General features: G+C 43.0%; 1 protein-coding gene across 2 annotated transcripts; it reads left to right on the plus strand.

Annotated features, from left to right (window-relative positions):
• Positions 1–38842: 38842 nt before the first annotated feature.
• Positions 38843–111438, plus strand: LOC134338155 (PR domain zinc finger protein 1-like). Of its 2 annotated transcripts, XM_063033747.1 has the most exons (6): positions 38843–39019; positions 67247–67366; positions 88424–88673; positions 99215–100263; positions 103119–103247; positions 104692–111438. In XM_063033747.1, exons 1-6 carry the CDS (start codon positions 38843–38845, stop codon positions 105247–105249), a joined length of 2283 nt encoding a protein of 760 aa, XP_062889817.1. In that variant the 3' UTR covers positions 105250–111438. The 2 variants fall into 2 exon arrangements, with proteins under 2 accessions (XP_062889817.1, XP_062889818.1); XM_063033748.1 differs by lacking the exons at positions 38843–39019; positions 67247–67366 and adding an exon at positions 88200–88296.
• Positions 111439–144179: the final 32741 nt, after the last annotated feature.

Consider the following 144179-nt stretch of genomic DNA (forward strand, 5'->3'; position numbering starts at 1 on the left):
GTGGTGGTCGCAGAGTCATTGGTTACTTTTTGTGGGAGATTTGGGTAGATAGTGGATTAGCAATTTGACAAATGGGTACTGAGAGCAATTAGAAATACAGAATCGAGATTATAGTGGATCAACAGTGAGCTCATTGAATGGGAGAGCAGATTTGAGGGGCTGAATGGTGTATTCATTACTTGCATTACAGATGAAGTAAAGAATAAAATCAAAAGTTGGACAGGACACAAAGGAGAACACAGTTAAACTACATTTAATGTAACAAAGGATCTCTTGTGTGCATTGCAGATGCAGTCAGTGTTTTAGCTTTCTCTTTCTGTCTGTCTCACCCTCTCTCTGTCTTTCTCTGTCTCTATCTCTCTCTCTCTGCTTCTCCCTCTGCCTCTGTCTCTCCCTCTGCCTGTCTGCCTCTGTCTGTTTCCCTTTCTGTTTCTGTCTCTCTCTGCCTCTCCCTCTGCCTCTACCTGTCTGTCTGTCTGTCTGTCTCTGCCTCTGTCTCTCTCTTATCCCTCCATATCTCATTGCTGTGTTTAAGATGCTACCTCTGAGGCCAGCCTTGTATGGATCATTATCAAATATTGTTTAGCAATTCTCCTCTGAAGTTCCTTGGAACATAATAGTGCATTGAAGGAACCACAAAAATCTATTTTCGTTGTAAAAACAGAATGCTGAAAACTTAAACACGAGGAATTCTGCAGATGCTGGAAAGTCAAGCAACACACGGTGTCCTGGCGAAGGGTCTCGGCCCGAAACGGCGACTGTACCTCTTCCTAGAGATGCTGCCTGGTCGGTTGCGTTCACCAGCAACTTTGATGCTGAAAACTTAGCAGCTTGCACAGCATCAACAGGGATGACATTTTGGGCCAAGACCCTGAGATTTCATTTTTCATAATCACCTCTTCTGAAAGGATGGCATCTCGAGCAGGGCATGGTAGTGTAGATGGACCTTTGTACTTGAGGGCCTTGGGGGTTTCTGACTCAGAAGCAAAGATGCTAGTCACTAACACCTTTACTGCATCGCTTCTGAAGCTTAACAGACTGCTAACTCCCTCTCCTGCTGTTCATGTCGGTAAGCTTCCAAATTGTAATTGTTCTGCCTGTCCCCATTATGTTCCACTTATCCAGCACCTCCCTCTTATGATTGGCTTCAGGAGCAGTCTGGTTGGAGAATTGTTAATTGGGATTAACAAAGTGTAGCTGTAATGATTAAGTGAATTCACTGGCCCTGCAGAATGAAATCTCGGTTTATGCGAGCATGGGCTGATTAGCTTTTGCAAGTGGGCTTTGTCTGCATTGGTCAGCCAGTGCTCTGTCTGCGGGCAAGGAAGCCTCTGCTTACAGTTCAGAGATTTCCAGATGGAGATAGAAGGAATTAAATTAAGCTTTAATAATCAAGAAGCGGCTTAAATCTAAGAAGTAGGCCATGGAGTTCTAAAGGATTAAGGTCGTTGGATGCTATTAACCTGTAGGTGAGAGGGAGCTAGGTAGGGAGAAGTAAGATTGCATTAAAATGACTCAAAATGGGGTGAAATGTGACAAAATAGGTGCAGCTAAACTGTAATATCTACAAAAGTTTATAAATTCAAGAAACTATTCGGGAATTTCCTACAAATGGTAGTGGATTCAGCCCAGTACATCACCGGTAAAGCCCTCCCAACCATTGAGCACATCTACGTGAAGCACTGTTGTAGGAAAGTAGCATCCATCATCAGAGATCCTCACCACCCAGGCCATGCTCTTTTCTCGCTGCAGCCATCTGGTAGAAGGTACAAGAGTCTCAGGACTCGCACCACCAGGTTCAAGAACAGTTACTACCTCTCAACCACCAGGCTCTTGAACAATAGAGGATAATTACACCCTTCTATTGAGATGGTCCCACAACCAATGATCTCACTTTAAGGGCTCTTTATCTTGTTATTTCATGCTCCTGTTATTTATTGCTATTTATTTATATTTGGCATTTGCACAGTTTATTGACTTCTATGCTCTTGATCTTTCATTAATCCTGTTTACAGTTACTATTCATTAGATTTACTGGGTATACCTGATGGAAAAAGAATCTCAGGGTTATATATCGTCATATATACTGTATGTACTCTGATAAGAAATTTTACTTTGAACTTTGAACTTCGATATGAGACGTGATTTAAAAATTGGACCCAGGTTGTTCAGGACTGAAGTTAGGAAATACTTTGCCAGCAAGACAAAGGAGCTGATTATTGATTTCAGGTTCTTTGGTGCTGAAAGTAAGGCGATACTTGTTAGCTGCCCCAACACATCCCTGGACTCTGTTGGTCGTTGAGACAAATGACACGTTTCACTCTACTGTAAGTTTTGATGCACATGTAACAAGTAAAGCTAATCTTTAAGAAGGTATGAGGCAAGACGAGAAAGACTGAATTTGTTTCTCTTGGAGCAGAGAAGACTAAGGAGAGGCCTGATTCGGTGTTCCAAATAACAGTGAGAATCTTTTCCCCTTAGCAGAAGGTGTAGCTTTAAGGTAAGGGGTAGGAGAAAGAATTTTTTTTTCTTCGAAGGGTGGCTGGTAGCAGGAGTATATTGCCTGACAGGGTGGTGGGTGCTGATAGCTTTAAACAGCATTTAAGAACAGTTGAGATGAGAATTTGGAATGGATTGGCATAGAAAGCTACAGACTGTTGGCTAGAATTTGAGGTTAGTATGGAAGGATAAGTATTGTCTAGTATGGAAAGGGTGGGTAATTTATAATTCTATAACTATTATTATCTCACAAACAGTTGCAGCCACAGATCCAGGAATTGACAATGTGTGGCCTCAAAGTTCGGTGCATTTATTATCAAAGTATGCATACATTATACAACCTTGAGGTCTACCTCCTTACAGGCAGCCACAGAATAAGAAACCCAAAAGAACCCACACAAAAAAAAATCCAGCAACCACCTGATGTGCAGAGAGAGAGACAGAAAAAAAACAAATGGTGCAAACAATAAAAGCATGCAGAGCGAAAGTGAGTCCGTAGACAAGAATCCTGGAGTAGCCAGAGCAGGCCCACAGCCTCGGCCTCGGTTCATCATATAGCGGAGTAAATGTCATGGAGCCCGCTGACAGACAGCCCGGAGGAGCCACAGCAGGCCTGGCAGAAAGGTAGAAATTCAGGGGGCTAGGTTCTGGCGTTGTCACAGTTAACGTGGACAGCAAGGTCAGGAGAACACCGTCATCAGAACATGGTGTAGGCGATGAGCATAAAGCAGCTCTTGCCAGGCAGGGTTGGGCAGTAATAACAAACAGCAGGTTGGTGTGGAAGTGATACAGCATTGCACATTGCACAATGGGAGCTTGCAGGGTTCCAGCAGGTCTACAGGCCTCCCCCTCTGCATGACTTCACAGAACAATGATTTCCTCTTGATGATGGCATTTATGGGAAATCAGGAAACAAGACAAGGATCATGTAAACTAAGTGATTTTCTGACTAAGAGAAAAAAACTATTAGCTGACGGGAGTTAAAGCACCATTAGGCAGCTCTCCCGTGCCTCCATAGAAAAGTACAGTACACCAACAAGCCCTTCAGCCCATCTAGTGTGTACTGAACATTTAAACCGCCTACACCCATCGACCTGCACCGGGACCATAGCCCTCCATATCCCTATTATCCATGCATCTATTCAAACTTTTCTTCAACTCCAAAATCAAGCCCACCTGCACCACTTTTGTTGGCAGCTCATTCCACACTCGCACGATCCTCTGAGTGAAGAAGTTTTCCCTCATGTTCCCCTTAAACTTTTCGCTTTTCACCTTGACCCATGGCCTCTGGTTGTCATCCCACCCGACCGCAGTGGAAAAAGCCTGCTTGCATTTACCCTATCTATACCCCTCATGATTCTGTCAAATCCCTCCTCAATCTTCTACATTCCAAGGGATAAAGTCCTAAACTATTCAATCTTGCTTTATAACTCAGATTTCAGACCTGGCAGCATCCCTGTAAATTTTCTCCTGTAGTCTTTCAACCTTATTTAAATCTTGCCTGTAGGTAGGTGATGAAAACTGCACACAACACCCAGATTAGGCCTCGTCAGCCTTTTATACGATTTCAACATAACATTCCATCTCCTGGACTCAATACTTTGATTTATGAAAGCCAATGTGCAAAAAGCTCTCTCTATCACCCCATCTACCTGTGACGCTACTTTCAACAAATTATGGACTTGTATTCCTTTGTTCCTTTGTTCTACCACATTCCTCAGTGCCCCCAATGTTAACTATATTCCTTTTCTCCACGGGTGTTGCCTGATCTGGTGAATGTTTTTTGCATTTTCTGTTTTATTTCAGCATGACTAAGAATGTTGACAGTAAGCCAACAAATAGATTACTCCCAAAGACCTGAGTATTGTATGTAACTGCCCAACAGTCACAGAGAGGCTGAGGGTTAAAGCCATCATTACAATACATTATGGACTTCATCTCCATGGTTCAAGACGTCCAGATTTCCTGATGGCGATCTGCCCATCTAGCACTGGTAAGGCTGTACTTTCCGTGTGCATATCTCCAGCGGGATTCATTCTGCAATGTAATCCTTCTCCTCGATCAGGAAGATGCCTTCAACCCTGTACTCAGATGGTGTGAACAATTCAAATTCAAAATTCAAAGTAAATTTATTATCAAAGTACATATATGTACATACACCCGGAGGGGAAGGCCCTGAGTCCTCCGCTTTGCTTGTTGCTCGGCAGCCGGGGCGGGGTCGAAGCGCTCGACAGAGATGGTGCTCGGTGCTCGGTGTCGGAGGCTCGAAGTTTTCGGACGGACTTAGAGTCCGCTGTGGTCGGGTGCTTCCAATGGTGCCGCATCGGCAAGTTGGCTGCGCTTGGAGGTTCATGGCAGGGAAAGTTTCTCCCTTCTACTGTCTGCGTGAGATGATGAACCTATCGGGACTTTGAGACTTTTTTTTTACCGTGCCCATGGTTTGTTCTTTATCAAATTACTGTATTGCTTTGCACTGTTGTAACTATATGTTATAATTATGTGGTTTTGTCAGTTTTAGTCTTGGTTTGTCCTGTGTTTCTTGTGATATCATTCTGGAGGAACATTGTATTATTTTTTAATGCATGCATTTCTAAATGACAATAAACGAGGACTGAGTGTCCTCATAATCTAATCTAATGTCACCATATACAACCCCGAGATTCATTTTCTTGTGGGCAATCACAGTAAGTACAAGAAACACAATAGAATCAACGAAAGACCACACCCAACAGGACAAACAAACAAAAGACAACAAACTGTGCAAATATGAAAAGAAAGACAAAAAGAAATAGTGATCATGATATAAATGTTAATTTTGGACTGGATAAGTGCAGAACCTTAAACATAAAGGAAAGTGCAATAGATCTAGTGGATTATAAAAAAGATTAGCTGGATACAATATAACTGACGAATGCATATGAAACATATAAGTATCTGGGATATCAACAAGCAAAGAAAATAGATCACAGTGCAATAAAGGAAAAACTTTTGACAGAATTTACTTCAAGGCTTAAGAAAATCTGCCAAACAGAGATCAACAGTACAACTATAACAAAACAATAAACGCTTTCACTGTACCCATAGGAATGCATTATTTTGGCATAATACCTTGGTCCAAAACTGATCTTGAAAATTTACAATGAAAAATAAGAACTGAAATGACAAATTTTTAGAAAGCACTATGTACACTCCAGTGCACTTAGATTAACACTATCTAGGACAGAAGGGGGAGGAGGAATAACCAAGGTAAAAAATTTACACAACAGTCAGATAAAACTTCTGATTGTATTTTTGTTAATGAAAACAGGATTCTGCACTCGACACAAGCATTTGCAATTCTGATAAGATGTACACACCACTAAACTTAAATGAAAGCACGACCCTGAAAAATGAAGAAATTATCACTATAGAAGGAAAGTGTTAACCAATGGAACAGCATGACCCCCCCATGGAAAACATCCCCGTGATCTGAGCAGACTATATGTCGACAAGGAAGCGTTGAACACCTCACTCCGAGGGGAAGACTTCATTCCAGAAACATGGAGCTTCTTTGTGGTAATACAGGATCAGGTGGTTAACACAAAAATGTCAAAAATGCATAATACAAGAGCAACAAATTCAAGATGATAAATGCAGACAATGCCAAGAGAAACCAGAAACTATCCAGCACATTACAGAAGCCTGCAGCCGTTTAACTCAATCTGATTTCTTACACAGGCACAAACAAGTGGCAAACATCATTCACCAAAATCTTGCTTTAAAATACAAACCCATAAGAGATACCATACCTTACTCTAAATACAAGCCTGATCCAGGTTTAGAGCCAGAGTCCGACAAATTCTATTATGACCAATCCTTTATTACAGATATGACACTCCATAATAACTGTCCGAATATAATATTACAGGATACATAAGCAAAAACAACTGACTGAATAGATATAGCCATTCAAAACACACACAATGTACTGAAATTAATAAGTGAAAAACACCGGAAATATGCTGAATTAAAAGAGGAAATTGAAAGACTATGGAACATGAACTGGGTATACATTGTTCTGATAGTAATACCTATGATTGGTAGCATCCCAAAGTCACTACGCAATAGCATGACACAATTGGGCCTAAACAACAAAATTTATGTAAATCTACAGAAAGCCATAATACTAAACACCGCTGGAATAATCTGGAAGTTCCTAGCAATTGTGAAATGAGTTTGCTTGGCTATGCATTTATCTCGGGTTTTACCAGCTTGAGCTGAGAAAAATAAAAAGAAAACACAATAATAATAATAATAATAAACTAAGCAATAAATATTGAGAACATGAGATGAAGAGTTCTCGAAAGTGAATCCATAGGTTGTGGGAATTGTTCAGTGATGGGGCGAGTGAAGTTATCCCCTCTGGTTCAAGAGCCTGATGGTTGAGGGGTAATAACTGTTCCTGAAGCTGGTGGTGAGAGACTGTTGTACCTCCTTCCCGATGGCAGCAGCGAGAAAAGAACATGACCGGGATGGTGGGGCCTCTGATGGTGGACACTGTTTTCCTGCAGCAGCGTTTCATGTAAATGCGCTAAAATGTGCCCCAGGTACATTTAAACAGACACCTGCCCCAAATTCCCAGGCTCATGGGGTTCCCGAAAATCTTTGAATCTTTCTGAATCATGCAAAAACAATGAAAAGTTTTGTAAGCTATTCAAATCTTGTTAGAAATTCATATTGAAACCAAAAGCAGACAGGTAGAACTGTAACAATACAAAGGCTGCTTTAAAGGAAGAGGTAGTTCACTTACGGCAAGCCATTGTACTGTTACAGCTGTGTAGAGCAAAGGGAGAACGAACAAGTTTAGAACTCCTTGCTCAAAGGGTACTATCGAGCAAAATAAGATTGGATTGTGATAAGGGTGTTGGATAATAAATATCCGAGTCAGACTTATTATCACTAACTTTATGAAGTTAATTTATTATCAGAGAATGTACGAATTATATAACTTGAGAGTCACCTCCTAACACACAGTTACAAAACAAAGAAACCCCAAAAGAACCCATTAAAAAGAGACCACCAAACATCAAATGTGCAGAGAGAAGAAGAAACAAATAGCATTCAGAACGAAAGTCAGTCCACAGACATGAAGCTGGGCATCACTGTATCCAGAGCAGATCACAGCCTCAGTTCAGTGCAGAGCTGAGTAAATGTTGTGAAGTAGCTAGCAAAATCAATCCGACCCTTGACTCTGGTCCTGATACCCTGCCTTTTCAATCTGGCCTGGCATTAAAATTGCCCGAACAACAGGTCATTCCTCGTTGTAGGATCTGGGCCCTGTTAATTCGATACGCTCTGGGCCTGGGCCTTACCACCACATTTTGGCCCATACCTGACTTTTCCAAATCGGCCTGGCATTTAGATCGATCAATCTGTGGGTTTTTCCTTGCTCTGGGATTGGTGGATGGGCCTCACCTTCACTCACCTCGACTTTGCCTTGCCCTCGCTCATCTCAATTCGGCCCTGCTTTCTCTTCCTCGGCTCTGCTCACCGCTCCACAAGCAGGATAGACTTCCAAGGGTTTCAGAACCAAACATAATTCCACTATCATCATTATTAAATCACTTTGTTTCATTATAGCATAGACAATATTTATTCATTTAGAGATCCAGCACAGAATAGACCCTTCTGGCCCTTCGAGCCCTGCTGCCCAGTAACCCTCGACAATCCCGATTTAACCCTAACCTAATGATGGGACAATTTACAATGACCAACTAACCCACTAACCAGTACGTCTTTAGACTGTGGGAGGAAACTTGAGCACCAAGAGGAAACCTACACATTCCACAGGGCGGATGTACAGACTCCTTACAAATGATGTCGGAATTGAACTCTGACCTCCGAAGCCCCAAGCTGTATTACCATGGCATTCTCCGCTGTGCTACCTGTGGTATCTATTTTAATCTACTTTACAAAGCGGTCTTTGCCAGTTCACTCAATCTACCTGCATATTTCGTTAAAAGTATTAGATCTGGGTGATATGTTTGTTTATTTAGTTAGAGGCACAACAAGGAAAAGACACTTCCGACCCTTCGAGATGCACCACCCAGCAACGCCCAATTTAACCCTAACCTAATCACAGGATAATTTATAATGACCAATTAACCTACTAACCAGAACATCTTAGATGTACAAAGCAATACACATTCCGATTACAACACTGTTGGACATATTCCAGAGTTCTATAAACTCATAAACTGTTTAAACTTTTCCCTTAATTATAACAAGATATATGATCGATGAAAACAATACTCATTGTTGTAGATGCAGTGTAGGATTATGTTGTGTGGAAATTGGCTATATCACCCTCTCACCTTGCTAAAAATGACTGTACTTGGAATGTAATCTCTTGGCAGCAAGGTAACGCAGGTGAAATACTGGAGGAGCTCAGCAGGTCAGTCAGCATCTATGGAGAGGAGGAAAAAGTCGATGTTTCAGACTGAGACCCTTCATCAGGATAATTGATGCAACAAGGACCTTTAGGACCTGAAAGCTGACGTTGACATCCATTCTCATATCCCACATATCAAGATTCATCATTGCACTTCTGGAAGGAAGGAGATAGAAAATGAACTGTGCTGATAGGAATCGTAAGTCAGTTTACATAATGATAAGTTAACATATTCCTCAATACGGTACGGTAGTGTAATGGTTAGCACAACGCTTTACAGTGCCAGCCACCAGGATTCAGCTCCTGCCACTGTCTGTAAGGAGTCTGTGCGTCCTCTCTGTGACTGCTTGGGTTTCCTCAGGGTGCTCTGGTTTCCCCCCACACTCCAAAGGCTTACCAGTTGGCATGCTAATTGGTCATTGTAAATTGTCCCATGATTAGGCTAGGATTAAACTGGGGATTGCAGGGCAGAGCGGCTCGGATGGCTGAAGGGCCTATTCCATGCTGTATCTCAATAAATAAATAGTTGGTGCAATTAATTACAGGTCCTTGCCGGGCTATGAACGGACAGTAGGTGAATACAGTTAATCATTTGGGAGGCCAGCCGAGTGGATTTGCCAGCTGCTGCAGGGCTGCAGGTATCTCCTGCCAGGTGTGAAGAGGGCACTTCCAACGTCTCATCTCTCTCCCTCTCTCTCTCTCTCGCTCTCTCTCTAACACCCAGTTTTGAGCCGCATCAGAGCTGGGAGTGTTGAGCGGACTCCCACTTGCTGAGTCTGTGAGACCGGCTGGCAGCCACACCTCCTGCTGCAGCTGTTTCGGTGGACTTTGAACTTTGATTCTCCCTGCGCCTTGTTTCTGCCCATTTCTGAGTTATAAACCGTGTGGGTTACCTGGTGAACCTCTGCAGAGTAACCTGCAAACAAAGTCAAAATAAGTAAGGGAGGTGTCCCATAGCCTCTAGAGCAGTGGGTCCAAAACTGCCGTCCACAGACCCCTCGGTTAATGGGAAGCTCCATGGCATAAAAAAAGTTGGGAACCCCTGCTCTTGAGCTTACTGGTACAGCTTTGGTTTAGAATAGAATAGTATAGCACAGTACAGGCCCTTCAGCCCACAATGTTGTGCCGACCCTCAAACCCTGCCTCCCATATAAGCCCCCACTTTAAATTCCTCCATATACCTGTCTAGTAGTCTCTTAAATTTCACCAGTGAATCTGCCTCCCCTACTGACTCAGACAGTGCATTCCACACACCGACCACTCTCTGAGTAAAAAAACCTTCCTCTAATATCCCCTTTGAACTTTCCACCCCTTACCTTAAAGCCATGTCCTCTTGTATTGAGCAGTGGTGCCCTGGGGAAGAGCCGCTGGCTATCCACTCTATTTATTCCTCTTATTATCTTGTACACCTCTATCACGTCTCCTCTCATCCTCCTTCTCTCCAAAGAGTAAAGCCCTAGCTCCCTTAATCTCTGATCATAATGCATACTCTCTAAACCAGGCAGCATCCTGGTAAATCTCCTCTGTACCCTTTCCAATACTTCCACATCCAAATTCTTTTTTTTCATGGGAGTCTATTTGTAGGGGAGTGGGTGGTCCATTGAATAAAGCTGAAGGCCAGGAAACAATTCTCTTTGTAGAATGTCCCTGTATCAAAGACCCATACTGTACATACTAAATTACACATATGTCTGGAAGGAATAGGACCGTACTTGGACTCATTCTGTCTGGATGTATAACAGCTTGGTGTGGCAACTGCTCTGCATGCCACTGCCATTCAACTGCAGACAGCTCAGCTCCGGCCTCCCCTCCAAGGACTCCGTCTGCGCTTCTCGCTGCCTCAGTAAAGCAGAGAGCAAAATCAGAGACCCCACCCACCCCGGGCATTCTCTCTTTCCCCCTGTCCAATCAGGCAGAAGATTCAATAGCCTGGAAGCATGCAAGGACAGCTTCTGCCCCACTGCAACACACACAAAGTGCTGGAGGAACTCAGCAGGTCAGGCAGCATCTATGGCGACGAATGAACAGTCGATGCTTCGGGCAGTGAATTCTCTTCAGGACCGGAAAGGAGAGGGAAAGCCGCCAGAATGAAAAAGGGAGGGGCGAGGGGAAAAGTCTCGCTGGAAGGTGAGAGGTGAAGCCAGGTGGGTAGGAAAGGTTAAGGGCTGCAGAAGAAGGAATCTGATAGGAGAGGAGAGTGGATAGGAGAAAGTGAAGGAAGAGGGGACATGCTGTCCTGTTTGTCTTGTAATTGTACATTCAACTTCAAATTATGTCAGTAACTGTGCATGACCCTGTGAAATCAGAATCAGAATCAGGTTTAATATCACTAACATATGTCATGAAATTTGTTTTGTGCCAGCAGTACAATGCAATACATGATAATGTAGAAAAAATACTTAATGACATTAAGTATACATATGTACGTGTATTAAATAGTTAAATTAAAGTAGGTCATAGTCATACTTTATTGATCCCGGGGGAAATTGGTTTTCAGTACAGTTGCACCATAAATAATAAATAGTAATAGAACCATAAATAGTTAAATAGTAATATGTAAACTATGCCAGTAAATTATGAAATAAGTCCAGGACCAGCCTATTGGCTCAGGGTGTCTGACCCTCCAAAGGAGGAGTTGTAAAGTTTGATGGCCACAGGCAGGAATGACTTCCTATGACGCTTAGTGTTGCATCTCGGTGGAATGAGTCTCTGGCTGAATGTACTCCTGTGCCCACCCAGTACATTATGTAGTGGATGGGAGACATTGTCCAAGATGGCATGCAACTTGGACAGCATCCTCTTTTCAGACACCACCGTCAGAGAGTCCAGTTCCATCCCCACAACATCACTGGCCTTACAAATGAGTTTGTTGATTCTGTTGGTGTCTGCTACCCTCAGCCTGCTGCCCCAGCACACAACAGCAAACATGATAGCACTGGCCACCACAGACTTGTCGAACATCCTCAGCATCGTCCGGCAGATGTTAAAGGACCTCAGTCTCCTCAGGAAATAGAGACGGCTCTGACAGCCTCAGTGTTCTTTGACCAGTTCAGTTTATTGTCAATTCGTATCCCCAGGTATTTGTAATCCTCCACCATGTCCACACTGACCCCCTGGATGGAAACAGGGGTCACCGGTACCTTAGCTTTCCTCAGGTCTACCACCAGCTCCTTAGTCTTTTTCACATTAAGCTGCAGATAATTCTGCTCACACCATGTGACAAAGTTTCCTACCGTAGCCCTGTACTCAGCCTCATCTCCCTTGCTGATGCATCCAACTATGGCAGAGTCATCCGAAAACTTCTGAAGATGGCAAGACTCTGTGCAGTAGTTGAAGTCCGAGGTGTAAATGGTGAAGAGAAAGGGAGACAAGACAGTCTCCTGTGGAGCCCCAGTGCTGCTGATCACTCTGTCGGACACACAGTGCCGACAGAGTATATTAAATATACATACGTACGTATATTAAATAGTTAAATTAAGTAAGTAGTGCAAAAGCAGAAATAAATTAAAAAAAAAATAGTGAGGTAATGTTCATGGGTTCAATGTCCATTCAGAAATCGGATGGCAGAGGGGAAGAAGCTGTTCCTGAATCACTGAGTGTGTGCCTTCAGGCTTCTGTACCTCCTTCCTAAGGGTAGCACTGAGAGAGGGCATGTCCGGGGTGGTGGGGCTCTTAATGATGGACACTGTCTTTTCGAGGCACTGTTCCTTGAAGATGTCCTGGATACAACGGAGTCTAGTACTCATGATGGAGCTGACTAATTTTACAACTCTCTGCAGCTTTTTCAATCCTGTGCAGTAGCTGCCCCACCCATAAAGAACAAAATGACTTTGCAACCTTTTTACCTCTGTGGCTTAAATTGACACCTTGGAATTAAATTTACTGCTTGGGGTTAGAACGGGACGATAATACTGCTCAGTGTCAGAACATTATGTATAGGAGAGCATGAGAGAGCTTTATTAGTCGGCGATGGAAAAGACTGAAATAGCTCTTGTTCTATATGTGAATGTGAAGTTTGATTGATGGAGCCAATGAGTTTCTGAGCTCCTTAACCACTTTTTCTTTTCTCTGGAGAAAGATTAAGGTGAGGCCTGAATTAGTTGGCTTAAAATAGAATGTGTTCTTTGTGTCCTTCCTATTTTCACTGAGGACAAGGCCTGAAAATCTTCGTTATGCTATTTGGCCTTGAGAAAACATTCTAGACATAGATCTGTGCCATCAGTAAGACTATCGATTTCCATATCTGAATTACTACCTGACTTTCCTCCTGCCTTAGACCAAACTGCTAAACCTCTCAGTCACCCTTTGTTATCTCCAATACATGCCCTACGACTCCTGGCTACTCCCCAAAAACTTGGAGAAAACCAAAGAAGCAGACAAAGATTTTTTAATTTTTATTTTATTTAGAGCACAGAATAGGTCTGTCCAGTCCTTTGAGTCATGCTGTCCAGCAGCCCCTGACAACCCCAGTTTAGCCCTAACCTAATCATGGGACAATATACAATGATCAATTAACCTGCCTGGTATGTCTTTGGACTGTGGCAGAAAACTGGAATACACAAAGAAAGCCCCCTCACTTTCCATAGGAAGGACATACTTAGTGCCCATTATGCCACTGGTGTTTAGGGCAGCAATGAAGATCTTCCATTGTTGTTTTCGTAACAATTTTCATTGACCAGTCAGGGTTGTTAGTCCTGAGTTGAACCCCCCAACCTGGAAGACTGGTGGACCATTCTTAGTCTGGCCTCTACCCTTTGATCTATTGGCATGGCTGACCCTACCAAGATTCAAAGCACAATGGTCCTGACTCCTGCCAGCATAGCTCTCTGAGTCACTGAGGCACCCATGCCTCCAATCCCTATGACCAGGTTGTGGTCCTTTTGGAGATTTACAGAGGACGCTGGGATTGAACAAACTCTGACACCCTGAGCTGTAATAGCATCACGCTAACTGCCACGTTACCGTGGCACCCAACAGGAATTACAGAAAGAGACAGACCGCACTGCAAAATGGGTAAGTTGAAACAAAGAACACTTACGTATTGAAATGGGGTCTTGATTTAGGAATGAAAGCATGTTGGGTAGTTCACTGAATGTTGGGCTGAATAGCATTCTTCTGTGCTGCAGAATCTCTGTTATTCAGGAGTGCTGACTGTGGCTGTATGAGCCTATGCTAATGGTGGCATCTCTACCATTTTTGCATTCTACCTTCTAATCTCAGTGAGGGCTATTTTGTGCAAAGTGAGAGAGGAAGAGATATGAGGAGGAGGCAGGAGATTGGGACTGAGAGGGAAATGGTCAACCACGTCGAAATGGCAGAGCATACTCAATGGACGAAGGAGCCTAATCCTGCTCCTATATCTCACGGTCTTATAAAACTTTAACTGTATACTCGTTCCTTCCAATTTGGACTTCAGTTACTCTAAAGCACTTTGGTACCCAAGGTTCCGAACCGTACCATATTAAGGCAAATTCTTTTTTTATTGTATTTTATTTATCGACACAACATGGGTAACAGGCCGTAGCCTAGCGGTTAGCATGATGTCATAGTCGTAATCATACTTTATTCATCCCGGGGTAAATTGGTTTTCGTTACAGTTGTACCATAAATAATAAATAGTAATAGAACCATAAATAGTTAAATAGTAATATGTAAATTATGAAATAAATCCAGGACCAGCCTATTGGCTCATTACAGCTTGGCATTGGAGTTCAGAGTTTCATTCCGAGGTCATCTGTGGAATGTGTGGGTTTTCTCCTGGTGCTCCGGTTTCCTCCCACAGTCCAAAGATGTATCAGTTAGTAGGTTAATTGATCGTTGCAAGTAATCTGTGATTTGGCTAGGGTTAAGTCAGAGGTTGCTGGGCGGCCTGGATTAAGTGCCGGAAATACCCGCACAATATCTCAATCAATAAATACAATGTAACGTGAAGGCTTTGTTTACTTGTCAGTTGAAAGCTACTTCTGCTGTGCCAGTCACTGATTGGCCCGTTTGAAGGGTGCAGCGTCTCTTTCCCATTGGTTGCCGTGTGTGCCACAGCACCGGAGTCTGGTTTCTGGTGTGTCAGGGCCTTCCCTTTGTCTCAGGGCACTCATCTTCACACTAAGGTCACGACCACTGCTGAAGAGTCATTGGGAAAGTGAGCTGCCGATAAAGGAGGCCCACACGCACCCTTAGCTCAGTACCTGTCTGTTGAAATTTTGTAGCTGAGTAACTTGGGGAGACTACCTGCTGAGTTTGAAGTGTCACTGAATGTTCAGTATCGTAGTTTTTGTAACTTAGGGTGACTTAGATGTTCCGTCGAATGTTTTACTGTTTGTAAATTAATGGCTAATGTGCTTACTCATAATCAGTGTCCTCCGTCTCACTTACCAAACCTGTGAACCTGCTTCCTTGTAACAATAGTTAAATAAAATGCGCCCACGCCCCACATGCGAACAATTATCCTCTGGAATGTGGGAGGAAACCAGAGCACCAGGAGGGAACGGGGAGAACGTGGTTACTGGGAGAATGTACAAACTCCGATAGGACGGTGGTGGGAATTGAACCTGCTTTGCTGGCATGGTAAAGCGATGCGTTGACCACTATGCTACCATGCCACCATCTTCGCCATGTCCCACTGTTTGTTGTCTCTCAGGAAGAAATGTCCCGCAGCATGAACCTGAGCTGAGAGCTTCAGATCAGGTAACGCTGAAGCCAGCTTCCACAATGAGATAAGGTGACATTAAGTACAGAATGGATTTACAAGCCAGGTCATGTAGCAGGTCAGAAATCCCTGAAAGTACCATTGACTGCCTGAACTGTACTATAGCCTTCACACTGTGTTTAATAGTAAACCCCTGAACCTGTCACTGTGCACAGAATCTATGGCAACCATGGAATTTCTGTTCCTGCTTGCCTCAGTAAGAGGGCAGCCTTGGGAACTCCCTAGAATTCACAAACAATGCTGCAAATGAACCAAAGCACTTATCAAAGATCTTTCATCATTTAGAAAAACCTTAGACACCAAATTTCATCTCTACAGTGCTCCAGCGAGCTTGAGGACTGTGGATCAGCCTGACTTCAGATTCATCCATACTACAGTCTGCTAAGGAAGGTTGACATTGGTCTAAATACAGTATGTAGTGGTCTCATATCTTCTCTCAAACTCAGCACAGATAGCCTATTATTTAAACGAAGAGAGTGCTTTATTAAGCAAAGGAATCTCGGGACAGCATGCAGGATATCTCCGTTATCTGTTGCAATTAGGTAAGCAATTTCTACCCAGAGACAGATGAAAATCCTGCCAGGATAATCAAGGACACGATCCACCCAGCCAACACACTTTTCGTCCCTCTTCCCTCCGGGAGAAGGCTCAGGAGCTTGAAGACTCACGGCCAGATTTGGAAACAGCTTCTTTTTATCTGTGATAAGACTGCTGAATGGATCCTGACCCAGATCTGGGTTGTACCCTCCAAATATCCGGACCTGCCTCTCGGTTTTTTTGCACTACCTTACTTTCCATTTTTCTATTTTCTAATTATGATTTATAATTTAATTTTTTAATATTTACTATCGATTTGTAATCCAGGGAGCAGGAAGCGCAGCATCAAATATCGCTATGATGATTGTACATTCTAGTATCAATCGTTTGGTGACAATAAAGTATAAAGTATAAATTCTATTTAGAGAGTTATTGTGAATATTTTAATTTATTTAGAGATACAGTGCAGAATAGGCCCTCCTGACCCTTTAAGCCACGCCAGCCAGCAATCCCCGACAACCCCTGATTTAACCCTAACCCAACTATGGGGCAATTTACAATGGCTAATTAACCTCCCCGGTCCGTCTTTGCACTGTGGGAGGAAACTGGAGGGTGAGAATCAGAATCAGGTTTAATATCACCAGCATATGTTGTGGAATTAGCTGAATTTGCGGCAGAAGTACAACGCAATACATGAGAGAAAAAAACTGAGTTACAGTAAGTATATATATATTAAATAGTTAACTTAAGTAAGTAGTGCAAAAAAAAAGTAGTGAGGTAGTGTTCATGGGTTCAATGTCCATTCAGAAATCTGATGGTAGAGGGGAAGAAGCTGTCCCTGAATCGTTGAGTGTGCGCCTTTAGGCTCCTGTACCTCCTCCCTGATGGCACGGTGAGAAGAGGGCATGTCCTGGGTAACATGGGTCCTTAATGATGGATCCAATTTTCTGAGGCACTGCTCCTTGCAGATCCGGAGAAAACCCAAGCATTCCACAGGGTTTCCTTACAGAGTACACTGGGATTGAACTCTGAATTCTGACACCCTGAACTGCGACAGTGTCATGCTAATCACTAGATTACCGTGGCAACATTGGATTGTCTACCCTAAACCTGGCTGCAGTGCCAACACAGGGCACTGAGCCACAAGATACAATGTCTGGAGGGGTACAAAGCAATATTACACCCCTCCACTGGTCTTTGAAAAATGGGATAAAATAGCCATCTAGAATGGCAATCCACTTTAGCAGAGTCCTCAAGATATTGGGTTCATATTCAGATTTACTTATTGCATGTATATCCAAACATATGGGGAACATGAGGAGAACCTTTTTCAGTCAGAGGGTCATGAGAGTGTGTACGAGCTGCCAGTGCAAGTGGTGCATACGTGCTCGATTTCAACGTTTAAGGGAATTTTAGATAGATACATGGATGGTAGAGGCATGGAGGGCTATGTCTGGATGCAGGTCAACGGGTATAGGCAGCTTAAATGGTTCAGCACAGTCTAGTGGGCCGAGGGGCCTGTTTACCGTACTTTTCTGTGACTATGATTTTAAATAAGTGGTGAATTTAGAGGAAAAAGTGAGGTAGTGTGCATGCATTGAAGGATGTGCTGGGGCAGGCTGCAAGTGTTGTCACACATTCTGGAGTCAAATGTGTTGTGCACTTTGGTCTGGAGGAACATAGTCTCCTTTGGCAGTATGTATGTGTACAGCTGAATGACAATAAACTTGAACTTCAACTTGAACTTAACAGTGTCAGATTGTTGACACCGAAGTATCTATTTTTGTTTGGTCACCTCCATTTACACTCTGGCACTTTCTTGCTCCCAAGCCAAGTTAACATACCACTGGTTTCTCTTGTATTAACACCTTCACATTAGACTCACTTAACACCGGTCTCTGCCAGAGAATTGACTCACTTGGTCCCGGGTACTCTTAAAGTGACACTGTCTCCTTCCTTGCAATGCTGATTTCATCCACTCTCAACATTGGACATCTGATGGTCATTTCGTTACAGAAATTATGTTTCAATCCATACGGCTCACATCTTTCCACACATGCATTTCTTTCCCAGCCAGTCTCAACACTAGTCTTTGCAACTTGTACTTCCTGCCATTGACATCTAATGCTTCCAACTGACTTCGTGGCTTTACAACATGTCTGTATGCACTTTACTGGTGTTAACTCTGCTTCACACAGGAACTGTTTTCTTAGGTTGGACATTCATATCACTCAAATCATCTCTGAGAGGTAGCACATTCAAAATGGTCGTTATCTGCAAACAGTCTGACATCAGTGTGGAAGTACTAAAGGACTCTTGTTGCTTCTGGTGGTACACAATGGCCAACTAGCTCTTTCATAGGTTGTTTATCACTTTCATAACTGCATGCTTATAATGCATTTAATGCTTTCTCCAAGATATGAATTGAAGGTTTTATGGTACAATTCTGGGTGTTGGGGTGGAGATATGTCTCTACCAAAGGAGGTGTAAGGTGCTCCTTCCCTCTGCTAGCCTGCAAGTCACCCTTGGGCAAGGTGTAGCACCTGCTTAGCCCCTGATCAGGGTCACGTGAAGCCATGGGAGCAGGTGGTGGATGGTCGTATGAGCAGCTGGTGCAGATCACAAGTCCTGGTTATGCGACCGCTGACGCCAAGCAATCTCTGTATGGAATTGATAATGGCTGGGGTCACTCGTCTTTTAAAGACACTGCCCAAAAGAAGGCAATGGCAAACCACTTCTGTAGAAATATTTGCCAAGAGCAATCACGGTCATGGAAAGACCATGATCGCCTATGTCAAACGACATGGCACATAATGGAGAAACAATGGTACAATTCTCTCACTATGACAAGTGAAATGCAATAACACTATGCTCAGGTTGCCAACTCAAACCATCTGCTTTTGCCAACTCAGTAAAGTCTTCCAACCATTGTGTCTATCAACGCAGCTACAAAGAAGACACGACAGCAACTATATTTCACTAGGAGTTTGAGGAGATGTGGTCTGTCACAGAAAACACTTGCAAACTTCTACAGATGTACCAAGGAGAGCATTCTGACTGGCTGCATCACCGTCTGGTATGCGGTGGCTACTGCACTGGATTGAAATAAGCCGCAGGAAGTTGTAAACTTAGTTAGCTCCATCATGGGCAGTAGCCTCTGTAGAATCCAGGGCACCTTCAAGGAGCGATGTCTCAAAAAGGCGGCATCATCATTAAGGCCACCATCATCCAGTACGTGCATTGTTCTCATTGCTACCATCAGGAAGGAAGTACTGAAGTCTGAAGGCACAGACTCAATGATTCAGGAACAGCTTCTTCCCCTCAGCAGACTTTGAACCCATGAACACTACCTCACTACTTTTTTATTTCTAATTTTTGCACAACTTATTTAATATAACTATTACATATATATATATATATATGTGTGTGTGTGTGCGTGTGCGTGTGTGTGTGTGTGTGTGTGTGTGTGTGTGTGTGTGTATATAAATATATATATATTCATACTATAGTTCACAGGATTTTCTATGATTATGTATTACACTGTACTGTTACTGCAGAGACCACAAATTTCACAACTGATTCTGATTCTGTCTTTTTATTCCTTTGAAATCCAATTACTCAGATGCTTGCAGTGTTGTGCTTTAAGTAACTGAGGAGAAGCACACGATAAATATAATTCGGCTGACCAGAAATGACGCCAGGCTCCTGGAAAGTGCCAGCCTCCTGGACAGTAAAGAGCAAGTCAAAAAGCCCAAAAAGTCAAAACGTTGGCCATTTATTTCTCTCCATACATGCTGCCTGAACTGCTGAGTTCCTCCAGCATATTCTGTGGGTAACAGCCTCGAGATGCTGGAATGTTTTATTCATCAGGAAACTGCAGGTTAGTTTCTGTAATGTCTATCATTTTAAGAATGCTGGAAGCCATTATTAAAGAGGTAATGGCAAGACTTTTAGAAAATCATTATAAAATAAAGCAGAAACTGAGGGGGGATCTTATTGAAACATATAAAATCCTAAAGGGATTGGACAGGCTAGATGCAGGAAGATTGTTCCCGATGTTGGGGAAGTCCAGAACGAGGGGTCACAGTTTGAGGATAGAGGGGAAGCCTTTTAGGACCGAGATTAGGAAAAACTTCTTCACACAGAGAGTGGTGAATCTGTGGAATTCTCTGCCACAGGAAACAGTTGAGGCCAGTTCATTGGCTATATTTAAGAGGGAGTTAGATATGGCCCTTGTGGCTAAAGGGATCGGGGGTATGGAGAGAAGGCAGGTACAGGGTTCTGAGTTGCATGATCAGCCATGATCATACTGAATGGCGGTGCAGGCTCGAAGGGCCGAATGGCCTACTCCTGCACCTATTTTCTATGTTTCTAAACAAAAAGGAGATGTTGTGTTGGATAACTTTGCCCGGGTTCTTTGACAATTTAACTTCATTATCCTTATGTGCTGTGTCATATGACGTGGGCGATCATGGTCTTCCATCTGTCCTTAATCTGACTTCTAGTAAGCTCTTCAAAACTTTTGTCTGTCCATTCCTTGATGTAAATCATGAATATCATGTGCTGTCGACTGCAACTTTATCCTCCATCAGTTTTTCCCATCATTGCAAAATGTTCGAGCTTCTCTTTCTTCAGTACATGTCCCTGAAATTCCAGCTGCCATGTCCTGATTGATGATATCAGCTCTCTTCTTATTCTGAGTTTTTGCAACATTTCCTCATTTGCTGCTCTGTTCTTCCATAACACTTTCATCATTCTGGTCAAAAACCACATTCCTGCAGCTTCGAGCCTTCCCTCATTTTACTTTGTTATTGTCTAAGATTTGCTTGCATGAAAGAGAACGTTGGACAATTTAACGAACAGGGTGAATTAGGGGGAAGCACTAGATGTAGCATATTTAGATGTACAGAAGACACTTAGTAATGTATCACATAAAAGACTCCTGTACAGCATAACGGCATCCAAGGCTACAGAGTCAATGAGGAATACTACATGGAAAGAGGACCTTTGACTCAGCTTATTCGATGATTGAGGATCAGAGGTGGAGAGGGTCAGCAACTTTGAGTTATTCAGTATTATTATTTTAGAAGACCTGTCTTGGGACTAGCACGTAATTGCAATTATGAAGATGGCACGGCAGTGCCTCTACTTTCTTAAAAGTTTGCAGAGATTTTTCATGAGATCTAAAATTTTGATGAACTTCGATAGATGTGTGGTGGAGAGTATATTGACCGGCTGCATCACGACCTGGTATGGAAACACCAATGCCCCTGAACAGAAAATTCAACAAAAAGTATTGGATATAGCCCAGTCCGTCACAGGTAAAGCCCTCCTCTCCGTTGAACACATCTACATGAAGAGCAGTTGCAGGAAAGCAGCATCCATCATCAGGGACCCCCACCACCCAGAACATGCTCTCTTCTTGCTGCTGCCATCAGGTAGAAGGTACAGGAGCCTCAGGACTCACATCACCAGCTTCAAGAACAGTTACTACCCCTCAACCATCTGGCTCTTGAACCTGAGGCGACAATTTCACTCAACTTCGCTCGCCCCAGCATTGAAATTTTCTCACAACCTATGGACTCACTTTCAAGGACTCTTCATCTCATGTTCTCGATATTTATTGCTTGTTGATTTATTATTATTATTTCCTTCCTTTTGTATTCGCACAGTTTGTTGTCTTTTGCACTCTGGTGAACGCCCACATTGTTGGGCTTTTCATTGATTCTGTTATGGTTGTTACTCTGTGGAGTTATTGGGTATGCCCAGAAGAAAATGAGTCTCAGGATTGTATATGGTGAGATATATATGCACTTTGATATTAAATTTACTTTGAACTTTGAATATATTGGCACATATAGATAAGAGAAAATGGATTGCTTGGTCATTTTTGGACTGGCAGTTAGTATTACTGGAATCTGTGCTTTCATCTCAACTAATAACAGTGCATATTTGTGACTTTGATTAACGGATCGAGAATATTGTAGTTGAATTTGCCGATAATGCTTAAGACAAGTCATTGAGCAAACTTTGAAGAGCACAAAAGAGCCCACAGGGTCATCTAGAGAAGTTAGTTGAATGGTAAGAATTTGGTGTGTGGTGAATAATTACGGGGTTACAGGGTGAAGGCCAGGAACTGGGATTGAGGAGGAGAAAAAAAAAGGATCAGCCATGATTGAATGACGAAGCAGACTTGGTGGGCCAGATAACATAATTCTGCTCCTATGTCTTATGGTCTATAATTAAGTGGTAGGACATTAAGTGGCTGGCTACTTTGGAAGGAAAACTGGAAAAATAAATTATTATTTAAATAAGATGAGACAAAACAATTAGCAGTAGAAGGGGATCAGCGTTGAGATGCAAAAGGTTTTACCCCCACATTCCAAAGATGTATGGGTTAGCAGATGAATTCTTCTTCTGGGTGTAATTGGGTGGTGTGGGCTCGTTGGTCCATTGATCCATGCTTTATTTCCAAATAAAATAAAAATAAATCTTGATCTTTCATCATCATCATGTGCCGTGTCGCAATCATGGTCTTTCCATGATCATGATTGATCTTGGCAAATTTTTCTACAGCAATGGTTTACCATTGCTTTCTTCTGGGCAGTGTCTTTGCAAGACGGGTGACCCCAGCCATTATCGATACTCTTCAGAGATTGTCTGCCTGGTGTCAGTGGCCGCACAACCAGGACAAGTGTTATGCACCAGCTGCTCACATGACCATCCACCACCTGCAGTCATGGCTTCACGTGACTCTGATCGGGGGGTGTGTGGGGGAGGCTAAACAGGTAGTACACCTTGCCCAAAGGTGAACTACAGGCTTGAGGATGGGAGAAGCACCCTACACCTCCTTTGGTAGAGAAATATCTCCACCCTGCCACCCAATTTCAATAGGTAACAAGTATAAAATTATGAATGCTCTGTGTTTGCAACTTCAGGTGAGACATCACCTGAAGCATTGCATTGAGATTTGGTCTCCACACGTATGAAACCATATACTTCCGTGGGAGGTGTCGTAAAAATGATTTTCATGGTTGATTGTTGGTTTGAAGAAGGTGATATTTGAAGGACGTATTAGCAGGATGAGCCGATACATTGGCGCTTAGAAGAATAAGGGATGATCTCATTGAAAGACAAGATTTTGAAGAGGATTTATAGCAGAGATGCAGAGGATATTTCTCTTATTGGGGGTGTATAGAACAATGAGGCATTGGTTCAAAGTGAGAGATTGCCCAATTAAGGAGATGGGAGGGAGGGAATTTCCTATCTCAGAGGGTTCTGAACCTTTGAAATTCTTCACACTGGAGTGGTGAACTGTTGAGTATAGAAAACACGAGAAAATCTTCAGATGCAAGAAATTCAGAGCAACAAACACAAAATGCTGAGGAACTCAGCAGACCAGATGGCATCGATGGAAAAGAGTAAGCAGTCGACATTTTGGGATGAGATCAAGGGTCTCAGCCCAAAACATCAACCGTTTACTCTTTTCCATAGATGCTGCTAGGTCTGCAGAGTTCCTCCAGCATTTTCTGTGCGTTCCATTGAACATAGAGAGTGAACTGGAAGAGAGTCATAAGGCAGGCAAGAGAAAATCTGCATCTGGGTAGCCTCCAACCTGATGGCATGAACATTGATTTCTCAAACTTCCATTAATGACTCCCCTCTCCTTCACCATTTCCTGTTCCCTTTTCCCTCTCTTACCTTATCTCCTTACCTGCCCATCACCTCCCTCTGATGCTCCTCCCACTTTTCTTTCTTCCATGGCTTTCTGTCTTTCTATCAGATTCCCCCTTCTCCAGCCTCGTATCTCTTTCACCAATTAACTTCCCAGCTCTTTACTTCCCCCCTCCTCCCTCCCGGTTTCACCTATCACCTTGTGTTTCTTCCTCCTCTCCCCCCACCTTCTTGCACTGACTCCGCAAGTTTTTTTCTCCAGTCCCGATGAAGGGTTTCAGCCTGAAGTGTCGACTACCCTCTTTTCCAGCGATGCTCCCTGGCCTGCGGAGTTCCTCCAGCATTTTGTGCGTGTTCCTTGAGAGTCATAAGGCATGGTGTTGAGGTCAAATTGTATTGTTGAAGGACAGAGCAGGTTTTTGGGAGACTGTTTCTGATATTCTTCCATCCCATATTATCATCTTCTTCTGCCTCAACCACTGTTCCGATATTAAATCCAAAGACAGAGAATGTTCTTAAATTATCCAAGACTCTGCTCTCTAAAAATCTGTGCACAGCAGGTGTTAAGGGATAACAGAGGTAAAGGATTCTAATCAAAGGGATTGCATGCTTTATGTGTAGAATAATGGAGGCTCCAGCTGAGAATTGGACATAGCAGATAATGATGTGGCTTGGGCTACTTATAAATACCAGTACAGATCCTCAGAAGCAAGATACAGGCTAAAAGTTTTCATAGGTTTTGTGAAGATTGTAACAGAATTATTTATCCCCAGTAACACACATAAAAGTTGCTGGTGAACGCAGCAGGTCAGGCAGCATCTGTAGGAAGAGGTACAGTTGATGTTTTGGGCTGAGACCCTTCGTCAGGACCAACTGAAAGAAGAGCTAGCCCAGCATCCCTTTTGCCAATCACCTGTCCAGCTCTTGGCTCCATCCCTACCCCTCCTGTCTTCTCCTATCATTTTTGATCTCCCCTCCCCCTCCCACTTTCATATCTCTTACTAGCTCCTTTCAGTTAGTCCTGATGAAGGGTCTCGGCCTGAAACGTCGACTGCACCTCTTCCTAGAGATGCTGCCTGGCCTGCTGCGTTCACCAGCAACTTTTATGTGTGTTGCTTGAAGTTCCAGCATCTGCAGATTTCCTCATGTTTGCGTATTTATCCCCAGTATTAAGTTAGAGGTGAAAAGTAATTGAGGGACTTGGGAACAAAAGTCATGGGCTAACTGAACCATTATAACCATTCATATCTAGAATAATGGACGTCGAAGAATGAATTGTGGACTTTAATTTAGTTAAAAGTTTAAGGTTTATCTGCAGAACATTCAATATTTCAGACCAGGATCAAATTGAAGGATTTAGCAGACTTACACCCAGTGGCCACTTTATTAGATACCTCCTGTACTTAATTAAGTGGCCAGAGTGTATGCCTGTGGTCTTCTGCTGCAGTAGCCCACCTACTTCAAGTTTTAATGCGTTATGTGTTCAGAGTTGCTCTTACATAGAACATAGAAGATAGAACATAGAATAGTACAGCACATTACAGGCCCTTCGGCCCACAATGTTGTGCCGACCCTCAAACCCAGCCTCCCATATAAGCCCTCACCATAAATTCCTCCATATACCTGTCTAGTAGTCTCTTAAACTTCACTAGTGTATCTGCCTCCACCACTGACTCAGGCAGTGCATTCCACGCACCAACCACTCTCTGAGTAAAAAACCTTCCTCTAATATCCCCCTTGAACTTCCCACCCCTTACTTTAAAGCCATGTCCTCTTGTATTGAGCAGTGGTGCCCTGGGGAAGAGGCGCTGGCTATCCACTCTATCTATTCCTCTTATTATCTTGTACACCTCTATCATGTCTCCTCTCATCCTCCTTCTCTCCAAAGAGTAAAGCCCTAGCTCCCTTAATCTCTGACCATAGTGCATACTTTCTAAACTAGGTAGCATCCTGGTAAATTTCCTCTGTACCCTTTCCAATGCTTCCACATCCTTCCTATAGTGAGGTGACCAGAACTGGACACAGTACTCCAAGTGTGGCCTAACCAGAGTTTTATAGAGCTGCATCATTACATCGCGACTCTTAAACTCTATCCCTCGACTTATTAAAGCTAACACCCCATAAGCTTTCTTAACTACCCTATCCACCTGTGAGGCAACTTTCAGGGATCTGTGGACATGTACCCCGAGATCCCTCTGCTCCTCCACACTACCAAGTATCCTGCCATTTACTTTGTACTCTGCCTTGGAGTTTGTCCTTCCAAAGTGTACCACCTCACACTTCTCCGGGTTGAACTCCATCTGCCACTTCTCAGCCCACACCTGCATCCTATCAATCCCACTGAGAGATCTGTGACCTGACCCGGTTCATTACCTAGTACTAGATCTAGTATGGCATTCCCCCTGGTCGGCCTGTCCACATACTGTGACAGGAATCCGTCCTGGACACACTTAACAAACTCTGCCCCATCTAAACCCTTGGAACTAATCAGGTGCCAATCAATATTAGGGAAGTTAAAGTCAGCCATGATAACAACCCTGTTATTTTTGCACCTTTCCAAAATCTGCCTCCCAGTCTGCTCCTCTGTATCTCTGCTGCTACCAGGGGGCCTATAGAATACCTCCAATAGAGTAACTGCTCCCTTCCTGTTCCTGACTTCCACCCATATTGATTCAAAAGAGGATCCTGCTACATTACCCACTCTTTCTGTAGCTGTAATAGTATCCTTGACCAGTAATGCCACCCCTCCTCCCCTTTTTCCACCCTCTCTAGCCCTTTTAAAGCACTGAAATCCAGGAATATTGAGAATCCATTCCTGCCCTGGTGCCAGCCAAGTCTCTGTTATGGCCACTACATCATAATTCCATGTATGTATCCAAGCTCTCAGTTCATCACCTTTGTTCCTGATGCTTCTTGCATTGAGGTACACACATTTCAGCCCTTCTACCTTACTATCTTTACACCGTTTATTCTGCTTCTCTTTCCTCAAAGCCTCTCTGTATGTTAGATCTGGCTTTTCTCCATGCACTTTTTTCACTGCTCTATCGCTCTAGGTGCCATCCCCCTCGCAAATTAGTTTAAACCCTCCCGAACCATGCTAGCAAACCTACCTGCAAGGATATTGCTCCCCCTCGAGTTCAAGTGCAACCCATCCAATCTGTACAGGTCCCACCTTCCCCAGAAGAGATCCCAATGATCTAAAAATCTAAAACCCTGCTCCCTGCACCAACTCCTCAGCCACACATTCAACTGCCATCTCCTCCAATTCTTACCATCACTGTCACGTAGCACTGGCAGCAATCCTGAGAACGCCACCCTTGAGGTCCTGTTCTTTAGCCTTCTGCCTAGTTCCCGAAACTCAAACTTCAGGACCTCATCCCTCTTCCTGCCTATGTCGTTGGTCCCAACATGTATCACGACTTCTGGTTGCTTTCCCTCTCGTACCAGGGTGTCGTGCACCCGGTCAGAGACATCCCCGACCCTGGCACCTGGGAGGCAACAAACCATGCGGGTGTCCTTTCTCTTCTGCACACCACTGTTGTAACGTGGGGATACTTGAGTTATTGTTGCCTTCCTCCCAGCTTGAACCATTCTTGCCATTCTCCTCTGACATCTGTCACTAACAAGGCATTTTTGCCCAAAGAAATGCTGCTCACTGGATGCTTGTCTGCTTCTTGTAACATCCTCTGTAAACCCTGTAACATCCTTGGAAATCAGCAGTTTCTGAGATACTAAAATCGTCCTGTCTATTACCAACAATTATTCCACAGTCCAAGTCACATAGATCAAATTTCTTCCCCATTCTGATGTTTGGTCTGAACAACAACTGAACCCCTTGACCATGTCAGCATGCTTTGATGCATTAAGTTGCTGCCACGTGATTAGCCGATTAGATATTTGCATTATTGAGCAGGTGTACAGCTTGTACCTGATGAGGTGGCCACTGAGTGTACCTTGTATGTAGAAACTTAACTACCATAGAATTGGTTAAATGCTGGAATCTCATGAAGGGATTTAAAATGATGATTTATTTTTAATAAGGTGTAAGATGGGGTTTTATTCAGTGGGTTAACATATAGGAGAATAGTTAAAGTATCATGGACTGTTTTAAGCTTAACATTTAAGGGAACTTTTTCATAGGTCAGCTCAGGTAGACAGGTTGATTGTAAAGATGCCAAACGCCCTCTTTTCCTTTGTGGCGAAGTGTAATGGCTGGTGTAAAATTGGAATTTACCGCACAACCATCAGGATCCAGATCCAAAGTGAGTAACTTCTCTCACCTCAGCAGTGAACTGATTCCACTACCCATGGACTCACCTTCTAGTACTCTACAACACATATTCTCAATATTATTGATTTATTAATGATTTTAACATTTTTGCAGTTTGTCCTCTTCTGCAGATTAGGTGTTGTCTGTCTTTGTGTATAGCTTTCCATTGATTCCACTGTATTTCTTTGTCCTTTTGTGTATGTCCACAAGAATATTAATCTCAGGATAGTATATGGTGACATACAGTATACATAATTTGATAATAAATTTACTTTGAACTTGGAAACCAAGGAGGGCATGAAGAAGCCGATCACACCTTGGTATTGGAGGTGCACCTGAGCTAGAGAGGAGGAAGGGTCAGTCAGCAAGTGGGCTTTAGGTTATGGCATGATGAAACCCAGCTGAAACCCGGTTACTTGGCCAATGGTTGGAGATGAGCACGAGGTCTGGCTGAAGTGTGCTGCCTATGACCGTTCAATAGCAAGCTCAGTCTCATTACCTAGTTGCTTGGCAAGGTGCAAGGAGGACCGCCAACATTCTTGGCATGCTGCACCTCAGTGAGAGTTCGGGCTGCAGGAGAGGAGGGGGGATGACTGTGTGGGAGGGGAATCGAGACTCAACCAGTCGCTCACAACAATGGAATAAAGGAGCAGAAAAAAAACAAACACACCAGCCCCTTGTTAGCCCCCCAGATGGCTGCGTGGAGCCGGGCCGGGCAGCACCATGCCGTGCTTTTGTAAACACGTTCTTTATCGAGGGATAATAACCTCAGTCTTAACAGATATGATAATTGATTGTTTTTGTATGTAGGTCAGCCCCTGATTGCCGGCTTGTTCCGAGTGCTTGGTATTTAATGGGTTAAGGTCATTGTCAGAGCGAGTGAGACACAGGTCACTGACAGCATCAATCAGATTTATCACTGACCATGTGCTATCTTTACATCTGTTCTTTGTTCCAGGATTTTTTTTTTCTGTGGGAGGGGAAGGCTAAGGAGGGAATCGGGCAGCTTCCAAAGGCTAAACCATTAATGTCCTCCTCATTGGATAATCTTAAAAATAATCCATTGATGGCTTGGCACCCTGGTAGCCTATGGCTAGACTGAACGCAGACGGAGTCGTCCTGCACTCTGTGCGATTGGGTAGTTCTGGCCCATTGGGTTGCTGAGGAGAGTGACTCTGTGCTGTCTAAAGGTTTGGAGGCCCAGCATTGTGGGGCTGATTTTGGAGTGGAGTTCAAGCACGGAGCAAGGATGTGGGTTTAATCTTAACCAGCAAGGAGAGGGGTATGGAAGGGAGGCTGATGCCGGCATTGTAGAGGCAAATCTTGATCTGTAAGTACTTTCATTCTGCAAGAAGGCCACAGTGACAATGTTCTCTAAAGCTGCTGTATGAATTTTTTGATCAGTGTAGAATAAGATAACCGTAATTGGAGTTGGAGAGGCATTATGTAGATCAGATCTGTTTTGCTTTGGATTCTTGGTAAAGGATTGAGAGCCAGAGAATGAGATTCCAGAGAACAGAAGAATTTTCTAGGGTAGATCTAAAAATTCAAAAAGTTATGCATTGGACAAACCAAAGAAATAGAGCATGGATTCCCAACATGTTTTTATGCATGGACACCTACCATTAACTGAAGGGTCTGTGCACCCCAGATTTTCAAGCCCTGAAATAGAGAATGGTGGGAGAGAGAGGAAACTCGGGTCAGTCTATACTGTGTTTTCCCAGCCACTGAGCACGTCTACATGAAATTTTGCTGTAGAAAAGCAGCATCCATCATCAAAGATCCTCACCACCCAGACCATGTTCTTTTTTCGCTGCTGCCAACAGGTAGGAGGTACAAGAGCCTCAGGACTTGCGTCACTGAGCTCAAGAACAGTAACGATCCCTCAACCATCAGGCTCTTGAACAAAAGGGGATAGCTACACTCATTCTACTTTTAGTGTTCCCAGAACTGATGATTTCACCTTAAGGACTTTTTATCTTGTTATTTCATGCTTATTTACTGCTGTTCACTTATATTTGTATTTGCACAGTTTGTTGTCTATGATCCTGTTTACAGTTACTGTTCTACAGATTTACTAAATATTCCCACAGGAAAAGAATCCCAGGGATGTATATGGTGACATATATGTACTCTGATTATAATTATTATTTTGAACTTTTTTGAATTTTGTATTCCCTTTCTAAGACTATTTAAGCCAAACACACAAGGTTGCTTGATGAACTGAAATTAATTCTCAGGGAACTGTCATTCTTGGTGCTGTACTAAGCCAATAAATTAATGCAAACTTTTTGGAAAGGGAACTTTTTAAAAAACTGGTTGGTCCTGGTTTTTATCCACCCCTATTTTTTAATTAATCACAAAAGGCAATGGTGTAAATTGGAATGAAACTTGCATCATGAGAGTAAAGTGATGATGCTTTGTGCCTATTTTTCCTTGTGGGGATGTTACACGAAGCAAGTGCAGTTTAGGAATTTTGAAATCAATGCTGCAGTTTTCGGTCATGTACAACCCGAAGAATTAACATCTGAAAAGTTACAAGCAAAATCTTAGATTTTTCCTAAACAGTACTGAATAGATTTCCCTGGCTGGTGTCTCACAGTATGGGTGCTCTTGACCCCAGTCCCAGGGTACTGTGCCATGTTCTCCTGCAGCCATATAGACACCTCGTTAACTGGCCAAGCCCTGGTTCTAAGATCATAATACATTCTGACAGAATGGTGGGGAATTTGGTCTCCTTGTATTTTTTTCATTTTGCTCTTTTCATTTTAAAAGGAAGATCTGATTTTCTTTGGGCGTCATTTGTGATTATGGAATATTTTTGTGGTTTACAGCCGATGAAATATTCTGTGCAGTGAAGTTATTGTTGTCATGCAGGAAAATTGGTAGATAGTTTGCACACAAAGATCCATAAATAGCAGTAAGACAATTATTAGATGATCTGATTTCTGTTCAAATGATATTAATTGTTCAAGATCCCTCTCCCGGCCTGCAGTCTGCTTCGCCAAACCAGGCAGTGTGCTCTATCTCACTTACTGTTGTGCCTTTTCAACCTAGAGACAAACTGTATCTTTGCCATTGCTAAATACTTGTGAAACTACATTTTACATATTTTTAACTAGTGTTTGAAGTGAATTATGATAGTGGGTTTCTGAATAATAAAGCCCAGTTCAGCAGTGAGTGTAGGGGATTAAGGGACTTTTTAAAGAGAATTTTTGTTACATTAGGTACTGCCTGACCTGCTGAGTTCCTCCGGCATTTTGTGTGTGTTGCTCTGGATTTCCAGGATCTGCAGAATCTCTTGTGTTTAGATTATCATTAAAAGATGTCAGCATATGGGAACTCTCATTCAATGGACTCCAGATATTAAAGGTCCTTCTACTGCAGGTCCATATATCAGGAACCTCTTTTTTAAAGGCTGCTGTCAGTTTTCCCATGATTAATGTCCAGATATCAATTTCCTTCTTTAAAAGGATTCCAGTTGTTCAGACTGAGTGCTTATACCTATCCAAATTTCAAAGATTTATTTTTCAAATATGTTAAAGTAGGATGATCAATGACAAATCAACAGTCTGCTTTAAGCTGCTCCTGTATTTCTTCATCATTGTCTTAAGTGGAATTACCCTGTGTCCCCCTTACCTGTTCACGTATTTAACCATTTCCAAATAAAACACCTGCATTTGATAGGGCATTAATCAACATCCAGCTTGCGGTCCTGAGACAGAAAGGGAAGCTACAACGAGTGAATCAGCAACTGAAAGAGAATTTCATCAGAACTAAAATTCTCCAGACCGGAAACGTGTCCTTGTTGCCCAGTCTGACATAGAGAGTATTTACAGTCCTGCACATCTGCACAGAATGGGCGTAGTAATGCATATCCAACAGTTCTGCTCTGATAGTCAGGGAACAATGAACTGAGAAGAAATTTATTATAATTATTTTCCCAAAAGAATTCCTTTCATTAGGACTTTTTTTTAGTTGTGTTATTGGAAATGGACAAATAAAGAATCACCCCACAGGATAATGTGTCAGTTTGCCTTCTGAGTGGCAAGATAGAGGATCTTAACAGAGGACATATTGGACAACCTATGGTGGAATGTAGTGCCACAGAGCTGAAGATTGCAGTTCCTGACTTGAAGCCTTCAGGAATATCACTAGTCAGAGCTGAGAAAGTGCACAGGCTAGCCTGGTATCTGAAGCACAGGAGAGTTAATATTCTCCAAAAGCTATTTATTATCAAATTCCCTGATGGATATGAATGCTCAACCCTGAGCAGAACTATAATATGAACTATAATATGCTAGTCTGCTATGAGTGACTAATGTTTAGGATCATCTGGAAATATAAAGATCTTGTTGAGTATTATGTCTTAAAAACAAAGTTCTACAGTATCTATATTAGATACTAGGAGGTACAGGAGCTTCAAGACCCACACCACCAGGTTCAGGAACAGTTCCTACTCTTCAACCATCAGGCTCTTGAACCAGAGGGGATAACTTCACTCACCTTCACTTGCCTCATCCTTGAAATGTTTCCGCAACCAGTGGACTTAACTTTCAATGCCTCTTCATCTCATGTTCTCGATACTTATTCCTTATTTATTTATGATTATTATTTTCCTTTTTTTATTTGCACAGTTTGTTGACTTCTGCGCTCTGGTTGAACGTCCACATTGGGCTGTCTTCCATTGATTCTGTTACAGTTACTATTCTATAGAGTTGTTGAGTATACCCACAAGAAAATGAATCTCAGGATTGTAACATATATATATACTTTGATACTAAAATTTACGTTGAACTTTGAACCTTAGTTAGCTCAACAGGCAAATACGAAGAGGCTGTTGATGCTGAGCGATGGGCATCAGCAAGATGCCCAGGTTCAGATTCTATTCAGAACTAAGCAAGCAGATCTCACATGGTGGAGGCTGGTGATTCTTAAAAGTGTTGTTAAAAGGTGAATTAGCAGCCAGGATTCATGTTCCTAAAGTCACGCCTGTCTTGGGTAGGATGCCTTTCGTGGTCAAATAACTCACCACTGAATCTTCATCGAGCTGCAGCTCCTTAGATAGCAGGTTAAAGAAGTAGAGCTGTGTCTGGATATCTTTTGGCTTGTATGGGAGAATGGAAAAGTGATAGATACAAATCATTTGATCAAGGGTTCTATTAGAAGAATTTATAATTTATTATTACAATGGGATAAGCATCCTTTATCTAAGATTAAACAGGATTGGGAAAAGGAACTCAATTTGACTTTTATGACGGAGGATTGGATGTGGATTTTGAAGTCAGTTAACTCTTCTTCAATTTGTGCTAGCCATTCATTGATTCAATTTTAAATTGTACATCGTTATCATTTGATGAAGGAGAGACTTTCTGAAATCTTTTCTAATGTTGATCGTCATTGTGATAGATGTAAAACTGAGATAGCTACACTGACACATATGTTTTGGTCTTGTTCTATATTGGAACAGTTCTGGAAGTCAGTTTTTTCAACAATTTCTAAAGCACTTAAAATTAATCTATAACCTAATAAATTAACTGCTTTTTGGAATAATTCCTCAAAATATTCATGGTATTTCTGTGCCTGACCAACATGTTATTGCATTTGTTACATTAATAGCTAGGAGGGCCATTTTGTTGAAGTGGAAGGATATATCAGCTCCCACTTTGTCACAATGGTTCTCTCAAGTGATGCTATGTCTTAGTTTGGAGAAAATTAGAAGTCAAACCTTTGAACCTTTATTTGATTTTGAGAAAAGATGGGGCTCATTTGCTCGTTATTATCATTTGAGCTAATTGATAGATTTTTTTCCACGATCTAATTGTAAATTTTTTGGTATATTTTCTTTTCTTGCTGGCGGTTTGATGTTTATGTTTAGAAGCTTTTTGTATGACGCATGGCTCCGGGGTTGCACACCTAATGGGTTCTTTTTTTTTCTCACTTTTTCTGTTTAGTAGGTTTGTTTTTTGTTATCACAAATTTTTTTTTGATCTTTAAGATAATGTCTTTTTTGAGGCGTTTTAAGTGTTGTTACTTCAATGTACTCGTGTTATTTCTTTTGTATAATATAACAATAAAAAGATTTGAAAAGAAAAGGAAAAGTGATAGATAGAAACTACAGAGAGGTAGTCACCCCTAAGTTGCAGGACACACATTCCTGGGTGACTGTCAAAAGGGGGAAAGGGAATCGGCAGCCAGTGCAGAGTAATGCTGTGACTGTTCCCATAAGAATAAGTCTACCACTTTGGATACTGTTGCAGGGGATGATCTGCCAGGAGGAAGCCACAGTGACAAGTCTCTGTCTCTTTGACTCAGAAGGGAGGGGGAGAGAGGAAGAGTGCAGTCATGATAGGGGATATCATATTTAGAGGAGCAGGAAGCAGATTCTGTGGATGTGAAGGAGATACCCAGATGGTATGTTGCCTCCCAGATGCCAGGGTCAGATCAGGTCCACAGCATTCTGAAAAGGGAGAGTGAACAGTCAGAAGTTGTGGTGCATATTGGCACCAACAACCTAGGTAGGAAAAAGGAGGTCCTGAAGAGAGAATTTAGGAAATTAGGCAGAAAGCGGGACCTCCAAGATAGTAACCTCTGGATTGCTACCTGTGCCACATGCCAGTGAGGGTAAGAATAGAATGATTTGGTAGATTTGTGTGGCTGAAAAATTGGTGCAGGGGACAGAGCTTCATATTTCTGGATCATTGGGATCTCTTCTGGGGAAGGTACATGACCTGTACCAAAGGGATGGGTAACACCTGAACCCTAGGAGAATCAGTATCTTTGCAGGGAGGTTTGCTAGAGCTGTGGAGGAGGGTTTAAACTAATTCGGCAGGGCAATGGGAACTGAAGTGACAAGGCAGAGAACGGGGCAGTTGGTGTATGAGCAGATGCAGTGTGTAGTGAGACTATCAGGAAAGACAGGCAGATGATAGGGTAAAATTAGTCAGTGGTAGGTGTTAAAGTGTAAAAGGGGGTCAAAATAAAAAATGGTGATGTATACATTGCACTTGAATGTGTTATATTTGAATGTATGCAGTATATGGAGAAAGATAGATGATCTTGTAGCACAGTTAGAGATTGGCAGGTATGATGTTGTGGGCATTTCTGAGATGTAGCTAATAGAAGATCTCATTGAAACCTATCAAATACTGAAAGTCCTAGAAGAATGGATGTGGAGAAGGTGTTTCCTATAGTGGGGGAGGTTTAAGACTGGAAGGCACAGCCTCAGAATTGAGGGACATCCATTTAGAATAGAGATGATGAAAAATTTCTTTAGCCAGTCTGTGGAATTCATTTTGCCACAGACAGCTGTGCAGGCCAGTTCACCGGGTATATTTAAGGAGGAGGTTAACAGGTTCTTGATTAATCAGCACGTCGAAGGTTAAGTGGAGAAGGCAGGAGAATGGGATTGAGAAAGATAATAAATCAGCCATTATAGAATAGCAGAGCAGACTTGATGGGCTGAATGGCCTGATTCTGTTTTAGAATCAAATGTATTCTGGTAACTGCTGCTGTCAAGTACTTTACAAATGCTATTTAAATGCAAGTTCTCATTATTGGAATAGGTTCTTAAATGGTATTTGACCTAATAGTCTTAGTAAACCATCAGTAAGCCCTGGTGAAACTGTTTTCCCCCTTGATTCCAATTACCTATTTAAAAATTTAAAAAAATATTACTGATCTCAGTTGAGAGATTGCTTAAGGAGTTAATGGAAGGCTGAAGATGGATCAAGTATCCAATCCTTGCTAATTCCAGCTCAGTCATTGAATTTACCTCGTGGGTAGAGCACTAAAGCATCTTACAGAAAATCTCATCTTGCATTATTTGCATGAGAGATACTGCCCTAATTTCTGTACAGAGCAGGCTGCCTCTGTGGAGACAATTGTCCTTGGAATACTTTCATCAGAATATTCCTTATTAGTAATTCTCCATCCAGGATACAGACAACAGAAGAACATCCTAGGTTCTCTGGCTCATGAAAACCAGCATCTCCAACACTAATGACAACCCTACATGGGTTCTTGCACCACCAATGCCCCTTTCTTATTAATCCTTACTGGTGCTTTATTTGCATCCATCTCCCTCTATAACCTCGGTAACTTTCTCTAACTCAATGACAAAGTCAATGACCTAACAACCTGCACAACAGTCTGATGAGTCCTGATGAAAGGTCTCAGCCTGAAATATCGACGATACTCTTTTTTATAGTTGCTGCCTGGCCCGCTGTGTTCCTCCAGCATTTTGTGTGTGTGCTGCTTAGATTTCCAGCATCTGAAGATCTTCTCTTGTTTGTAATTGACCTAACAACCTGTCCTGATGAAGAGTCTTGGCCCAAAACATCAAATGTTCATTCCTCTCCATAGATGCTGCCTGACATGATGAGATCTTCCACCATTTTGTGTGTGTTACTCTGGATTGACAGTATCGGCAGAATCTCTTGTGTTTCTAACCCAGTGAGATCCCTGCACCCCTGCATTTCTAAAATGTTGGTGTTGGCAACTGTCTGCTACTTTACCTTTTTTACAGATGTTTCCTGAAACCTGCCTCTTTGGCTAAGCCTTTGGTTGTCTATCCCAATATATCCCTATGAGGTTTACAAGCTCCTTGAAATCTGTCTCCATGGCCAAGCCTTTGGTTGTCTACCCCCATGCAACACAGAAAAATTGCTGAAGGGACTCAGCAGGTCAGGCAACTATGGAAATGAATAGATAGTCGACGTTTCGGGTCCATAAGACCATAAGACCATAAGACAAAGGAGCAGAAGTAGGCCATTCGGCCCATCGAGTCTGCTCCACCATTTTATCATGAGCTGATCCATTTTCTCCTATTTAGTCCCACTCCCCTGCCTTCTCACCATAACCTTTGATGCACTGGCTACTCAGATACCTATCAATCTCTGTCTTAAATACACCCAATGACTTGGCCTCCACTGCTGCCTGTGGCAACAAATTCCATAGATTCACCACCTTCTGACTAAAAAAATTTCTTCGCATTGGTCTTGACCCTTCTTCAAGTCTGTCTAGTTCAACTTCTCCTTATGAGCCTCAGAATCAGGTTTTCTCATCATAATGCTCCTGTGAGGTGCTTTGGGATATTTTACTCCATTGCAGAAGACAGTTCAACAAAAGTTATTTAGAGCAGCATGGGGGGAGGGGTTACCATGAAGCTACTTGAATATAAGTTATTCAATAGACAGTAACACAGGTGTTGGCTTGGTACTAAGGTTTTCAATTGTATATTTAAGTTTATATTCCAAATCCCATATACAGGACACCCCATATGCTCCTACCTTAATTTTTAGTAATGAAGATGCGCCAGACTGTGGAAAGATGTGTTCGGATTTGAATGGAGATCCCGAATTGCCATCCTGGTGAGGATGGTGCATGAGGTAGCGTGGTGGTTAGCACAATGCTTTACCATACCAGTGACCCGGGTTCAATTCCCACCTCCGCCTTTCAGGAGTTTGCACATTCGCCCCGCGACCACGTGGGTTTCCTCCGGGTGCTCCAGTTTCCTCTCACAGTCCAAAGACGTATCGGTTTGCAGGTTAATTAATCACTGTAAATTGTACAGTGCTTAGGCTAGGATTAAGCCGGGATATTGCTGGGCAGCAGGGCTCGAAGGGCCAGAATGGCCTACTCCGTGCTGTATCTCACTAAATAAATGAAAATAAAAACAAATGATGGGAACACCGCTACTGTCACGACTTGCTGAAGTCTTGTACATTCCTCTCCTGCTTTGAAACCTTGGATGGAAAGTGCACAATTGTCAACTGATTTTATGTTCCTGCACAAGCAGTTGTCATAATTAGGAGTTAACTGTGAGACGGGGTGGTGCATTCCCGCTTGTCTGTACAAGAAATCCGAGCACTAGCAAAGCTGAGTCAGAGTGCTGATAGAGTACTCCACCATCAGAGGCGTTGTGCTTCAAATGAGTTCCTCAACCAAGAAATCACCCGCAGTCTCGCCTGCTCATTAGATTTCCTGGCAATGTTTTGAAGAGTTCAGCCTAGTTTACTAGATCAGTATTTATTCCTCAACTAACATCATCATTATGTGCTGGCTCATTCCGTAGGCAACGATAGTCTTTGACCATGATTGAAATTGGTAAAATTCTTCTCCAGAATTGGTTTGCCATTGCCTTCTTCTTGGCAGCGTATTGACAAGACAGGTGACTCCCTGCCATTATCAATGCTCTTCAGATATTCTCTGCCTGGTGTCAGTGGTCGCATAACCAGGACTTGTGATATGCAACAGCAGCTCATACGACCATCCACCACCTGCTCCCATGGCTTCACGTAACACTGATCGGTGGGGGGGGGGCACAGTAAAGCGGGTGCTACACCTTGCCCAAGGGTGACCTGCAGGCTAGCGGAGGGAAGAAGCACCTTACACCTCCTTTGGTAGAGACTTATCTCCACCCCGCCATCCCCCACTAACAGCATTGAAGGCATTTGTCTCATTATCCTGCATGGGAACTTGGTGTATTTGAGTTTACTTCAGCCTGAATCAGGGTCTCCCAAACTGGGGTGCATGTACCCCTCAGTTAATGGTAAGGGTTCATGGCATAAACTAGGTTGGGAACCCCTGCAATTGAAACGATGAATGCACTTCAAAATGTTCTTCCTTTTCAGTGAAATTGTTTTTCTTTTTTTCCCCCTCTTTGCTTGACTCTTGCAGAGTCTCCGATGTTGTGTTTGGCCCTGTCATGAGGCACTGAGAGGGCATGAAGATGAAAGCTGAGGTGTCGGACATGAGCCAGTGGAGGGAGGTGGATTTGGAAGAGAAGTGCACCTATATCGTAAATGACCAACCAAGGGACCCGACCAAATGTACAGAAATCCCTTGGGCCAGGGCTTCCATACCCCGAAACCTTACCTTCAAATACACAAACAACAACGAGGTAGGTCCTTCTGTAGCAGTGCACACAAAATGCTCGAGGAACTCCGCAGATCAGGAAGCACCCTGTGGGAAGGAATAAAGGGCTTGATGTTTGGGGCCAAGACTCTTCATCAAGGCTGGAAAGGAAGGGTAAAGAAACCAGAATAAGAAGTTTGGGGCAGAGAGGGAGTACAGGCTAGAAGGCGATAGGTAAAGCAAGGTGACGGGGCGGTAGGTAGGCAGGGGAGAGGTATGAAGTAAGAAGCTGGAAGGTGATAGGTGGAAAAGGTAATGAACTGAAGAAGATGGAATCTGATAGGACAGGAGAGCGGACCACAAGGGAAAGGGAAGGAGGAGAGGACCCGGGGAGGGGTGTTAGGCAGGTGAGGGGAGTAGCTAGGTGGGCAGGGGAGTGATATGAAGTGAGAAGCTGGGAGGTGATAGGTGATAAAGGTAGCGAGCTGAAGAAGAAGGAAAGGAGAGCGGACCATGTGGGAAATGGAAGGGGTTGGAGCACATGAGGCAGATGATAGGTAGAAGAGGAGGAGGGAAGAGGTAAGAGCAAAGTCCGAATGGGGAATGGATAAAGAGATTTCGGGGAAGGGGGGGCAAAAATTGACAAGGTGCTTCTGCATCTAATTGGTCCAATATCCTGAGCATCACGTTGTAATTGCGAGTTAATTTTGTAAAAATAAATGTAAATTTGAATAAAATGGGCTACAGTATATGCACATGTTTGCATGCCAGAGGTACATGATTCATACAGATTGTGTGCATCATGGTCTGCTTCTAAAATTTGGTTCTGTTCTTTGTATTTCAACTAAAAAACTTGCATTTCCTTACAATAGAGATAGAGGACATTTGGCCCATCGTCTCTATGACAGCTCTCACAGCACCCTCCCCCCATTCCTAGTCCCCAATATACAAACGTTTGTATTTCCCTGTAATATGCTCTAATCTCCCAGCTGTCAAAAAGGTGTGGGGAGGGTTGAGTTCTGATCTTTAAGTTACTGTTCCATGCCACTATGGATCAGAGTGGTATTTCAGAGTCTCAGGACCCTCCTGATGAAGGGTCTCGGCCCTTCGACTGTTGACTCTTTTCTGTAGATGCTGCCCGGCCTGCTGAATTTGTCCAGCATTTTGTGTGCCTTGTGTTCCCTGGTGGAACTACAGCCTTATAAACTAACATTTTCGAGTGAATATTCAAAGTACGTCTTTGGATACGGCAGCAAAAATAAATAGAGCCAAAAGATAAGTACAATATCTTCAGGCAGGAAGCATTTAAAATTTGTAGTTCCTGGTAAGAAGCTGGAATCAAGTTTTAGATTAAGTTTGAAAAGAGCATTGTATAAACAGCTGGAAATACTGTTCCCTCTAAGCTGTGAGGGTGTGCGGCTCTGCAGTAACTGAAATGCTCCTGCACACATAGCCTTTGTTCCTGTGCAGCTGGAATTTTCTTTTATATAATGGCAATATAATTTTGAAGTTAACTAATATAATTTTGAAATATATATTAATATAATTGTGAAATACCCTGTAATTTATTATGTGATAATGAATATACTGCACTGTGCAAAGATTTTAGGTACCTTACCTATATATATGAGTCTAAGACTTTTGCACAGTACTGTATAATTTTGCTTGACTTCCTGGCACTTACAATCAAATACTTTAGTAATGGTTTTGTTAATCTGTTTTTTTTAATCTGGGCTTTTCTGCAGATTGGGAAAGAGGAACTGTGAGGTGGGCAGCTCAGTAGTGTAGTGGAGAAGCAGAGCTATGTAACTTCGTCATAGTCATAGTCATACTTTATTGATCCCGGGGGAAAATTGGTTTTCGTTACTGTTGCACCATAAATAATAAATAGTAATAAAACCATAAATAGTTAAATAGTAATATGTAAATTACGCCAGGAAATAAGTTCAGGACTAGCCTATTGGCTTAGAGTGTCTGACCATCCAAGGGAGGAGTTGTAAAGTTTGATGGCCACAGGCAGGAATGACTTCCTATGACGCTCTGTGCTGCATCTCGGTGGAATGAGTCTCTGGCTGAATGTACTCCTGTGCCCAACCAGTACATTATGTAGTGGATGGGAGACATTGTCCAAGATGGCATGCAACTTGGACAGCATCCTCTTTTCAGACACCACCGTCAGAGAGTCCAGTACCATCCCCACAACATCACTGGCCTTACGAATGAGTTTGTTGATTCTGTTGGTGTCTGCTACCCTCAGCCTGCTGTCCCAGCACACAACAGCAAACATGATAGCACTGGCCACCACAGACTCGTAGAACATCCTCAGCATCGTCCGTCAGATATTAAAGGACCTCAGTCTCCTCAGGAAATAGAGACAGCTCTGACCCTTCTTGTAAACAGCCTCAGTGTTCTTTGACCAGTCCAGTTTATCGTCAATTCATATCCCCGGGTATTTGTAATCCTCTACCGGGTCCACACTGACCCCTGGATGGAAACAGGGGTCACCGGTACCTTAGCTCTCCTCAGGTCTACCACCAGCTCCTTAGTCTTTTTCACATTAAGCTGCAGATAATTCTGCTCACACCATGTGACAAAGTTTCCTACCATAGCCCTGTACTCAGCCTCATCTCCCTTGCTGATGCATCCAACTATGGCAGAGTCATCAGAAAACTTCTGAAGATGACAAGACTCTGTACAGTAGTAGAAGTCCGAGGTGTAAATGGTGAAGAGAAAGGGAGACAAGACAGTCCCCTGTGGAGCCCCAGTGCTGCTGATCACTCTGTCGGACACACAGTGTTGCAAGCACACGTACTGTGGTCTGCCAGTCAGGTAATCAAGAATCCATGACACCAGGAAAGCATCCACCTGCATCGCTGTCAGCTTCTCCCCCAGCAGAGCAGGGCGGATGGTGTTGAACGCACTGAAGAAGTCAAAAAACATGACTCTCTCAGTGCTCGCTGGCTTGTCCAGGTGGGCGTAGACACAGTTCAGCAGGTAGACGATGTTAAAATGACTTAAATTGTGATCAAATGTGATTGAGTAGGTATTTTATCAGCATGCCAATGAAGTACAAGGGATTAATGCTGTAGTGCAGCTAACCCTTAGTATCTACAATACAGATGTTTAAATATCCAAGAAACCATTCAGGAGGATGCCATGGTAGTGTAGTAGTTAGCGCGATGCGTTTACAGCTCAAGAAGAGATCAGTTCCAATTAGATCTGTAAGGAATCTGTACGTCTTCCCCATGGAATGCTTGTGCTTTTTCCGGGTGCTCCGGTTTCCTCCCACAGTCCAAAGGCGTAGCAGTTAGTAGGTTGATTGTTCTTTGTTCTTTCCTTTAAGGAACATTGCAAGAGTTTGACATCTTATAACATCTGAAAGTGCAAAAAAATTGATACTCGATTTTGTCTTTAGCTTATTAGATTGCTGTAATGCACTCTTTTCAGGACGGCCTAAGAAAGATATAAATTGGCCGCAGCTTGTCAAAATGCAGCAGCAAGAACCTTAACCAATAAAAAAGAAAATCTGAGCACATTTCACCTGTTTTGTCCTCATTACAATGGCTGCCTGTCTCCTTTAGGATCAATTTTAAAATCCTCATAATTGTATATAAGGCTCTAAACAATCGAGCTCCTCCATATATTTCTGAGTGTTTATCGCCTTACATCCCTAATCTGTGAATACTGGTTGCTTTCTATTCCTACAGCCAAGCATATAAGAACTGGTGATGTGGCCTTTTGCTGTCATACACCAAAAATCTGAAATATTGCCTGAGATACGCCAGGCTAGTACTGTGGACCACTTCAAAACACTTCTTAAAACTACTTTTTAACTTGGCCTACTTATAAGAATAGTTAATGCCTGTTGATGTTGACTACATTTATATACTTTGGTATATTCGATTACATTTTATTCTATATATTCATCTTACGATTTTTAATTTTGTCTCATATTTTTATGATTATATTGTTTTATCTTTCCAATTTATGTAAACCACTTTGAGCCTGCATCTTAATGTATGAGAGTTGCTATATAAATAAAGTTATTATTATTATTATTATTATTATTATTATTGTAAATTGTCCTATGATTAGGCTAGGGTTAAAATCAGTGTGCTGCTGGGCAGCATGGCTTGAAAGGTCCGCAGGGACCCATTCCGCACTGTATCTCAATAAATAAATAAATGAAGATGTGATAGGTCCCAGCTTCCTCCTTTATAACAGCGCCTGTCTCCACCCCTGCCTCCAGTCATCTGTTCTGGTAAACCTCTTCCATACTTTTAGTCATGACCTTGCCAATGCTCCTTTGGTAATGCACAAAGTCACCTAAAACTCTGCTACCATATGCTATCTGGTAGCAAATCCTCTCACTACAGTCCCTGTGTCTATAGATGCCAATGGCTCTCAACATGCTAATGACTCCATTGCAAAATTTTCATTTTGGTTCCCAAATCAACTGACATCTATCGTGTCTCTGAATGCTCTTCCAGCATTACAAGCCTCATCCTCCAGTTGTGACCCCTTGTCCCATCGTTGTTGCCTGTTCGCTCAGCTGCAAAGACTAAACTTTGGCAGCCCCCTTCCCCAAGCCTTCCTCTTCCATCACACCTTCCTCAAAATCCCCTTCTTCAGTCAAACATTTGATGACATGTTCAAATAACATCTTAAGAGGCACGCTGCTAAATTTTGTTTGATAACATAGGAAAAATGTTCACACACACACACACACACAATGGAGAGGAATAACGAGTCAATGTGTCAGGCTGAGACACTTCATCAGGATCTGATGAAGGGTCTCGGCCAAAACATTGGATCTTTATTCCACTCCATGGATGCTGCCTGACCTCCTGAGTTCCTCCAGCATTTTGTATGTGCTACACTGGATTTCCAGCGTCTACAAATATTTTAATCTTTTGTGGTTTTTAATGTTCACTGTGTTGTTACAGACAGAGACGTGTGGGTCATAAACATTTCTTTCTGCATCATTTTGATGCTAAATATGGTCAAGAAGTGTTTGATATACAACATGGATCTATTTAATCTTTTCAATCCATTTTGTGCCTTGTCATTGTTTAATGGTAATAACAAATCAAGTGTTAAAAACTAAGCTTATTCCTGGCAATCCTTCACATAGTAAGAGAAGTATGAAGTGCTCATTGTCTGAAATGGAGCGAAAGAGTTTTCATCATGTCTGTCTCCACCCACGCTTTGGGCAAATAGGTGGAAGGCGGCCTGGCTTACGGCCAGTCAGTTATCTCACAAGCTATTCAGAAGGAGAGTCATTCCAAAACACTGCTAATTTCACTTCTACTTGGCAAAGGGAAGATATCACCGTTGCTATTTTTTTTTGCTTGGCCTCCATCTCTGGGGCAGTTGAGAAGTTGTCTTTCCCTTGAAGTCTGTCTCCCTCCCATTCAGCACATCAGAAGTTCTGTATATGCAGTGCCTCTAGCATTGTCGAAGATCCCTCCCATCTTTCCTATAATATCTTTGCCCTCTTGCTGTCGGACAGAAGGTACTGCAGCATAAGAACCAGAGATGTCAGGCTGGGTGAGAACTTCTTCCCCCAGCCTGTGAGACTTCTTACCAGCCTGTTGCCACCCAGCACACAGGTACACCCTGTCTGAATGTCCATACCCCGGCTCACAGACACGCTCTCATCCTGCAATGGTCACTTTCCGTCTTTTATTGCTCCTGTTTCACATATTTATATTACTGTTAGTTTTATTATTAAGTCAGGTCAAGTTTATTGGCATTTAATTATGTATATGTATACTGCAAAACAAGACAACGTTTCTCTGGAGCAGGGTGTAAAGCACAGCAGTACACATCACACACAATAAATTAGAAAAGTCAGAATTAAATCTACAAGCAACACACATCAAAGTTGCTGGTGAACGCAGCAGGCCAGGCAGCATCTCTAGGAAGAGGTACAGTCGACGTTTCGGGCTGAGACCCTTGAATTATGCACAGATAAGCAGAGTAAAATGCATAAATTAAATATTGTAGGGTACAGTGCAGATTATCTGGTGACACTTCATGCGACAGGGAGTTCAGAAGCCAAAAGGCCTGAGGGAAGAAACTGTTTCCCATCCTGACCGTTCTCGTCTTTCTGCTTCAGAGCCTCCTGCCTGATGGTAGAAAGTCAAAGTGAATGCCGAATGGATGGGTGGGATCCTTGATAATACCAAGGTCCCTGCACATGCAGCGCTTCTGATAAATGTTCCTAGTGAATATTATAATAGTGCCAGTAACCGTCTCACATAAACATGCATCTTGAACTTATGTCAACCTGTCAATCTTCAGACCATGCCGCACAGGGACTGTGTCAATATTATACTGTGACCACATGAACTGGATCATAACTACAGGTGCTGTGTATGACTGTATGTACTGTGTTTTGCACCTTGACACCAGGGGATGATGTTTCATTTCACTGTGTATGTGTGTATGGTTGAATGACCATAAACTTGAATTTATTTCCACTGGAACCTCCAATAGGATCACGACCTTGTCATTGGGTGTGGAGGCTTGCATACCTCAATGACTCGGAGAGCTATATGTTGGCTGGAGTCAGGGCTGTATGCTTTGGGCCTTGGTAGGTTCATCCATGCCAAGCAGGTCAAAGGGCAGAGGCCAGACTAAGGATGCTCTCCACCAGTCCTCCAGATTTGGCTCAGGGCTAACAACCCTGAGTGCTAAAACTAAATTGTACAGAAACAATAATGAAGAATCCTTCTACATCTGAGTGTGACAGTACTCCTGAGCCTTCACCAGAGACCTGCATGACAGAGAATAGTTAAAACCAAGAGGAAGGTACTGACGTTATGAAGAAAGCCCTGAACACTGGCAGAGATGGAAGACCTTCATAGCTGCTCAAATGCCAGTGGGGTAATCATGCTTTAATGGACAGTAAGTAAGCAAGTGATTTCCACTGGGAAGCTGGGGGGAAATTAGGATTCTCCCATTTTATTATGTCAAATTGGGGGCGACTACTTCCTGTCACTGTTCACCCATTTTTAATTTAGTGGCTACTGCATAATTCTCAGTGCAGTCATGACGAAGACTCCCTTAAGAAAACCTTGCTGCAGTAACAGAGGCTTCCTCAGAAATAAAATACTGAAATGTTTAACTTGGAACAAGGTGGCTATGAAATGTGGTCTTCTCTATCAAACTCTGACCTTTGATGTGGTCCGTAAAATGGTAACCCATTTTATTTCATTGATAACATGAGACTGCATTTAACTCTTTTATGCTGTCAGTGAATTAAAATGGGTTAGCAAATTATGGACCACATCAAAGGTCAGAATTTGATAGAGAAGACCACATTATATAGCCAATTTGTTCCATGCTTTACGATTTCTCAGCTCAAGTGGTTTTCAGAAATGCTGAAGGTTGTCCGTGGATCAGACCAGATCTCCTCACTCTGAATTAGACAATGGCCCTGGATCTGACCGTCACTGTCATTCTGGTCCACACCCCTAACCTTGCTGTAGTTTAATGTGATCTCTGATCCTATCCAATCGTCAAACCTCACCCCAGGACTGACTCCCAACTGATCTTTCTCTGGCATGTAACCTGCTTCTTGATTTGATCAATATGCATTTCAATGGATAATCACTGAAGAGATGAAATAAAGAAACAATATAGTTCTATTATTTTCTGGTGTAACAATGTAGATGACATTCTTTCTGTCTTATATTTTCATCCTTAGTTCTGTGAACCCACTTTGCCTCAGGGTCAAATGTTTGAGTAGACAATGCAGCTGCTGAGGAAGAGTGCAGTGTAGGAGGTGCCATCTTTTCAGCCGCCATTCTCTCTAATTCAGCTATGTGGACTAACCATTGCTCTGAGCATGAAAGTTTAACACAGCCTGAAAACCGCATGGCACTTCGAATGTTTTTTTTCCTAGACAGCACTGGCATTCAGTAGGCCGGCAGTTTATTAACATTGAGCAACCCCGACTTCCATTCTGTGTTTACTGTCACAATTTGTAACAGCGTTGTAACTCGAAACACTGGTTGATCTCTCAAACACAAGAAAATTTGCAGAGGCTGGAAATCCAAAGCAACACACACAAAATGCTGGAGGAACTCAGCAGGCCAGGCAGCATCTATGGAAAAGAGTAAACAACTCCGTGATGAAGGGTCGCCATCGGAAACATTAACTGTTTAGTCTTTTCCATAGATGCTGCCTGGCCTGTTGGGTTCCTCCAGCAGTTTGTGTATGTCTTGTTATGTTGAAACTCTGAAACATTTCAAAGTGAACATTGTGGTATGTTTATTATTTAGAAAAATTATGGATTACAGTACTGTGCAAAAGTCTTACGCACATATATATAGCTAGGGTGCCTAAGACTTTTGCACAGTACTGTAGTAATTTTGTGTATCACACTGTACTGCTGCCGCACAAAAAAACAAATTACATGACATACAGTACGTGAGTGATGATAAATCTGATTCTGATATGGGTCTATTGTGGATTGAGAGTGGGAAGGGGGCAGAAAGAGGGGGATCATGGCTAGGAAAAGGGAAATGGAGAGAGGCAGAAGTTGAAAGCACTAGAGAGACATTCTGAAATGATCGATAAACCAATTGTTTGGAATCAAATGATCTTGCCTGGTGTCCCAGAGCTGGGTGTGTCCACAGCCACGCCACCCCCTGCCCCTGGCACTCCACCTCTGGCACCTGTCCCACACCTCTCCTGTGGCGTTCCACCCTTGCCAACGTCCTTTGCTCTCATCAGATTTACAGGCTTGCTCGACGCTCCATGTTGACAAATACATGAGCGGCGACAGCGGGCAGTGCGGGGGTGGAGGAGTGATGGTACGGATGGGAGTGAGGTTACGGGGGGAGTGAGGGGGAGGAGGAGTGAGGGTACGGGGGCAATGAGGGGCTGGAGGAGTGAGGGTACGGGGGGAGGAGCTAAAAGTCATAGGCATCCTAGTAATATATATGTACAGTACTGTATTTGTGCCTAAGACTTTTACACAGTACCGTATTTGCTTCCGAAATGAAAATAAAACACATGCTGGAAATCTGAATATCAAAGTGAAAATGCTGAGTTACTCTGCTGCCTGACCTTGACATACTTTCAGCATTTGTTGTAATTTTTTGTTCATTTCTGTGTAAACATTTATTTAACCACAACTTTTATATCATTCTAAGCACAATGCATTCTGAGGGACATAAGGGCTTTGGTGAGGATACCAAAGAAATTCACGAGAATAGTTCCTGTGATTACAATTGAACAAATGGACTGGGAAAGCTTGGGTTTATCCTCCACAGAGAGGCATAAGAGTGGATTTAGAACTGTTTTAAGTCAGAAAGGATCTGAACACAGTAAATAAAGTCAAAGTGTTTTCAGAGCAGAACACACAAAAATGCTGGAGGAACTCAACAGGTCAGGCAGCAACTATGGCAATGAATGAACAGTCAACGTTTTGGGCTGCGGCCCTTCATTAAGACTGGAAAGGAAGAGGGAGGGTGCCAGAATAAAAAGGTGGGAGGAGGGGATGGAGGACAAACTAGAAGGTGAAAGGTGAAGCCAATTGAGTGGGAAAGGTGAAGGACTAGAGGAGGAATCTGATAGGACAGGGTAGTGGACTATGGGAGAAAGAGAAGAAGGAGGGGGAGGTGACATACAGGTGAGGAGAAGAGATAAGAAGTCGGGGGAAGGAGGCGGATAAAAGAAAAGAGAGAAAAAATTACTGGAAGGAGAAATCAATGTTATGCCATCAGGTTGGAGGCTACCAAGACAGAATGTGAGATATTGCTCCTTCACCCTGAGGAGCAAAATGATGCAATCACAATTTTATAAGTGGCTTGCATACAATTAATTCATGAAAGGAACACCCAAAGGAGAAATTGATGCTCATACCATCCGGTCGGAGCTTCTTAAACCAGGGGTTCTCAACACGGACCCTCGGTTAATGGTGGGTTCACCAGCATAAAAAAAGGTTGAGAACCCCTAACCTAGACAGAATACAAGGTGTTTTCAGTTGCAAAGATGCAAATAACCTGAGGGAACACGTTTAGCTTAATTGACAAAAGAGTCAGAGGTGACATGAGGCAAACCTGGTTTCCTCAATTACTGGTTCAGATTTTAAGTGCATGACTCAATGTGAATGGAAATAAATTGAAAAGTAGCCTGATTGCTCTTTATCAGAACCTGTAAATGAACTGAATGACCTTTACTGCCGCGCCTTTTTACTGTGTGGTGTTCCATGCAGAATACACAAAAGGTTGAAAACCTTTGAGTACGTCTTATTGAGATTTGTCCACATTAAAACTCTTGAGTATCAGGAAACCCCGGTAAATGTCATGGTCATTGTTCAAAGACTGTGACAAGTCAGAAGTTGCTTCATGTTAAGAGACCTCTAATCGGTTGGAGAGTAAACAGGAAGCAGCTCTTTCCTCTGAACTCACTCAACTAATCCAGTAAGTGTAGCTTGTCAGATTTTCTGTTCACTGCTGTTGATGGGGATTTCCTTCACTGCATCATGAGGTGGATTTGAGTTACTGGCATTGAAGTGCTAACAGTCCCACAGTGTTTCCTATTCACCTCTTCACGTAGGCTCAGCATATGTTTCACAATCTCGGTGTTTGGAAGGTGGAAGCAAGAAAGAAAGAAAGTGGTTTTTCATTGCTAAGTAACACCTCAAAATACTCAGTTAATGAAGTTTTGTTGAAGTGTAGAGTGGAGAAATGAGACAACCAGTTTTTATAAGTCAAGATCCATAATGAGCCCAGAACCGATCTGTTCAGTAATGTTGGCTGAGAGGCAAGTTTTGGCAAGAGCAATGTGGAGAGCTTCTAACTGATGCTGGGCCACGGCTGCAATTAAATGATTCACCGCTGAGAGGGTAAGGTTCTCTTAGTACTGAGCTCAAAATGATGACCTGGACAAGTTCTTAGAGAACCCACGATCTTCTATTATAGGGGTGCTATTCCAATCTACTGAGCACAGTGGGCAACCAGTGAGAAGGTGATTATTTTTCTTTCAATGCCAATCATTTCAGCTGTAAGAATATACATCAGTCAAAGTGTCACCTCAGACTTGGCTTCCAATTCTCTAAGATGGCTCAGGAATCTCCAGGAGCTGAAGAGTGATATTCTGGATACTGCTGCCATCAGTGTGAGAAAAATCATGGAAACATGGAAAAACTGGGTTTTATTCAATTAATTTTAGGGTTTGTTTTTGGCTATGGAAGTACGGGAGGTGGGATAAAAGGGCATTTCCTCTGTGAACTCTGCCATTGATGGTCCCAAGCCTGGCTGTGAAAGGAGAACAGTTGGGCATGGGGCTAGTAAACACATCCTGAAAAAACTCAGAGCTATGAAAGCACCATGGACCACTTACCTCATTTCTGGGAGAGGAAGGATCTTCACCTAAAAGATGTATGACGTCATGTGCAGAAAGTTGAAGACACAGGACTGATCAGACTTCTGTCGGCCCAGGCCAGAGGACTCTTGGCGAGCTGCCGTCAGCGGCCCATGCCCCAGTAGGGGTAATGGGCTTAAGAAGAAGAAGATTGCCTCGGTGTTGAAATTTCCAAAGCTCCACACCCAGAGTTCGTATCCCTCAGCTTGGATACGATAATTGACCTACAACTGTTAAAGTAACAACTACAACTCTGCCATGGTGTCCTCTTCCATAAGATCACTGGTGGACATTTAGTGAAAAGCCACTTACCTGTTGGAGTCCCTGATTCTTTTACTATTCCTCTGAGGGATTTATTCCCTGTTTAAGAAAAACGTATGGACCCCAAGTATCTTTTGGCTGATTATGCCAAATTCCAGCTGCTCTCTCTATGTAAGAGAGTATTTTCCAGATAAGCCTCAGATGATTTTGCGTATCTTTGCTCTCTATGCTACAGGAAAAATATTGTGGCTTCAGTGAGGACAGGGGTCGGGAACCTTTTTGCTTCTGTGGGCCGGATCGCACATTAATGAGCGGACAGTGGGCCAGATAAATGCCATAAAAAACTTGAAGTATGGGAATTACCCATTTAAATGCATCTAGTTATGTTTGGACTCAAAATAATGAACAACGCATGCTAGAAAATCATTTGTGCTTAAGATTGCCTACCCCTGAGTTAGGATATAGACCAAAATTGCCAGGAAACTGTTTGATATGGAAAATATACTAATAAACAACAGGTTCTGAAAAAGCAGCCTCTCCTTTTCCTTAAATGAATACTTTTTACAGAGCAATATGATTAGGTCAGTTAAAAGATGCAGCAGTGTAGCAAATTGTCTCCCGTAGCTGAAGGATGACAGATGAGGGACCATGGATAAACACGAGGGGGAAGGAGAGAAACATTTTAAGGTAAATGTCACTGAGTCTCTGGGACTCAAAGCTCAAAGCAAATTTATTATCAAAGTAGATAAATGTCACCATATACAACCCTGAGATTCATTTTCTTGCAGGCATAATCAAATAATAACCATAATAGAATCGATGAAAGACTGCACCAATGTGGGCGTTCAACCAATGTGCAAAAGACAACAGACTGTGTAAATACAACAAGAAATATATAATAAAAATAAATAAATAAGCTACAAATATTGAGAATTTGAGATGAAGAGTCCTTGGAAGTCCCTTCCAGGAATAATGGTTGAATGTTAAACTATGGCCACATTCAAAATCAGATTAAAATTAACTGAACTCATCATAATTTGAGAAATTTGGTCTCCTGGCATGATTCTGACTTGCAGCTTCAAAGTAACGTGTATTTTTTTCTGATCTCAAACACAGTGTATGCCTTGCATTTACTTGCAGTAGATGCTCATGATACAATAAATATATAGAGCGCGCAGTTCAGCTTCTATCCCCTTCATATCGCTAAATCCGCTTCTTCAAATGATCAACTTTATACTGCACCCTGACCTCACTTTGTATCTTTTTGACAAAGAATCCCAATTCATCTCTGTGTAGAACCTAGGATATTTACCTATGTTATAAATGCCTGAGGAATTTTTGATGAAACAGTGCAGTGGAAGTCTTATCCTGAATCAGGAGTTCCTAACCTGGCGTCCACGAATCCCTCAGTTAATGGTAGGGGGTCCATGCCATAAGAAAGGTTGGGAACCCCTCCTCCGAATAGAACTTGTACTACACAGGGAGTGTTTGATAGGAATACATGTGGCGGGGGTGCTTGACTCTGGTTATGTGACCCATGCTGTGCATCTCCAGCGTGGTAAGATTCACTTCAGCTCCTGTTCGTTGTTGGAAACTGATCGAATGTGACTGGGCCACCTTCTTTCCCTCATTGATACTTGGCCAGAATTGGAGCAAACACGATGTAAATATACGTCAAATAGGGAATGACTAGCACCATCCCTTCCCTGAAAAGCATTAACAAGTCATGTTGGATATTTACCTGATATTAAACTAAACTCAGTGCTGGTCTTGCTATTGATGCCCAGATCCCTAAAAATAAATCAATGAATGGAACATTACAGCCCAGTACAGACACTTTGGTCCACAATATTGCCCTGACCTTTTAACCTACTTTAAAACAACTTAACCCTTCTCTCACACAGAGCTCTCCATTTTTCTATCGTTCACGTGCCTATCTAAAAGTCTGTGAAATGTCCCAAGTGTATCTGCCTCTACCACCACCCCTGGCAGCGTGTTCCACATACCCACCACTGTCTGTGTGAAAAACCTGTCTCTGATGTCCCCCATTCAGATGTAGATAAATGTGAAGTTATCCACTGTTTGGAAAACAGAAAGGTGAGTGTTGTTGGCCTGATGATTGACTGAGCACAGCAGATGTACAGAGGGTTCTGGGTGCCCATGATGTCTCACTACAATTATACAGTGCCATGGTGAGACTACACTAAGGAGGGGTATACTTAAATAGAGAGAGTGCAAAAAACGCTCATCTTGGGATGGTAGAACTGTTGTATGAGGAATGATTAGGTCAACCCAACTTTTATTCCATTGTGTTTAGAAGAATGAGAGATGATCTAATGGAACTGTGCAAATTTCTGACATGGCTTAACAGTTTGCATGCAAGGGAGATGTTTCCCCCTGGTTGGGACAACTAGAAATTGTTCACAGTTTCAGGATTTGGGGGTACAATTTAGGATTAAGAAGAACAGAAACTTCTTCATATGGTGGCAAAGTAGCCTGATAGAGCTGTTCAGTTTGGAAACAAGCCCACCAACTCAAGCTGTCCATCGTCAGAGACCCCCACCACCCAGGGCATGCTCTCTTCTCGCTGCTGCCATCAGGAAGAAGGTACGGGAGGCTCAGGACTCACACCACCAGATTCAGGAACAGTTACTACCCCTCAACCATCAGAGTCTTGAACCAGAGGGGATAACTTTACTCAACTTCACTTCCCCATCACTGAAATGTTTCCACAACCTATGGGAACAATTTCAGGACTCTTTATCTCATGTTCTTGATATTTATTGCTTATTTATTTATTATTATTATTATTTATTTCTTTCGTATTTGCACAGTTTGATGTCTTCTGCACTCTGATTAAACGCCCAGTTGGTGTGGTCTTTCATTGATTCTATTCTAGTTATTATTCTATTATGGATTTATTGAGTATGTCTGCAAGAAAATGAATCTCAGGGTTGTATAAGGTGACATCCTGTATCTGTACCTTGAGAATAAATTTACTTTGAAGTTTGAACCATTGCGACTGTGTTTCCCAATGACCTAGTCTCATCTGACCATGTTTCACTCACAGTACTGTAACCCTCTCCTATCCATCTGGTCATCTAGATGGCTTTTAACTGTTGCTGCTCCTCCCACCTCAACCACAATTTCTGGCAGCTCATTCTACATATGACCACCCTTTGCATGATGAAACTGTCCTTGATGTCCCCGTTAAATATCTCGTTTCTATTCTTAAACCTATGCCCTCTTGCTTTTGCTAGGTAAAAGACCATGTGGTTTCACCATGTCTATGCCTGTCATGATTTTATACACCTTTATCATATTATCTCTCAATATTATACGTTCCAGGGAATTAAGTCTTGGTCTGCAACCTCACCTTGTAACTTGGGTCTCCAAGTCCAGCCAGTATCCTGGTAAATCCTTCCTGCAGTCTTTCTAGTCTCCGTCACAGAAGCAAAATAACTGAATACTTTTGAGGAGAGCAGACCAGTATCAAGACCTAGAGAAAGAGAAAAGTAGGAAATAAATGATATATCTATCTATCTATATCATATATATCTACATGCATATGTATCTATCTAAAATACACTCAGTGGCCATTTTATTAGGACCACCCATACATCTGCTCATTAATGCAAATATCTAATCAGCCAATTATGTGGCAGCACTTCAATGCATAAAAGCATGTAAACATGGTTAAGAGGTTCAGTTGTTGTTCTGACCAAACAATGGGGAAGAAATCTAAGTAATTTTGACCGTGGCAGTAGAGGAATTGAACCCAGGTCAGTGGAACTGTAAAGCATTGTGCTAACCACTATGCTACTGTGCAGCTACTAATAGAGTGTTCACGTTATAGATTTTAAAGCATAGGTGGTATTAAGAGTAATGGGGAGAGGGCAGGAAATTATTTTGAGATAAAGGATCAATCATGTTTGTATTGAATGGTGGAAGTGACTCAAACTGCCAGCCACCTGCTCATCCTTTTCTACGCATCTAACGATAAACTTTCATCTTTTCTTTTTCTTCTTAGCCCATGAGTTACAGATTCTTTCAAAGTTGCTTTCACAACTATATTGATCATGATTTTTCTGACATTAGGACTTGTAACACAAACCCAGGTTACCATATTCTAAAAATATATGTGAATGGTAATTTCAAGAACTCCTGATACTCTTCTGCAAAATATATGCTTTGGCCTAGATACGTTGATTTCCCGGAAACTGAGAGCTGTATTTCTTTTCCCAAGAAATTTCATTTCATTGTTAAACTTTAGACAGGAGATTACCAATAATTCATACCAGGTAGGCAAATAAAATAATTTACTGTTGATGACTAAGAATGAGATTGAATAAAGTGTTGAAACTTTCCCCATAAAAAGCAACAATCAGCTGAAATGAGCTGGTAGACAAAGACTCATCAGCTGTTCACGATTTAGACCTCAGCTTGTTTTGGGCTTTTGGGCACATGTGGAAATTGGAAGTGACCTGTTATGTGGTCTAATGGCTGCTCACCTCATCTCTCATTCTACCCGAGGATTCTCCATTCATCCATTCACGGAGCATTGCTGTTTTGGAGAGAGGGTCTGGGCACATTTCACATCTGTGGCTCCTTGCCTCAGATTGGGACTGGTTGGCTTTGATGATGGTGGCTCCATTTATTTAACTGGAAATGCTGACAATGAGGAGAAAGGCAAATGCACAGAAATATTTTAATGATTTTACTATGTTCGAATGCTCTTTCGTGGAACTGTTCAGGGCCTGATGAAGGGTGTCAGCCCAGTCAACTCTTTATTCCTTTGCACAGATGCCACTTGACCTACCAAGATCTTCCAGCATTTTGCTTATATTACTCTGGATTTCCAGCATCTGCTGAATCTTGTGTTTATGTTTATATTGTTTTATGTTCTATTCATTGATTAATTTTTGATGATCTGGACACCATTAGAAGGATCATCTGTATTGCGCTGGCCATCTGCATTTGCACCTAAGAAGCTGGTGGTGAGCCACTATGTTGAGCTACAGCAGACTTTCTCATAAGGGTACTGAAGATTCTCTCGCAGTGCCGTTGGGCAGGGATTTCTAGGATTTCGAACCCAGCAATGATGAAGGAGCAGTGATAAGTTCTAAGTACATTTGTTATCATTACACAATCTTGAGATTCGTCTCCTAACAGGCAGCCACAAAACAAAGAAACCCCAAAAGGACCCGTTAAAAAAAGAGCATTAAACACACAACATGCAGAGAGAGAAAAAATGTGCAAACAATAAAAGTAAGCAAATAGTTTCAGAACTGACGTTTTATGAAAGACACAAATCCAGACATCACTGCAGCTGGAATAGGCCACAGCCTCGGCTCAGCTCAGAGCTGAGCAAACGTCACAGGACCACAGAGATGAGGCCAGGCATCACTGCAGTTCGGGCTGGCCACAGCCTCGGTTCAGCTCAGAGTTTAGTAAACATCTTGGAGCAGCGAGAAGAACTGCACAGAACCGGCAGAACTGGTCCATACTTTGCCGCTGATTCCGACACCTTGACTTTTTCAATCTGGACGGGTGCTTCAATTGATCAGGCATCAGGACTTGTCTTGCTCCGGGCTCTGCTTGCCTCTGGCATGTCTCGTCTCCTCCTGCCTCCACATGCCTAGCCTTTTGTCTGCACACTTCTCCATTGATAGCGGTGATTGTTATTAATAAAATGTTTAGTAGTTTTCTTTGTTTTGTACTTTGCTGCCGGTAATTAGTTGCTGTGGCCAAGTGGTTAAGGCGTTCGTCTAGTGATTTGAAGGTCGTGAGTTCGAGCCTTGGCTGAAGCAGTGTGTGAGCAAGGCACTTAACCACACATTGCTCTGCGACGACACCGGTGCCAAGCTGTATGGGTCCTAGTGCCCTTCCCTTGGACAACATCGGTGGCGTGGAGAGGGGAGACTTGCAGCCTGGGCAACTGCTGGTCTTCCATACAACCTTGCCCAGGCCTGCGCCCTGGAAACCTTCCAAGGCGCAAACCCATGATCTCATGAGGCTAACGGATGCCTATAAAATACATATAAGTAATTGCTAGGTCAGCACCATCTTAAACCAGAAGGACATATTCCAAGGTGAGCATGGTGTATGATCAGGAGGGAAACCTGCAGATACATTCCCAGTCATCAGTTTCCCTTGTTAGTTTAGTGACAGATTACAATGCAAAGAAAGGTGAAGGAACAGGTAGTGTTACAGAGGCATGGACAGGTTGAGAGAGGAGGCAAGGAAGAGGCAGATGGAATACAATGTTGGGTTGTGCAATTTGGTAGGAAGAAGAAAGACTGGATTATTTTCTGAATGGGGAGAGAGTTCAGAAATCAGTGGTGCAAAGGGATTTAGGAGTCTTAGTTCAAGATTCCCTTAAGATTGATTTGCAGGTTCAGTGAGTACTGAGGAAGGCAAATACAATGTTAGCATTTGTTTTGAGAGGAGTGGGGTATAAGAACAAGGATGTACTGCTGAGGTTTTATAACGTATTGGTTAGCCCACATTTGGAATATCGTAGGCAATTTTGGAGGCTGTGTCAGAGGAAAGATGTGCTGGTCCCAGAGAGGGTCCAAAGGATGTTCACAAGAATCATCCCAGGAATGGAATACTGAACATACGAGAGTAGCATGTGATGTCTCTGGCCTGCACTTGGAGTTCAAATAGCTGGGGGGCGGGAGGTGGGATCGGATTGAAACCTACAGAATAATGAAAGGCCTGGATAGAGTGGATGTCGAGAGGAAGTTTCCATTAGTTGGAGAGTCAATGATCTGAGGGCACAGCCTCAGAATAAAGAGATGGCCCTCTAAAACTCAGATGAGGAGGAATCTTTTTCAGCAAGAGGATCGTGAATCTGTGGAACTCATTGCCATAGATGGCTGTGCAGGCCAAGCCATTGGGTATACTTAAGGCAGAAATTGACAGAGTTTTGATTGACGAAGGGGTGAGAGGTTACAGAGAGAAGGCAGCAGACTGGAGCTGAAAGAAAAATCAGCCATGATCGAAAGGTGAAGCGGACTAAATGGGCCAAATGGCCTAATTCTGTTCTAATATCTCATGACTCAATAGTGCAATCACAGGTTTGGAAGTTGCTGTAAGAATAACCCAAATGATTAACTGGAGTACATTATATAGAGAGTACGCAATGCAGTCACAATACCCCAGTGGTGGAGGAAGTGAATGCTTGCTGCAGTTAATGGGCCTCTAATAATGCTATCTTCTTTGTCCTTGTTGATGCTGTGCTTTTCCAGTGTTGCTGGAACTGTAATCCTCCATGCAAATAGATGAGTGTTGTTCCAACTCCTGTATTTTGTCTTGTAGATGTCACTTGTGACATCCACCCAACCTTTGTAGCGACCACGCACACTCCATGTTCACTTTAATAGGTACACCTGTACCTTATAAAATGGCCACTGAGTACACAGTATGTTGGCAGCCTTCTGCTGATGAGACCATTCACTTCAAGGTTCAATGTGTTGTGCATTCTGAGATGCTCTTCTGCACACAACTGTTGTGTTGTTCCTTTCCGCGCCATGTGGCACATTGTGCAAAACACCCGCTGTTGTAACGCATGGTTATTTGAGTTACTGTTGCCTACCTGTCAGCTTGAACCAGTCTGGGCATTCTCCTCTGACCTCTCTCTCATTTACAAGGCATTTTCACCCACAGAACTGCCGCTCACTGGATGTTTTTTGGGGTTTTTTTTCCCACCATTTTCTGTAAACTCCAGAGACTATTATGCATGAAAATCCCAAGAGATCAGCAGTTTCTGAGATACTCAAACCACCCCATCTGACACCAACAATCATTCCGTGATCTCAGTCACTTAGATTACATTTCTTCCCCATTCTGATGTCTTGCCTGAACAACAACTGGACTTCTTGACCATGTCTGCATGTTGTTATGCACTGAGCTGCTGTCACATGATTGGCTGATTAGACATTTACGTTTGGGGGCAGGAGTACAGGTGTACCTAATAAAGTGGCCACTGAGAGCATGTGTGTCTATACAGTTAATTTTCTGTCCTGAGGGTGACTCCCAGGATGCTTATGGTGAAGAAATCAGTGATAGTAATGATACTGAATATCAAGGTTAGACTAATAGGAATTAACAGGAATTCAGTTTTGAGCAATCATTGGGAAATGTTGGAATTTTACCCAAAACAACCACTGCTCACGATCTAGTCCCCATTTAGAAAGTGCAATGTTGGCATCCCTACAGTTACATTTCCCATCTGTAAAGAATTACATCATGTGATAAAGTTGTGAAGTGAGGCATTGAAGTTCATCATTAATTTTCCTTTCTTCCTTTCTTCTCTCTTTCTTTTGTTTCTTATTGTTCAGCCCTTAGGACCATAAGATACAGGAGCAGAATTAGGCCATTTGGCTCATCGAGTCTTTTCAGCCATTTCATCATGGCTGATCCAATTTTCCTCTCAGTCCCAATCTCCTCTCTTCTACTCCTATCCCTTCATGCCCTGACCAATCAAGAATCTATCAACCTCTGCCTTAAAAATACATTAAGACTTGACACCCACAGCTGCCCATGGCAAAGAATTCCACAGATTCACCACTCTCTGGCTAAAGAAATTCCTCCTCATCTTCGTTCTAAAAGGATGTCTCTCTATTCAGAGGCTGTGTCCTCTGGTCTTTGACTCTCCCGCCACAGGAAACATCTTCTTCATATACACCCTATCAAGGTCTTTCACCATTTGGTAGGTTTCAATGCGGTCACCCCTCATTCTTCTGAATTCCAGTGAATATAGGCCCAGAACCATCAAACACTCTTTGTCTGAGAAGTTATTCAATGCTGTAATAATTTTCATGAACTTCCTTTGAACCCTCTCCAGTTTCAGCACGTCCTTTCTAAGATAAGTTGCCCAACCTACTCACAATACTCCAAGTGAGGTCTCACCAGTGCTTTATAAAGTTACAACATTACATCCTTGCTTTTATATTCTAGTCCTCCAGTGTGGCGCATGGTCAAGTGGTTAAGGCGTCGGTCTAGTGATCTGAAGGTCGCCAGTTTGAGCCTCAGCTGAGGCAGCGCGTTGTGTCCTTGAGCAAGCCACTTAACCACACATTGCTCTGCGACGACACCGGTGCCAAGCTGTATGGGTCCTAGTGCCCTTCTCTTGGATAACATCGGTGGCGTGGAGAGGGGACACTTGCTGCATGGGCAACTGCTGGTCTTCCATACAACCTTGCTCAGGCCTCAGTCATCATCAAAAATTGATGGACAGCTGAAGAGAAGAGAGAGATTCTAGTCCTCTTGAAATGAATGCTAATATTGCATTTGCCTTCCTCACCAGTCTCAACCTGCAAATTAACCTATGGAGAGTCCTGCATAAGGACTTTGCAACACAGTTTTTTGTATTTTCTCTCCATTTAGAAAATAGTTATCCCTTTCATTTCTTCTACCAAAGTGCATGACCATATACTTCTAGACACTATATTCATCTGCCATTTCATTGCCCACTCTCTTAATCTGTCCAAGTCCTTCTGTAGCCTCTCTACTTCCTCAAAACTACCTGACCCTCCAAGTATCTTTGTATCATCTGCAAACTTTGCAACAAAGCCATCAATTCCATCACCCAAATCATTGACATATAACGTAAGAAGAATCGATTCCAACACAGACCCCCGTGGAACACCACAGTCACTCAGAAAAGGCTCCCTTTATTCCCACTCTCTGCTTCCTGTCAATCAGCCAATGCTTTATCCATGCTAGAATCTTTCCTGTAATACCATGGGCTCGTAGCTTGTTAAGCAACCTCATGTGTGGCACCTTGTCAAAGGCCTTCTGAAAAGCCAAGTACACAACATGAACCAATTCTCCTTTGTCTATCCTGCTTGTTATTCCTTCAAAAGAATTCCAACAGATTTGTCAGACAAGATTTTCCCTTGAGGAAACCACGCTGACTATGGCCTATTTTATCGTGTGCCTCCAAATATCCTGAAACCTCATTGTTAATAATATTTTACCATCTTCCCAACCACTGAGGTATGTCTAACTGGCCTATAGTTTCCTTTCTTCTGCCTTTCTCCCTTCTTGAAGAGTGGAGTGACGTTTGCAATTTTCCAGTCTCCCGGAACTGTTCCAGAATCTAGTGATTCTTCAAAGATTAGCATTAATGCTTTCATCATCTTTCAGCCACCTTTTTCAGAACTCTGGGGTGTACACCATCTAGTCCAGGTGACTTATCTACTTTTAAACCTTTCAGTTTCCCAAGAATCTTCTCTTTAGTTATGGTAGCTTCACACTCTTCATGACCCTTGACACCTGGAATTTCCACCATTATGCTAGTGTCTTTCATAGTGAAGACTGATGCAAAATACTTATTTGGTTTGTCCACCATTTTGTTTTCCCCCATTACTACGTCTCCAGCATCATTTTCCAGTGGTCCAATATTCACTTTCACCTCTCTTTTACACTTTATGTATTTGAAGAAACTTATGGCATCCTCTTTAATATCATTGGCTAGCCTACTTTCGTATTCCGTCTTTACCTTCTTAATACTTTTTCTGTTGCCTTCTGTTGGCTTTTGAAAGCTTCCCATTCCTCTAACTTCCCACTAATTTTTGCTCTGTTACATGCTCTCGCTTTGGCTTTGACTTCTCTTGTTAGCCACGGTTGTGTCATCTTTCCTTCCAAATACTTCTTCCTCTTTGGGATGTATATATACTGTGCCTTCCGATTTCTTCCAGAAATTCCAGCCATTACTGCTCTGCTGCCATCCCTGCCTGAGCTGCGTACAGTCTGCATCAGTTTCTGCATCTCAATGAAAGTCTTGCATTCATTGCCACAGTTAAAAATCAAAGTAGTTTTGATACCCTATTTCCAAATTGATGTCTTTCATGTATCACACTTAAGGGAAGAGTGATCTCATTCATGTTCTTTGTCTGAGGACCAATAATGCTATAACTGTGACTCAGTGCAATACCTTTGTTTCCATCACATTACCAGCTTATTTCCATTTTGTAGTTAATTGTGTTCCAGTTAAGTAAGAGTGCATTTCTGAATGATGACATGACTGATTGATGTGGTGAGAATTACTAGCTATAGCTGGGTGAACTGGTAATGTTTCATCATTTGGTCTCCATTTGCCAATTGCCCCCCTCCCCGCATTTCCCACCAATATTTGCCTGAAACCATCTGCCAGGCTGCTTCCCACCTGCCTGTTAACAGGGTAACTGTCACCTTTCAAACTTCAACGCAATTAAATGTGACAATGTGGTCTTGAAAGTGTACAAACATGAGAAAATCTACAGACGCTGGAAATCCAAGCAAAACACACAATATGCTGGAGGAACTCAGCAGACCAGGCAGCATCACTAGAGGAATTCAGCAGGCCAAGCAACCTCCATGGAAAAGAGTAGACAGTCGATGTTTTGGGCCAAGACCCTCCATCCGATGAATATTTGGGGGAACCATAGAAACAAAGGAACATAGAAACCTACAGCACATTACAGGCCCTTCAGCCCACAATGTTGTGCTGACCGCATAGCCCTCCATTTTTTCTAAGCCCGATGTACCTATCTTAGAGTCTATTAAAAGATCCATTTGAATCCACCCCCCTCTAGTCCCCATCCTTCTTAATTCTCTCAGACAATAGGACCTCTGTGTCAGCTGAGGCTTCATTATCGTCATTGTGAGGTGTTTCCCATGAACATGTGTGTCTATGAATTAATCTCATTCCACTTCGTCCCTCCTTCATGAAAGGAGGAAGGGGCAGGAAGAGGACTTCACAGGATCGAAGTAAGCTGCAGAGAGTTGTAAACTTAGTCAGCTCCATCATGGGCACTGGCCTCCATGGTATCCAGGACATCTTCAAAGTGTGATGCCTCAAAAAGACGATGTCCCTCATTAAGGACTACCACCACCCAGGACATGCCCTGTTCTCATTGTTACTATCAGGAAGAAGGCACAGGAGCCTGAAAGAACACACGCAATGATTCAGTAAATGTTTCTTCCCCCCTGCCATCTGATTTCCCATGAACACTACCTCACTACCTTTTTATTTCTATTTTTGCACTACTTATTTAATTTAACAATCTAATATATATATATTTACTGTAATTCATGTTCCTTTTCTGTCTTATTATGTATTGCATTGTACTACTGCTGCCAAGTCAACAAATTTCACGACATGCACCAGTGATATTAAACCTGATTTTGATTCCGAGTTAGTGCCAGTCTCTTCAGGGGTGATAACTGAGAGAAGAGGGGAGAAATTTTGACCTTCCTCCCAGAACACTGGATTGGTTCTGACATCAAAAGAAGCTTGTGTGTGTGAAATGCTTTTTTTTTAAAAGAGAAGGTTTATGAGGGATGTGGAACCAAGTTGGTGAAAGGAGATGAGTTGAAGAGCAACCAGGGTATAAGTGGGTGAGCCAGCAGGCTGGCAGGGTTGACTCGACTCTTCCCAGTTCTAATCACTCCATGTAACTTTGAGTGTAATCCATTGACTCAGAGCACCACAACAGATACAGAAGGGAAGCAACTACTGGAGATTAAACTGGTACAGAATTCACCCACCTGTGAGAATTCAGTGGTTCCCCTTTAATTCTTGAAACCATTAGTCAAATAAAAGAGAGAAATGAAATTATTCTTTATCTTTAAAGCAGGAAGTTGCAACATTGTCATTCACTGGTATTGCTGACATCCAAACTGTTTAATTTCATGATGCTGATTTCCTACAAAGAAATTGTTAATCCAGTTTCCCCACATTAGTAGTTATCATACACAGTCACTTTGTGAATTAATAGTAGTGCAAAACAGACTAACCGGCCTTTGAGTATTTAAGATAATGTCATTAGATCATTGGAGATACTGTGTATTGAATAAGGAGCAAGGAAGCTACACTTCCGTTGCACGCAAGTACATCAGTGAGATATTCCAAACTAGCGCACAGCCAAAGAACTGCTTATAAACTCTTCTCAAGCTTTCACCTGGGTACAGGCAGCGATGCCATTTTCAACACGCACACAATAATGGGGGACCTCAGTAGGCCAGGGCAGCATCTATGGAAGAAGTACAGTTTCGGGACGAAGGTCTTGCTGAAGAGTCTCGGCCTGGAGCGTCGACTGTACTTTTTATCATAAATGTTGCCTGACCTGCTGAGTTCCTCCATCATATTGTGTGTGTGTTGTTTTTGTTTCCAGCATCTGCAATTGTTCTTTTATCTAGTCTGCTGGTATTTATAGCCCCGTATTCCCACCCTCCTGATTGGTTAGTCCTCATCCAATTGGGGTTCTGCTCTCCCAATTGAGGAAGTACCACTGTACCAACAAAGTATCACTGCATATTTCCCCAAAATATATATTATCTGTAATTCATCTGTCCATCCAGACTATATGTTCATATTCCGCTGCAGTTTGACACTGTGCTTTCTACAGTTCACAATACTGCAAACTTCCTGCAATCTACAAATTTACATTTTGCACACTTCACTCAAAATCAACGCCTTTAATGTGGACTGTGGGGCGGTGGGGGGGGGAGGTGGGGAGTAAAAACAATGGACCAATCACAGGTTTGCTGATGAAGCTAATATAGATGTTATCACAGACACTGTCGTGTAGCATACACAGTAGCATTGTGGCTAGCACAACAGTTTGCAGTACAGGCGATCGGGTTCAGTTCCTGCCACTGTCTGTAAGGAGTTTATACATTCTCTCCATGACTGTGTGGGTTTCCTCTGTGTGCTCTGGTTTCCCCTGTGTGCTCTGGCTTGCCCCCACAGTCCAAAGACTTACTGGTTGGTAGGTTGTCATTGCCCGTGATTAGGCTAGGGTTAAATCAGGCTACTGAGTGGCGGAGCTCGAAGGACCATAAGGGCCTACTTCACGCTGTGTCTCAATAAAGATTACCAAGAGATGTTGATCAATTACGAAGTGGGTCGAGGAATGAAAATGGTTTATGTGTGAAACATTGGGAAATCAAAACATGATAGGGCTTTCACAATGAAGGGTAGGGCACTGGTGAGTGTTGTAGAACAAAATGACCTCGGGGTACAAATACCTAGTTTCCTGAGAGTGACATCTTTTATAGACGGGGTGGTGCCCAAGTCATTTGACACAATGGCCATTATCAATCAGATACTGAATAATTGGGAGTTGATCGGTAATGTTCACTCAATTGTCTGTAAGTGGTTTGTACGTTCTCCCCGTGACCGCGTGGGTTTCCTCCCACAGTCCCAAGACGTACCAGTTGGAGGGTTAATTGGTCGTTGTAAATTGTCCCGAGTTTAGGCTGGGATGAAACTGGGGGACTGCTGGGTGGAGCAGCTTGGAGAGCCTATTCCAGAATCAGAATCAGGTTTATTATCACTGGCATGTATCATGAAACTTGTTAACTTAGCAGCAGCAGTTCAATGCAATACATAATATAGAAGAATACATAAATAAATAACAGTGTAAGTGTATTGAATAGATAAAAAATCATGTAAAACCAGAAATAATATATATTAAAAAAGTGAGGTAGTGTTTGTGGTTTCAATGTCCATTTAGGAATCGGATGACAGAGGGGAAGAAGCTGTTCCTGAATCACTGAGTGTGTGCTTTCAGGCTTCTGTACCTCCTGCCTGATGGTAACAATGAGAAAAGGGCATGCCCTGGGTGCTGGAGATCTTTGATAATGGACGTTGCCTTTCTGAGACACCGCTCCCTGAAGATGTCCCTGGGTACTTTGTTAGCTAGTACCCAAAATGGAGCTGACTAAATTTGCAACCCTCTGTAGCTTCCTTCAGTCCTGTGCAGTAGCCCCTCCATACCAGACAGTGATGCAGCCTGTCAGAATGCCCTCCACAGTACAACTATAGAAGTTTTTGAGTGTATTTGTTGACATACCAAATCTCTTCAAACTCTTAATGAAGTATAGTCGCTGTCTTGCCTTCTTTATAGTTGAATCAATATGTCAGGACCAGGTTAGGTCCTCAGAGATCTTGACACCCAGGAACTTGAAACTTCTCACTCTCTCCACTTCTGATCCCTCTATGAGGATTGGTGTGTGTTCCTTAGTCTTACTCTTCCTGAAGTCCACAATCAGCTCTTTTGTCTTACTGATGTTGAGTGCAAGGTTGTTGCTGTTACACCACTCCACAAGTTGGTATATCTCACTCTTGTATGCCCTCTCGACTCCATCTGAGATTCTACCAACAGTGGTTGCATCATCAGGAAATATATAGATGGTACTTGAGCTATGCCTAGCCATACAGTCATAGGTATAGAGAGAATAGAGCAGTGGGCTAAGCACACACCCCAGAGGTGCGCCAGTGTTGATTGTCAGCAAGGAGGATATGTTATCACCAATCCACACAGATTGTGGTCTTCCAGTTAGGAAGTTGAGGATCCAATTGCAGGGGGAGGTACAGAGGCTCAGGTTCTGTAACTAATCAATGAGGATTGTGGGAATGATGTTGTTAAGTGCTGAGCTATAGTCGATGAACAGCATCCTAACATAGGTGTTTATATTGTCCAGGTGGGCTATGGCCTTGAGAAGAGCCATTGAGATTGCTGTACCAACACTGTAGCTCAATAAATAAAAAATCAAATACATTATGTTGCACTTGTGTAAGCTATTGGTGATGCTGCAACTAGGGTCTTTATCCCAGGAAAAGGAAATCAAAAACCAGGGTCATGGTTTTATGGGGACAGGGAAAGGTTTGAAAGGGTCTTGAGGAGAAACCTCTTCACAAAGTGGGTGGAAAAGGTGAAGTATTTAAAAGACATTTGGTAGGTACCTAGATTGTAAAGGCTTAGAGGACTACGATCCAAGTGTGGATAAATAGGTTGAGCATAGATTTGCGTCTTGGATCAGAAAGAACCGGTTGGGTTGAAGAAAATGTTTCTGGGTTGTGCTACACTTGGGCTCTATGTTTTTGCTAATGCGTAACATATTGCTCTGAAGATCACCCTAAATTCAGCACATGATGGCACGTAAACATGCAGAGACTGGAGGGATGTGTACATTGTATAGGCAGAAGTGTCTTGGCCCAAAGCATTAGCCGTTTATTCCTGTCCATAGATGCTGCCTGACTGACTGAGTTCCTCTAGCTGTTTGTCTGTGTTTCTCAGGATTTTCAGCATCTGTGTCTCAGGATTAGTGAGGCATTTAATTACAAGTGAACTAGTTCAGCACAACGTTGTGGGCCGAATGGCCTGTTCTTGCACTATACCGTTGTATGGGCGCAACGATAGCGTAGCAGTCAGCGTGATGCTATTACAACTCGGGGCATTGGAGTTCGCAGTTCATCCTCTGTAAAGAGTTTGTACGTCCTCCCTGTGGAATGCATCTGGGTGCCCGGTCTCCTGCAACAGTCCAAAGACGTACCAGTTAGTAAGTTCATTGGTCATTGTAAATTGTCCCGTGATTAGGCCAGGGTTTAATAGGTGGGTTGCTGGGCAGTGCGGCTCGGTGGGCTGGAAGGGCCTGTTCTGTGCATTAACTCTAAATAAGCAAATTAATGAATCAATAATTACTCCCTCAATAATGCACTGGAGTTTCCACCTACACTTTGGAGGGCCCTGCACCCATAACGTTGACCCTGCTGCTGTTGACTGAATGTCTATGACGCTAACCTGGCCTTCCAGATGTTAACCTGAGCAAACCTTTCTCTCCTGACCGGCAGGTGATTGGAGTAATTAGCAGAGAATACATCCCCCAGGGGACACGCTTCGGCCCATTGGTTGGGGATATCTACACCAAAGATAACGTCCCAAAGAACATAAGCAGAAAGTACTTCTGGAGGGTGAGTAATATTTATTTATTTATTTTTTACTTAGATATACAGCATTGAGCAGGCCCAATAACCCATACCACCCAGCAACCCACCTACTAATCCTAGCCTAACCACGGGACAATTTACAACGACCAATGAACCTACCAACCAGTACGTCTTTGGACTGTGGGAGGAAACTGGAGCACCCGGAGGAAAGCCACATGGCCATGGGGAGAACACTCAAACTGCTTACAGAACTCCGGACTCTGGAATACCCCATGCTAGCCGCCACATGACTGTAGTGTCACCCCCCCCCCCAAAGGCCACAAATCTTATCCTTGTCCCTGCATGAAAGGAAGAGTTTGTACTTACATTGTGGTTTTCAGGAGATCCCAATGAGTATCCAGTCAGTTCATTGGGATAATGGTTATTGTTCTGATGGGAAATTTGTGCTATGCACGTTCCTACAAATTGCAGTGACTGGGATCATTCCCTTTTACTGATGTCAGCTAAGATACCAGAATAACGTATTTTGCCAAAATAGTGCTGAGGTACCTTTTCACTTCAATCGAGGGCAGGTTGAATTTGCTGAATTTCTGACTCCCAGAATACTCCACTGGAGATAGCTATGGTTGCCGAAGCTGTTAAAGTTTGAAGTAAATTTATTATCAAAGTACATATATGTCACTAGATACAACCTTGAGATTCACTTTCTTGTAGGAAATCACGGTGAATGCAAGAAACACAATAGGATCAATGAAAGGTTGCACCCAACTAAAAAAAGTAATACTACTACTACTACTAATAATAATAATAATAATAAATAATCAATAAAAACTGAGAACAAGAGATGAAGAGCTATTGAAGGTGAGTCCATAAGTTGTAGGGACAGTTCAGTGATGGGACAAGTGAAGTTGAGTGAAGTTATCCCCTCTGGTTCAAGACCCTAATGGCTGAGGAGTAGTAACAGTTCCTGAACCCGGTGGTGTGAGTCGTAAGGCTCCTGTACTTTCTTCCTGATGGCATCAGTGAGGAGAGGGCATGTCCTGCATGATGGGGGTTGTTGATGATCGATGCTGCTTTCCTGTGACACCGCTCCGTATAGATGTGCTTAATGGTGGACAGGGCTTTACACATGACGGATACATGAAAGGGCTTTACACATGGTCGATATGTCCCACAGGAGTTGTTCTCAAATGGCAACTGTGGCAAACAAGGGACATTAAGGATTGCCTGAAAGCCAAGGAAAGGGCATATAATGTCGCAAAAGTAAGTGAGAAGATGGATGATGGGGATATTTTTAAAATCCAACCAAAGGCAACTAAAAAAGCTATAGGAGGGGAAAATATTGAATATGAGGGCAAACTAGATGATAACATAAAGCAGGATACTAAAAGTTTTTTCAGTTATATAAAGAATAAAAGGAAGGTGAGAGTTGATATTGGACCACTGGAAAATGATGTTGGTGAGGTAGTAATGGGGGACATAGAAATGGCAGTATTTAGTAAGTACTTTGCTTCAGTCTTTACTGTGGAAGACACTAGCTGTGTGCCAGAGGTCCGTGAGTGTCAGGGAGCAGGAGTGAGCGTCATTGCTATTACGAAGGGAAAAGTGTGAGGCAAATTGAAAGGTCTTAAAGTGGATAAGTCACCTGGATAACGGATGTATTGGTCATGATCTTTCAAGAATCACTTGATTCTGGCATGGTCCCAGAGGATTGGAAAATTGCAAATGTCACTCCACTCTTTAAGAGGAAGACAAAAAAGAGAAAATCATAGGGCAGTTAGCCTAACCTCAGTGTTTGGGAAAGTGTTGGAGTGCATTATTAAGGACAAGGTTTCAGAATACTTGGAGACTAATGATAAAATAAGCCAAATTCAGCGTGGTTTCTGTAAAGGGAAATCTTGCCTGTTGGACTTCTTCGAAGAAGTAATAAGGAGGCCAGACAAGGGAGAGGTAATGGATGTAATTTACTTAGATTTTCAGAAAGCACTTGATAAGGTGCCTCACATGAGGCTGCTTAACAAGATAAAATCCTATGGTGTACATGAAACCTACTGGCATGGATAGAGGAATGGCTGACAAGTAGGACCTAGAGAGTGGGGATAAAAGGGGCCTTTTCTGGTTAGCTGCCAGTGACTAGTGGTGTTCCTGTGAGACTGCTAATTTTCACATTGCTTGTCAATGATTTAGATAGTGGAATGAAAAACACGAGGAATTCTGCAGATGCTGGAAATTCAAGCAACACACATCAAAATTGCAGGTGAACGCAGCAGGCCAGGCAGCATCTCTAGGAAGAGGTGCAGTCGACGTTTCAGGCCGAGACCCTTCATCAGGACTAGACGTTTCAGGCCGAGACCCTTCGAGTCCTGAGAAAGGGTCTCGGCCTGAAACGTCGACTGCACCTCTTCCTAGAGATGCTGCCTGGCCTGCTGCGTTCACCAGCAACTTTGATGTGTGTAGATAGTGGAATGGATGGCTTTGTGGCAAAGTTTGCAGATGATACAAAGATAGGTGGAGGGGTAGGTAGTGCTGAGGAAGCAATGCGATTGCAGCAGGACTTAGACGAATTGGAAGAATGGGCAAAAAAGTGACAGATGGAATACAGTGCTGGGAAATGTATGATAATACATTTTGGTAAAGGGAACAATAGTGCAGACTATTATCTAAATGGGGAGAAAATTCAAACATCAGAGGTGCAGAGGGACTTAGGAGTCCTCGTGCAAGACTCCAGGAAGGATAATTCACAGGTTGAGTCTGTGGGGGTAAAGAAGGCAAAATGCAAAGTTGGCATTTATTTCAATAGGAATAGAATATAAAAACAAGGAGATAATGGTGAAATTTTATAAGACACTGGTCAGGCCACACTTGAAGTACTGTCAACAGTTTTGGGCCCCATATCTCAGAAAGGATGTATTGTCGTTGGAGAGAATCCAGAGGAGGTTCACGAGGATGATTCCAGGAATGAAGGGGTTAACATATGAGGAGTGTTTGGCAGCTTTGGGCCTGTACCCCCCCGCCCCACCCGCTGGAACTTAGAAGAATGCATGGGGATCTCATTGAAATCTACTGAATTTTGAAAGGACTAGATAAGGTGGATGTGGAGAGGATGTTTGCTCTTGTGGGGGTGTCCAGAACTAGAGGGCACAGCCTCAAAACTGAGGGGGCACTTTTAGAACAGGAGGAATTTTTTAACGGAAGAATGGTGAATTTGTGGAATGCTCTGCCACAGACTGTGGTTGAGACCAAGTCCGTTGTGAAGGGGTTAACATATTTAAAGTGGAAGTTGACAGACTCCTGGTTCATCAGGGCATCAAGGGATATGATGAGGGGACAGGTATATGGCGTTAAATGGGATCTGGGGTCAGCCATGATAAAATGGTGGAGTGGACTTGATGGGCTGAATGGCTTAATTCTGCTCCTATATCTTATGGTCTCCCCACCCCTGATCCTCTGATGAGGACTGGCTCATGGACCTCTGGTTTTCTCCTCCTGAAGTCACCAATCAGCTTCTTGATCTTGTTGACATTGAGTGATAGGTTGTTGCTATGGCACCACTCTGCCAGGTTTTCAATTTCCCTCCTACATGCTGACTCATCACCACCTTCGATTCGGCCAACGACAGTGTGGTAAACCATGTACATAGGTTGTAACTGGGTTCCCTGTCTGGACAGGCCCCTCTGCCGACTGCTCCTGTGGCTCCTCCCACAGACCCCTGAATAAATGCAATTGTGTCACTGCTCCTCCTCTCAGTCCAGGACAGATATTCAGCATGGACGTGGGTCCATTTTACTGTTAATAAAAGCCTTTCAGTATTTACTCTACTTCCAGTCTTTTGGAGTGCATCAGACAGTGGTGCTAATTTTATATTGTTTCATATCTTGAAAGAGAATTAGGGATGTGTTGGAACTTAGATCTATTGCCATTGGGAAGTACACACCTTAATGCTCTCACCTTTTCACAACCAATGCCCGCATGCACCCTAAACCCAACTTGCAGATATTTTATGACTGGGTTGAGTTTTCTCTGATCTTGGCAATTTACTTGCAAACATTTCATCACCATATGAGGAGACATTGTCATAAATCAGATATATGAACCAATGTGGGCAAAATTCCAGACCACAATGCACAACGTTCGCCACATAACCCGTCAGCGATGAGCTTTCCTCCCCACATCACAATTGAGTTTCCGTAATGTTGGCCAATAAGCTGACTGATAGATATATAAGGGCCAAGCATTTGGAAGACAAACCACAATCAATAGCAGACTGATGATGTCTCCTCGCATGTTGATGAAATGTTTGCAAGTAAATTTCCAAGATTGGAGAACAACTCAACCCAAACATCAACCACTCGAGCTACACATTTTCCGAGATATTTTATGGATGGTTTTTGTTGAGATTGGGCAATCTTGTGACCTTGCACACATGCTGTTGAGTGGGTCTTGAAGAAAGACCGTGATCATTGGGGTTTAGAATGAAATCTATTGAGGAGTGGAGGATGCTCTTATTTGATATGATCATGAAGCCCCCAGACTGAAAGTGTGCAGGATAGATGTTGTTTATTGAGTTGTTTGGAAACAACCTGGATTATTGCGGAACTTGGACAGTAGTCAAATATTATTGGCTTGAGAGGGTCTGTAACATGATTTCTCAGATCAGCAGTTTTAAATTGAACTGGAAATTGTGCATAATCTGTTTGGAAAGACCATAAGATATAGGAGCAGAATTAGGCCATTTGGCCCATCGAGTCTGCTCCACCATTTATCATGGCTGATCCAATTTTCCCCTCAGCCCCAGTCTCCTGACTTCTCCCCGTATCCCTTTATACCCTCACCAATCAGAATCTATCAACCTTTGCCTTAAATATACATTAAGACTTGCCCTCCACAGCTGCCTGTAACAAAGAATTCCACAGACTCATCACTCTTTGGCAAAAGAATTTCCTCCTCATCTCCAGACTGAAAGGACGCCTCTGTACTGTGTCTCAGAGCTGACTACCTCACGAGGCACTTGAGGTTTTTGTGGTTATGGAAGAGCATGGCAAGGCTGGCCCGGACACATTGCAAAAGCGTGGTGAAAGCTCACAGTTCACAGATTAAACAGTGAGGAAGCTAGAAGAAGGGAAGTGAAAGGAGCTATCTTGTTCACTGAGATGTGGAAGTAGTTACCATAGAGGTTTTTCAGAGCTTTTGGGGGTTGGGGGGGGGGGGAAATCATAGAGTCATCGTGATTGAGGGGTATGGAATTTTACAGGAAGATGAAGATAGCAGGGGGGAACAGGAGGAGGGTTGTGGGGCTGTGATGGCGGGGGAAGTGGTGGAGGGTGGAGAGTCACTGACAGAAAACGAGCAAAGCAATTGCGAATTATCCCACAGTAATTCCAATCACTTACAGAGAAAATTTACAAGGATGTTGCTGGGTCTGGAGGACCTGAGTTAATAAGGAAAGATTGAAAAGGTTAGGACTGTATTCTTTAGAATGTACAAAATTGAAAAGAGATTTAATGGAAGTGTACAAAATTATGAGTGGTATAGATAAATGCAAGCAGGTTTTTTTTTCCACTGAGGTTGGATGAGACTACAACTGGAGATCATGGGTTAAGGGTGAGGGGTGAGAGTTTAAGGGGAACAAGAGGGGAAACTTCTTCACTCAGAGGCTTGTGAGAGTGTGGAACGAACTGCCAGCACAAGTGGTGCATGCGAGCTTGATTTCAACGTTTAAGGCAAGCTCGGATAGGTACGTGGATAGAACGGGTATGGAGGGCTATGGTCTCGGCGCAGATCGATGAGAGGAGGCAGTCTAAATGGTTCGGCATGGACTAGATGGGCTGAAGGGCCTGTTTCTCTGCTGTACTTCTCCATGACTCTGTAACTTAGTGGAACCAGGTACGGCCTTTTGACCCTGGTTCCACATTCAGATAGATACTTTTTAGAAACATCAATTACTTTAGAAGTGACTTCCAGTCATCCCTTAAGGATTATGGTAAGAATGAAAGATGAAAGGTCAGAGCCAAGTATTCTTTGACACGGAGAGCAGTGGGCACCTGGAATGTACTGTCAGGGGAGGTGGTAGAAATAGATATGGTAATAATATTTAATGATTTTTTAGTCAAACACATGAACAGATATGGATCTTATATAGGCAGATGGGATTAGATTGGCATGTTTAGCACAGAGATTTATTTTGTGCCATGTTGTGTGAAATGGGCGATCATGGTCTTTCCATAACCACAATTGTTCTTGGCAAATTTTTCTGTAGAAGTGGTAAGCCATTGCCTTTTTCCGGGCAGTGTCTTTACAAGACGGGTGACCCCAGCCATTATCGATACTCTTCAGAGTTTGTCTGACTGGCGTCAGTGGTCACATAACCAGGACTTGTGATAAGAATCAGCTGCTCAAACGACCATCCACCACCTGCACCCGTGGCTTCACACGACCCTGATCGGGAGACTAAGCAGGTGAAACACCTTGCCCAAGGGTGACCTGAAGGCTAGCAGAGGGAAGACGGGTCAAAATCCTATTTCTTTGCTCTATTGTACAAACATTTGTACTATGCCTTATAAAATGGGATATAGGTGGATGTGGGTTGAGGACTGAATGGAAATTGAGACAAGAAGGGGGGAGGGTGGAAGAATGGAAACGTGGTATCCATAGATATGGAAAAGTGGTGATATGGAATTGCAAGGCATAGGGGAAGACGGATTTTGGGTTATGGGGAGTAGATTGACAGCTGTAAGGAGCAGGATAGAAAGATATGGGGAAGTTGGAAAGGGAGGGAATGAGGCCAGAGTGGGAATATTGGGTTTGCGGGCTCGACAGATTTGGGTAGCATGGACGCTGGATTGATGTCTATAGGAAAGGAGGTTCTGGGGTCTTGAGCTGTTGGGAAATGCAGGGTTCGAAGAGGAGTTGAGGGGATGGAAGTGAAGGGAGAGGGCTGAGGAGTGAAATGAAAGCTGGAGAGATTTGATTTGAGGGACAGGAAGAAATAGGGAGGCAGGATTGGGTTTCTAGGCAGGTGGGAAGATACGTTCGGGGGTTAGAATGGAGAGCCCTCGCTGGGCTATGGGAAGGTGTGCCTAATACTCATGGGGAGATGGAGAATGTTTGCAGTGGGCTTAAGAGTTGTTGATGGAGGTGAGCCTTGAGAGATCATTGGGGACGGGGTGGTGTAGGGCCCTATGAACTCCTTAGGGAGTTCAGGGAGTTAGGTGCTAAGTTAAAGGGCAGGGTTGTGATCTCAGGATTGCTACCCATGCCGTGTGCAGGTGAGACCAGTACAAGGAAGATTATACAGTTTAATAAGTGACAAAGGAGTTGGTGTAGGCGGAAGTGCATTAGATTTTTGGATCTTTGGGCTCTCTTCCAGAGAAGGTGGGACCTGTGCAGAAGGGATGGTTTGCACCTGATCTGGAGGGGGAAGGTGTGCCAATTCTGCACGGTGAGGTTTAAACTACAGCTGCTGGGGAACGGGAGCCAGAGTGTCAGACAGTTAGTGGAGAGGTTGTGGAGGCAGATGTCGTAAGACCTCAGACAAAGTTAGAAATGAAAAGGTTGAGCATGGTGCGAGCAGTGTCCTGAGCTGCTGATATTTCAATGCAAGAAGTATTGCAGGAAAGGCGGATGATAGTGCTGAAGATGAGGTAGCTGGTTTACAAACAGAGGCAAAGTGTAGTGAGGAGAGGCTGTTGATAGGTAAAAACTGCAGTGACCAGGACAAGCTGCAATGTAAAAGGTGGACAAAATTGAAAAGGGTTAATACAGGATTTAAGGTGTTATATTTGAATGCGCGCAGTTTACGAATAAGGTTGATGAACTTGCAGCGCAGTTGCAGATTGGCAGGTATGATGCTATAGTCGTCACTAAATCATGGCAGAAAGAAGATTATATCTGAGAGCTTAATGTCCAAGGATACACATTGTATCGAAAGGACAGGCAGGAAAGCAGAGGGGATGGCATTGCTCTGTTGGTAAAAAATGAAATCAAATCATTAGAAAGAGGTGACATAGGGTTGGAAGGTTTTGAATCTGCTGAGAAACTGTAAGGGTAAAAAGACGTTGATGGGAGTTATATACAAACTCTCAAACGGTAGTAAGGATGTGGTCTACAAATTACAATGGGAGATAGAAAATGCATGTCAAAAGGGCAATGTTACAATAGTTATGGAGAATTTCAATATGCAGGTAGCTTGGTAAAATCAGGTTGGTGTTGGATTCCAGGAAGGAGAATTTCTAGAGTGCCTACAAGATGGCTTTTTAGAGCAGCTCATGGTTGAGCCCACTCGAGGATCAGCTATTCTGGATTGGGTGTTGTGCAGAGAACCAGAATTAATTAGTAAGCTTAAGGTAAATGAACCTTTAGGGGTCAAGTGATCATAACATAATTGAATTCATTCTGAAATTTGAGAAGGAGAAGCAGAAGGAAGATGTATCAGTATTACAGTGGAATAAAGGGAATTACAGAGCATGAGAGAGGAGTTGGCCAGAATTGATTGGAAAAGAACACTGGCAGGGATGATGGCAGATCAGCAACGGCTGGAATTTCTGGAAGAAATTTGGAAGTTGCAGCATATATACATCCCAAAGGGGAAGAAGTATTCTAAAGGAAAGATGATACAACCATGGCTAACAAGAGAAGTCTAAGCCAACATAAAAGACAAAGAGAGGGCATATAATACAGCAAAAATTAGTGGGAAGTTAGAGGATTGGGAAGCTTTTAAAAAACAACAGAAGGCAATTAAAAAAGTCATTAAGATGGTAAAGATGGAACATGAAAGAAAGCTCGCCCATAATATTAAAGAGGATACCAAAAGTTTCTTCGGATACATAATGTATAAAAGAGAGGCGAGAGTGGATATTGGACCACGGGTAAAAGATGTAGGAGAGGTAGTAATGAGGGACAACAAAATGGCGGATGAACTGAATAAGTATTTTGCATCAGTCTTCAATGTGGAAGGCACTAACAGTACGGTGGAAGTTCCAGGTGTCAGGGGTCATGAAGTGTGTGAAGTTACCATAACTAGACAGAAGGTTCTTGGGAAACTGAAAGCTATGAAGGTAGATAAGTCACCTGGACCAGATGGTGGACACCACAGAATGCTGAAAGAGGTGGCTGACGAGATCATGGAGGCATTAGTAATGATCTTTCAAGAATTGATAGATTCTGGATTGGTTCTGGAAGACTGCAAATGTCACTCCACTCTTCAAGAAGAGAGAGAGGCAGAGGAAAGGCAACTGTAGGTTGGGTAGTCTGACCCCAGTGGTTGGGAAGATGTTGTAGTCGATTATTAAGGATGAGGCCACAGGGTACTTGTAGCCACATGATAAAATAGGAAGTAGCTGGCATGCTTTCCTCAAGGGAAAATCTTCCCTAACAAACTTGTTGGAATTCTTTGAAGAAATAACAAGCAGGATGGACAAAGGAGAATTATTTGATGCTGTGTACTTGGATTTTCAGAAGGCCTTTGACAAGGGGCCACACATAAGGCTGCGTAACAAGCTACGAGCCCATGGTATTACAGGAAAGATTCTATCATTTCTGAGGGGAAAGTGGAAAGTTAGGGTTGAGGTGAAAGAGCAAAATTGGGATTAAAGGCTGTAGGAGATGAAGGATTGGGAAGTAGGTAGATGGGAGAAAAATGATTGTCTGTGGATTCATTTGAGCCTATCATTTAATTTGCACATCTATTGTCTGTCTTTCTTTGTGTGTCATTATTCATTGATTTGTTTGTGCTTCTTTGCATCTACTGTGAATGCCCACAAGAAAACAAACCTTATGGTTGTATATGGTGACAGATACACTCTTCGATAATAAACTTACTTTGAACTTTGAAAGGTTTTCAGTCTCCAAGGCTTGGGAAAATGTGCAACTCTTTCCCATGGAGAGTGGATCAGCCTGGCTGTTTAATCAACCCAATCCTGCTGGTTGGGTTTGCAAAGTGGTGGCTTGATGATTAAAAACCAGGACGGGGGGACAGACCGATAATGCATCATTACATTAACCATGAAAGGATCTGAACTGTAACTACACCTCCAACATCCTGCAGGGTACGAAGAAGTGCAGACAAACCTTTGCTGAAAAATCACTGTCTGCCTTCTGTTTGTGACTCAATAAGAGTTCTGTTTCAGTCTGAATATTGGCCTCTTTTCGTCGGCAACTATTCTGGTGAAGAGAATTACCCTCTTTTGAGGGGTAGTCAAGATCAGAGATTGGATAAGAAATGCATATTTAAACTACTGTACTTCTCTCCTTGGCAGCTGAGGATGTTCATTTCCAAACCTGCCTCTGATATGAAACAGAGGCTGATTGTGTGTAAGTCGCAAGATGTTTGAGGGGAAGTGAGAGAGTGGGCAGGTGGGAAGGGGTTTCTCTTGCTGTTGTAATCTTGTCTTATCTTGTTGTTGAACATTGTGGGGCTTTCTATATTGGTGCTTGATTATGTGGAGACCCATTGGGGGTTGTTCCCAGCACATCCTTGCATGTGTTGGTTGCTAATGCAAATGACACATTTCACTGTACGTTGTGATGTTCTTGTGATAAATCAATCTGAATCTGAATCTGAATCTGAATCCGGAGGAAGGGGACAAGCTGAGTAAGTGGCAAGAAGATTACTGATGGAAAAATGTGAAGTCATCTCCTTTAGTGCACAACGTGCAAATAGAATATTTTTAAGCAATAGATGTCTAGATAACATTAATGTTCAAAACGAGACATGTGTCCTTTTATATTGATCATTTCGATGCAGCAAGAGATTAGGAAAGCCTTTGTGGGAAAATTGAGTTGATGAGTAAAGAGATCTGACTGTCTTTATGTAGAGCCTGGGATAACATCAACTATGTGTACAGCTATGCTCAACTTATCTAAGAGAGGATTTCCTTGTGAGAATACACCAAAGATTTGCTCCGGGGATGGCTGAGTGAAATTTTTTACAAGAATCCTGCTTATTTAGAGTATCCAATTTGGACAAAAGACCATTGCCACTCTCCATGTCAACATTGACAAGTTTAGAATCATAGAGTCAGAGAGAGCAAAGAACAGGCTTTTTGATCCATCTATTATTCTGCATAGACTCATCGACACATACCTGGACCATACCCCTCCATACCCCTCCCATCCATGTACCTATGCAAACTTCTCTTAAATGTTTCAATTGAACCTCCAGCGCCTCTACTTCTGCAGGAGTTTGCGAAGATTCGGCAGGACATCTAAAACTTTGACAAACTTCTATAGATGTGTAATGGAGAGTATATTGACTGGCTGCATCAAACACCAATGCCCTTGAACAGAAAATCCAACAAAAAGTAGTGGACACAACCCAGTCCATTAGGGGTAAAGCCCTCCCCACCATTGAGCACATTAACATGAAACACTGTTGCAGGAGAGCCGCATCCATCATCAGGGATCCCACCACCCAGCTCCTGCTCTCTTCTCATGCTGCCATCAGGAAGAAGGTACAGGAGGTTTATGATTCACACCACCAGGTTCAGGAACAGTTATTACCCCTCAACCATCAGGCTCTTGAACCGAAGGTGATAACTTCACTCAAATTCACTTGCCCCATCATTGTGATGTTCTCACAACCAATGGACTCACTTTCAAGGACTCTTCATCTCGTTCTCAACAGTTATTGCTTATTTATTTATTTATTTATTTATTATTATTATATTATTCTTTTTGTATTTGAACAGTTTGTTGCCTTTTGCACACTGGTTGAATGCCCCAGTAGGGCGGTCTTTCATTAATCCTGTCATTAGTATTCTATAGATTTATTGAGTATGCCCACAAGAAAATAAATCTCGGGGTTGTATATGGTGACGTATCTGTATTTTGATAACAAATTTACTTTGAACTTTGAATTTCTACGGGCAGCTTGTCCATACTTGCACCAGCCTCTGAGTGAAAGTTCCTTCTCAGATTCCTCTTCAATGTTTCACCTTTCACTCTGAACATATGACCTCTAGTCAGGTCACTCATCGGAGTGCTACTGGAACCATGTAACCCAGTACTACCCGTCGCATGGTCGGGTGGTCGGCGACTAAACTGGCTCCCCCACCAGGCTTGTCTGGTGAGGAGGGTGGTTAGACATCCTGCAGGATGAAAAACAAGACCTGTCAAAGGGCGGATGAACCCTCTCGTAGGGTCAACGGCCATCTAGCGAACACGTGCCGTGAAGCGCGGAAAGGGCATCCCTTGCATCGAAGCTTGGTCTGGCCATTCACTGCAACAGAACCTCCCTCAGCCGTCTTGGACTCCATCATGCTGCTGGATCCGGGAGGGGATGTCGAGAGGGTGGGTCTGGACCTGTGCAACCCCCTGCTCACCTAAAATCCACTCACACACACGCTGTTCCTTTCTGAGGAGTGGGGTATCCCCACTAACTGACTGAAAGGAACCATCATCATCCTATGGGATGGATAGCCAGAGAAAAAGAGGGATGACCTCTCATTCCAGTCTCACCCAACCCAAAGGCCTGTTTGTATTTGCCCATCTTTACTCTCATTATTGTGAAAACCTCTATCAAATCTCCCCTCATTGTCCTGTGCTTCAGGGAATAAAGTCTTAACCTACTCAAACTTTCCTGACCACTCAGGTCCTCAAGTCCTTTCAATATCCTTGCAAAATTTTCTCTGTACTCTTTCAATCTTCCCTGTAGGTAAGTGACCAGAATTCAACACAATATTCTTTTTTTTAAAAATTTCCCAGTAATTAGTTGAGAAAGATAAGATGGAATATAACAATAATAATAATAATAATAATAATAATGATAACAAGTACTTTATTGATCCTGAGTGGGAAATTCTTTTGTTACAGCAGCATTATTTAAAAACTAAAAGTTAAAAACCTCGGATGATGTCAATCTGAAATAAAAATAAATAATGCTAGAAATACTCACCAGGTCAGACAACATTGGTAGGGAGAGGAGAGTCAATGCCAAAGAAATGTCCTTGACCTGAAATATTAACTGTTTCTTATTTTGGTAGATATTGTTACAGTTGATGAACATTTTTGGCTGTTAATGATTTTATGGCATTTAACAGCACCTCATATCTTTCTCACAGGCCCACCTGCACTGGTTATAATGCGTAAATGAGTGAATCCCTGATCCTGTTACTGAAATTGTTCACAGCAACCATTTTTTGCTGATGTGCAGGTCACTCTGAAGTATGTTAGAGTTGTAAAGCCACAAGACTTGTAAAGTGCATAATTGGGCCATTTTGTTCCCAGTGTCATTTACACTAATTCCATTTGCCTCACTGCATATTATTGTATCCACTCTGTCTACTTAAACAAGAGAAAGTCTGCAGATGCTGGAAATCAGAGTAATACACACTAAATGCTGAAGGAACTTGGCAAGTCAGGCAGAATTTTGGATCCGAAATGCTTCATCACTCCTGATGAAGCAGCCTGAAATGTCAACTGTTTCCTCTTTTCCATAGATGCTGCCTGTCCTGCTGAGTTCTTCCATCAGTTTGTAAGTATTACTGTCTACTTAATTGTCTGTTTAAATATCTCCTGCCATGAGAACATGAAATCTGAACTTTGCCTGAATGTGTGGGAACTCACTCAGCTGCATTCCTGCGTGTTGTGTTCTGAAGTTCACCATGGGCCCTTCTACTTCAGTGTAAGCCACCACTATGCTGTTTGCAAAGTACCCTTGACCAACTTTGTGTTTTATTTTTTGCCGGGCATGCAACTGAGCAAGAACGCTGCTTGCTCCATGGTGAATGTGTGAGGGGGCAGTGTTATGTATTAATGTATGTTTGACCCTTATATGTTGCCATCAAGCTTCCACTGAATGTAATTTATTTATTTGTTGAGATACAGTGCCTTCCAGCCTTCGAGCTGGTGCCACCAAACAGCTTCCGATTAACCCTAGCCTAATCACAGGACAATTTTCAATGACCAATTAGTCTATCAACCAGTAGGTCTTTGGACTGTGGGAGGAAACAGGAACACCCGGTGGAAACTCATGCAGTCATGGGGAGAACGTACAAACTCCTTACAGACAGCGGCGGGAATTGAAACGCTATGCTACCGTGCCACCTCAATCATAGGCATTCCGGGTAAATCATTAACACTAGAGATGCTGCAGATGCTAGAAATCCAGACCAATGCAGGCCAGGCAGTATGTATGGAAAAGAATAATCAGTCGACGTTTTGGGCCAAGACCCTTCTACAAGGAAAATAAACAGCTGCACGTTTGTCCCTCACCTCTCCGTCTCCTGTGTGTGTGTGTGGGCGTGTGTCATTCACGACCACCCGGCTTCCCAGTACTACAAACATAACATCCAGGTTAAGTGTTCATCACTAAACCAGCTCACTCATCGCCCTCTCCTGGGCGTTTGCCGCCAAGACAGTTCCCTGGTTGCCTCGTTTCCTCTAAAATGGGGGAAACGAATGCTAATATGAGCTGTTTCTTATTGTATTTAATATATTTCTCATTGTAACTTATTGAGTTTAATTTATTTCTCATGCAACTTGTAGTATTTTTACGTAATTGCACAAATTTCACGTCACATGCCGGTGATAATAAACCTGAATCTGATTCTACACTGCTGCCGCAAAACAACAAATCTCACGACTTATTCCGGCGATAATAAACTCGGTTCTGATTGATCTTAACCCTAATGTCCACCTTGTCACTTTACCTCCTGTTCTTTAGGCCCACTCCGTTTCGAAGACAATTTGTCGTGTTTAAATCAATTCGGACGTTAAAGGAGCTCCATTAAGTAGCTTTTTTTTCAGAAGTTTCCCACTTGAAGAATTATGTTCCGTTCAAACTGTCCAATTTATGATTTAACCTGGTTTCCTGATTTAATTCGTGCCGGATGATATCTGAACCCCTTTCCTCCCCTCGCATTTAAAACTGTGAGCTAGACCTGACCGAATTCTATTTAGTTTAGTTCAAGCAGTGGACGCGGCGGATTCGAAGTCCTTTTTAACGCATTAATTGCTTAATTGTAACTACAAGTGCAACTTGATCGGTAAAAAAAATCTGTACATTGGAACGGCTGGAAACCGCAGCCAGATCTGCCAGCGGCTAAAGTTTTGTTTTTGGTGTTTGGGTGATGGGGAACGGAGTGTCTGTGTACAAGTTCTTGAGGTCGCACTCCCCACTCCTACATTTTACATTTTACATTGTCGACGGCATCCCATCCTCACGCCCGCTGATTCGAGTCATTATATAACCCCGGCTCCAACTCTTTCGAATAACGATACCCGTTGACATCAGAAACTCTGCGAAATCCTCCCAAGAGTGAGTAATAGTTAAAACTAATCCCAGCTCGGGGAATATCCGCAGTTATTTGTTACTGCGATTTCTCCCGCCTTCAGAATAAAGAATTGCTTTGAAAATGGACCGTGTGGTGCGGTACGTTACTACAAGGAAATCCTGAAAGGGTCAACGATAACCGCCAATTCCACAGCGACGCATGTGCCAGGAATTATTGTGACATTGGAGAAAATCAAGGGAACCAACTTTCTGGTTTAGTTTTGACGATCCGAAACTTTAACGTAATAGCAAAAAATACCTCATGAGTTTTGTGTGAGGTGTTTGGGACGATGGTGAGGTGCCACACGAACTAGATCTATAGGAGAGTAGGAATCCTCAGGCTAATCGGTCTGAGGATCGTCGCTCTGCTCCTAGTTACGATCAGGACGCAGAGCACCGCCCAGCGAAGCTGCCAAAGCATTCTTGGAAACAAGTATGAACATTCCCGCTTGCTATTGGGAACTCAAAGCCGTGACAACCCAACCTGTGAAGCACATGAGTAGACCGTTTGGCTTCTCAATAAGAGTATGACTAACCCACCACATTGCTGTTTTTCCTATCCTAACCTGATATTTCTCGATCTCTGTAGTATCCAGACCTCCTTTCTAAATGGTATCAGTGACTGCACCCTCTTTCTCTCTTTCTCTCTTTCTCTCTTTCTCTCTCTCTCTCTCTCTCTCTCTCTCTCTCACACACACACACACACACACACACACACACACACACACACACACACACACACACACACAAACTCTCACTCACTCACACACCCAAGGTAGAGAATTCAAATGATACTCCCTACTCTCTTGCAGAAATTTCCGCTTGTTTCTCTCCTAAATGGTTACTTCCCAACTTGGGGTCCATGGACCCCTCAGACAATGGTAGGGATCCATGGCATAAAAAAAGGTTTAGATTGTGACTGTGTCCTAAGCTCCCCAAACCCAATGGAAAACATCCTATGCCCCACCCTGAGAAGGCTTCTGAGAATTTCATGTGGTTCAACAGGTCCTCCTCATTGTGTTAACTCCTGACTAGAAGCTCAGCCTACTCAATCTCACCTCTCCTACAACCAACCTGCAACTGAGGACCAGGTTGGTTAATTATCTATAGCAATTGGGAACTCATTTCTAGTAACAGGGAATAATTTCAGAAGAATTGTCCAGTTCGATCTCAGTACCACTGTAATAAAATAGCTTTTCTAGTGTACCTAAAATCCTCTTGTAATCAACCACTTGTTCTTCATTATTACCTGCTGTGCCTAGAGTTGGTTTTTCAGTGGCTTGTGTGGACATACACATCTACCAAAGGAGGTGCGAGGTGTTCCTCCCCTCCGCCAGCCTGTAGGACACGCTCGGGCAAGGAGTAGCACCTGCTTAGCCCCCAATCAGGGTCACATGAAGCCATGGCAGCAGGTGGTGGATGGTCGTATGAGCAGCTGGTGCATATCACAAGTCCTGGTTATGTGACCACTGATACCAGGCAGACAATCTCGGCAGGGTATTGATAATGGCTGCGGTCACCCGTTTTGTAAAGTTACTGATCAGAAGAAAGCAATGGTAAACCACTTCTGTAGAAAAATTTGGCAAAGGCAATCATAGTCATGAGACCATGATTGCCTATGTCATGACCACGGCACATGATGATGATGATGCATATAGGGAAACCAAGTCCCTTTGAATATCAGTACGTTGCAGTCATCATCATTCAACAAATACACATTATTTCTGGGATTCTTCTGTCAAAATGGATTTCCCCACATTTTTTTCCATATTACACTCTGCTTTCCAAGTTGATGTCCATTCATTCTGTTTCTTTCATTATCATCCTTATGTGTCATGACATATGACATGGGCAATCAAGGTCGATGACCATGATTCTTCTTGACAAGTTCTACAGAAGTAGTTTGCCATTGCCTCCTTCTCGGCAGTGTCTTTACAAGACGGGTGACCCCAGCCATTATCAATACTCTTATGAGATTGTCTGCCTGGCATCAGTGGTCACGTAGCCAGGGCTTGTGATCTGCAGAATTCTGTTTCTTTACATCCTCTTGAAGCCTCGTTACTCCCTTATCACTGCATATATGCATTCCCGTTTAGAATTTTTGATTCATCCAGCTAAATTGTAAATATTATGGTTCTAGATTGCCATGGGTAGACAGGAATATAGAATAACAGTTGCAATCATATTAACAAAGAAAATTTATTTTCTGCATTTTGGATGTGGACTTGTACTATAGACTTTTATCAGTCTTGTTGTTTTTTATATTCTGTGTGTTTCGCCCAATCTTGCTCATACTTTTGGTGCAGGGAGGGGGATTTGGGGGTCGATGTGCCTGTTCCATTTTGTTTGGTTTTTTTTGTGCAGGGAGGATGGATTTGGGGGTTAGTGACCTTGTTGCCTTTCTTTTCTTTCTTGATTTCATGGCTACACGGAGAAGAATTTCAGAGTTGTATACTTCGATGATAAATGAAGCTTTGAACTTTTAAAAGGGACTAATGCCCTACTCCTGTTCCCAACTCATTTGCACAATTCACTCACCAAACTGCTGACATAGATTGTGAATGTTAAGTCCTAGTACTGGTCCTGGTCCTGGTCCTGGTCCAGCATCCCAACCAGAAGAGGACTCAGTTACCTCAGCTCTGTTATCCAGTCCTCAATCAATGGGCACATAGAAAGGCAACATAAAGAGGGGAACATCATCTCCCAAATTATTCACCCACCTGACCTTTCAAGCACCTCCTGTCACACCTAAGATGAACTCTGCAGTTCCCACTGGACACATCAGCCACTTGATGTGCGTAGGCAGTTTAAATGGTTCGGCGTGGACCTTGGGCTGAGGGGTCTGTTACTGTGTTGTACTTTTTTATGACTCTGTGGCATCTGACCTCCAAAGCCAAGAGTAGGTGCAGGTCATTCTGGTTCCTGAGGGCTCCCTAACATGATGAAAATTTTGCAGTGGTGTCTCGGAAAGGCAATGTCCATTATTAAGGACTGCCAGCACCCAGGACATGCCCTTTGCTCACTATTACCATCAGGTAGGAGTAAGAAGGCCTGTAGGCACACACTCAGCGATTCAGGAACAGCTTCTTCTCCTCTGCCATCTGATTCCTAAATGGACATTGAATCTTTGGACACTTCCTCACTTTTTTTTAATACACAGTATTTCTGTTTTTGCATGTTTTTTAAAATCTATTCAATATGTGTAATTGATTTACTTGTTTATTGATTATAATTATTTTTATTTTATTTATTATTATTATTATTATTACTATTTTCTCTGCTAGATTATGTATTGCATTGAACTGCTGCTGCCAAGTTAACAAATTTCATGTCACATGCCAGTGATAATAAACCTGATTCTCATTCTGAGTCTGAGAGACAAACCTCCTGACACCCCAAAGAAACTCCACCAGTGGCAATCTATTTACTTTATTTGAACGCAAACGTAAAGAAATTTTCCTTGGACTTTGAACTGCAAGGCCCAATGCAGGAGTGTGATGGAATATTTTCATTGGCTGGATGAATGCATCTCCAACTCTCAAGGAGCTTGATACCACTGGGGGCAAATCCTCAGCCACTGTCCAAACGTTCATTCCCTCCACCACCAGGGCTATATTTTTATAAACTTCAGAAGTAAGCCATACAAAATTAAAAAAATATATATAAAGGGGAAAAAGACAATGCAAAAAAAGCTTTTACATTGATAGTTGTTACATTCAGTAGCATAAACTTCTAAAGAAAAAAAATAATGTATAATACTTGTGCCTCTTTCATAGTCTGGGGGAGGGGGTCTCCATCCAGCTCCATTTTTCCATGCGTAGTGGTGGAGAGGCCCTACATAGTCCTTCCCCATAGAACCCTGGCATTGTCTCCCTCAACATGGACTGCTGCTGAGTTATTCTGACAGCACCTCCTGAACCTGTGAGCTCCATCACCAAGAAAAACAAGAGTAGAAGGTGCATGGGAACACCTCCAAGTCATACAGCATCCTGATTTGGTAATACATTGTTGATTTTGTGCCTTGTCCACAGAGGAAGCTGGTTTGTGTGTGGTACAAGTGAGACTGTACTTATGCAAATATATTCTGAGAAGGAAATGCACATTTGTGTCCATCAAGCACAAGGGCTGACATTGGCAGCTTGGGACAAATGCACAGTCTTTGTGTTGAGTTGCCTCTGTAATTCTATGATAGATGTGATCAAAATGTTACCACAGTCTGGATTAATGTCAGTCAAGGATCAAATCCACATCTCACCCAGCCTCTGAGATACCTTTGCCTCCAGCTCTAAATCTTTGCTCTTTTCATTTCTAGTGGAGCTGCCATTGGCAGCCACAGTTGGAGTTGTAAAACTCTGAAATATCCCCAGTAAACTTCCCTACCTCTTCTTATGGCTGTCTTCATGTCTGGCATGCCTCGAAAAGCTTCAATGCCTGGTCAAGTTTTTGCATATCGTCTCAATGTTTTATTCTCTGTGTGAAACTGCCAAACGTGGTATTCGAAAGTGAGCTTTGCTGCTTTGTTTCGGTGGGGCTCAATGAGACACGAACAGCTTGGTGCTGTGGACCTGCTTCAGAGAAAGTTGGGGACTGCGGGACCTGTACTTTATTGGAGACCATGGGCTGGAAGTTGTGTCTTGATTGCCAGTGGGACACAACTCTTGAGACCCCTCCCTTCAGGTGCCAATCTCTGTAGGATCTGTGCCTTGGTCAGTCTATAAACATGAACAGTTTGCAGATGCTGGAAATTCAAAGCAACACACACACACACAATGCTGGAGGAATTCGGCAGGTTAGGCAGCATTATGGAAATTAATGGATAGTTGACATTTTGAACCAAGACCCTTGGTCAGACTAGGTGAGATAGGAGGAGCACCCATTGAAGGCTGATGCCCATGGCTACCTGAGAGACGCATACGGGAACGGAGCCATGCCCATAGTATCTGTGCGACCTACACCCCAGGAGTAGGGGACAATGGGAGACCCAGTACAGTGTTTAACTATGGGACCTGTGCTCCAGCTGGTGGCAGCGGGTTGAAGGGGGAAAGAAAGAAAAATCTTGACAGAAATGTTCTCAGCTCCGGGATCGTGCTATGGGCCTCAGCAGCGTTTAAATCCAAGATGAGCGGGAATCACGCACACGACACGGGAGGCAAAACGGGTGTCTCAGAGTGCAGGTTTGTGGGCAAAACGCCACCGGGGATTTGGCGGTCTGGTATGAGTTCCTCAGTGTTTCCTTCCTGCAGGATTTCGGACTCGAGTCTGATAGGAATCCAACACGAAGAGTAAATTCTATGATGACGATTGTTCAATATCCCCTGGCTCACCGCTATTCCCTCATTCAGAAAAGAAACAACAAATTACATCAGCTGTTCGAACGCTGCTGTTCTACTTCCTGCTCCGGAGAGGCATTCACTTTATCAGACAAAGATGAGAGGCGATTTGCCTGTCAGATAGGGTGGGGTAAATGATTGTTAAAAAAAAGGACGTGAAAGAAATACGCACAGAAAGATCCAACCCTATCACGTGACAGCTCTTATAAATAACTCGCTTATCATGACCGCGTTAGTCTCAGACCTGTCAAGTGTTGCTACGTAGGGGGAGTCGTAGGAGTGATTGTACTCCCGGTTCTGTTGCGCTCGCCGTAACACTGAACAGCGCAGAGTGGACCTGTGATTACATGGAGCAGGTTGAGAACTTGTTTTGATTATGTTGGCCTGATCCGATTCTTTAATGGAATCAGGGACGCCAGCGATACTCGATCGTTACATTAAAGCATTCACCCAATGTTTACGTTAATGTAATTTTCACCGTAGGTTTATTCTTCCGGGCGGCTGCATCATTTTCTGGACGGCTACAACGAGTGTAAGAGTAATTGGATGCGGTACGTGAACCCCGCACACTCGGCGGCGGAGCAGAATCTCGTCGCTTGTCAGAAAGGCACCGACATTTACTTCTACACAGTGAAACCAATCCCACGCAGCGATGAGTTGCTGGTCTGGTACAGCCGAGAGTTTGCCGAGAGATTGAATTACCCCTCAAGCGACATGGTGATGTTTAAATTCAGTGAGTCTTCCGTTTTTAATTGAACTATATATTTTTTTTATCGAAGTTGCCGAGAATGGAAATTTGCTTCTACTCTTGTTCAGTTTAAAATAAGAACTCCCCACCTCCCTTCCCCTCACCTCGCAGTGGTCATTCAAACAGCCGGAACGTAGAAGGTCTGCAACTTTTTCCCGAAGTAGGGCCCGAGTGGTTTGCTGTCTTACCCACCGTGAGGCATTGAGTTGGGTTGATTGCTATCGACAGAATTGCAAAAGTTCCCCTCCCTTCTACTGGTCATCTCCCCCCCCCCCCGCCCCAGGTTAACCCTGTTCTCCCCGCACCCCTCCAAGCAAGCGGCAAGATGCGTCCCTTCGGCGTCCAAGCGGTTTTCACCAGCTGGGATTGTCCTTGGCCGTGTTTGGTTTTGGCCGCTGTCAATTCATCTCGCAGCCGCTGCCCCACGCTCTCTATCTGCACCCCACCACGGGACTGTTTATTGTTGTAGTATTTTCCCAGTCACGTATAGAATTCAAAGCATAGAAGGACTTTTGATAGCGGGGAAGGAGGATGTGACTGACAAGAGCCGGTCGTTTGCTGAATACAGAACGGGGGGCAGGGAGAAGGGTCACGGGAGCTAAGCAATATTTTAAACGTTGCAAGTCACCCTTTAGTAAGTCCGGTGATTGCGGTGATAGTGCTATGCTGAAACAATGCAGACCCGCTCCAAACCTCACGTTAAATGTCTAACCCGTTCGAATTGGACGCACTGGGCCACTTCGTGTATCGAGCCGTTTGAGAGCGGCGGGGGAAATGGGTTGACTGATGAAAGTGTAATGTTCCCCATATCGAACCCCCACCCCATCATCCCATAGTCATACTTTATTAATCCCGGGGGAAACTGGTTTTCGTTACAGTTGCTTTGCCCCAAACCTCCTGTCACCCGTCAATGGGCATGGGTTGGCGTCAGCAGGCAGCAATTTTTACTTCATTGCTCTGTGAGATCAGATTTTTAAAAAAGGCATTTGAAATTCAGCAATCAAAGGTTCAAATAGTCGTACCTGTTCCCACTCACGTAACAAGAGGGGAAAGTGTTGGAACTAAAATGTTAAATCCAGATTTCATGGTGTGATTGCAAGAAGTTTCAAATTTCCTGCATATCAAAGCTGATGCAAAGGGGAGACCCGGCAGCGCGGTTATTCCTTTTATTTTAACCCTGAGATGCGGTTAGCGAGATAAACCTTCCTTTAAGAGAAATAATTTACACTTTCAAACAGTCCCCCACCCCATATTATGTCCTGCAGCTGGAGGCTGTCTGTGCCTTTTAAACACTTCAAAGATTTGTGGAGTGGGGCTTGTTTTTTAAGAGATGAGATTAGAAGGCATAGTTGGGAAGAGTGAAGGTTTATTAAAATGATGGAGTTGTGTTTCTCCCCAACTCCATTTTCATTGTGTTCTTCTCAATTGTAGAATACAATTTCTCCAATGAAATTTCACCATTTTCGCTCAGAATCAGAACCAGGTTTAATACCACCGGCGTATGTTGTGAATTTTGTTGTCTCTGAGGCAGCAGTACAATGCAATACATAATAATAGAGAAAAACTGTGAATTACAGTAAAATATATATAATAATTATAATATATAATAGTTAGATTAAATAAGTAATGCAAAATAGAAATTAAAAAAGTAGTGAGGTAGTGTTCATGGGTTCAATGTTCATCCAGAAACTTTGAAAGTTATCCGAATTTTTTATAGGTCCTGTTGAGTGGGTGGTATTTTTAAATAGGATGTGGGGTGGTAGCCCCCCTCCCCGTTTGGAGTGCTCAAGTGAGAGGGCTCCAAAAGAAGTTATCCAAGTACAACTGCACACCCTTTAAACAGGACCCGTTAAAAGAAGGGTGGCCTTGCCTCGTACTGTCCAGTATGGTTTTAAAGGATCTGGTCATCCAGCTGTTGAAAATAACACTGCTGAAACCCGTGGGAAGAGATATTTTATACAGAATATTCAACCTAGAACTCAGAACGCAAGTGAATGTGTCGAAGCTGAGGATCTTGTTGAGTCACAGCTGAGCGTTTAAAACAAGGTCCAAACTAAAGCTGAAAGAGTGTGACGGAGAATCAGGATGAAAATTCCTGCGTTTGTATGCCTTGGTGCGAATACGCATACACGCGTTTGTGTACATGCCAGTGTGTGCGCATTCATTAGTGTGTACTTTAGCCTATATGTATGATAATACATATTTGCATATTTATATTTGTATAGGAATGCACACTGGTGTGCACAAATCTATCTGTTGGTCCAGTTTACTCAGAGCATATCTGAAAATTACCCTCTATTATTCGCTGTTTGGATTAAGTTAATCAGAAAGGTGTGACTTCATCTGGGCTCAGTGTCCTCTTGTAAAAATAATTTTTGTAGCTGAAACCTTGTTGGTGCTGGTTGAGCAATGCGCAACAATTTTCTGTTTTCTTCTGCTGTGGTTTGACAAGTGTTAGCCCTGCCAAACTGGTTTTTATTACATATAGCAGCCACCAATTGAAAACTTAATTTGTCCTGATATTCCCCTCTCTCCCTACCCTGGGATGTTAGTAAGTCTGTCAATATCATACTTTCATTGCTTGTCACAAACAAGCAGATGATTCTGGTTAAACATGTTCCATCAGAGCAGCCACCGACCTGATGGCATGAGTATCAATTTCTCCTTCTGGCAAAAATCTCCCCCCCCCCTTCCTCTATTCCCCACTCTGGCCCCTTAACTCTTCTCACCTATTACCTCCCCTGGGTCCCCTCTACCTTCCCTTTCTCCTATCAGACTCCTTCCTCTCCATCCCTTTATCTTTCCTACCCACCTGGCTTCACCTAACACCTTCTAGTTATCCTCCTTCCCCTACCCTACACCATTTTATTGTGTTGTTTTCCCTCTTCCTTTCCATTCCTAAAGAAGTCTTGACTTGAAATGTTGACTATTTGTTCGTTTCTGTAGATACTGCCTGACCTGCTGAGTTCCTCCAGCATTTTGTGTGTGTTGCAAATGACCTTTTATCTGCCTTGCTGTAATTTGATGTGGATTCGAGAACAGAGCAAGCTAAGGGTTCCTGACCACTGCTTCTGCAGCTCAATATATCCACCCAAGGGTGACTGAACAGTGTTGAGAATAGGGCCCCTCTTAGTTCAGATGCCCAAACTGCCAGCAATGAAAATTTGCTAATGTCTGGCATTTGTGTCTCTGTCTCTCTCTCTTACTCACATCAAGTCTAACGTATACTTGTACGAGCAAACTGGTTGACCTATGATGTCTCCAGCCCATGAATTAAAAACAACTAAAAATTAACACACTTTTTCAAAGCTACCCATGGCCATTGCCCCCTTCCTACTTCCTGAACCTCTTCCACTTTACAACTCCCCCACCTTACAACCCGCACTTTACAACCCCACTTTACACTCCCCCTCCCCACTTTACAATGCCCTTCCCCTTACAATTCCCACCACCAACAACTCAAAAACCTTTGGAGTTGTACCCATCACTGCCAAAGCCCTTCTGGACTAAGCTTTTGACTCTGTTATCTCCTTGATGATGTCTTTCTCTCTCTCTCCCTCTCACTCTCCCTCTCACTTACAGCTTAAAACCAAATTTTTGGCCCCTTAGTATTTCCCTTAAGACCAAATTTTTGGCCCCTTAATATTTCCCTTAAGAGATTTTATAGTATCAGATTATACTTAATGTATTAAAACAGCCCAATTTAAATAAAAATAAATAAATTATACTTGATAATGATAATGAAAGGCATTGGGATGTTTTAGTATGTTAGAAGTACTGTATGCTGTCACTAGCACAGAAATGTTGTCATTGTTTTAACAACAAAAATCTTTTGATGTGGAGAAGATAAGTCACTGTCCAAAGGCAATTGAATGAAATGCTTCGTCACTGCACTCAAATTCAATAAAATCTGTTGGAACAGACTCGATGGGCCGAATGGCCTGATTCTGCTCCTGTGCCTTATGGTCACATGAAAATCGCAATGAGACTCATTTCCTTTGGCGTTGAGGTCGGTAGTTGTGTGAAACTGGATAAATAGGCAACTTGTGTTCTGGAGGAAAGGATGTTCATTTTACTGGTGGAAATGCTGAGTTGCAGAGAATTAGGTGACACCATGGTGCCTTTTCACCTCCGAAAATAACTTACAATATTTGCATTGAAAGCTATTTCCACCCTCATTCTCCTGTCACTCTAGCCAGTTTCACTACATTCAAACTGAAAAAGAAAGTGGGGTTAAACATCAGTCAGTTAGGATCCACTTCATTACAAAGTCCAAAAACAATTTGAGGTTTTAATTGACTCAAATATTGACTCTGTTTATTAAATGACAGCATAATGCACAAAGAGAAATCAATGCAAAGGCCAGCTTGATGGTGCTGAGCCCACGAGAGCTTTGTTCATGTGGGCTTCATCGAGTTGGTGACAGTTGATTGCAGCTCTCCAGATATTAATGCAACCCTGTGAGAAAGTAAACTGATGTTTTTCGCTATCCGTCCACCCCGCCCTGCACCACTGCCTCACGCTTCAACTACACCAAGCGATATTTCTCCTATTTCTATTCTAGTTATCAAGATCATATCGCCCTAATGACTTGCCATAAGCAGTGTGCCATTTCTTAGTTGGCAATAGCTTGCTGCTGCCTTCCTCCAAATGATCTCCTTTCCACAACCTCAGGCTGATAAATGGTTTGGAGTTTCAGTGTGTCTTTCACCACCTCAGGAATCCACGGATGCTTCACAACCAATAGAATGCTTTGGAAATGTAATCACTGCTATAATAGTGTAGAAAATGCAGGAATTAACTTTCACACGGCAAGCTTCAATCAACAGCGTTTTGATAATCTGATTCTCATGATGGTGATTGAGAGATAAATTCTGGTAAATAGTAGAGATATCTTTTTCTCCCACTTACCTTTTAATGCTGTTGAGGATCTACAAATTAATCCAACAGGCAAACAGGGGCTCTGTTTATAGAGCTCATCTCGACGGTGAGAGGGTTTTTTGCTGATCTTGAGTCGGGGGGAATGCAAATTAAAATGGCGCTGCAGACTGTAACATCAAAACAGCGTGAGCTGTAGATCTCCCTCTTGCTGTGGCAGGAACGCGATCTCTCTCTTCCTCATTAGTGAGAGAGAGGACCTGTTGAGATGTCAAAGCGATGGGATGGACACTAGTTTTGATGGACTCTGGATCGAGGTCTCTTTGGGGGCTTTGCTGTGCTTGCATGGTGGGTAGTGAGGCTGCTGCTCTTTGCTGAAATAAGTGGGGGTGAGGGAGGCTTTGGGGTTCTTATGTTTTTTCTGTCATTCGTTCTTGGGGGGGCTTTTCTTCTGTTTCATGGATGTCTGCGGAGAGTAAGAATTTCAGGTTCTATATTGTATACCTTCTCAGATTTAGAATCAGGTTTAATATCACCGGTGTAATTCTTGAAATTTGTTAAATTTGTGGCAGTAAAAGGCATCTGTTAGTCTTGCGAGACCATGGAGCTGCGCCTGGAAAGTCTTCACTCTCCAGGCGCAGGCCTGGGCAAGGTTGTATGGAAGACCAGCAGTTGCCCGTGCTGCAAGTCTCCCCTCTCCACGACACCAATGTTGTCCAAGGGAAGGGCATTAGGACCCATACAGCTTGGCACCAGTGTCGTCGCAGAGCAATGTGTGATTAAATGTCTTGCTCAAGGACAAATCACGTTCCCTCGGCTGGGGCTCAAACTCACAACCTTCAGGTAGCTAGTCCAATGCCTTAACCACTTGGTCACGTTCCCTAATACTACACAATATGTGGTGAGGTTGGAAAAAACCCTGTGAATTACAGTTAGTATATATACATATATATTAAATATATAGCACAAAAATAGAAATAAAAAAATAATAAGGTGGTGTTCATGGTTTCAACGTCCATTCAAAAATTGTATACTAAATATATTCTCTGATATCTTTGATATTAAGTGGAACTATTGAACCATGAACTATTAAAAGAATTTACGTATCTCCTTACTGAGCAGAGAAATGTATGGCCCATCAGTCCGGGACCTGATTGTGACTATGTGTTAAAAGTAAAGTTAATATTTAACTTACAGAGTAATCCAATTTACATTCATTATTTTAGGTTTCAAATGATGGGTCTCATTGTGTAACAAAATATAAGTGAGGCTGTCTATAAATGACATATTATCAAATGTTCATCACCATTAGAGTCCAACAATGAGGTGTATTGTGAAAGAGCTGTGTGTGACTCACACTCATAATTGAACATGACTTGTCAAAAGTAACCCCATGTATTCATTACCACAATAATTTGCATTTCTATAATTACTTTAATGCCTGAAACAAGTATGTATTTTAATTGATACTGAAGTATATCAGGTGATAAAAGGAGAGGTGACCAAGGGTTTAGTGAATCAGGTAGGTTTTATAGGTGGAAAGTGAGCTGAAGACATTTAGGGAGAGATTTCCATTGTTTAAAACTTTTTCACTGAAATGGGGGAATAACGAATTAAGTGAGGATATCCAAACAGTAATGTTTGGAAGAACTCTGGAATCTCGAAGATTGAAGAGATGAAGTTTACAGGCACTGGGGGCAGGGCGGGATTTGAAAATTGGGATCAGAATGTTAAAACTGCAACTCTGGCGGGCTTAGAGTTCTCCCTTGACTGCCTGGTTTTGCTCCTGGTGCTCTGCTTTCCTTCTATATCCTAAAGCTGTTGACTATCCATTGACGAGAAGTTGGCCCTAGTGTGTAGGCAGGTGGTTGAAAGCTGGGGCAGTTCATGGGAATGTGGGGTCAAAGGGCCTGTTTCTGTGCTCTGTCTCTGACTCTAATATAGGTTTATGGTTAGGCCTGAAGGTTAAATATTACTCAGTGCAAGTTACTTTCTGCATTTGCATTAAGATGAAGCCTGGTACTTACCGTGCTCAGAACTGATGCACCAGTCAATACCAGCAACTGCAGTGCTGGCCCTGTACGACCCCAGTCCTGAAACCATTGATCTTCAGCCCAGTATGTTTGTTCTCCAATCTGCGATTTACTCACGTCAAAAGGAAAGTTCAGCTTTATTTGTCACACGCGAATCGTGACTTACAGCGAAGTGTGTCCTTTTGCATCAAATCAGATCAGCGAGGGTTGTGCTGGTGGCAGCCTGCAAACCTTGCCACGTCTCCGCCGCCAACATTGCAGGCCCACAACTTGCTAACACTCACTGTGCGCCTTTGCGGTGTGCGAGTACCTGAAGGAAACCCATGTGGCAATGGGGCCAATGTAAAAACTCCTTTCAGACAGCTGTGGAAATTGAACCCTGATCAGTAATCACTGGCACTGTAAAAGAGTTACGTTAACTGCTACATTACTCTGCAGTTTTGAATGCTGAGGTGAGGCACTAGGTGACTGGCTTGAAGGTAACATATGGAGCGGATATCAGAGCCATCTATTTTTCCTGTTGTTTGGGGGTGTTGTTATTAGGCTGGCTTGAAAATTTGAGGGTGCTGTATGGAGCAAGAGCCTTAAATAGGTAAGTATGCTGGTTTAACTAACAATCTGCTGGAGGAACTCAACAGGTTGAGCAGCATCCATGGAGGGAAAGGAATTGTCAACAATTCCTCTCCCCCACACACTCTGTTGAGTTCCTCGAGCTGCTTCTTTGTTGCTCCACATTCGAGCGTCTACAGGAGTCCTGCCAAAGGGTCTCAGCCCGAAACGTCGACTGTACTTTTCTCTATAGGTGCTCTCCGGCCTGCTGAGCTCCTGCAGCATTTTGTGTTTGTGTGTGTTGCTCGGATTTCCAGCATCTGCAGATTTTCTCATGTTTGTTTCTGCAGTAATTTGCATTTCCAAGTGTGCTAGCTACTTGTATAGAAGAAGTGAAGCAGTTTTGGTGACAGGAGGAAGGGGAATGGGCTGGGAAAAAAATGGCAAGATATCAGGGACTGGGAATGCATGGCCTGAGAGGGTGGTAGATGCACCCTGGTTACTCCAATGAGGAATAGTTACTCTTTACAATGTGTACTAGGATCAGTCCAGTTTCATTTGTGAGACGAGCTTTGCAATATTGGTTGTGTTCTGCAGTTATCAGAAATGGTGCTAAGTGGTGAGACGAAGGCGCCGATGAATCCTGCGCGTGATGGGTTGATGTCATGTGGTTGCTCGTCCATGGGCCACCACACAGTCTGTAGCAGGTGCCAATGTTTTGGGTGGAAGGGGAAGAGGAGTGAATAGCTAATGGAGCAGTACTTTGCCACAGGATTCAAGGGATGGTGCATTGATAGAGCAGGAAAGGGCAACAAAAGAGCCCAAATCAATAAGCTGTAGTTTAAACCCATGTGTGAGAATTTTATTGAGATTTAGTGAGATACAGTGTGGATCAGGCCCTTCCAGCCCTTTGACCGCGCTGACCAGCAATCCCCCAATTTAATCCAAGCCTACTCACGGGATGATTTGCACTGACCAATTAACCTGCCCATCAGTACATCTTCAGTCTGTGGGGGAAACTGGAGCACCCAGAGGAAACCCATGTAGTCACGGGGAGAACGTACAAACTCCTTACAGGCAGCACTGGGTGTGAGACATGAAAGGCAACGACGAGCTTCAGACAACTTTCCACTAATGGTGATAATGGTACACAGGATGGTATACTTGTTGAAGTAACAAAAAGAAGAAAGGACACACATCCAAAGACTATCAAAGGTTATATGGGAATGCATCACTACATTAGATAGTTAATTAAAAGTCTAGTCTAGCCTAGCTGTAAGGCTTGACACTTTCCTAAAATCACATTCCTGAACCTGCGTTTGCAAAGTATATTAAATAAAAATTGTATCTATTGTCTTCCGATCAATGGAAAGATTGGGGAATTAGAAGTCAATAACTCAGTAAATATGGTTTCTTTCTTACCTTCTGTGTTTCGGTAGTAAACTAAACTTGGTGCTTTCATCTCCTCCTAATTTACTGGCTTCAGAAACTTAATTCCACGCAGTGTCATTATATGATTCAGCACAATTCAGAATGACTGTGATCTCTCCACGGTTAGTCAGCCCCTTGCACCGAGACCCCACCCACTTAAGTTTCTTCTGAAATGATTTGGCGAGTGAAAGAGGAAGCTCTGGTTCAGTGCGACTTGCCTCCTATCAGAAGACTCATCTTTGGTCACAGATCAAAGCATAGTTATTTTTTTTTTAGCAGAAGCACTTTTACTCCAGCAGTTCTGCAAAGCGCTGGGTTTGTTGACTGTCACTCTTTATGTGCCTAATCAGCACCAAACCCACCAGCGTTCCATCCGTCCAATCCCATCCTGTCTGAAAGAGCTGGGTTTAATTTAGGTCTTCCTGCCTCATCTCTCAAACGTCTCCGAAGCTTGGCTCAGTACCCTAGCCCCATCCATGTATTGTTAAATTGACCTGGATGATAATATAGTGCAAAGTGGCTTTTAAATATTTTGATGATCCAAAATATATAAACTCAGTAGAAATTTTATCCATCGACCTTCCATAGGTGGGGAAATATGTCAATGATTCGGCATCGATCATCTTAATCTTATTTTTGTTTTATTTCTGTGACCACGTTTTTGACGTTAGTGCCCTCTCAGTCTGTGTCAATCCTCTCAGTCACTGGGGAAAGACAATGCAAGTTGTCCGACAATGCAAGACACGAGAAAGATGAAAAACACCTCAAATTTTTCATATTTGATTTACTCCATAATCCAAAAATATAAGGCCTCTTTTCTCATTACACCTTCCTTTCTCTACCCCGGAGTGACAATATCTTTCACAGTCTGTTATCTCTGTTTCAAGCGAAGTAACCTTTTTCTTTCATTGGAAACACAGAAAACATCCTTGTGCATGTTAGGACTGCACAACAGCGAAGAAGTGGGATAAGTCTGTTTTTGGCATTTTATTTTTATTCAGAGCTAAGTTGTGTCAGGGCATGGGGATGAATTTCCTGCATTTCTTCACAATAGTGTCAAAAAATCTATTACATCCTCTTAGGTGTCCATTTTGTATACTGTCATGAAGTGTTGGCCTAGACTGGAATGGCAGAGAAAGCCATGGTTTTCTGTGTTACCAACTAGCCCATAACTAGAGCACAATTTCACTAAATGATTACATCTTTGTTATCTCTTCTCTTCAACAATCTTTAGTTTTTGCTGGTATCTTATACTGTGTGTCATGGTTCATCTACCACCTCAATCTATTTATTTTAAAAATTTACTTATTGTGATACAATGTGGAAGAGGCCTTTCCAGCCCTCCAAGCTGCGCGGGCCAGCAAACCTCGATTTAATCCGAGCCTAATCATGGGACAATTTGTAAAGACCAATTAATCTACCAACCGGTATGTCCTTGAACTGTGGGAGGAAACTGAAGCACCTGGAGGAAACCCACACAGTCACGGGGAAAATGTATAAATTACTTACGGGCAGTGGCGGGAATTGAATCCTTGCCACCTGCACTGTAGAGCGTTATGCTAATCGCAATGTTATCCTGCCGTCCTGGTCTTCATTTCCCCTGATTAACGATCTGGTTTGTCTTTGTCCTCCTAGAACAAAATCTCAAGGGATACAAAGATCTGGTGCCTGAATACAGTGGCCAGCTACCTCAGAGCCAAGAAGATATTCAAGAAGGCCAAAACCCAAATGACGACAATGCAAAGAATGAGGACAAAAAAGTGGACGTAGAGGTGATCGAAAGAGATACCCCACCCGTCACTCCAGACAGCCAAATAATGGACTTCAGTAAAAAGCTTTACTCAGATGTTGTCAGCAGATCCGCGTCAGACAAAAATGGTTCAAAGTTCGATGATGTTAAGGATGATGAACAGCCACTGGACAGGAACAATTCAAACCAAAGATCCAAAATTTCTGTAATTCAACAAACCCCTCGCATTCTTTCTCCTAGTCTGACAACCTCACCTCCCAACAAACTCCCTCTGCCCATGAATGGGCATCCTAGCTATGCTGAGGGCTTGGTTTCCTACCCAATGTATGCACCTACAGGCCACGTCCAGCATCAGTACATGTATCCATACAGCACTCTGTCTCCTCACTATACCAGACTTGTATTGCCTAACCACTCCCCTGGATTCAACGGCTTTCATCCGCTCAGCAGCCCAGCCACTTTCAACAACATGAACAACCTCAGCCTGTTTGGCAAGATGCCTCCGGTTTGTGGCGGCTTTGCAGCAGGAGACTGCCTCTCCTACCCCATAATGAGTCGGACTATGCTGCCCGTCATGCTGCCTCCAGAAGAGCGGCAGAAGTGTCACGTTTCAGAGCAGCCAAAAGGCGTCCTTATCCCCGCTCCCACCAGCGCCTTCTCGCCCATGGCTCCCGGGGTGGGCCTGAAGGAGATGCCTCTCACCCAGCCGCCAACTTCAGGTACCTCAATAAACTCAGAACTGTCAATGCATCTGAAAGCTACCTCATGGGTTCCGGGGAGTGAGGAGGCGATGAATCTGAGCAAACCAAAGATCTCTTCTGCAGATTTCCCTGGTTATAAGTCACTTCCTTACCCACTAAAGAAACAGAATGGGAAGATCAAATACGAGTGCAACGTGTGTTCGAAGACCTTCGGTCAACTATCTAACCTAAAAGTAAGTATTTTGTTTACAATCTTTCTACTTGTAGTAACTTGCACTGGCTTGCATTCTCAGCTCAGACCACTCTTTGCATTGGAACTCGCATGTGCTTCCTCACTGCTGACGGGGTGGGACATGTAGAAGCGTTTAACTATTTGTGTGAAGGGCATTGTTCTCTCCTTCCCTCTTCCGAGAAAGGGATTATTTGTGGAAGATGCACTTAAATACCCTCAGAAACTGTGGGGATTTCCAACTGCTTCTTTGTTGACGTATATTGTTCAAAGTTCCTAAGAGGTTTGACAGGATAGATAGGGATTGATAACTTAGAACAAGAGATCACTTTCAAAATAAACGGTTTGCTAGTCTGGTGAAATGAGATTTCTTCACCCAGAATACTGAGCTTTTGCACTTTTCTATTAATTGGGGTTGTGGCGCCTAAATCACTTAACACATTCAGGAAAGCAGTTGAATAATTGGTGCTTAGCTGTTAGAAAATGAAGGGGAAAGGGGTTAATACCTTTCGGTATTAAAAGGCGACAGTGACCCAGGTTCAATTCCCGCCACTGTCTGTAAGGAGTTTGTACGTTCTCCCCGTGAATGCGTGGGTTTCCTCCGGGTGCTCTGGTTTCCTCCCACAGTCCGAAGACACACTGGTTGGTAGGTTAATTGGTCATTGTAAATTGTCCCGTGCTCAGGCTAGGATTAAATGAGGGGAACATTGGGCAGTGTGGCTCGAAGGGTTGGAAGGGCCTACTCTGTGCTGAGGTAAAAGATTGCCATGAACTTTTTGAATGCTGTACAGGGATGAAGGGTAGAAAGGCAAGCTCTTGCATTTGTTTACGTTCTCCCATAAGTTGTTGAGACCGGGATGCTGATGGCTCTTATAATATAAAAAAGGAAATACTGAATACTGTTATGTTTTGTAACTTCAAAGCATGGAAACTATTTGAAGGGAAAACAAGGAGACAACTCATGTATGTTTGTTTTTACTTTAAGTGAGGATCGCACGTTTGATGTGGTGGCGTGATGTCCTTTTACATATAACCCATAATTAATGATTTAAACAACAAAGGATGCTTAATCAAACAATATATTTACAGTAGTACACAAGCATTACTGAAATATGAAGCACACAACTGAAACCTGAGGAGAAAAATAAGCAGAAGGTTCTGGAAATACTCAGAAGGTCAAGCAGAGGGGAAAGAAGCCATGTTAAGGGTTCAGGTTACTGATGTTTCATTATAATAGGCAATGGTTACAGACACAGAGGAAGGACGGAGAAAGGGAGTGGACAAAAGGGGTTGGACTGTGACTGTGTCCAAAGCAAGCAAGATGTGATGACCAAAAGGATGGCAGCGCAGGGTAATCTAAAACGCTGTGTTTAAATTGATGCCGAATTATCTGGTGCATCTCAATAAAAGTATGAGTGAAATTGCTCTATAATTAATCCAACATGCTTCTATAACCAAATCAGTGGTCTCATCATTATTGGATAGAATTTGGTGTTGGTATGCTTGTTCAAACAGTTCCCAAATAAATAAAAGTTAGTTTTCAAAAACCAATATCTGCAGAAGTGGCCATACACTTTTGTGTTATCTAAAGACACAGAGCACTACAGCACAGAAAGAAGCTCTTCAGCCCATCTAGTGTGTGCGAACCATGATTTTGCCTAGTCCCAAAGACCAATATCTATTGGTCCAGGTGCAGGTCAATAAGCAATATCTTAGATATTATGCAGTGTCTAAACATAATGCCTGCATCATTAGGAAAACTAATGTGTTCTCCTTCCCCACTTTGGCTTTCAATGGGTTTCCAGTCTAACAGAATTATGATTGATTCTTCATCACCCCCTGAACTGACACTGGTCCATTACAAAGACTAATGATAGAAAGAGGCAGCCCTTCACCATTTCAATGTGCAGATGGCTGCTAAATACTAGCCTTACCAGTGAAGCCCACCATCCACAAAATATATTTTTAGAAGTTTGTATTGCTTGTATCTTTTAATGCTGAAACAACACAAAATGCTGCAAATGTTTCCTGATGGCTTAAGCCTGGAGCAAACTGGTTGGAAGAGACTTTCCCCATGTTCCAACTTAAAGACAAACTGACCTAAAATTCAGATGTTCTAGCTTCCGAGGCAATGATGGCATCAAATAAATTTATTTAACTGCTGAGGAAAATAGCTAGCAGGTACAGAGAACAACATGACTGTTGGAGGGTTCCTTGCGAGGTGGAGGTGGAGTATGTGCTTTCAATGTTTCAGTGGGTTAACATACCTCAGGACCACAAGGTCTTAGGTTCAAGCTCTATTCCAAGCAATTGGTCATATATTCCAGGCCGACACTCCAGGACCTCACCGGCTCTCAGATTCCATCTGCTGATTCTAGGGGATGTAAAAGATCTCTCAAAGCAACTTTAAGCAAGAGCAATCTTTTTTTTCCCAGGGTGTCCTGGACAACACCCTTCAACCATTATCTCCAAAATAAGATAAACTAGTCATTATCATGTTACTTACTTTGCAAACTTGTGGCACACAATTAGCTGCTGCATTTCTTACTTGTAGTAAGAACTATACTTCACAAATGATTAATTGGATATAGACTGTTTTGGGACATCCTGAAATTATGAAAAGTGCTGTTGTCATGCATTTCTTTCTTTCCTTTATGTGGCGTATGCCACGTACTCTTTTGGTAATGAGTTGCTAGCTTACAAGCCTTAGCCTGTGACGTAAAGGAAATTTTAAAAGAATGACTCATCTCTCAATAAAGAGAGCTAATATCTGGTCTAGCTATTACTAATGCAATTTTAATGGAACGTAGGACCCAGCCTCTAGCAGACTATGATCTAACTCCATTCCTTTCCTTGCAGGTGCATTTGAGGGTCCACAGTGGAGAGAGACCTTTCTCCTGCCACACTTGCAGTAAGACGTTCACACAACTGGCCCATCTCCAGAAGCATTACCTTGTACATACTGGGGAAAAGCCTCACCAGTGTCAGGTAAGAGAGTGCATGCAAGGTGACTTGGGAAATAAACTGAGGTGATTAAAAGTCAGCCATGGCTCCTGACCTTAATTGCAAAAGGCAGCACACCCCACAGTCGAATACCATCACTGCTGTCATGGGTGGGGTGACTTTGACAAATTTCTATAGATGTGTAGTGGAGAGTGTACTGACTGGTATGGAAACACCAATGCCCTTGAATGGAAAATCCCAAAAAAATAGATAGCTGCAGCCCAGTCCGTCATGGGTAAAACCCTGCCAACTATTGAGCACATCTACATGAAACACTGTTGTAGGAAAGCAGCATCTATCATAAACGACACCCCCCCCACCCCCACACCCAGGCCATGCTCTCTTCTCACTGTTGCCATTGGGAAGAAGGCACAAGAGCCTCAGGATCCACACCACCAGGTTCAGGAACAGTTATTACCCTTCAACCATCAGGGATAATTTCACTCAACTTCACCTGCGCCATCATTGGAAAAGTTCCCACACCCATGAACTCACTTTCAAGGACTCTTCATCTCATATTCTTGATACTTATGGCTTATTTATTTATTATTATTATTTCTTCTTTTTTCCAATTTGCATAGTTTGCTGTCTGGTTGGACACCCTAGTTGGGCTGTCTTTCACTGATTTTTGTAATGGTTATTATTCTATAGTGCCAACATGAAAATGAATCTCAGGATTGTATATGGTGACCTATATGTACTTAGATAATAAATTTACTTTGAACTTTGATGGGGGAGTGGAAATCTGTCCTTCTGTTTCTGGTAGCTGCCTTGCAATGATCCAGACAAAATTAGTCAGAGTCTAACTGGCCATTCTTATTTTATTGAGTCCATTCTGGCACCAGTGCAGACAGTACCTCGAAATCTTTCCAGTGAACTGATCCTGAGATTTTCCAAACAGACTCTGACTGGCCAAGGCCAATGTCATGGGTTCCATCAATTGGAACCTGGGTGCACAGGCAGAGAGCTCACCTGGCCTTCACACCTAGAATATTTCACAAATTACTGACAAATCTGCATCATACGCAGAGTTCACCGGTGTGCTGTCAGACTGTTCGCGTGGCATGCTTCTTGAGGGCAGAACTGTATTGGTTGCCACTTCTCACTGCGGAGACCCTCAAGGGGCTGGTTTAGTTGAAGGAGGCTCCAGATTATAGATGGCACCTGAAGAGCCTCTGGCTCATTGCCTTCAGGAGAGTGGAACTGATGGGGGTGGCAGTGGTTGTGAGGAAAGGAAAGGATGTTAATGAAATACAGGCCATAACATAGAACATTTAGAGAAAAAGTAGAATAGGATTGTGTCACATTGACATTCGCCTCCGTTTTAACCCACATACCCTGTGGGACAAGAAAGAAACTCACTTTAGTGTGGCGCAGTTTGGATTTTCTTCCAGTGCTTGACTTACCGTTCCTTCTTTTGCTCGGGCAGGTGTGTCACAAGCGTTTTAGTAGCACCAGCAACCTGAAGACCCACCTTCGTCTGCACTCTGGAGAGCGACCTTACCACTGTAAGCAGTGCTCAGCCAAGTTCACCCAGTTCGTCCACCTCAAGCTGCACAGGCGTCTACACAGCAAAGAGCGGCCGCACAAGTGTCACCTCTGCTCCAAGAGCTACATCCACCAGTGCAGCCTGAAGATCCACCTAAATGGCAACTGCCGCATGGCGCCAGAGACCAGCCGGTCCAAGGAGGATCTCCTCAAGATCGACGACGAAATCAACAGGTTCGACATGAGTGAAAGTGCAGAAAGGTTGGACAAGGCTGCCACAGCAACGGAGATGGAGGTGGTAACCGAGCAACTTCAAATGTATGGCCTTGACAAAGACCATAAAGAGGAACAATTCAGAGCAGAATACCACAAGAACAATGGAGGCAACCATCCCCCCTCTGACCTCCATGACAGGGTCAAGACTTCCAGCCTAATACAGTTTCACCATGGTCCAGCAACCTTGGTCCCCATCAGGGTCAAGCAAGAAGCCAGTCTATAATTGTACAATGACCATTATCATGTGTGGAACTCATCACCAACAATGGTACATTATAAGAGGAAGGTGTTTGGATAAAATAGCAGGATAATTCATGTCATTGAACAAAAATGACTGCAGGGGGAAAAAAATCAAATGTGGACTCAGACTATTTCCAAACTCTTCCTTGCGTGTTTTGTCTATTTTTCCCCAGAGGGAGTAGTCTCTCCCAATGTGATCTGAGAAATTGCTAATGGGTCCCTGCATTTGTAATGAGTTTTTCATTCAGTCAGACCAAAAAGGAAGTCCCCCAACACATGGCTATTCCTGGGTACTGATAATGTACAGACCCAGCCTTTGCCGTGATAACCAGTTGTGCTTTCTCTGCTTTCTCAGGGTGTGTTACATATATTTATGCAATAGAAAATGGTATATATTTTTTATCAGTTAAGAGACAATTGGATGAGTTTATTCTTCTAAGGTCTATCTCTTATTTATTAAGAAACAGAACATTCTCTTTTTTTAAATAAAGTTCACAATGACAAAATCTTGATTGATATCTCCAGTATCTGATGAGAAAATAATTTAATTATTTAAAATTTCCTCATTAATGCTTGGCATCCGTGTCAGTGACATTGCATTTTTCGGATTCTGCGTGCTGTTTGTGGAAAATTATGTAGACACATAGGTGTGATGTAGTGTTAGTGAGATGGCAAGATCATATGTCATATAAAGACAGGCAATTGAATCCGACCAGAAACTTGTACTCATACAATCCCAGAAGCTTAACTCCTGAAGTCTGGCTAGGAAGGTGACCTTTGGCAGTTAGGAATGGGGAGGATAATAATGAATTTCTGGGACAGGGGTCTCAGGGTTTACTATACAGTACTTTGGCACATATATATAGCTAGGTTGCCTAAGACTATTTGCACAGTACTGTATATATAGCAGTACTGTTATATATATGTGCCCAAAACTTTTGCACAGTACTATATTTGTTCAGAACGTGGTTGGATGGAATGGAGGACAGGCAGAGGTAAGACAGTGTTCCTTCACTCTACAGTCCTGGAGAAGAGGCTGTTTTCACTTTGTATTTACCTGAAGCACATTCCATCACATTTCTTCTCTTTTCACCTGGTGTAATTCAGGGATAAAGGGTAAAATAAAGATGAATCTCCCTCAACTTTGAAGCTTTTTGCCCCATTGGTGGTCCGCAATGCTGCCCCTCCCTAATATTAATAACCAAGCTCTTTCAGTTGGCTGGAATTGAAGTGAAGTTTCCTCTCAGCATGCAACTTACAGTCAGAGCTACTAAATGAAACTGACCTTGTGTCATTGATGTCTAACACTGTGTTAAAACTGGTTGATTCAGGACCAGACTACATACTCAAGGAGGGTGCACTGGGGAGTCACTTTTCATTATGCTGCTGGCATTGACGGCAGCACTGAAGGTCCTTCATCTCTTGTGGCATTCAGGGCTTCCTTCGTCATGTCAGTAGCTTCCTCTTGGCTTTTACAGCTGTCAGTCATGCAAGCCCCTGGTGGAGGGGTTGAGACTCAGGAATCCTGTTGCATTCAGATGTAGAAAGATTCTTCATTGCTGTTTCCATAACAGTTTTGTTTGTCCCATCAGTGTTGTTAGCCCTGAGCTGAATCCTTGAACCTGGAGGACCAGTGGACTATTCTTAGCTTGGCTTCTACCCTTTGACCTGTTTGGCACGGGCCAAAGCATAAAGCCCTGACTCCAGTCAATGTAGCTCGCTGAAGCATTGGGGCACGCAATCCCTATGACAAGGTTGTTGTCCTCTTGGACATCTATGCACCGGAATAAGTAAACTATTGGTAGGGCCAACAGTCTCTGTGGTGGTTTACTGTACGATTGAGGGCAGGGTAGAGAAAACAAATCCTCCCAATGGCAAAATCATTCAATGGCACTAATTGCTGTGCCTAAACAGCTAAAAAAGGACTTCCACAAATCTGAGGTACTTTACTGGCTGGCGAAAGATTATGCATTGAGGTCGATTCGGAAACAGAAAGAGGAATTATTAGAAATTGTGTGCAGCTGCGTTGCCTGGAGATTGCCAAACTGGAGTGCGATGGGATGGGAGTGGGTGGGTAAGTGTATTTCTACAGAAGGATCATATAGATGAGTTATCAAAATACCAAAAAAAAATCCCTTGAGGGTAGACGTGGCAAGAACAAGTGTTCAAATAGAAAGTGTGTATTGGAGTGAGTTGTCACTTACTGTGATAAGAACTAGCTAAAAGCTGCTCAGGACAAACTTCTTTCTGAAAATAAAAAACAGATAAAAAGTCTTTGTATTAGTAAATGGGGAGAAAATCAGTGATGTGTGGAAGCTTTCTAACAACATGAGGTAGTCATACACTGAGACAGAAAGATGGAGAGATTCCATTTCACGGTTTAATCTGTTGCTTTGTGAACATGATTAACCTTTTGCTGTTTACACCAGATTTGGATTTGAATATCTTGGAGTGGTATTGTCTAAAAAGCCCAGTTCACTGCAGCAGTGGAAGCCAGTAGTGTTGCCAACTTTGCACCACAATTGGCCCAATAAAATTGAATGGGTCACTCATGCCTCAATTTGCCTCTTCTGTCAAAAAGCAAAGAGAAGCAGAAAGGGTACCATGGCTTTTCTTGTATAATATTCTAAAATGTCCATGGTTACCACTGATTTCAAGGCTATTAAGATTTTTAATCTAACTTTCCTTATTTCAGAGGTATCCATGGCTACTGTAGTTTTTGTAGGTACTGTCAAAAAGCTATACCGGATTCCATAGTTTTAATTAAAGACCTCTGGGTTTTCTGTTTCTATACTAAAAATGCAAGCCCCCTTTCTTCCCTTGAATTACTCTTCCCTTTGCAGTATTCCTTCATGCGAGGTGCAGTGACTTCATCTAAATATTTCTCAGCATTCCAATAGCCTGTGGAATGTGCTGCCCCATGGGTTAAAGCTAAGCCGAACACGTAGGCACGTTGATCCATTGGACCCATTTCAGAGTTCCATATCAACTATTGCATCAAGACCAAGACTGGGTCTTGAATGATCTCAATGGAAAGGTACTGGAAAACAACTTACAGATTCTCAGGATGGCGAATTTGTACAGAGGAGAGGCGAGGCTGAAAAAAACCCAATATATTAAGTGAGGCTCATTCAGTTTCACCATTAACATACCAAACACATGTACACACACACACGGTTTTTCCCGCACACTGAAGGTCTCGCTTACAGGAATCTTGCTTCACACTTGTACTTTCTGCTCACGCTCTTCCACGCACACTGACATTCACTCTCTCGAGTGTGCTTTCACACGACTTCTTTCACACACTTCTAATCATGACTTGCACTCACTAGGAGACAAACTGTAACCTTTGCTGCTGCAAATACGCAGTCTCTTGCATTTGCACCCATATCTCACAATCAACATCCTTTCTCTCTCTCTCACACGCATGCACACACACACACACACACACACACACACACACACTTGGACAAATGCAGGGGGAGGTTCCCACCCTGGGATCCATGGCTCCCTTGTTTATTTGTATTGGTCTATGGCATAAAAAAGATTGGAAACCCCTGCATTAGGGTCTGTAAAGAGGCCATTGGTTGATGGAAAAAGGCACAGTTAGAAAAGATTGAAAACTGTCCACTTATTGAAACAACATGATTTTTTCTCAATCCGGCAGCTGATATGTCTCTGTTTTAGGAAAGATTCTTTAAAGTAATGCCATTAACACAAAGGAGACCAACAAGATCTCACATATGATGGCTAGGGTTTGTGAGGAGTAGAATTCAGACTATAATGGAATAATCTGGCCACAGTTTATCCTTTGCTTTATAAAATATTTCTTGCGGACGTATTCTCTACATGTGCATGCCCTGTTTCTATTGCAAGTTAGAGCATCTGTAATCGGTTTGATTTGAAAGCACTTTTTTGCTAAATTTGGTGGTCAAAGTATAAAAAAAGCTTTAATTCCTTACTTAGGGAATGTAAGATTCCTTATGTTCCAGTGAATATTAGAAGAGTGAACTTAATTGCATGTTGCATGCTCCCTTGGTGACTTCTAATCTGTAGTTGAAAGCCCTGCCACAAATATCAAGAAACAACAGAGGAGAATCATTTTGTTTTGAAAGATTGATTTTGCTAAATTCAGTCAGCCTATTTTTAAATTCATGATCAGACTCATTTGATCAGAATGTGACAGTAAGTATCCATGGTGCCAAAGAAAAAACATGAGTAACATTTTCACATAGAATACAGGAGCTCAAGTATTATTTCCCCACTGAAAGAAATAATTGACACCATGGTCATGTACAAGAATAATTGCCTGACAGTTTTCTATATGCAATTAAAAAGGAAACGGTGGCTATTGAAATGAAGGAGTTTGCACTGGATCACTGCACCTCCATCTCGTCCCCTCAATGAAACCCAAATCTTGCTGGATACATATCTGGGACTGATTGGTAGATATTGGACTAAGCTCAGCTGAAATGTTCTGTTTTCTGTCTTAACTAGCAAGTCAGAAATGTTACCTTGCGATTGATCGACATAGTTGCACCAAAGTTACTGATTATTTGCATGTTCTGGACAACTTCATATATTTTGTGTATCATCAGAGGTGTTTTTGTACAAAAAGAATTTTTTACAGTTATGTTTACATGTGGTTTATACTTTATTTATGTTTCTCTTGTGATTCATATGTAGATATGACTTAAATTAAACATTCTTTTTTATACCGCCACAAAGTGACATAATTTTGCTCCTATCCCTTTACTTCCTATTTTTCTTCCCTCTCTCAAATGCACTGGTTCCTTCCGGAGACCTAAATCCACCATAGGTCCATCAGCTCTTTAGGGAAGACTGCCTGATAAACATCATCCAAGATGCAATGTAGAATTATCCAAATTTACCTCACATAAAACCTGACATTTCGAGTTGCACAACAATCCTTCAACGATGCACTTGGAGCGTCAGTCAACATGGTTTTGACTCAAATACATGGGAATTGAACTTGTAATTTTCCTGTCCAAAGGCAAGAAGGCTACGAATTAAAAACAAAGATTTGAATAGTTAATTTGGGAAGATATTAAAAGCTTCAACAAAGTTACAAAAGGGCAAGAAAAAAGCCAATGGAATCGAGTGTACTATAGTAGAATGTAAAGGCAAAGTTAGAGATCCTATGCAAAGCCTTAGGGAGATTACAATGGAAGAGTGTGTGGGTTGAACTCCACATTATGAAAACAATATCATATAAGTCAGAAACCCTCACACACTCTTCCATTGTACATTCTCAAGGCTTTGTATAATAGATGTTACATCTCTGATTCATCATGAAACAGAAATATACAGATTCAAAAACATGGAATTGTTTGCATTAGAAAGAGACTACAAGTGATGTTTAGCCAGAGGGAAATTGAGAGCTGGGTTAAGGGCCTTCACCACAATCAACAGCACATGAAGAACAGACAGCATACAAGTGAATGTGCTTTATACAGGAGGTATGTGTTTAATGTGCCCCTCCAACACACATCTCTGTAAGCACCAGTCTTTTACATTATGAAAGGATGGGGCAGTATATAAACATATCAAAAGAACGATTTGCACTGCAGTCCAGTCTCTTTTTACAGAGGGAAACAGGAAGGAGGAGGTAGCATGTTGGAAATGGTGGCTCCTGTTCGTCTGATTGCCACTCTGTTGAGGCTCCCATATTGAATTCAAGTCTTCCTTTTTCCCTTCCCTTTTGGAGCAATTGCAGTCCTGAGCTCTCACCTTAAGCAGCCAACTTAAGCTCCAGCTTGTTAGTAGGTGAGGGTGAAAATTTAAAGGAGATGTGCAGGCACTGTTCCCTCTAAGCTGCATGGGTGCACGATCGTGCAGTCACTGAAATGTTCCCGAGCACATAGCCTTTGTTGCTGCACAGCTGGAATTTTCTTTGATATAATGTTAATATAATTTTGAAATCAATGTTAATATAATTGTGAAATACCCTGCAATTAATTATGTATTAATGAATATAATTCATAAATTTTCTAAATAATAAATATACCACAACCTTTACTTTGAAACATTTTAGAGCTTCAACATATTTACATCGTCAGTGTTTCAAGTTACAGCACTGTTACAAATTGTAACAATAATCACAGAATGGAAGTTGGTAGCTCATTGTTGATAAACTGCCAGCCTGCTGAATGCCAATGCCCTCTAAGTTTAAAAGTTTATGAAATGTGAAAGTTTTTTGTTACACTGTATTTCATTATACCCTTCAATTAATAAATAAAATCAAAAGAATGTGATTTTTCAATTTTCATTTTAAATATTCATAGTATGCACTTTAAAAAAACTAAAGTGCTGTGCGGTTTTCAAGCTATGTAAAAATTTCCTGTTCAGAGCAATGGTTGGACCACGCAGCTGTAAGAAAATTAGAGGGAACATGATGTGCAGGACAAATCTTTTCTTTAGATGGAGAATGGTAGGTGTCTGGAACAGGATGCCTGGGGTAGTGGTGGAACATGATACAGTACTGTGCAAAAGTCTTAGGCACGTATATATAGCCAGGGTGCCTAAGACTTTTGTACAGTACTGTATTTGTCAACGTGGAGCAGAGAGCGAGTTTATGCATCAGGCGGGAGCAAAGGAGTTTGGGAATGGTGAGGGTGGAGTGTCATGGGAGGAATGCGGGACAGGTGGCAGAGAAGGAGTGCCAGAGATGGGTGGGGTGGTGCGGGTGCAGACACACCCAGCTCTGAGGCACCAGGCAAGGTCATTTGATTCCAGACAATTGGTTTATTGATCATTACAGAATGTCCCTCTGGTGTTTTCCGCCTCCTCTCCTCTCCCTTCCCCTTTTCCCAAACATAATTCCTCTCTCCCTGCCCCCTTCCCACTCTCAGTCCATGATAGAGACCCAGATGAAAATCAGGTTTATCATCACTTCATTTGTCATGAAGTTTGTTTTGTTTTGTGGCAGAAGTACAGCACAATACATAAAATTACTACAGTACCGTACAAAAGTTTTATGCACAGCACTGTATATCGGCATTTAAGAAGCTTCTTGGATGGCCATATAAATCTGTAAGGAACAGACGGATATGAATCACTTGCAGGCAGAAGAGATTTTGTTAAATTTGGTGTCATACTTCACCCAGACATTGTGGGTCAACAGGATTCAATGAGATTCGCAATGACATTTCTTTCTCACTGATGGTCAACACAGGTGCACCTCAAGGCTGCGTGCTTAGCCCCTCCTGCTCCACTCCCTATACAGGCATGACTGTGTGGCCAAGCTCAGCTCCAGCACCATCTTCACACTTGCTGGCAACACTACCACTGCCGAATGAATCACAGGTGGCATTCTGTCAGTTTACTGGAAGTAGGTAGATCACTTGCTGGTGTAGTGCTGCAAAAAAAAACCACCAACATCTTGCTCAACTTCAGCAAAACCAAAGAGCTGATTGTTGACTTCAGGAAGAGGAAGGAGGACGAATGTGCTTCTGATTGGGGGCTTGGCAGTGGAGTCAGCAGCTTTAAATTCTTGGGAGTTCACACATTAGAAGACCTGTTCAGGGCCCAGCACATAGTTGCAACCATAAGGAAAGTGAACCAGCTCCTTCACTTCCTTAGGAGGCTAAGGATGAACACTAACAATCTTCTACAGGCGTATTGTTGGAGTGTGCTGACTGGTTGCATCGTGGCCTGAAACAGCAATTTAAATGCATAGGAACATAAGAAGCTGTTGAGTAGTTGTCTCTATCCGAAACGTCATGGGCACATCGCTCCCACAGGCTTCCTTGAAGCAGCTTCTACAGAAGTTGCTACCCCAAGAATGCAATAACTATTATCGAAAGTTTCCACCATCCAAAATGCGCCACTATCTCGCAGCTACAGTCAGGCAAGAGGCGCAGATACCTGCTGTTCCACCTGGTTCGAGAGTAGTTACTTCCCTTTAACCATTCAGTTCTTGAAACAACTGGCAAAATCCTAATCACTACAGTGTAGTAACACTATAACCATTTTCATCACTTTGCACTAAAATGGACTTGGTTTTTTTCGATTTGTATTTTCTTTAAAAAATGTTGTATAAATTAATCATAAATTTTCTTTTTCTTGCGAATGCTGCTTATATGGTGCTACGTGCTCATGTTTCTCCTGTCAGATCAGACCTTCCGCCAAGGTGGCAGTACGCTCAAACGTAGCAGCCTCTCCAGGGACAACCAAAGACAGTTCTGTCTTTTTTATGATTCCAGCACTCTGCCAGACATTGAGAAGTTTGTCAGAGTTTTAGATCACACGCTGAATCTGTGCAAAGCTCCAAGAAGGTAGAGGCGCTGCGGTGCTTTCTTCATAATTGCACTTACATGCTGTCCCCAGCACAGATCCTCTGAAACTATAACACTGACGAATTTCAAGTTGCTGACCCACCCCACCCCTGTTGAGGACAGGCTCATGGGCCTCCCTGTTTCTTTTTCCTGAATTCAACAATCAGCTCCTTGGTCTCGTTGACATTGAGTGAGAGCTTATTGTGGTGCCACTCAGCCAGATTTTGAATCTCCTTCTTCTGTGCTGGTTCATCACAGCCTTTGATTCGGCTAACGACAATGGTGCCAACAGCAAATTTAAGTATCTAGAGTAAAACTCCCACTGCATAAAACAGACATAGATTCGAGCTCACCCTACAGTTATGACTGTCATTGCTGCTTCTGTTAGTTTTTTCTGTTAGTACTACTGTTGTAGTTTGTATTGTGGCTTAGACTGTCATGAATATTTCTGTTGGAGATGTTTCTTTCACAACTGCTGTTGGTATTGTGGCTTCAGTTCTAGTTATTGCTGTTTACTGTAACCAGGGTGGGGCTGATAATCACAGTCCTCTTAATCTAGCTGTACATGGCTGGAGATACCATCAGCCTCTGAATAGGGGTTACAATGTAGGCTAAGAGAAGTAAAGAAATTCAAAGTCATTGTAACATGCACAATAATCACAGGGAACTTTTAACCTACATAGAGACAGGTGCTACGGGATGTAGGATGAAATTCATGGACTACATACAAAATGGAGTCGTAGATCAGTATATTGAAGAAACATTTAGAGAACTTTTAAATTATTATTGATCTTTCTTTCCTTTTGTATCCGCAGCGTTTGTTGCCTTTTGCACACTGCTTGAACGCCCAAATCGGTGCGGTCTTTCATCGATTCTGTTATGGTTTTTATTCTATCATGGATTTATTGAGTATGCCCACAAGAAAATGGACCTCAAGGTTGTGTATGGTGATGTATACAGTATATACAATACTGTGCAGAAGTCTTGGGCACATATACAGTATCTAGCTAGGGTGCTCAGACCTCTGCACAGTACTGTATTTGGAGCGGAGAGCAAGTTCGTAAATTTGACAGGAGCGAAGGATGTTGGGAATGGTGAGGGCGGCGTGCCATAGGAGGTGGGTGGGGCAAGTGGCGGAGAAGGAGTGCCAGGGAGGTTGCGGGGTGGGGTGGGTGTGGCGTGGGTGTAGACACACCCAGCCCTGAGTCACCAGGCAAGGTCATTTGATTCCAAACAATTGGTTTATTGGTCATTACAGAATGTCTCTCTAATGCTTCCTGTTCCCTTCTCTCTCCCTGCCCCTTTCCCTGTCTCAGTATATAATAGAGACCCACATCAGAATCAGGTTTATCATCACTCACGTGTGTCATGGATTTCTTTGTGGCAGCAGTACAGTGCAATACATTGCATTACTTTCCAAAATCTCTCCTTTCTGAGGCTGTGCCCTGGACTCCCCTACTATAGGAAACATCCTCTTCACATCCACTCTATCCAGGCCTTTCAATACTCAGTAGGTTTCAATGAGATACCCCCTTGTTCACCAGTGAATACAGGCCCAGAGCCTGCAAACACTCCTCATATGTTAATCCTTTCATTCCTGGAATCACTCTTGTGAACCTCCTCTGCACCCTCTCAAATGCCAGCACATCTTTTCTTAAAAAAGGGACCCAAGACTGCTCACAATATTCCATGTGTGGTCTGACCAATGCCTTAAAGTAAAGTAAAGGCATCCGTTAGTCTTGCAAAACTATGGATCTGCGCCTGGAAAGTCTTCACTGACCAGGGCACAGGCCTGGGCAAGGTTGTATGGAAGACCAGTAGTTGCCCATGCTGCAAGTCTCCCTTCTCCACGATACCAGTGTTGTCCAAGGGAAGGGCATTAGGACCCATACAGCTTGGCACCAGTGTCGTCGCAGAGCAAAGTGTGATTAAGTGCCTTGCTCAAGGACGCAACACGTTTCCTCGGATGGGGCTCAAACTCACGACCTTCAGGTCTCTAGTCCAATGCCTTAACCACTTGGCCACGTGCCCATATACCATTGCCTTATAAAGCTAAAAATTACATCCTTGCTTTTGTATTCTAGTCATCTCAAAATGAATGTTAACATTTCAATTGCCTTCCTCACCACAGACTCAATTTGCAAGTTACCCTTTCGGGAATTGTACAAGAGGAATTCCAAGCCCCACTGCACCTCTGATTTTTGAACTTTCTCACCATTTAGAAAATAGTCCATGACCTTATTGCTTCTGTCGAAGTGCATGACCATAACTTCCCTACACTGAATTCGATCTGCTACCTCTGAGCCTGTTTTCTCAATCTGTCTGTCCTTCTGCAGACACCCCTCTTCCCCAAGACTGCCGAACCTTCCAACTATCTTCGTATTGTCCACAGACTTGGCTACAAAGCCATCAATTCGTTCATCCAAATCATTGACATACAACATGAAAAGAAGAGGTCCCAAAACTGACCCCTGTGGCACACCGTTAGTCACTGGCGTCCAACCAGACAGGGCCTCTGTGACGAGAGTCCTTGTTGAGGATGGCTTGGACCCATATCCTGGAGTGTCTGAAGTAAGGATCGAGCACAGTATCAAACTGGATTGAGAACTGAGCATAAAACAAACACTAGACAAAATCACCAGTTGGCTTGCAACTGAGCACCAACCTCAGTTCAGGTGTTCTTTAGCTATTCAATTCTTCGCATCCAATTAGCGGGACCCTCCTGAACCCTTAAAGGGGTCACGGCAGCTACCCATACTTCAGAGAGCTAGATGGTCTACATTCCGGAAGCTGGTGCGGTTGGAAGTGTCTCACAACAGGACCTACTCCCCTACGGCCAACTCCTGATGGCCCTGGCTGCTTGGAGAGGCAGTGATGGTAGTCGTGGATGAGGGCTGGATCCAAGATGTCTCTTCCAGGCATGCAGCGCCCCTCCTTGGGTCTGAATCCTTTCCCGTCCATGAGATACTGCCGAAAGCCCCAAACAGTACGTGTGTCCAAAAGTCTTCTCACCATGATGTCCTGTTCCCCATTGATAAATCCGGGTGGCAGTGAGGCTGATGGTGGTGGGGCTAAGGAATGGTGCAGACAGATTTTAATTTAGAGATGTGGAAGGTGGGATTGATCTTTAGGGTCTTGGGGAGCTGCAAGGTGTAAGCCACCAGATTTACCTTCCTCAGAACTTTGAAGGGTCCAGTGAACTTGGGTGTCAACTTTCTTGACTCCAAGCGGAGAGACAAATCATGAGAGGACAGCAGGTCTGTTGCCCAGGCTGCAAAGTGGGTCACTGTCTTCTCCTTCAGTTCACCTTGGTCTCTGCCCATTGGGTAGAGGCCAGCAAAATCTCTCTTGCAATAATCCACTTTTGCTTTCAGTCTTGGATGAGATCTTCAGCTGCAGGGACACCACCCTCGACCTCCTGTTCCAGAAAGAGAGGATGAGGATAACCAAACTGGCACTTGAACAATGTGCTGAATGTTGTAGGTGTTGTGGGCAACCTCTGCCCACATCTAATGGTCGCACCACTCATAAGGTCTTTCTGAGCCCAGGCATCTCAGGGTACATTCCAAATCTTGGTTCATCTGTTCTACCTGGCCGTTGGATTATGGGTGTAATCCAATGGAAATACTTGCTGTTGCCCCTATCAGCTTACAGAACGCCTTCCAGAAATGTGATGCGAATGTGGACCACGATCTGAGATAATTTCCATCAGGAATCCATGGATCCTGAAGATCTGGTCCTGGACAATTTCGGCTGTCTCTGCCACTGATGGTAACTTCTCCAAGGCAATGAACTTGCAGGCTTTCGAAAATCGATCAACAATTACCAAGATGACAGTCTTCTGCTTGGATAGTGGGAGACACGTGACAAAGTCCATGGAGACGTGCGCCCATGGCCTTTCCAGAACAGGTAGGGGGTGGAGGAGCCCTTTGAGGTCAGATACAGGGCTCCCTGTTCCGAGCGCACATCTCTCATGCCTGCAGGTACTGCCAAACCTCTTTCATCATTCCAGGACACCAATACCACCTCTTGATAAACTTGAGGGTCCTGGCAATCTCTGGGTGAATGGTTATTCTTGACGAGTTGAGTATTTGGGACCAGATGGAACTTGGGATGAACAGCTGACCGAGAGGAACATTCTTAGGAATCTCCCCTTGTGTTTGAGCCCTGCCAACAAGAGCATCGATTCCCCAATAAACTGGCTCTGCCAACTTGGCATGGGGCAAAATGGTGGTAGGCTGCTTCTCTCGTTCTGGTACGTTAAACTGACAGGACAAAGCATCTGGTTTCTGGTTCTTTGACCCCAGTCACCAGGTCAGGATGAAGAACAAAGATCACCGAGCCTGCCTGGGATTCAGCCCCTTGACATCCTGAATGTGAGCCAGGTTCTTGTGGTCTGTCCAAACGATAAAAGTGTTCTTGGACCTCTCTAGCTAATGATGCCATTCCTCCAAAGCTAACTTAGCTTCAAGAAGCTCCCAATTCCTGAGGTCACAGTTCCTCTCTGCTGGGGATTGTCACCTGGAGAAGAATGCACACGGATGCAGTTTACAGACCGAAGGTGATCGGTGAGACAACACTGCTCACACTCCGATGTCTGAGGTGTCCACCTCCATGAGGAAGGGAAGGTCCGGGTAAGGAGAAACCAAGATAGGAGCTGATGTGAACTGTCATTTAAGCTCTGCAAAAGTAGCCTCTGCTTCAGTAGTCCAGAGAAAAATTAGCACTATCAGTGTCGCTGCCACTGAGCTGAAGTTTCTGATGAATTTCCAGTAGAAGTTTGCAAACCCCAGGAATCACCTGACTTGTTTGATACTGGATGGTGGTGGCCAGTCTCTGACTGCCTGGATCTTGGTAGGACCCATCTTGACATTCCCAATGGAGATGATAAAACCAAAAGTGAAACAGTCGTCATGTGAAACTGAGATTTCTCCAACTTTACATAAATACCCTCTTTAAAATGTCCCTGATCTGAGCGATGTGCTTCTCCATGGACTTTAAGAAGATTAGGATATCATCCAAGTAGACAAAGGTAAACTTATGGAGAGTATTCTAGAGCAGGTCATTTATAAAGGCCTGAAAAACTGTTGGAGTGTTTGCAAGGCTGAAGTGCATAACCAGGTACTCCTAGTTCCCCATCGGTGTATTGAATGCAGTCTTCCTCTCATCGCCTTCCCTTATACGGAGCAGATTGTAGGCACTCCATAGGTCTACCTTTGTGAATATTCTCGCTCTTTGAGAGATCTCGAAGGCCGTCTCGAAGGGTAACAACTCTTGTCTGTTATGCGGTTTAACCCCCCCATAATCAATGCATGGCCTTAGGTTCCCACCTTTCGTCTGTACAAAGAAGAAGCCTGCATTGTCAGGTGAGGTGGAGGGCCAAGGGAATCCCATGTCAACAGCCTCCTTTATGTACTCTTCTATTGTACTTCTCTCTGGGCCTGAAAGGATGTACAATACACAAGCGTGTGCCGTGGGGGACAAATACCAGGCCTATAGCACAGTCATAGGGTCGGAACGGTGGAAGAGTCTAGCTCTTTCCCTTGCTGAAGGGAAATGGAACGTATTTCAAACAGTTTGGGTGTTGCTATCTCCTCCTGACCTTTCTTCGAGGACGACTTCTGAGGCTTCTTAGGTGACAGAGGTGATTCGACAGACCCCAGAGTCCCCTCCCTAGGTTCACAAAGCTCATTTGTAGAACCAGTGGCCAAATCAGACTCAAAATCCCCGTTTGTATCTTCAGGCGACGGCAGCGAGGCATTACAGGTGGTCCTTGAACTCCTCCTCCCCAAGCAATAGGCTTCAAGGATCGGTGTAGAGGAATCTTTCCTTTCCTCGATACCTGGCGATTGGGTTCTTTAGGCTTAGCTGAGTCTTCCAGAATGCTCGGACATCTCCTGGGTCTTCTCTCAAACTAGAGATTCCCTCCTTCTAGTTCCCATGCGGTCCCGACTGGACGGTATCAGCACTCACTGTCCTGTTGGCCAGAACTGTCTTGTCCGTCCTTGAGTGCAGGACTAGTCTGCAGAAGGCCTCAGATTACCTCACCCTGAAGGCTGCCCCTTTACTGGTCGTTGAGCACGGGAGAGTCTGGGTGTCGGAACACCATGACGTAAACAAGCCCTCTTACAACGACAGGACCAAGCGATGATACTCCCTTCCTTCCAGTTCACATAAGGGTTATGCTGGATCAGCCAAGGATGCCCAAGAATCAGGGGTATGAGTGGAGAGTCAATAATGTAGAAACTAATGTCTTCCACACGATCCCCTATACTCATCTCCAAAACCACTGTCTGTTGCTGGATCTGCCCGGAGCCCAGCAGGCGGCCGTCCAAGACAGTTGTGGCAATGGACTGAGTCAACTCCTGCAGCGACGGGCGGTTCCTAAATCCAGAAAATGATTGTCAATTAGCAGGACTGTCCTGAACTCTTGAAGGGGCTGGCCAGCTATCCCTACTCCAGAGAGTTAGGATGTCTAAATCCCGGAAGATGGCGAGGTTGGGAGCGTCTCGTAACAGGACCCCCATCCCTTACGGCTGACCCTTGACGGCCCTGGCTGCTCAGGGAGCCAGTGATGCTAGTCGTGGATGGAAGTTGGATCCAAGATGTCTCTTTTAGGCGCCCGACACCTCCCCTTGGGTCCGAATCCTTCCTAGTCCTCGAGGAATTGCCAAACACCCCAAGCAGTACGAGTTCAAAAAACTTCTCACCATGAAGACCTGTTCCCCCTTGATAAACCTGGGTAGCGGCAGGGCTGATGGTGGTGGGCCTTCACCTGCCACAGGTTCTTATACCAGGTGAACTCCGCCGTCAGCATGAAGCCACAGTCAGTGGGATTGGGAATAAGGGTTCCTGCCATCACTATCCTCCTGACCCTTGACAGTTTTAGCAGTACTCCCGACGGTTGCCCACAGGAGATCTGCTTCCTCGCAGTAAAGCAGTGACCTTGACCTCTGGGACCTCTCATTGGTGGAGAGTCTAGTGCAGCCGACCTGTGTGGACACGACAGGACCTTGAGCAGGAGATGGGCTGGTCGTGGTGTGAGGTTGGGGAGCAGAACTGCAATGCATTAGGACCAGGCTCAGACCAGCTCCCCTAGACCTCCTGAAGTTGTTACACTTTTGCCCTGCCAGATGATTAACGAGATGGATGGCCTGTTCGGTCAGAACCTTTAAGTTCTCTGCTGGCTCTCCCAAGGTGAAGGCATCCTTCAGTTCATCTTGGAGTCTGTGGCAGTATAGAGTGGTCAAGACCTTCCCATTCTGACCAATCCCTTGAGCCAGTAGTTGGGAGCTTACTATCCCAAGATACACAATCTATTAAAAGGACAGGCTGGTAGGCAGAAGAGGCGGAGTGGCTCTGCTGGTAAGAAAATGAAATCTAATCTTTAGAAAGAAATAACATAGATCAGAAAATGTAGAATCCTTTTGGCTAGAGTTAAGAAACAGCAAGGGTAAAAAGACCCTGATGGGAGTTATATACAGGCCTCCGAACAGTAGCCAGGATGTGGGCTACAAGTTACAGCAGGAGATACATAGAGAAAAGCACGTCAAAAAGGCAATGTTATGTTAGTCATGCAGATGGATAGGGAAAATCAAGTTGATGCTGGATACCAAGAAAGAGAATACGTGGAATGCCTTTTCAAATGGACTTTTGGAGCTGCTTGTGGTTACGTCCACTAGGGGATAAGCAATTCTGGATTGAGCAGTGATCATAATAAGATAGAATTCACCCTGCAGTTTGAGAAGGAGAAGCTAAAGTTAGATGTATCAAGAGTAATGGGAATTACAGAGGTATGAGAGAAGTACTGGCCAAAGTTGATTGGAAGGGGACACTAGTAGAGATGATGGAAGAGTAGCAATGTCTGGAATTTCTGGAAGCAATTTGGAAGGTGCAGGATAGATATATCCCAAGGAAGAGCAAGTATTCTTAAGGCAAGATGATGCAAGTGTGTCTAAGAAACAAAGTCAAAACCAATATAAAAGCAAAATAGATGGCATAAAATACAGCAAAAATTAATTGGAAGTAAGAGGATTGAGAGAATTTGAAAAACCAACTGAAGGCAACTAAAAAAAGCGTAAGGAGGCAAAAGATGAAATATGAAAGTAGGCTAGCCAATAATATCAAACATGATACCAAATGATTTTTTTCAGACATACAAAGAGTAAAGGAGAGACAACTGTAGAGTTTGGACTGTTGGATAATGACGCTGGAGAGATAGTAACGGGGGACAAGGAGATGGTAGGTGAACTGGACATGTGTTTTGCATATTCTTCATTGCGAAAGACACTCATGGTATGCCGGAAGTTCGAGATTGTCAAGGGGCAGAAGTGAGTGTAGTTGCTATTAAGAGGGAGGTGGCCTCACTTTGACAACTCTTTATCTGTTATTTCATGCTCGCTATTTATTTATATCTGCATTTGTTACAGTTTGTTGCTCATCCTGTTTACAGCTACTGTTCTATAGATTTGCTAAGTATGCCTACAGGAAGAAAACTCTTAGGAGCTGACATGCATGTACTCCAATAATAAATTTTACTTTGAACTTTGAAGATGGGAGGGAAGCAGAATAAAGGAAATTATAGTTCAGTTGTCCTGATGTCAGTGGTTGGGAAGATGTTGGAGTCGATTTTTAAGGATGTGGTTTTGGGGTACTTGAAGGCATGTGATAAAATAGGCCAAAGTCAGCATGGTTTCCTTGAGGGGAAATCTTGCCTGACAAATCTGTAGCAATTATTTGAAGAAATACAAGTGGGATAGTCAAAGGAGAATTGGTAGATGTTGTGTGCTTGGATTTTCACACATGAGGCTACTAAAAAAGAGTACAGTATTACAGAAAAGATTCTATCATGGTTAAAGATGATTGGTAGGAGGCAAAGAGAGGGAATAAAGGGATCCTTTTTGGATTGGCTGCCGGTGACTAGTGGTATTCCACAGGGGTCTTTTTACATTATATGTCAACGATTTGAATGATAGAATTGATGACTTTGTGGCCAAGTTTGCGGATGATATGAAGATAAGTGGAGGGGCAAGTAGTATTAAGGAAACAGAGTGGCTGCAAGAAGGACTTAGATAAATTAGGAGAATGGGCAAAAAGATGGCATTTGGAATAAAGTGTTGGGAAATGTATGATCATGCACTTTGGTAAAAGGAATAAAAGCATAGGCTATTTTCTAAATGGGGAGAAAAACCAAAAATCCAAGGTCGGAGGGATTTGGGAATTGACTTGCATGAATCCATGAAGATTAATTTTCAGGTCAAATCGATGGTGAGGAAGGCAAATGCAATGTTAGCATTTATTTCAAAAGAACTAGAATTCATCCTTATATAATCGAGGCTGTATAAAGCAGTGATGAGGCGTCACTTAAAGTATTGTGAGTAGTTTTGTGTCCCTTATTTAAGAAAGGATGTGCTGACATTGGAGAGGCTTCAAAGGAGGTTCGCAAAAATGATTCTGGGAATGAAAGAGTTATCATATGAGGAGTGATTGATGACTCCGGGCCTGTACTCACTAGAACTTGGAAGAATGAGTGTGAGCTCATGAAACCTTTCAAACATTGAAAGGCCTGGATAGTGTGGATGTCAAGAGGATGTTTCCTTTGCTGGGGGACTCTAGGACAAGTGGGCGCAGCCTCGAAATCAAGGGATGTCAATTTAGAACAGAGATGAGCAGGAATTTCTTTAGCCAGAGGGGTGAATCTGTGGAATTCATTGCCACAGACAGCAGTGGAGGCTAGGACACTGGTTGCACAGGTTCTTGACTAGTCAGGGCGTGAATAGTTACGGGAAGAAGGCAGGCGAATGGGGTTGACAGGGAAATGGATCAGCTATGATGAAATAGCTGAGCAGACTCGATGGGCTGAATGGCCTAATTCTGATCCAATGTTTAATGGTTTTATGGTAGTTGGGATGTATCCATTCTGTGCCTTCTGAATTGCTCCCAGAAACTCCAGCCATTGCAGTTCTGCTATCAACCCTGCTAATATTCCCTTCCAATCAATTTTGGCCGGCTCCTCTCTCATGCCTCTGTAATTCCATTTACTCTACTGTAGTACTGATACATTCGATTTTAGCTTCTCCTTCTCAAATTACAGGATGAATTCTACCGTATTATGCTTACCATATCCTAAGGGTTCCTTTACCTTAAGTTTCCTAATCAAATCTGGGTCATAACATAACATCCAATCCAGAATTGCCACTTCCCTTAGCTGTCCTAAAATGCCATCTCATAGACATACTACCAATTCCCTTTATTGGGATCCAGCATCAACCAGATTTTCCTAATCTACAAACGTACTTGCATATTGAAACCCCCTATGATTATTGCAACATTGCTATTTTTACATGCCTTTTCAATCTTCCATTGTAATTTATAGCCTACTATCTGACTACTGTTTGGAAGCCTGTATGCAACTCCTATCATGGTCTTTTTACCTTTGCAGTTTCTTAATTCTACCCACTTGGATTCTACATCTTCAGATCCTGTACAATGTCCTCCTAAGGATTTAATTCCATTTTAAACCAACAGAGCTACCCCGCCCTCTCTGCCTGCCTGCCTATCCTTTCAATACAATCCTTATTAAAAGGAGTCCAACTAATGGATTATAGGAGTAAGTAAAAATCATATTCAATTTAAGAGAAGTTTTATTATGCTGCCAGGAAATGCGGCAATCCGAAGATTTAGAGCTCAGCTAAGGTTCACAAATAAAAAGGTATTATAAGAGTGAACCAATAAGAAACAAAAAAAAATAGTATGAGGTTATATAGGTATGTAAGAAGGAAGACTAAGATGCAAAAGTGAATTTAAAAGGAACTGATTGTAGACTTCAGTTGAAGGAAACCAGAGGTTCATGAGTCATTCCTCATCGGAGGATCTGAGGTGAAGAGGGTTAGCAACTTTAAGTTCCTGGATGTTGCTATTTCGGAGGATCTGTCCTGAACCCAGAAGTTAGGTGCAAATGTGAAAAAAACATTGCCGAGCCTTTGTTTCCTTAGGTGTCTGCAGAGATTTGGCATGGCATTTAAAACTTTGACAAACTTCTATAGATGTATAGTGGAGAGTGTATTGACTGGCTGCATCATGGCCTGGCATAGAGACACCAGTGCCCTTGGATGGAAATTCCTACAAAATGTAGTGGATTCAGCCAAGCATCCATCATCAGAGATCCCCACCACCCAGGCCATTCTCTCTTCTTGCTGCTGCCATCAGGTAGAAGGTACAAGAGTCTCACCAGGTCCAAGAACAGTTACTACCCCACAACCATCAGGCTCTCGAACAAAAGAGGATAGCTGCACTCATTTGCTCATCTATTGAGATGTTCCCACCAACCAATTGTTCCACTTTAAGTACTCTTGTTATCTCATGTTCTCCGTATTTATTGCTATTTATTTATATTTGCATTTGCACAGTTTGTTGTCTCCTGCACTCTGGTCGATCTTTATTGATCCTGTTATAGTTACTATTCTACAGTTTTATTGTGTATTCCCACAAGAAAATGAATCTCAGGGTTGTATATGGTGACATATATGTACTTTGATAACAAAATTTACTTTGAACTTCTGAACTTTGTATTTACAATGAGGAATAAAAAGAAATGGCCCAGGAATTACATCAGTACTTTGTCTTGGTCTTCCTGGAAAACACAGAACCTTCCAGAAATATCGAAGAACCTAAATGAGAAAGGGTAAAAAGTTAGTACCAATAGAAAATACTTATGGAAGATAGTAAAAACCTGATGATTTGCTTCCCAGAATTTTTAAAGAGCTGACTTTAATGGTTGAGGTATTATCTTCCCAAACTCATTTCATTTTGAAATGGTTCCTGCAGATTCCTTGTAGCATTGATACCAGCAGTTGGGAAAATGATGGAATCTAGAATAAGGGATGGAATACTTGAAATTATGGAACTGGGCCCTCAGGCCTAACACTTTCATGCCAACTTAAAAAGCAATATAATGATCAATCAAATTTAACATAAGCATGAAAGTGTAATGTTTGATTTACCTTGAGAAGTTCTTTGAGGATGTATGTAGTAAGTGAGTCACAGAATCATAAAACCAAAACAAGCCCTGTAGTTCATGCTGAACTACTGTTCTGCTTAGTGCCACCAACCTGGATCTGGACCATAGCCCTCCACACCCACCCATCCATGTACCTATCCAAACTTCTCTTAAATGTTGAAATTGAGCTCACATCTGCTGGCAGCTCATTCCACACTCTCACCTCCCACTGAGTGAGGAAGTTTCCCTTAAACATTTCACCTTTCATCCTTAACCCGTAATCTTTAGTTCTAGACATGAGGAAATCTGCAGATGCTGGAAATTCAAGCAACACACACAAAAATTGCTGGTGGAACGCAGCAGGCCAGGCAGCATCTATAAGAAGAGGTACAGTCGATGTTTCGGGCCGGGACCCTTCGTCAGGACTAACTGAAAGAAGAGATAGTAAGAGATTTGAAAGTAGGAGGGGGAGGGGGAGATCCAAAATGATAGGAGAAGACAGGAGGGAAGGGCCCCATCCCATGATCCTCTCCCTTCTCCAGTCTGGTATCTCTTTTGCCAATCAACTTTCCAGCTCTTTGATCCACCCCTCCCCTCCTGTCTTCTCCCAGAGGATGTGAGGGGAAGCTTGCGAATGTGATATAGATTTTCAGAAGGTTTTTGGTCAGGATTGGACACAAAAAGGTCGGTGAACAAGGTGATGCATTGTTTTTCTGATCAAAGCTGACTTTGCACTTCAGGACAGGAGGGTTAAACACAGCCACGCAACACAGGAGATTCTGCAGATGCTGGAAATCCAGAGCAACACACACAAAATTCTTGAGGAACGCAGCAGGCCAGGCAGCCTCTATGGAAATGAACAACCAGTCAACATTTTGGGCTGAGACCCTTCTTCAGGAGTGCAAAGAAGGGGAATGACGCTAGAATAAAATGGTGGGGAGGGGTAGGACGACAAGCTGGAAAGTGATAATGAAGCCAGATGGGTGGGAAAGGTAATGGGCTGGAGAAGAAGGAATCTGGTAGGAGAGGAGGGTGGACCACGGGAGAAAGGGAAGAAGAGGGGGCACCAGGGTGAGGTGATAGGCAGGTGAGAAGAGGTATGGGGCCAGAGTGGGGAATAGAAGAAGAGGGAAGGGGAAAGGGAAATGAACAAAAGAGAAAAAAAATTACCAGAAGAGAAATTGATGTTCATGCTACCAGATTGGAGGCTACCTAGGTGCAATACGAGGCATTGCTCCTTTGCCTTGAGGCGCGAACTGACACAAACACGTATTTTTTTAATTGGCTTGCATGCAATTAACTTCATGAAAGGAAACCTGAATCAAATGAAGAAAAATCTTGCCTTACCAGATGGAGCAAGTTTGCACCACTTTCATTCGTCGCCATCTCTGTTGACATTGATTTATTCTTCGATAAAGAAAAAGGTCAAGCTCCAGCAAGAATGATTCAAAGCTCAGCACTAAAACATCTAACTCTGTCGGCCTCGCATTCAACCCAGTTTTCAATATCTCTACAATTTTATAAAATGTACCTCAAATTCCCTGCAGGCATTAAAATGCCTTCCTCCTTAGGCCCACCAGTTTATAAAAATCAGTATGGAATCTGCTGAAGACTATTGACATTTCTGCCAAATGTACCCAGCAAGTCAACCACAGGACATGAAGTGAATCTCCTAACCACTAAACTCTTTAGGCCACCAGCCCTCAACACATCCTTTTAATGTCACTAAGCCACTGCCACAGGCAATGTGCTAAAGCTGTTTGAAGTAAAGTGTTTTTTTGACAGCCACAAAGCTGACAGCTAATGAAAGTTAAGCATTCAGCAGGAAGTGTTTGATATCTACACCAGTTATCACAGCCCAAAACACCATAACAGAAGGAACTGAGTATTTTATACAGCTCCATATTTTCACCAGGCTTCTTTGTGTCCCAAATCCACATACATTTATCTTATCCTAATATGACTCAGCATCTCATCTAGAACTTTGACAAACTTCTATAGGTGTGTGGTGGAGAGTGTATTGACTGGCTGCATCACAGCCTGGTATGGCAACTCTAAATCCTGCAAAAAGTTGTGGATACGGCCCAGTCCATCACGGGTAAAGCCCTCCCCACCATTGTGCACATCTACATGAAACACTGTCACAGCAAAGCTGCATCCATCAGCAGGGACCGCATCACACAGGACATGGTCTCTTCTCACTGCTGCCATCAGAAAGAAGATACAGGAACCTCAGTATTCACATCACCATGTTCAGGAACAGTTGTTACCCCACAACCATCAGGCTCTTGAACCAAAGGGGATAACTTCACTTAACTTCACTTGTGTGATCATTGAAATGTTCCCTCAACCAATGGACTCACATTCAAGGACCCTTCACCTCTTGTTCTCAATATTTATTGTTTATTTATTTATTGTTATTATTTGTTTCTTTTTTTGTATTTGCACGGTTCTGCACTCAAGATGTCTAGTCTTTTATTGATTCTGTTATGGTTATTATTCTATAGATTTATTAAGTATGCCCTCAAGAAAATGAATCTCAGGGTTGTATATGCTGACTTATATGTACTTTGAACTTTGAACTTCAAAAAGAGGCTGTTCTGCCATTAGATCCATACTAGCTCCTGAGGCAGCATTTTCATTACTTCCCTTTTCCTTTTGGTTATATTTCCTTGTACTCTTGTAACTTACTCTCTCTCATACGTGCCAATCAACTTGCCTTTGATTTTTTTTTTGGGCATTTTCTGACATTGAGAATTAACTTACATTGAGCCATAGAGAAGTACAGCATGAAAACAGGCTCTTCAGCCCAACCGATCCATGCTGCCTACAGCATCCTCTCTGCTAGTTCCAGTTGCCCCGGTTCAGCCCATAAGCCTCCGACCTTTCCCCTCCAAATGCCTCCTACAGGACGCAATTGCACCCGCCTTGACCCCTTCCTCTGTCAGCTCGCTTCAGATATCCACTACCCTCTGTTTGTCAGCCCTCTCACCTTGGACTCCCCCAACCCTGTGGAGAAGCCGGACGGTGGTGTGGTGGAAGGTGCACGGGTGAGTGGTCCCAGATTCAAATACAGCTGGCTCCTTGCATGCTTTCCATCCACATGGGCTGAACACTGAGCTAGCAACACGACGTCATAAAAAACAGACCAATGGCCAAAAACAAATGGCGTGGTTGCAACATGATACACCTCAAGGTGTGAATAGGAACCCTGCAGAAAAGACTATGGCTGTTCATCTCATCCATACCCTTATGATTTTATTAATTTCTACAAGGTCACCACTTAGTACTCCTAAGCTCCTATTTGCTGAAAATGTTATCTTGTATCTTACTTATTTACATTGTTGCTTCAAGAGAAGTTTAGAATGACAATCCAACATAACACTGATATCGAGTTGCAATGCTGGAAGTGCTCTGGTGTGAATAAAGGTCATGACTGCACTTTTAAGTAGATGCATAAAGTACTGGCATGAGTAGGGGGGGTTGAAGGGAACTTTTTACAGAAATTTGGCCAACATTTTCGGTCACTTTGTATTCGCAAAAATCAATCATCTGCACTTTATCACACTCTATGTTTTTGAGGGCTCCTGGAATACAAATTAGGTTTGTGTTTCTTACCTTATGAAAAAGGAATATTTCCAAAAGATTTTGGCACTGAAATGCCTTTTAGGTCTCCTAAGATTAATGTGGAAGACGCAATGTAAATTAATGTTGTTCTCTTTGTTTTTCCACAATATATCGTTATAACTGTTACTCACTTAGCCTCTTCCTTACCCTTGTCACGTTTCACTCTCAAATTATTTATCGTAAAAAGCTATTTGCTTTGACCATGTTCCAGCATTTTGCATCCTGGCATACACACTAGCATTTTTCAAATACTCCTCAAATTCTGTTAGTCACCATCATTCTCATGAGCCGTGTCATATGACGTGAGCGATCATGGTCCCATGACCATGATTGTTCTTGGCGAATTTTTCTGCAGAAACACTTTGCCATTGCCTTCAAGAGGAATTCTGCAGATGCTGGAAATTCAAGCAACGCACATCAAAGTTGCTGGTGAACGCAGCAGGCCAGGCAGCATCTCTAGGGAGAGGTACAGTCGACGTTTCAGACCCCAGTCCTGACGAAGGGTCTCGGCCCGGAAAATCGACTGTACATCCTAGAGATGCTGCCTGGCCTGCTGCGTTCACCAGCAACTTTGATGTGTGTTGCTTGCCATTGCCTTCTCCCGGTCAGTGTCTTTACAAGGCGGGTGACCCCAGCCACTATCAATACTCTTCAGAGATTGTCTGTATGGTGTCAGTGGTCGCATAACCAGTTCCTTACACCTCCTTAGGTAGAGATGTATCTCCACCCCGCCACCCTAATTCTGTTAGTGTAGATATCAAGTGTGCCTTTTCTCCTATTCAGATTAAGAAACCACATTTTGACTTTCAGCCACCCCCCCCACCCCCCCAGCTCTTTTTTTAACTTATTCAGTTCTGTTGTGGTTTAGGCCAATCCTTTCCAGTCCTTGTTATGAGAAACATTCATTCTTGGTACAAAACTTTTGTTTATTTGTCATGAAATATTGGTACGAGCAATATTTATTCTCCACCTTAGCTACTCTTGAATGTCTCTGGTTTAAGATGCTGCTGGGTGAAGCCCAGCTTCTACTTACGGGCAGCAAACAAAGCAAAGAATACCACTAAGTACTTTAACACTTTTTCAGGTAAAAGTTATAGTAAATGATCATCGCAAACAATGACGAGGCGGGCGAAGGCAAAGCAGACTTGAGGTTGAAGCAAGCACGTACAAAGTGACGTCGAGACGAGGTCAAGGCAGGTTTGAGGCCAGCGGAGGAGAGGAAGAGTCCACGCCCAGAGCATATTGAAGTGATGGGGCCCGAGTTCTAGAGCAAGGAATGACCTGATGTTTGGATGGTTTTAACGCCAGGCTGGATTGAAAAGGCAGGTGTTGGGACCAGAGGCGAGGTTCGGGCTGGTTCAGCTCACTACTCTGCAACATTGGCTCGGCTCTGCACTGAGCTGAGGCTGACGCTGTGGCCTGCTCCATCTGCTTTGTGTCCGTGGACTCACTTGCGCTCTGAGAGCTATTTGCTGACTTTTATTGTTTGCACGTGTTGCTCTCTTTCTTGAACATTGGGTGTTTGACGGTCTTGTTTTTATTAATAGAGTATTTTGGGTTTCTTTGTTTTGTGGCTGCCTGTAAGCAGTTGAATCTCAAGGTTGTGTAATGTATGCATACTTTGATTATGAATGTACTTTGAAGTTTGAAGAGAAATCACTTATTAAGATTGCAAATTCCAGGATTCTATCTCAATAAACGTCCAATAGTGAAATGGAATGCTTTTCCTTCATTCATCTTCTCTCCACTTTGCCAAAAGTTTTGAAGCCCAGTGCAAAAGTTCCTCTCCTCTTCTGTCAATCAGCAGTTGACTGACTTTCCAAGCAAAACTTCTTACAGTTAAAAAAGCAATTAAAAAATATTAGGAGGGAAATAAGGAGTTTGCTAATTCCCATTGGCTGTTCCGGTGCTGACAGAGTTTGACTTGTCGATGTGGAGGGAGCTTAATACTGCATACTGCAGCATCTACTCTGTAATAGAAGGCTTAGTTACAATGGTATTGCATGAAGAAGCAAATGGCCAGATGGGAAAATTACATTCATTTTGGTCTGAGACCTGTCCTGGTCAGGACTCTCCGGCCAAATCTTCGACTGCTGATTCCTCTCCTCAGATACTGCCTAACCTGCTGAGTTTCTCCGGCATTTTTTTTTTTGCGTGTTGCTCTGGATTTCCAGAATCTGCACAACCTCTTCTGTTTAGGAAAGTAATGATTATCTGTGGGTCCATCCAGCTGGTAACCAAGAGCCTTTGATCGTCTCAATTTATGGCAATTGGTCAGAAGCAGCACAAGAAGTTTGAGGAACCCTGTCACTAACCGCCAGCACTCTAAATTCAAAAGGGTCAAAAAGCAAGTTAGCATCTTCTGCAGCCGTGCTTTTCAGGGTGTGAAACTTCAATCCTATTCTCTTTGTACTGATAGCATCTGAGATGTGGGTGGTAAAGCAAATGCGATAGCGCTTGCAGTCTTTTTAGGTTATGTTGTCAATGTCTCTGATGAGCAGTCATTAATTGTATAGCAACTGGAGACGATGTGTTTGAAAACAGTTGCATTTTTCTTTCTTCAGAACTGTAAGCCATGACTTTAGTTCAAGAAAATTTGGGTGTACTGCTGACAGGTGAAGAGTGGAGTATCTCTTAAATATCCCAAGTAATTACATGCTCTGTTAACTTGTCATTAACCCTCAGCTGCTCTGTGTAACATTTTGCTGTACACATATTGCTTGCTATTATTTTATTCATCCACAGGATGTGGACATCAACAGCAAAATTGTCATTTCATAAACAAAAAAAGATTATGCAAATGCTGGAAGTCCAGAGTAACACACACAAAATGCTGGAGGAACTCAGCATCAATATAAATGAATAAATAGTTTTGGGCCGAGACCCTTCAATATTAGCTTTTATTAAACATTTCTATCTGCCCTTGAGTTGAGGAGCCATTAAATGTCCACTAGGCTGGTGGGTCTGTGGTTCCGTACAGTCCATTATGGGTGTATAAATAAAAGATTCCCTCTCCTGAAGAGCAATTTCTTTTCCGTCACTCTAATGGTGACCACAGTACAAAAGTAAAGAGTTTGGTCACTGGACCCCTACTTTGCTCTAAGTGTGTCAAAAAAAGCCTGAGGAATGCTAGTGCATTCTTCTTAAATTCTTGAGAGGAAACTTGAGGCAAGGTGAGAATCAGAATACAGACAGCAACTAGGTGAGAGGCAACAGGTTATTAATAACATTGCAGAGTGCAGTGTGCATGGTCGTGAGATAAATAAGCAAAGAAGCAGGCAAATGAGTTGGCTGCAAAGGAAATTAAGTCATCCCTTTCTCAAGTAGAGCTGATGGACTGAAAGAGAGTTTGTTAACAATAGTGCAAAAGAGGCTTGCTGATAAGTTGCTGTTTTACCACAGCTTCTCTTCAGTATCTCACCAATTGTTCCTTAAAATTGTCATAGCTGGGGAGTGGGGCAGTGGGGACAAGCTGCCACTACCCATTAAATGCTCCCAATGGCGTGCATCTCAAATCACCTCTGGCAACCAAGTCCAGCTCCTGGCCTTAGCTACTAAGCCCGGTGGAACTGCTTCTACCGTTCTACTGCCAGGAGAAGGGGCACCTTAAAACAAGTCACTTTGGGCAGATGGGGCTCATCAGTCATGGTTAGTAGCTCACCTAGGAGAAAAAAGACTCTGATCTCAAATCTCTACTGCCTGGTACTATACCAACTCATGGGGAAGGCTTCAGAAGTAAACCCCAAGGAAAAAATACAGATCTGGAGTCCCTCAACATTGAACTCAACGCTGTTAGCAACTCCTGCAACACCGCTGGTGCCAAATGGTGTTAGTCGTTGCTGTTCCTTTGGATTCATTAGCTGTGTGGAGTTGGGGGTTGGGTGAGCCTGCTGCATGGGCAACAGCTTTCTCTCCATAATGTATCGCCCTGGCTTGCATATCAACTGAACGTAACATCCATGGTTGACCCCAATGGTGGTCCTCAAGGTCCTGTCAGGGTACTTTGAACTGTATGGCAATCTGACCCAAGGCTATCCATTATGGAAGGATTGTGCTTAATTCACAGGAGGAGGAAGATAATCATTCAGTCCTGTGGGTTCAGGCAAAGTTTTATTTAGTTAATTTGATAAACCTGGAGGAAGAAGTGGTATTGACAATGGTGATGAAATGATTGTCTTTTATTAAAACCACATTCAGCTTATTTTAGGGAAAAATACTTAAAACATTTTGTTTGAGACACAGCATGGTAACAGGCCTTCTGAGCCAATGAGCCCACACTGTCCAATTATATCCATGTAACCAGTTAACCTACTAACCCAGAGTCTTTGGAATGTGGGAGGAAACTGGAGTACCTGGAGGAAACCCAGATGGTAACACACAGAATGCAAAAACTCCTTGCAGGCAGTGGCAGAAATTGAACCAGGGTCGCTACCTTGCTGCCTTCACCCAGTAAGGCCCAGAGCTTTGTGGACGGCTTTTAACTTGTCTCTAAAACAGCTTCGCACACAAGTCAGGGTAAAGTGGGAGGGCACCAAACATCAGGTATACTTTACAGACTTCAAGATTGTTTAATTTCATTTCCTGAACACAAGTGTAAGGAGAATGAAAAATAATTGTTACTCTGGATCTGATGCAGATAACACAAAAAACACAAAAGATAAAGAATGCAATAATGACATTAAAACACACACAATAAATATAAATACCTAGGATAAGTTTTAAACATAGATTGATTGCATGTCTATCACATGATGCTAGGCTGTATGAGGGGTGATTGATAAGTTCGTGGCCCAAAGTAGAAGGAGATGAGTTATTAACTTCAAACTTTCTGCATAATCACTCAAAGAGTTGAACTGCACGTGCATGTAACGAGAGCTGAATAACTCATCTCCTTCTACCTTAGGCCACGAACTTATCAATCACCCCTGCTGTGGACCACTTTATCTGGAGGTCCGAGACGCCGACTTCTATGAAGAAGGGATCCGTCTGCTCCATGACCGCTGGACTAAGTGTGTAAATGTTGGAGGGGACTATGCTGAAAAATAAATGTGCTAGGTTCTCTAAAATTGACTCCTTCTCTCTTAGGCCACGAACTTATCAATCACCCCTCGTATGGTGTCTGATGGGAAATAATAAAGTGGTGGTGGAGTTAGTGGGTAGAGGTGTTGATCAGTCTTATTGCTTGGTTTGCGTCTTGTGGTCTTGGCATGAATTCTACGTAGCGTCCTCCCTGATGGGAGTAGGACAAATGGTCCATGAACAGGTTGGGTGGGGTCCTTGGTGGTATTGGCTGTTTTCCAGTACCTTTCTGTAAATAAGACCATAAGATGTATGAGCAGAGTTATGACACTTGGCCTATCGAGTCTGCTCTGCCATTTTATTGTGACTGATCCATTTTCCTCTCAATCCAGTCTCCTGCCTTCTCCCTGTATCCCTTCACAACCTGACTAATGAAGAATCCATCAACTGCTGACTTAAATATGCCCAATGACTTGTCCTCTGAGCCACAGGTGGTAATGAATTCCACAGATTCACCACTCTCTGGCTAAAGCAATTCCCCCTCATTTCCATTCTTAAAAGAGGCCTCTCTATTTCAAGACTGTGTCCTTAGGTCTTAGAATCTCCCACCACAGGAAACATCCTCTCCACATCACTCTACTGAGGCCTTTTAACATTTGATATGTTTCAATGAGATCCCCCTTCATTCTTCTGAATTCCAGTGAGTACAGGCCCAGACCCATCAAATGCTCCTCTTACAATAAGCCTTTCAATCTCAGACTCACTTTCCTGATGCTCCTTTGAAAAGTCTGCAATGTCAGCACATCCTTTCTTAGATAAGGGGCCTAAAACTGCTCATAACACTCCAAGTGAGGGCTCACCAATGCCTTATAAAGCCTTGATAACAGGTAGGCTGGTGCCAGCGATGCATTCCAATACTTGTGCTGAATTTAAAGGAATATTATACCGTCCACACACAAGGGACTGGATTAAAATGGGAAGCAGGAGCATTAGCTGACCTTCTCCATCTGAGAGGGTCCTGAAGTCATCCTTAGCAGGAATTTTCCCACTCCATGTGTGTGGCTGTGCCTAAGACTTTTGCACAAAACTGTAATAATTTAATGTATTGCACTGTACTGTTGCAAAAAAAAAATCATGACATACGTGCGTGATGATAAATCTGATTCTGATATGGGTCTCTATTGTGGACTGAGAGTGGGAAGAGGGCAGGGAGAGGGGAATATGGTTGGGAAAAGGGGAAGAGAAAGAAGAGGGAGTGGGAAACACCAGAGAGACATTTGGTAATGACCGATAAACTGATCGTTTGGAATCAAATAAGCTTGCCTGGTGTCTCAAGGCTGGGTGTGCCTGCACTTGCAGCACCCCGTCCCAGCACTCCTTCGCTGTCACCCGTCCCACACCCCTCCCATAGCGCTCCACCTTCGCCATTCCCAACACCCTTTGACCCTGCTTGAGTTAAAAACTCGCTCTCCACTCCACGTCGACAAATACCGTACTGTGCAAAAGTTTTAGGCACCATAGTTCTACACGCACTGTGTGGTTCACCTTGGTCTGGAGGAACATTGTCTTGTTTGGCCATATACATGTGTACGGTTGAATGACAATGAACTTCAACTTGGATTTGAGAAGTTACGTAGGTAAAAGCAGATGCATTAGTTGAAATATATTGATTCGGCTTCTCCCTTTACAGGAAACTGGAAGCTGTACAAATACGAACAGAAACTACTAATTATTTGTAATTGTTAATCCCAGTTACTGAGTCCTATAGGCAGTAATGGAAATGGTCAGAAGATAAATGTAATTCCCAAGCTTCATTGAACTTTTTTTAGTGTATTTTTAGAGACCTAGGTCTGAGAGGTACCAGTGGGAGTGAGAGGCTGGAATCTTTGGGTCACACACATGAGCAGAATAGAGGGATTGGAATCAGTAATGCAAAAAACACACACAAAGTTCTGGAGGAAATCAGTAGGCCCGAGAGCATCTATGGAAATGAATAAACAGTTACGGTTTTGGGCTAAGACCCTTTTTCAGGACTGGAAAGGAAGGGGGAAAGTCCCAGAATAAAAAGGTGGGGGGAGAAGAAGGTGATAGGTGAAATCAAGTGGGTAGCAAAGTTAAAGGGCTGGAGAGGAAGGAATCTGCTAGGAGAGGAGAGTGGATCATGGGAGAAAGGGAAGGAGGAGGGGATAGGCAGGTATTAAGGGTTAGGAGGGTGAAGTGGGGAACAGAAGAGTGGAGATCACGCAGATGGAATATAAGGTGTTGCTCCTCCACCCTGAGCATGGCTTCATCATAGACAAGAGGAGGTCATGGACCAACGTGTCAGAATTAAAATGTTTGGCCACTGGGAAGTTCTGCTTTTTCCGCAATCTGAATCAGTGCTTGGCTCCTTTGCCTACCCCTGAGTTTAGAGCAGACCACAGTGGGAGGTCTGAATAGAAGCAGTCCTGATGAAGGGTCTCAGCCCAAAATGTCAACCGTTTATTCTTTTCCATAGATGCTGCTTGACCTACTGAGTTCCTCCGGCATTTTGTGTGTGTGTGTTGCTTTGAATAGAAACAGCAAATTGTTGCTTTCTCTGCAAAGATATTTTGCAACCCTTAGTGTTGGGAAGGAAGGAGGTAAAAGAGCAGGTATTGTCTCTCCTGCAGTTGCAAAACAGAGAGCAATTAATCAGGTTTATTATCAGTGACATGTGACATCATTTTTTAAAATTTTGTAGTACAGTGTAACAACATAAAATTCTATATATTACAAAAATAAATAAAGAGGGAAAACAAAGAAACAATGAGGTGGTGTCCATGGGTTCACGGGCCTTTCACAAATCTGATGGAGGAGGGGAGCACGCTTTCCTAATTTGCTGAGCATTGCTATTCCGGCTCTTGTACCTCCTCCCCGATGGTAGCAACAAGAAGTGGACATGTTCTGTTTGGTGAAGGTTCTCAATAATGAATGGCACCTTCTTGAGGCACAGATTCTTGAAGATGCCCACGATGGTGTTGAGAGTTGTGTGATCTTATGTATTGGAGCTGTTATACGGATATACCCCATAGAAATAACCCACCCACTCAGATTTCCTGACCCTTCATGAACAGTCAATGAAGAGAAAAGGTATTACCTGGGAACGGAGTCTACATTAGCCAGACATTCCTGTAGGTCCCACTCCGATCTCCACATATCCATGGACTCCTCCACATCCACGATAGTTGGTCTCTGGAGAGTTGTCGTTGTTTTGCATTTGAAGTTCCGAACTCTTACAGTGCTCCTCATCAATTCAAATGATGCATTTCCATCCCATTGGCTCAAGGTCACCTGACTTACTTGGGTTACCTTGTTATTGCTCTGGCCCAGTGCTACAACCAGTATTGGTCTATGGACTCTACCCTCAGCCTCATGCCTTTGCTCTTTCTAAGTCTAACTGATTCAAACCAGTCAAACCAGATGACCCAGCCACTGAGTCCAAAGAGATTGCAGATTTGTTCTCCCGTCAGCCGGCTACTTTACATGATAAATAGCTACATGTCTGAGAGTGGTTTCAGGTTTAGCAGGTCCTTGTATCCACATTCAATTACTCTGATTAAGTTACACCAGAGCAAGAATCAATTCATCACACAGTTCACAAAATGGCTGCTGCAAGGACAGTCTCACAAAATGGCCATCTCCATTCCTGCATTATTTCTGGGCAACAAAGCCTCCGTACAAGGCTGCAAAGCAAATGTTCAGAATACTCCCCCATTGTGCAACTGTAAGAGGCTTTGTGACATACCAAATCTCCTCAAAATCAAAATGAAATAGACTTGTTGGCATGCTTGCTTTAATATTGCATCAATATGTTGGGCCCATAATAGATCTTCTGAGATGATGATGCCCAGGAACTTGAAGTTGCTCACCCTTTTCACTGCTGATCCTTTAATGAGGAGTGGGTGTGTGTTCCTTCAACTTCCCATTTCTGAAGTCCACAGTCATTTCCTAGGTCTTGCTGACATTGAGAGTGACATTGTTATTGTTATATCACTCAACCAGCCAATCCATCTCATGCTTTATTGTCACCAGCTGAGATTATATCAACAGTAGTGGCGCCAAGTGTAAATTTATAAATGGTGATTGTACTGTTCTTAGCCTCACAGTCATGAGTGCAGAGAGAATGCATCGCAATGGGCTAAGCACACATTCTTGAGGGTGCATCTGTGTTGATAGTCAGCAAGGAGGTGTTATTACCTATTTGCACTGACTATGATCTCCCAATAAGGAAGTCAAGAATCTATTTGCAGACAGAGTTAAAGAGGTCCAAAGTTCAAAGTGCAAAATGAATTTATCATCAAAGTACGTATATGATAAACCTGATTCTGATATGGGTCTATTGTGGACTGAGAGTGGGAAGGGGGCAGGGAGAGGGTTATTATGGTATGGAAAAGGGGAATGTAGAGGGGAGGGAGCAGGAAGCACCAGAGAGAGATTCTGTAATGATCAATAAAACAATTGTTTGGAATCAAATGAGTTTGCCTGGTGACTTGGAGCTGGCTGTGATCTGCACCCGCAGCACCCCCTGCCCCTGGCACTCCTTCTCTGCCAGCTGTCCCACACCCCTCCCAAGGCATTCTACCCTCACTATTCCCAGCATCCTTTGCTCCTGTCAGATTTACAGTCTTGCTCTCTGCTCCACATTGACAAATACACTACTCTGCAAAAGACTTAGGCACGTTAGCTATATATACATGTTTAAGGCACAAGCACAGTAGAGCGAATAATTAAATAATACTGAGAACAGGAGTTGTAGAGTCTTTGAAAGTGAGTCCATAGATTGTGTTCAGTGATCAGTTCAGTGTTGAGGTGGATGCAATTCCTCACTTTGGTTCAGGAGCCTGATGGTTCAGGGTTGGTAACTGTTCCTGAATCTAGGTGGGTGGAACTGAGGGCTCCTGTTCTTCTTTTCTGATGGCAGCAGCAAGAAGAGAGAATAGCCTGGATGGTGGGCGTCCATGATGATGACTGGACCAGGCTGTTAGTACTGTGGGCATGTTGGTTCTGAACACTGAGCTATAATTGATAAACAGTAGCCTGACATAACCTTCCCTGCATGGATCACAAAGACATTACCAGAAGAAAGAAAATGGGTTTTGTCACATACCTATCAGAGCAGCTAAGAATTCTTTACAACCAAGGAAGTATTTTTGAAATGTATCTATGATCGTATAGAACATTAATCAATTTACACATGGTCAGCTACCAGACAGCAATGTGTTAAATCCAGCTGATGTGTTTAAGTAAGGCTTGTTGATGGATAATTGTTACCCAGGCAACAAGAAAAACTTATTTGGTTTTCTCTGAAGTGGTCCCAATGACCATTCAAGTTCAAATTCAGGTTTATTACCATTAAATCGTACACATGTGTATTGCCAAACAAGACAACGTTCCTCTGGACCAAGGTGCACGACACAATGTATATTATGGTATGGAAAAGGGGAATGTAGAGGGGAGGGAGCAGGAAGCACCAGAGAGAGATTCTGTAATGATCAATAAAACAATTGTTTGGAATCAAATGAGTTTGCCTGGTGACTTGGAGCTGGTTGTGATCTGCACCCGCAGCACCCCCTGCCCCTGGATGGACTCTGAATGGACAATGAACCCATCAATTCTACCTCACTATATTTTTCTCTCTCGCTGCACAACTTTTTTAATTTAATATTTTATATACAGTATATATGGCCTTGTAGAGCATCTTGTGGTTGTCCACTTGGGGAAAGGCAATTTGAGATTGGATGTTGTGTAATGATCCAGATTTAATGGGGATCTTAAGGTAAAGGAACCCTTTGTAGATAGTGATCATAAAATGATAGAATTCACTCTGCAGTTTGATAGGGAGAAGATAAAGTCAGATGTATCAGTATTACAGTGGAGTAAAGGGAATTACAGAGTGTGAGAGGAGCTGGCCAAAGTTGATTGCAAGGGGACACTAGCAGGACTGATGGCAGATCAGCAATAGCTGGAGTTTCTGGGGTCAATTTGGAAAGAACAGGATAGATACATCTCAAAGAAGAAGAAATATTCTAAAGGGAGGACGAGGCAAACATGGGTGACAAGGGAAATCAAAGACAGTATAAAAGCAAAAGAGAGGGCATGTAATATAGCAAAAATTAATGGGAAGTTAAAGGATTCGAGTACAAGAGCAGGGAGGTACTACTGCAGTTGTACAAGGCCTTGGTGAGACCACACCTGGAGTATTGTGTGCAGTTTTGGTCCCCTAATCTGAGGAAAGGGCCGAATGGCCTACTCCTGCACCTATTTTCTATGTTTCTATGTTTCTATTTGGAAGCTTTTAATGACCAACAGAAGGCGATTAGAAAGCAATAAGAAAGAAAAGATGAAATATGAAGATAAACTAGACAATGATATCAAAGAGGGTATCAAGGTTTTTACAGATATATGAAAAGTAACATAGAGGTCAGAGTGAATTCTGGGCTGCTGGAGAATAATGCTGGGGAGGTAGTACTGGAGTACAAAGAAATAATGGATGAACTTCATAAGTATTTTGCAACCACATTCACCGTGGAAGACATTATTGTCAGTGGTATTCCAGAAGTGCGTGAGTGTCAGGGGGCAGAAGTGAGTTTAGTTGCTATTACTTTAGAAGAAGGTGCTTGGGAAACTGCAAAGTCTGAAAGTAGATAAGTCAGCTGGACCAGATGGGCACCCAGGATTCGGAAAGACGTAGCCAAGGAGATTGTGGAGGCATTAGTAGATTTTGGAATGTTTCCAGAGGTCTGGAAGATTGCAAATCTCACCCCACTCTTTAAGAAGAAGTGAGGGAGGCATAAAAAAGAAAATTATGGGCCAGTTAGCCTGACTTCAGTGGCTGAAAAGGTGTTGGAGTCTATTATTATGGATGAAGTTTTGGGGTACTTGGAGGCACATAATAAAATAGGCCAAAGTCAGCATGGTTTCCTTAAGGGGAAATCTTGCCTAACTAATCAGTTGGAATTCTTTGAAGAAATAACATGCGGGATCGACAAAGGAGAATGAATGGATGTTGTATACTTAGATTTTCAGAAGGCATTTGATAAGGTGCTGCACATGAGACTGCTAAACAAGATAAGAGTCCAGGATATTACTGAAAAATACTAACATGGATAGAAGATTGGCTGATTATCAGGAAGCAAAGAGTAGAAATAAAGGGATCCTTTTCAGATTGACTGCCAGTGGCTAGTGGTGTTCCACAGGGGCCTGTGTTGGGACCACTTCTTTTTATATTGTATGTCGACAATTTGGATGATGGAATTGATGGCTTTGAGGCCAAGTTTGTTGCTGGTTCGAAGATAGGTGGAAGGGCAGATAGTTCTGAGGAAGCAGAGTGCCTGCAGAAAGACTTAAACAGATTGTGAGAATAGGTAAGGAAGTGGAAGAAGGAATGTAGTGTGGGGAGGGCACGGTCATGCACTTTGGTAGAAGGAATAAAGGTGTGGACTATATTCTAAATGGGGAGAAAATTCAAAAATCAGAGGCGCAAAGGGAATTGGGAGTCCTCGTGCAGGATTCCCTGAAGGTCATCTTGTAGGTTGAGTTGGTGGCAAGGAAGGCAAATTCAATGTTAGCACTCACTTCAAGAGGACTTGAATATAAAAGCTATGCTGAGACTGTATAAGGCACTGGTCAGACTGCACTGGAAGCATGGTGAGCATTTTGGGCCCCTTATCTAAGGAAAAAATGAGCTGGCAGTGGAGATGGTGCAGAGGAGCTTCCTGAGATGATCCCAAGAATGAAAGGTTAACATATAACGAGTGTTTGATGGCTCTGGGCCTGTATTCACTGGTGTTTAGAAGAATCGGGTGGGGGGGGGGAGATGAAATCTCATTGAAACCTATTGAATATTGAAAGTCATTGATAGAGTGGATGTGGAGAGGAAGTTTCCGATAGTGGATGATTCTGGGACCAGAAGGCACAGCTTCAGAATAGAGGGGTATTTATTTAGAACAGATATGAGGAAAAATTTTTTTAGTCAGAGGGTGGTGAATCTGCGGAATTCATTGCCACAGACAGTCCAAGTCCCTGGGTATAATTAAGGCGGAGGTTGATAGGTTTTTGATTAATCAGGGCCTCAAAGATTATCTGGAGAAGGCAGGGCAGTGGGGTTGAGAGAGATAAGAAATTAGCCACGATGGGATAATGGAGCAAGCTTAATGGGCTGAATGGCCTACTTCTGCTGCCATGTCTTGTGGTGTTATGGTGAGGTCAAGAACAACCCTAGCCCCGTTACGACAGTCTGAGGATGGGGTGAGCATGGATGTCCGGGAAATGGAGGAGATGTGGGTGAGGGCGGCATCAATGGAGGAGGAAGGGATACAATGGATGAAATTACTATCTTTAACAGGCATTTAGATGGGCACATTAATAGGCAAGGCTTGGAAGGAGATGGTCCTAATGCGGTCAAATGGTGTAGATGGTTAAAAAGGTCAGCAGACCTGGTGGGCCAATTGGACTATTTCTGCGCTCTGCAACTCTATGTCCTTCTAACTCTAAAATTTAGCTTTACGCCACGATGATGTCAGATGAATAAAACCTTGGTGAAATGGATTCATTCCAAGAAGGTTATGAAGGAAAGTAATAATCAATTTACACATGGTTGGCTACATGATAGGAAGTAAGGAAATGTGAGAAGGGAATTTCCTAGCTAGAACCTTGACTGCCGAATTTGTATCTTGCTTCCTACAGCCACATAAACTTTCAAAGTCTCTGATTTCCTGTTTTCAAGGATAAAAAATAAATTTAATGGAATTCACACATAAAACAAAATGTTGTCATCAATCAATGCCATAAGTCACCAGTCAACTAGTTGTACAAGGATCATTTCCTCTTGATCATTTTGCCATAAATTCGAGGGTAATTGTTTTATCAGTGTACGAACAAAGAAAAAACCTTTATGGAACAGGATTGAAGATCCCTTTTAAGATCCTGTGCAAATTCCTTGGGCTCCCAATAAATTCCATCATGCAGTTATCCTCCACCCTACGTCATCAGTCAGTTTCAGTTAGGTGGTGGAAGGGGGATGAACTTCATTTCTCTGATTCTTCTCCTGCTAGTGCTTTTTCTTTGTTCCCTGAATGAGGTACAAGCAGGATATCAACCCACGTATATCACGCAATGTTCCTGGCAGTGAGGAAGTATTCTTCACTAGCTTATGAGATCAGCAGGATTTCCAGACTGTCTGGGGTCTGAGTAAATTTCATTTGAAATCCACAACTTAACTTGTGGATCAGGTATTTCTCAATCTCGATGTTTGTGGAGTCACGTTGCCTTTGCAGCTGGTTCAAAACCGTGATTTTTCTCCCCAGATGTTTGTAAGATCACTTCCTTCTCTTCCAGATACATACAGGATCATTTATAGTTACATATCGTGCTCGCAATCTCCTCAGTAACTTTCAATTCCCTGGCCCTGACCACCTCATTTTCACCATGGGTGTCCACTCTCCATACACTTCAAATCCCAATCAACAAGGCCTCAAAGCTTTCCGCTTCTTTCACAATAAAAGAACCAATCAGTTCCCCATCCACCACCACCCTCCTCCATTTGGCAAAACAAGTCCTCAACCTCAACAAATTTTTCTTTGGCCCCTCCCACTTTCTTCAGATTTGATGGGTAGCCATGGGGCCCAACTATGCTTGCTCCTGATTGGCTACACAGAACAAGCCTTCTCTGGTAATGCTTCTCAACTCTTCCTCTGCTATATTGATGACTGCATCGGTACTGCTTCATACACCCATGCTAACCTCATCAATTTCATCAACTTTGCCTCCAACTTCCACCCTACCCTTAAATTCACTTGCTCCATTTCCAACACCTACCCACCCCCACCTTCTCAATCTTTCTGTCTCTATCTGTGGAGACAAACTGTTGACTGACATCATTTGTAAACCTATCGATTCTCATGGTTATCTTGACTATAACCCTTCCCACCAAATCTCCTGTAAACATGCTAT

Source organism: Mobula hypostoma, chromosome 26, assembly GCF_963921235.1.
Source record: "Mobula hypostoma chromosome 26, sMobHyp1.1, whole genome shotgun sequence".
In the NCBI taxonomy this organism is placed as follows: Eukaryota; Metazoa; Chordata; class Chondrichthyes; order Myliobatiformes; family Myliobatidae; genus Mobula; species Mobula hypostoma.

Bases quoted from the DNA above. Each gene is read 5' to 3' on its own strand.
- LOC134338155 (XM_063033747.1), top strand. From the start codon at position 38,843: ATGAAGATGAAAGCTGAGGTGTCGGACATGAGCCAGTGGAGGGAGGTG. The intron at 39,020-67,246 runs GTAGGTCCTTCT...CCTGACCGGCAG, and splicing joins AATACACAAACAACAACGAG to GTGATTGGAGTAATTAGCAG. The intron at 88,674-99,214 runs GTGAGTCTTCCG...TTGTCCTCCTAG, and splicing joins CATGGTGATGTTTAAATTCA to AACAAAATCTCAAGGGATAC.